Here is a 144,179-nt window from a genome sequence, read left to right as displayed (position 1 = left end):
CATAAGGTAACAACTGTCACTTTATTTTATTTAGTGCCTAGAGCATCTCCAAAAAGTAGAAAGAGTTATTACCTAAATATTTCTACCCTAACTTCAAAACTTGATTTTGTCACTAAATATTCCTAAATTCATTTTCGGGATAAAAATGAAGGAAGACCAAAAATTGATATTTTGAATTGATGATTCTCGAGAGCAATCTCCAGACCATACTCATAAATGTCTTCGGTTATTGTTGGTTATTATTACTATACTATTATTTGACAAAATAAGTGTCGCAAATTTTTAAGCGAATTACAGTAGAAATTTGAGACAGTCAATTGAGAAAGTTCTTCAAAGTTGACTATATGGTGTGGTATAGCGACTCTCGAATCTCGAACATCTATCTCGTGACCGCATTGATTCCATATGGGCAATACCTCGAGACTCGCTCTTTTCGATGTTTCATTTTACAATTAAGTTTTTTCCGAAGAGTTAGGTGGGATTAGATGTCCTCACAGGGACCTTGAGCGGACAACGCTGGTTTCAAATTCATGACGAATTTGTTGGACACGCCCTGTCAGAACAAAAGCCATGTATGTCATAACGGAATCCTTAATAAAACCAATTAACGAACACACTTTACGCTACACACTCAAAGGTATGTAAAGCAGCACAAGGTCCCGATAGATATACAGACGCACACAGGGTATCCGTCAATAACGAAACCAGAAACAAATTGAATTCGGGTAGACTGACTGTCCATCGTGTCCGGTGCCGTTGCTCTGGGACGAGGCCTGCATCATTTAGGTTACACCGAATTAAATTAGCCGCGCACGTGATCAAATATCTGCCGTATAGATATATCTGCTTTGTTCCGTTCGAACAATTTTCCGAAGAGGATTACCTCTGTACTCTGTGCCTGCAGGGCGGGTTGATTGGACTAAACTGTTCGAATCTCCCCGACAGCTTTCAAAAGAGAGAGAAGTCCGAGCTACAAAGGGACGAATTATTGCTCGTTAAGTGTACGATAGGGTCGTTATGAACTGCTGACTGCAACTGCTTGTTAGGTGATTGACGTGTTAGGAAAAAATCCGTTTTTAGAAAGAGATCGTTTTAGTTGTGCTTAAATAACAATCAGACGATCGAGCGTTGTGCTCTCAAGGGATTCAGGAGAAATCATGTTGTCCCTTGCGGGCTAGTTAGGTATACGGAAGCATTCAAAGCAGACACAGGGTTATGTTCGCAGCAAAGATCTATGTGATGCTAACGAAACCATTCAGTCAAAAGTTCAAACAAGTAAGATCGGTGTAATTCCGTCAATCTCGCTGGCAAACCAGCTGCAAATGAAGAGTATGCTTAATAAATAGATCAAAAGACAGTTCTGTATGTATTGAAAAAGTCTGTCTCCACTTAGGCCGAGTACTAGTGACGAGCGAGACGGGCTAAAAACGGACAAAACCCCACTGCTAACTAAGAAGACAACTTCATCATAGGGGTTCACGACGAGGGAAACTGCCTAACCAGCCGCACAGTTAGAACAATATTTGTTCGCAATATCGCAAAATTCGACAAAATATAAATGGTATCTAATAGTCCCAATAATTAAAATTCTTCTGGTTAGTCTGCGTTTCCTCGAGATGTTTTATTAATATAAACGTTCAAGACGAAAAAGCTACCAAAATCAGATTTCTGTTTCAATCCTCCGCAAAACCCAAAAAACTTCGAGTTAAAAACAATTTGATCTTTCAATTATCATTATCAGACGACGAATACTGGAGCGGATTTAAGACAGCGGAATAATTTGCCCAACCCGACCGGGAAAATATTAAGCGGAAGGGGAATTGCCCCTCCTTCTGCCTTCATTGCCGCCTCAACCGCCACAGAAAAACGAAAACGAGTTTTATCCAAGGACATTCGACGAAGCTCGCCCTGGCTCGGATTAAAAACCGGTTTGGGATGCGAAATTTCGCGGTTCACAAACCTCCGGCAATCCCCTCCAAAGCCGGGAGGAAGTTGGAGTAGAGAGGTCGATCCGTGGCGTAGTGGTTCCCGCATACGGGTCCTTCTATCCCACGTCAACGTTGATCTTTCACTACTTACTCTAAATTTGTTTTGGGAACGCAGGCAACCGGTTATTCGAAACTCCGCGAAGTACAAAAAGTAGGGTACGCATGTGGTCCGTGCACGAGTGACAACTTCCAGTTCGTTGCGAAGTTTAAAACTCCCAGTTGTTGGATTTAAAAACTACTTCGAAACAAGTCTTGTTTGAGCTTTTCGGTAATGCGCTTTGGCGAGGGACTAGAAAAATCCGTGGTCGAAGGGGTTGAAAGTTCCTTAACAAAAATGCAGTGGGATAAATAAATTTATTAGAAAGGCAAATGCTATAAAAGCAAGAAGCCAGAGTACATCAGATTCAGGAATAGGGAATGTGGAAATGAAGATATACAAGGTACAATTTTTATAGTCTTTGTGTTATTAAGTGTGAAGTATGACATTATTAAAATGCCTGCTCGACCAATTCGCATTACCAATGCTAGAGATCATTTTCATGAAATTCATCAAATCGTTCAGCAAACTGTCAACTATGGTGTTCGCTATGTGGCAAGTAGTAGTATTATTGCACGTGATGTTCAGTAGTGTAATTTGCCGTTACGATTTAGCATAAGTAACTGAATACCAGAAATGATATTATATATATCCCCTATGCATTTTATGGAATAACTATTTTTCGACAGAACATGCTTACGATGATAAAAGCTAGGCCGCCCAGGTAAACGGAAAATGTTGTTAATTAGTTTTCTGGTATACGTTAAATTATTTCCTGAGCTGTATCTGTTATAAGCCAGACTAGATTTCGGACCAATCAAGTTTGAACCAGGCCAAAAACAATGAGCAAATACCAACCCACACCGACCAAAAATCAATAGGACAGGTTTAGTTAACTTCGATTAGATTTTGATTTTTTTCATTCAAATGGACGAACATCCACCATCATTGGCTAATCCCTAAGTTTTTTAAAGTTATTTCACAATAAAAATTCAATAAATTTCGTAGTTATTGTATGAAATGACTATATATAAAGTATATAAAAAACATTTTATACATTGCCCAACATTCCTAGTTTTTATAAAGAATGCCTTCATTTTATACTTTACCGGTAACGTATTACCAAGATGATTGTTTTTTTTTCGGAGACAAATAGCAGCTTACTCAATGTTTCAAATTTTATGTCAAAAGTGACGTTTGCGGTTCTAAATATGTAATATCTATCGATTTATCTCATTTTGTTGTACATTTGGGGTTGATTTCCTTTGTTTTTCCTTATATAAAGGGTCTATTTCATTGTTGCGTGTCGGTATTTTAAAAAATAAATGTTGATAACGGAAAAACAGTGGAGTACTACTGAAACTTCGTTGTTTTGACTTTCTGATATTATTTTAGTTAAAGAAAACGGTCCTAAAATTTTCAATTCTTCTATTATGCGTTTATCGTCCTTTCTTGCTTTTTTCTATCTGGATATGTTTCAGCAAAACAAATTAAATAACTTCTGCCTTAATACCGGGAATGTTTTATGACATCGATACAAAACGACGAACAACAATAAACAAAAACATGTAGGTGGCATTTATCCTTTCTCTTCTACCATGTTTCGCCGTCATCTTTTTGCCTTTATATATATATATATATATATATATATATATATATATATATATATATATATATATATATATATATATATATATATATATATATATATATATATATTTAAAAATTTAAAAAGTAGTAAAAGTAGCTACAATTCGAAACATCATTTTTTCCAACTTAAACTGAGCATACCTCGTGATTTCCCTCCGGTGTACATTTTGCACTGCTGAATTTCTGATGAAAAGGTTGGCTCAGTTTTTTAATTAAAATAATACCCCCTCTATCCGCACTTTTTTTTTACTGTTTATTTTTTCTACTCTTATTTTTAGATCAAAGAATGTTTTCAATTAAATTTATATTATATTAACATTAAATCTTTGGGGGATAAACTTTTCCGAACTTATTATTTCTAGCAGATTTGTCTCCAATGGGCAAACTTTTGTAATTTGTTTATTATTTCACCAAATGCTATTGATTAACGTTTCAAAAGGAAAATTATCATGTTTGTCAATTTTAGTTTTTGTCCATTCTTTCGGTTATGAGGAAACCTTTTGTTATTTACCCATCAATTTTGCAAAACGATTGTACCGAGCAGTATTTTAACGAATTAAAAATTTAAAAGAGTTCAGCGTGAACCAAACGGCAAACCATCTGGCATGCAGTCGATGATGGAAATAGGAAATTGCTCTCTATGGACACGTTATATGTCTGAAATGAATAGCGATTAAATCGACGGAGGTCCACCTGCTCGCAATGTTCGATAAGGAATATTAATTGGGAAATGAATATTGACTCCAAAATAATAGGTTGCTTATAATCGATTTGTTTACTCTAATTAACAGTTTGTGTGTATTTGAATGAAACTTAATATGTCCTTAACTCATTATAAATTAAGCTTATTAGAAATAAACATGCATTCAGACGAGGGATATACAGGCACATAAAAGCGACTCAGAAGCTGAGAAACCAATATCATAATATATACCTCCCACGCAATACAAACTTCTAAACGCACATTTAATTATTAAAATAACTTAAAAGAAAGAATTATTTACCTATCTAATAACAAATTTGAAATTTTTATCCCCATTTTTTGGGGGAAGTGTCATTCGAACGAATACTTTAATTCCAGTAATTTTTGTCCGATCCACATTATTAATCCCATTACCAAACGAGTGGAGCGACAAGTCGATTTTCTTTTGTTATTTTTTCGAGAGGATAGCCTAAGCCTTTGTTTACTTTAGCTGTGGGTTTAAGGCATTTTGTTAATGGCCTGTTGTTTATGAAATTATATTAGAAATTATATTTTATCTATACCATGTAGCATTTATGTACCTCCGTCTCTTTCAATTTCTTCGATACTTGGTTTTACTTAAAAATTAAAAGGTTTTTCTGGGGTTAATATTCTGAAAATGTGACTGTTACAACTTCAACTAAATTTTAACTAGAGCGCCAGTGTTTTAAAAACACCCCATTCCCACCCCTGATAAGCAGCAAATTAATTCGCCAAAACCTAAATCCCTTTATCGCATTTGTTTTAGTCAAAGCCTAATTTGAAAAATTTTGCAGGTATTTTATCCTTTGTTTTGCGTCAGAGCCAACTTCGCATTATTTTGCTTTTTTTTGTCATTATGTTAGTCAAAGCCTACTTTGAACCATTTTGCATGTTCACATGAAACTGTTCAATTCAACGAAAATTTTAAAAGGTAAAAGGTTTTTGTGTAAAAAAGATGAAAGAAGTGATATCTTTATCTGCATACACTAAGGCACAAAACAGGAAATATCAAATGTACTAAATGGTCCGTCGTAGTCCTCAACATTTTGTCCCAAAATTATTCACGAAAATGGATTTCTCATGTATGTCAAAAAACCCCGATTTCCCAAATTTTGTGAAAAAAGCTAGATTATTTCAGGAATTATTTAAAAAAATCAAAAATAAAATTGCAAATTTGACTTCCTGTATCTCTGGTCATATTTTTGAACTAAGGTATGTTTAAATCGTAATATATTTTTTTAAAGATTCTACTATTTTATTTAAATTATATATTCCCCGCAACTCTTGCTTGGTGTAGTAAATGTTGCGTCCTCATTCGACTTTCGAAATAAATTTCTTACTTTTTTCATTTTTTTTACCCTCTTTTACTAGTTGGAAACGGAATCTAGATATCGCTACTTTAGTGTGGATATTAATCCAACTCGTACACGCGATTAGTGACACAGTAGTACGAACCGACGCTAGGGAAAGCGTGAGAAACAGGACAAGAGATAGGAGTCAGTTTACAGCTACTACTTACGTGGTTGGGAAGTCTTTTCGTTCGAAAATGTGAAACCTCGGTACATAAAGTTTTAATCAAGCAAAACGTGCAGTTCAAATCGATAAAATCCCTAAATATAATTTAAAAAATAAACAATGAAAATAAAAAATGACAAATTACTTTCAAACTGCTTTTACACTCTAGATGAGTATTTTGAGGTATACCTAATATTGGTTGTGTGACACTGTTTTGTGCTTTGTTCACAATATTGACGCGGTTGACTTAGGATTGTCTGTCTTAATCATATATAATTAATTATACATAGAATTTAGACTAAAACTTAAAAATCTGCCGTTCAACTTTACAATCGTAGGTCGTAGTGGCGAGGGATTAAGTTCCAGTTCCCTGATAAAACGTTAATTAGAATCTTCTATGGCGAGCAACGGAAAGTAGTAAATATTGTCGACGTTGTTCGGGTAACATTCAGTGCACGTTACAACCAGTATTCCCCTCTTAGAGAGAGAAAGGTGAAATACAGATAGGGTATAACGTAGATTTAAGTTAAAGCCCCGTTTAGTTAGATCATTAGTTACGTTACCGATGTCACGGGCGCTGGATTTAAGAGGAAAAGCGTGGTTTAATATCGGCTTAATCGTACAAAATACAAAATAGGTTAATTTCTCAGTGCCGACAGTTCTTCCGGTTACTGGTACGGAAACGATGCCGAATTGCGAAGGAACGCGGTAGGAGGCGGGCGAAGAAAATAATGGAACGTTGGGAATTATTAACCCCACTTATCTTAATGTTAATCATCTTAAGATTTATTCGGGATATTTTTTATAACGGTAGATTGCGTTTTCTCGTCTTTGCCCCTGTTTTGTTACGCACAGGGTTTAGAGTCGGTGAAAATAGTTTAGTTTATATATCACAAATTTCAAACTAAGATAAATCATTAAATGGATATCTAAGTTGTGGGTTTTGCTGTTGGTCTCTATTCGTGTGCTTCTGTAAACACCCAAATGAACGGTGGCATGCATGATTTAAGAAAATTCGTTTGATGAACTTCAAACCACAAAGTTATAATATAATTCTGTGTCCATTTTAGGCCTTTGATAAAGTTAGATCTTACGCTTTTCTATCCAGTCTCACTGAAATCTTCAGGGACGCTCTTATATATATATATATATATATATATATATATATATATATATATATATATATATATATATATATATATATATATATATATATATATATATACAGGATTCCAGTCGGAGTTTAACAAGCGAACGGATTATATCCCGGAATATAGTGTCATCACATTTTTCCATCCGTGTATATATATATATATATATATATATATATATATATATATATATATATATATATATACACGGATGGAAAAATGTGATGACACTATATTCCGGGATATAATCCGTTCGCTTGTTGAACTCCGACTGGAATCCTGTAGACGTTTCGCCAAAATCTCACTTAGCATCTTCAATGCTTCGGAGCATATATATATATATATATATATATATATATATATATATATATATATATATATATATATATATATATATATCATTAAATTTACTAAATTAAACAAAATAGCGAACTCAAAGAGTTTAGGGTCATTTATTTTTGTTATTAGCCAGTTTCACCCAAGACAAAGACAAACAGCACATGAGCATATGAGTAAGGAATTTCGAAATCGAAAATGTTTCAGTATGAAGCATTTTTTTCGTACTCAAAAGTAAATTAAACAAAACGCCTAATTCTCGTTCCAGTTAGATAAAATTAAATAATCTGAACTTGATTAGGTTGTCGAAAAATAAAAACGTAGAAAACAAACACTTCAAACTCGAATGTAAAACACAGAACCGATCATCAGTAACACTCAGATATTAATCACACCTACGCGACACTGCATGCCGGAATGTCTACCGTTTCAATATCGTGTAAATGAGAATGACGTATAGCATGGAACTGGAATTAAAAAATGTTGATGAACTGCTGGTTTGCGGTGAGGCTTCTTTGATTTCTAAGATCTTTTTCTCACAGGGCATTTGTTTCTTCAAAAATTTGAAGAATGCATCCACAATATTGCACGGAGTTGCGTCCTTGCACTTATCTAGTTCTTGTTTGGTGCAAAATCGATGAAAATTATTCAATTTTAATAATTATATTTAGATAATAGGTAGGGATATGCACTGGACGAATCCAGAAGATTTTAAATCGTATTATTATTAGTATTAATTATTATTATTAGTTTGATATTCTTTAGTTATTGGCTTTTTATTATTTTATAACATTTTTCCCTTCGATCTCTGAAACTAATCAGTGCTACCCAAAACTAACCACTAAATAAACATTCGTTTATTATTGAAAGTGAGCAAAGTCGAACAAATACGCACTCTAAAACTGACGTAATGTACAATAGCACTCGTCTAATGAACCAAGGAGGAAAGCAATTCTAGGACCTTTCCCCGGGCTGAGATATTCGGTTGCGTTTTGCCGAGCGTATCTAATTAAACCGACCAAAATAAAAAATATACGCCTAATGACGTATCGAAGTTGTCGTTTCTCCGTCATATCGGCTGACCGGCCGCCATTATTCCATCAACCCTGGAGAACGCAATCGGATTAAACGGCCATTTCGTGATTTTTATAGCCAAATTAACGAACTGACGTAAAGGGCCGAGATTAAAAGGAAATGAAGATGGATGTGCCGCTGAAAAGTTACTCAACCAACTTCGTCGTCAGATGATTGGGTTTGACGGATGCTTTGTAAAACGGCAGATGTTAATAAATTGATGCTGGATATTAGCTGATCAATGTTTGCTTTTATTTTTTATTTTGTATTTGGGCGCTTGGAAGTTTCTTTTATGTAAAAGGAGACGTGGTAATCCCTAATTTTAATGTTAAACTGAAATGATAATAAAAAATAATCTTTTCTCATACTAACATTTTAACATTTTTCTTTACTACGCTTTGTTTTAAATAGTACAAGCATTGCACAACGTAAACTGTTCTCATTAGCTTAACCCGTTAACTTTTTATATTTCTTCTTCTATGTGTTTTAATTGACGTATGTCGGAATCTTTTGAATCTTGCAAAAATTAAAAACTTTTATTTTTTAAACTGTATTTTAAACAATCTCCGCAAATTAAAGAAATAAAAAAGAAGTTCTTCGCTTATTCTGATATAGTGATGATAATAATAATTTTCGTTTTCCTTAGTTTATGTTGTTTTCGATATTTTCTTTGCTCCCGTTCTATAAGCTTCTGTTCCTTTCTTTTTCGATATTTTTGCCAGTCCTTAGATAAAACCATTTCCTCCAGATTGAAAAATAGAGAATATTTATTGGAAGGATAAAAATCCAAAAAATCGTATTTTAAAAATTTTATGTTAGCAATTGATGTCGGTTAGTTTTCTAATGTTAAGCAACTTAAAAAGGGTATTGTTACTGAAATTATTATTTGGTGAACATAAAATTTAAAATACAACAACAATTACCTGAATTCTAACATTCACATTTGATAACTTTAATAATTTGATTCATTGTTCATATTTTATTTGTCTTAAAACCGACATTGATAGTGTTGTCGCATATTTTTGACGTTTTCGCAAATAAATTATATTCCAAATATAAATCCAATTTCAACGTTAAGATGAGCGGAAAAAGTAGATATCGGTTTCGATTCGCCGGCCGATTATGCCGGAAATTTATTCAAATGTGACTTCAAATTACATCCATATATTATATAATCGAATGTTTTAATATCCCAGCGACATGCAAGTTGGGTTACTATATTTTGGATGAAAACATTTCTCGTAATGTTTTAATATTCGGGTGGCATGAAATGCGGAAAACTCAAATTCTAGCGAGTTTTCGCGATATATACCCGTTACAACTTGTAAATTGGTAAATTTGGTGTGTAAATTCATTCATTGATAAATGAATTAATTAAAATAAAGGTTAGTGATAATTGATTATGTATTTTAAATATTTTGGCCCTATGGAGTTAGATCCTGGGTGCTATTGTATTGAGCTTCCATGGAAACCAATGGAATCTTTCAAAAAGTTATACATTAGTGGTCATATACTAGAAAATTATCTTACATTTAAAGACAGTCAAAAAGTTGAATGCAAAGTAAGTACAATTCGGAGAAAAACGAATTTTGTCTTCATTTGAACAAGTCTTGGTCATATTAAAATATCTGGGTCTTAAAGTTAAGACACTTTTGTGTATCCCTTTCTTAGCATTTCTCAGCCGCATCGAGTTATAAAGAAGATACTTTGCCAACCTATAAAGATTTAAACTCCGAAGTCAAGGTCTCAAAATAAATAAAGGTACGTTATGGTGGCATACACTGCATATTGCAGCGCTGCCTTGGTAAATTTGGGGAATTTTTATAGCAATCAAAATGTTGCGCATGGCGAGCATGTGCTTAATGTCCGGCAGCTTATTTGCTAATTAGTAAAAATACTGTGTCTTCAAATCAAGATGTAAAACATTCTTACCCTCAGATTTTCGCCAGACGGGGAAAGTAGTTGTAGGACGTAGTCTTAGCCATTGGTGGCAGGTGTGGGATATACAGTTTGACAGAGAGAATTTCACAAAGTTATATCACTAGTGGAACTAGGTTTTTCTAGAGTAATAGATCTACCGAACAAATGCCTGGAAGAGAACTAAAAACCAAATCCGAAGTTGATTAATAATGAAAAATTCAAAGAAACGCAACCCAAAGAAGAACAAAAAGCAAAACTCTCTTTGACATATGTTGGTAGCATTATACGCCATTGTAATGAACGAAATTCTTTTATGGCTGGAATAGAAGAAGGGGATATTTAGGGAAGAAACAGAAAACTCTGATTATACTTCCAACTAACAAAAAGTTTCAATCGGACAAATGCAAGTGAAAGGCGGTTTGAAGATAAATCGAACGAGATTAGGAAGAATACGAAGCATGAACCAGTAAAGAAACGAGAGAATAAATATGAAAAGGCAAATGTAGCACCATTTGTTGGTTTTTCATGTTAAATTATCTTCTGTGATGAAATGACGGGCGTAACGAAATAAAATAGAACAAAACTCCGTTCTAGCCTTCCACAGTTTCGCCAAGTAAATAAACAATACAATCGTTTTAATTTCTATTTTGACATTGATGATCGTCGAGACCTAGGGAAAGAAGAAATTTTAAACTAAATATGGGACCGAAGAGGTGGCCAACCGGGAATTTTTGATAAATGTCTCCCGAGCGAATACGGCAATAATCCGAATACGGGCGTATAGGCGACCGCGGTTCGATATTCAATTTGCGAATATGAGATATTTTGTTATAGATGTCCAATATGTGCCAGAACAAATGAAGTTTTAGATGACCGAGAGCCGTATGACATTTTTTGCGGGCTTTAAAATGTGTATTCTCTGTTCGGGAATGGCGTTTTCAGAGCTATGCCGGATCGTCGTTCCGAGTAAGTGTGATCGTGTTTGTATCGCGAAACATTTTTAACGGAACATCGCAAAATTAAACCCGCCCAGCTTATTAAAAATTGAAATGCTTAAAGTTGGGTGGGTGAAACTGTTTTCATCTTTTATAAATTTTCACTATGATGTAACTAAATCTATAATTTAATTTTTCACATTTAAAACATTTATAAATGCTAATGAACACCAAAGTGAATTACTCTATTAGTATTGGAAGTTGGTTTGCAAGGAGTAGTACAAGCGGGTAGAATTAAAGGACGCAATTGAACTGTTTCAGTATACCATCCTTACACATTTAATAACAATATTTGTAAATCAGTATTTCGACTGCATATTACGATATTTGTGAGATCGATAGATATTTTGGGATACTTTTATCTTTTATCTGGTATGATGTAGAACGTAACCCTAGTTTATCTACATTTCGTATGGGTTTCAAGGGCTACTAACCTAAGCTACAGCAAGAACCTTCAATATTTATAATATTATGTCCTTAAATCGTTCGCTTAATTATGGAAATCTGAAAAGATTTTACACAATTTTTGTAAGACATTAATTAATTTAAGTATTTATTTTGATTTTAAGCAGAATAACAAATCTGTTTTTCACAAATGACCAATCCCGTGTAACATTTTTAAATCGATTGGGTCAAATTATTTGAAAGCAATTCTCATGATAAAGCATAGTTTAAAAAAAGATAAAATTATTGAAAGTTGAGAAAATTAAGTTAATACATAGCAACCAAAAATAAAAATGTACGACTTCCCTGGTAATGATTCGTTCATGAAAGACTTGCTGCCCTGCGCACTACCAAGTCAAACTCGTAACTAAATTCACGTGTATCAATTTAAAAAAAAAACTTCCAGAGGCAACTGTAATACTTTTTACAAAACTTCGATTCTTAGATAGCCTTATCATTAGATAATAAGACCTAACATTGGGTTATTGTGTTTACAGAAAACCTTCGCACACAGACCTTAATGCACAGATACCTTAATGCATGGTCATATCACTATCCGGCCCATCATCGGTTATCAACTCTACAGAGCCGCAAAATTAAAACACCCTGCTCTTCTCTCTAATAATTTTCTACACTTGCCACTGTGGTCCTTCCTTGCATTCAAAACATCACTGACCACAAATCAAAAGTTTTAAAGAAATGTAAAGTCAAACCCAGATTTACCACTTGTCGAAAAACCTCTCAAGATCTTCGGTCCGTCAAAGACCAAATTCCATTTAAGATGCCAGGACTTTACAGCATTCCATGCATATGCGGCAAAGAATACATTGGAGAGACCGAACGAAAAATATCAACTAGGCTCAAGGAACACGAAAGAGCCTTACGACTAAGACAAATAAACTCATCAGCTGTTGCCAAACACAATCACCGGACATAAAATTTTATTCGATAAAATTAAATTCTTGCATGTAATCACTTCTTCTACCAATGAAAAATCCAAGAGTGTATAGAAATCTATAAACAACCTAACAATCTTAATCGCGACTCAGGTCTTTACCTGTTACCAATATGGGAATCAGTCATCCGAGACGGTGTTTATGCCCCTTATTTAGCTCCGCCCCCCTCAAACAATATATAAGCAGATATAGGGTAAAATGCCAGCCAGTTTCAGTCAAGCTCTGAAAAAACCAACAGGATGATTGGCGAAATGTTAGCAAGTTCGACTCAGCAAAAACCGGCTTGAAAGCTGGTGGAAAATGCTTATATTGACTTTTCTAAAATTCGTTAAAAATGATCCGAAACATGTGTACTTATGTATTGTGTCATTCTTCCATAAACGTTTCCGAAATATGAAAATATCTTCACTGTCACTAATAGTATTTTTTCTTTTTTTTTAGGTAAGATTAATTCATACGAAAAAAGTACACCGTCCCCGTCGCTCGCTTAGGTAAGATCGCATTCCCAATTATTATTGCCTTTAAAATGAATTCGGCAAAAGTCGCCTAAACGGATCGCGGCGAAATGGAACCTACACCGTGGAGCTTACTGTCAAATGCCTGGCGAATAAATCATATTTAAGGATATTTATGTAGCTACGTTTGGAAACACCGACACCCAAGCACCATTATAAAACATTTTAGCTTTAAAACTACAAACAAACGGCGTCCGCGGATGCGCTTTATTGCTCTATGGTGCTCTATTATCTTCGCTCTTTGAGACCATCCTGTTTAACGTTACGCTTACCCCAAATTTGTTAGTTACAAATGTTGTGCTATTCTTCTGGCTATTACGTTCCCTATTTATAATATCGCCACAAGGGAATCTTTCGAAGAAGGTTAATCAATGTTAACCAATTTCTGTGAGAACCAGTAAACAGGCACAGGCAAGAGTGACACCTTGGACCACTCCTATTTAATGTCTTTTGCTTTTGCTGACGATCCGCAATCGAGCCATATATTCTTAAATCATTGGACGATTGTGAAAAGTTACAATACAACGTTAGTTGATTGGTGTTACAGAAACGGCATGGGAAATTGAACTAATTTCCGTTTCTTAATGAAGAGCTCGTAAAAAATGTGTTTATCCTCGAACCAGTAGAGCAACTTTTCTAATCATATTATTAATTCCGTTACTAAAGCATTCCGGATGTTTGATTTCATTCGGAGAAGTAGCCAAGAATGTATCACCATAATGCGTATCATTCTCTTGTGCGGCCTGCTCTCGTATACGCTTCATGTTATGTCTAGGCTCACTTCTATTGTGTACATCGAGCAAAATTTTTAAAACATATAGCTTACACACTACGCATTCGATATTGATGCTGAATATGGCGCAGATATCTGTCCGTCATATTAGGAGAGACCTCATACGGTATATACTCGAAAAAAGAGATGTTACATAGTTCAAACTAGCAAAATTAAAAACATTACCTGCCAAAGGAATTGCGAATTAAACATTGTAGAAAATCAAGTATTGATAAATCGCGTACACAGTTGAAAACAAAACACACTAGGAAAAAAAAAGATATGGTCAGGTCAACTCATATAGCTACTAGACATATAGAGGCCATGCCTATGCTCACAGTACAGGAGCACATTAAGCAAATATGTAACATTTTTTTGAGAAGGTCATTCTTCCAGATCGTTCATGTTCGGATATTTTCCTAAAAACTTGTGGAAATCCTATTAAAGTTTCAGGCAAAAAATGAGTTAAGATGTGGAAAAACAGTGCAGAATTGCAACACTCCGCGTCATTGTAATTCTGTAATTAATTTGACGTTTTTGTTCTTTGAGCCCTGTAGATAGGATGAAATTATTAAATGTATTTTTTCATGTAATCTATTTTTTCCAATTTTGGTTGTTTGTAAATCCGCGCAAAGCGTTAGTTTTCATAAACTCATAGGTTTAACCGCTGTTGAAATAACTTTGAGAAGATAGAGGTCGCACAAGAAACATCTAAGTGGAGAAAATGTTTAACAAGCAGCGAATTCTGTTTAGTAAAGTGACATGTAAATATTTGTGTGTCTATTTCCCAGTTTGTTAAATGTCAAATATATAGGCATCGCTGTTTCTCTAAGATCCTATTATCCTATATTTGCCGCATTTGCTGTAATTTCGTTAAAGAACAAAGTATTGAAAGCACAAATTATACAAGTTTGTGAGTACGGTGCGGAGATATTGACACCAAAAATGAAAACAACAATGGCACAGGGCACTGACTGTTACTTATCTCGGCGTTGCCAATTATGTTCGGATTTCAGAAGCTGATGTTGCGGTCTTATAAAAATTAATCAATTTTCCAGAAAAATTACGGCGATGTACCATACCTTCTCTATGAAAATTTTTACCGTAATATTGTGCTCTAGTCACTATAAAGACTGCAATAAAAAGAATGAAGCAACAGTCAGGATATTGTGCGCTTGGATATTGTCTGCTTCAGGTTAAATTTGACTGTCTCTTAATAGTATATTATGGAACAAGTTTTGGCGCGAACAACAATATCCCTTACATGTCTGAAATAGCTCGGGGCCATAAGTAATGAAAATGGAGTTCTATAGTGATATTTTCCGCACGCTCGATCCATATAATTGGAGTCTTTTGCGAGGGAGGAGAAAAAAAATGTTAACCTTTATTCTTTCAGGCTTACGTTTTTAAAAATTCTTATGGAAAACCATGCGGTGCTTTCAACTGGCGCAGCTCTATTTTATTAACTGTTCGTGAAACCCAAGACACTCAAGTTGCCTGGAGTGAAACTGGAGTACAATACAGAAGTTGGAAATTGAAGTACTTAAACAAACCAGTCGAACATTTAATAATTAAAACTTTTGCCTATTACATTAACCGCAAGCTGATGGGATGCACCGTCGTCGGTCCACTTTTCCTACTCTCATCGAATTTTCTCAATTATGTGGAGATTAATTTATGGGTGAGCTTTTTTTGCAATTGAAGCATGCGGTATTAACCGTCGCGACTATGTAAGATTTACGTCCGGCGGATTATGAAGTTAATTATCCGTTTATCCCTTTTCGAAAGTTTCCCTATAATTGCTTTTTCTCATTGAAAATTTTTACCGCTATATTAACCAGGTCATAATTTAGTTAAGCCGGGAAGCAGTGAATCCAATTAGCGAGGATTTTGTACCGCGGTCGAATTAATGAAAATTTTAATAGGAAGTTGAAACGTAATCTAGTTTCAAAAATATTTTATTAAATCGATTAACGTTACACAGGTTTGCGAATTAAATTTCAACGGCTTTTCGACACGACTACGCTTCGAACAATTAACTTCGACGTTTACCGAAGCGGAATATGCAATTTAGGCAAAAAGTCTATTTATCTATCTCTTCTCGCCCCACTCTTTGAGTTTTCAGCATTTTCACAATATCTGTTATTATGCAGATTTTTTAGAGATAAGACTTCGTTAACTAGTTTCATTACGTGTTTATATATAGGTAGATAAGAAAAAATCTACCCCAATATTATAACTCATTTTTAAGTTTTTAAGGAACTAATAATATCTCTTTTAGGAAAATACCTTAGGAAATAGTTTGCGAGAAACCATTGCATACCATATCTGTAATGGAAGAAAGTGTCAAATGATTTATTTTAAATCCATCCCTCGATCTATCCCCAAAATTCGGTATATACGTATTTAACAGACTGGTCACCATTATTAGTTATACCTCTATTAGTAGCTCAGAAACGGTAAGAGATGTATAAGTATATTTTCATCTTTTTCGCCGAACTATTCTTGAAAAATCTACATAAACAAATTAGTACAAAGTAACAATTTATTACGTTCTACGTCACTTGTTTTTATTGCTGCTCCTACTTCCCCTTCAGAATTTCTTATAAAATTGTAAACATTCAAAAACATTTGTTTAGCATCCCAAGATAAATAGCTCCGTTTTTTATTTGCTGAGGTAGATCGTCTTCTAAATTGCCACTTCGTCTTCAAATTCTGCGTTTTTTTCCATGTCTTCTTCTAGCAGCGGAACATCTGCTTCATTCCACGGTCTCCATATTTTAAAGTGTTAAAAAATAATAACCTTCAAATAATGTTTAATTGTATGATTCTAATAAATGTTTATATGTATTCTTATGATATACCTTTATCTACAGCGAATATAATCTATAGTCTTAAAAAAGACTGTTGTTTACAAATCGAAAGTCTATGTAAAGGACACAAAAATACAAAAAGAAACATGTTGTTAATCGACAGGCAAATAGAGTAAAGGTGCTTACTTACTTACCTGTAAGGTACTTACTGGAGGGATCCCATTCAAATACGATATATTGAAATTTAGATTAAACTCTAAAGAATACATATGAACTGATGTTAAAATAAACGCTTCTACTTATTCGAAAATACCCCGCAGCATCAATGCTTAATCAAATTTAAAACGGTCCATTTACGTTTCAAAAAAAAATTCTATTTTCTACAAATATGTTGGGATGGGTTTTACCACGGTCCTGCGAAGGTCTGCGGTTAAAGGTAGTGTAAAATTCTTAAAACTTCAATGCAATAAAAGAACTATATTTTTGGTTGTACAATACTACCTGAGTTAGATTAGAGAACAGTTTTTTGTTTTGATGCACATATTAACACTCGTTCTCAGTTTATATATCTATATGAACCTAGTTTCCCTTTTAAGTCATCCCAGAATTGTAGCAGTGTAATAAAAAAATTAGTGAAGCCGGAGTAAGCCCAATTCCCCGTTTATGTCAATAGTTCCCTTAATAATCCTAATCGGCTCGTTGCTCCTGATAATAGCGTTAAAAATTCAAATAAATCTCCTTCTGGAAATAAGTTGAATTAGGTTCTATTCTAGGTTTCTCTGCAAAGCTAAATTGACTTGTTTTGTTCGTATGACTCGCAATAACACATCATTGTTATTATTTTATTACTTCCCATAATTTGTGCCGGCTATTCAAAAACCAAAAACACAGGAGGTTATTTGTTCCCATAACATCTCCTCTGAGCTTTGTCTCCAGATCAGATCAATATACTTGATTTCTTCCAATTTCAGTTCATACCGTGAGAAAGAGTTTATTTCAAAAAAGTGCCTCCGTACAAAACTAATAGAAAAATGGCACTAGTCAGGCTGTCTGACAATTTAGTGTATTGCAGTTTTCGACTTTCTTAATAATGCATGCAAATTATGAATGGTCTTGATCCACAGTATTTTGGATTAGATATGGATTTCGGCCGTAGTGCTTTGACGTTTGCCAATTCTGACAGTCAAGTCACACGTTATTCGGTAAATGTATTCGTACTATTTTGCAGCACTATACCCAAAAACTAATGGTAGCAGAAAAAATACTTTTAACACGTTGATGAATTTCTTCAGCCACTCGTTTATTAAGCACTTGCTCTGACGTGCTCCGCTCGTGCCAGAACAAACTCGTGACTAAAATAATGTTTATCAAACTTGTTGCATAATATACTATTATGAACTTTCCACGCGCTTTCGCTTTCAATATTCAGCGAGTCAAAGTTATAGAAATTTAGTCGAATAATACTATACAATAAGTGTTGCAAAATCGGATAAAAATAGTTCAACTGGTTTAGAAATTAGTAACGAGGAATATAATTTCCTTTAACTTGGAAGAAGAAAATTATTTGTGAATCTTAAAATTTAATAATGGTGGAATCCGGGTGTTCATCCGTTCGTTGCTTGACCCTGGAGTAGGATCATTCGCCTGACGTTTCGCCAAAATATCATTCATCTTCAGACGCCGCGCGTCCATGTCACTCGTACATGTCCGCACTTAAACTGAGGTGAAAATGTGCGGTGCGGTGGGGTGGGGACACGATTGCCGCGACTATCGGTGCTATATATATATATAATTATAACATGTTGGGAATTGATCGCGCACCCATTTTCCATTATTTTTGTGTGGAGTAATTTTCAGTTAATTTTCAGATAATGAATTGATATAATAATATACGTTTTTCGAGTAGAGAAAATAATAATAATAAATACACATATTATTTAAATGACAAACAAAACTTATTCATAAGATTGCTTTGGGAATTCAGAAAAATTCAAAAACAACATTCTAAATTTTCAGGAAAATTGATCGGGACCCATTTACCAAGAATGTTGTTAAAGTGACAAAAGTAATCAAATTTATTATACATGTTTTGGTGTATTAACAATTCTTAATTCTGATCATTGTTAAAGGTATTACAACCTCGACTAAATTAATCACAATTAAAACATCTCCAAATTTTCTTAATTTTGATTCGCATTCGCAGTTTGTCAAAATGGAACTATATAATCTCTTTTGGAAGACAATGGATTGCGTTTAGTGGCTTTAGGCCTTAATCTCTGCTTCTCAAGATCTGAAAACTAGACCCAGTGTGCATTAGTATTTCTACTTTAAATTTATATGCATTTGTACCTCTGTATTTAGGCTCTGTAGCAATTCGAAGTAACCCATTTGAATTTCCCGGTTAGCGTGAAACCTACAAAAGATCAAAATAAACTCGACCGTCGAATAAAGCAATCCGCTCTTACGAACACCGTCTCAAGTCTAATCTGGAAAGCTCTATTTTTACATGAGTACATATATTGCAGACTATATAAACGTTCCCTGGGCCGTTTGTTTCGGGCCACACACAATACTGTTGCACCCGGCACATATGAGCCGCAATGGCTGCCCGTTTTTATTTTCGCGTTTTATCATTCTCTTGTGTACTACAACGTAGCACAAAAGATTTATTTTGTTTGTTGCCACATACGCGGTGCCGGAGTGTCAGTCGTAAACTCTGTGGCTGACTGGCTACGTCTGCTTTATAACAAAATCGAAAGGTGAATTTTTATTTCGACCGCCTCTTTGGCGCTGCTTTTCCTTTACGATCTTGGATCGCCGGTTTTTTCACGTCTCCTGTCTCAGTAAACTATCAAATGTCTTAAAAGCACCAAAACGTCGACTTTGTTATACCAAGTAATTCCTTCGAAATGTAGTGAGTTTGTTGATTTGTCAGAATTTCAATTACTATCATAGCCTCTTTTTGCAATAATTGCACCAAATAGCTGTGAAATATGCAACTAACCATTTCTAATCAAACTGCACTTGAGCAGTACACAATTTTTTGTAAGTATATAATTATTCCAGAATAACAAAACCATCAAACCAGACCTTGCAACATATTAAATTAACATAATAAATTGATCTGTCATCACTCTAGGTCGTTGTTTGTGTTCCAAATGCATATGGGTTTGCAACCTCCTGTTACTAAGCGAAGAAGTACAATTTAATTCTATTATTTTCCGAAGCGACACTCAAACATGTATGAACGCCTAAATTAAAACCGTTTGTGAATCAATCAAAGTTTATTTGATTTGTATTGTGTTCTAGCTTAATGCAATGTTAAAAAATATAGACCAAAGTAAGCAAAATTTGGATTCAAATTCAGTCCCTAAATTAGATATATCAGTTATCTAACACATATTTTGCATCATCTCGGTTAAAAAAACAGTAGTCAGGTATGTTCAGGTCCATTATCTTGCTAGAAAATGATTCTGGATAGTGTTTTAGATGCAAAACCTACCTTTATAAAATTGTCATTGATTTAGAAGTTTTCCATTGTTTATGTTAACAGTGAGTTAGCAATTGTTGAATAATAGTAATAAAGCATAGAACATAAAATGTGATTGTCTATCTATTTCAATAAACTCTGTAACAGATGAGTGTCAAACTATACCTAAATGAAAACTCTGTACAGCCAGATACACACGTAAGTACAAGTTTAATCGTGTAGGTTATGTAACTGCAGATGCCGAAACATGAAACATAAAGAGAATCCTCCGGTGTAACTTAATAAAGCAAAGAAAACACATCAACAAACTAACAAACTAAATAAAAACAACATATTTATTATTTTTATCAGGCATCTTTTTAGCAATTTTATTATGACAATTTGAGGTTCCATTAAAATCAAATATTTTGGAAATATTTACATAGAACCGTCTCTTAAAAATATTTGCTTTTTATGTTTTGGAGACTCGAGAAAACATTTCTTTCTTAATTTCGATTGCAAACTTGAGTTTGTTGAAGAGGAAATAGTATAAAAATAAAAGGGTGTGTGCTAGCTGTCTACAGAACATTCAGTTCCTTTAATTTATGTCAGATATGGTAAGAATTTCGTATATTTCAAAAAATAAATATGAAACAAAACAATTATTCAGTAGGATGGGGCTAATCGGATTAGGCCATTCATCATACGTCGTTCATTTATTCGAATCTCTCCCTCAAGCCTTTACTCCTCTTACGCAGTAAAGTCGCTGTTTAGGAGCTCCGTCGCGTCGTCGTAGGTGACGTTTCGTTCCCGAAATAAAACGAACCCGGCGTTGCCAAACGTCGAAAAACAGAATTATGCAAATCAGCTCGCAGCGGGCTTAATATAATCCGACACGTTTTAGTTCCGATAGCGACCGCGACGGGCCCCGGAGCGCTCCTCTCCGCCTGTATTTTTATGGAAATTACACGCAATTTATCTGAGCGCTTATTACTACGTAAAAAGCGCAGCGGAGGGATTGTTGCCGATTTTAATGGTTTATTTGTCGGCTTTTATTTGGCTCGGTATTTGGGGTTGGGGATTAAATTCGGCTCGTGGTTAATTTTGGTTTACGATGGCATTTATTAAAGATAAGATATTGATAGGGGGCGGTTATTAAATTGGTGTGACAGTTTAAACGGTCGTGCTCGGTTTTTGACTATATTATTTTGGCTTTCAGAAAGTAACGTACGTGCCGGAGGCAGAACTATTATAAAACGGAACCTTTAGGTTTGGAATGCAGCAGCATCCTTTAGAAAGCTCCAAAACGTTTATTACTGTTACTTCGGCTTTAGCTTCTCTCCACAAGCGATGAGAAACGACGTAGAACTTTCATTGCCGGTCAAAAGTCAAAAATCCTTAAATAGGCTTGTTTGTTTTAATGTTAAATCTTTTTAGTGAAGAAAGTTGTACCTTTTTTATTTAACACTTACATTTAAAATTTGAATGTTCTTTTGCAACTTTAGTTGTTTGGTATTTCTGAAAGGTTTATGATTTTGTGTGCGCAGTCAGAAAAATTTACCCAAAGTATTTAAAAATGTTTTTAGTTGTAGAATAACTGATAAACTATAACGTGTGTCATTAAACATAATTCTATTCTACATTACCCTTGCGGCAACTCCGCTTCGCCAATATTTTAGATCGGCAAAGGCTCAGCACCTGAGCGTGAAAAAATATATAATGTGCAACAAGGAAAAATGTTTATTTTTCAAGAAATTTTCATTATAATTTTCTTCTTATAATCCAGCTCGCCGTGAAATACACACATCAGTCCTTTCAATTTTTAATCAATTTATAATAGATGAAATAATTAATTTAGAGCTACTCAGTTTTATTGCCTGTATAGTTTTGAAATAATCGAGTTGTCGAAGAATTACATCCGATCGGCAGAGCTTGGTCATGATCAAATGCGAACTCGCTGGAATCGGGTTGTGGAATCTGGTCTTTTTCCTTTATGAACTCACGAACATGAGACTGCGCTTACTAGACGCTTAATCCTACATAACAATGGGCTACAACCTGTCGCGTTGGGCCAGCATGACAATGTCAGGCCAAATACTAAAAATACTAGAAACTTCCCCCGACAACATTTATGGTATGATATGACAACCGAGTCGGTTGCCAAATCTTATATCGGAAGTACAAAGTCATTCATTTATTTGAAGATGTCATCAATTCCCTACTAGGTCCCAAATATTAATTAAATGTCAGTTTCTATTTCGCAAAGTATTTAAAGCTCTAGGATGGATCATGAAAATTCGTTTGAAATTGTTGAAAATGGCATTGGAATGGTTAGTTTAGAAAAAGAACCATTGACTGTTTTCTCGAATGAAAAAATCTGTGATTGGGGAAAGTCATGTCGATGAGCGACAGCGAACAAAGCCTGTCGCGCTTAAAGTTGTCCGGGAACTTGGTCAATCCCATAGAGGCGTAGCCTGTGTGTCACGTAACTTTGTGAATAAACATTAAAGAGGGCACAGGGGCCATGACAAAAGCTTTAATCGTCGTCGTCCGCAAAATGTCTTCCTTTTTCGGTACAGCAGCGTCGCTGTCAAGCTGCTGTTTAAGGGATGAGTTATCGCCTATGTCGCGTACCGAAAGGGGGAAATGGAAAGGAAAAGCTTCTCCCCGAACTTAATCTTTTGCCGAAACACGTGCACTTTATCACATGACGCGCGAGAGAGGAAAGCGACGGATTTTTGAGAGATTTACACGTCTTTGCATAGCGCAGTTTTGTTCCCGTAGCGGCGCTAAATCGTCTCTAATTGATTAAAGAATCCGCACGGGTGACGGAAGTGGAGGATTTAGAGAGGCGTTTATCAAAATATTGAAAGTTTCGCAAGACGCTATCTCGCCGCGTTGAGTGCGTCGCTCGACGTTCAATAAATAGTTTTCAATTTGGTAAAGCGGGAATCCGCGTCGCTTTTCTTTATACACGATTTATTAGTTTTTATTTCGTTACTCAGAATCTATTGAGTAGTGTGGGCAGTAGAGCAGTGTAGGTATGAAGATCCTAATTATTTTTTTCTACTCCAGTCTGTAAAATGCCTAATTACACACCGATCTAGCGTGCGAATAACGTCACTTCACCACGTCAGTTTCGTTTCCCTCGGATCCGAGCCACTTCGGACATATCCGGGATTTTACCGCACGGGTTTCGCGACAATCCGATCTTTTCGGAGATATTTCCCACGACTTGAATTGTGACGTTTGTCAATCCTGACGGTCATGTCAATGGATGTATTCGTGTTGTTTTGCGAAAATGTACCCCGAAAACTAACGGTCGTAGAAAAAGTATAGTATGCAACACATTCGGTAAACTTTTTAAGTCGCTCGTGAGTCGCCGTTCACCGCACTTGTTGCATAATATACTACTTCTGGTAGGGTCCGTCGACGGTCGAGATAATATACTTTGAGACACACTTTAATAAAACCTATTTATCTTTTGTGGAATTAAAAGACAGTTATTGTGTGCTGTTAACAGGCATGTGTAATAAACACACTTCAATCAACAAAAAAATAGTATAAGTGTGACCATATATGTTGTCATTTATATTGCACGCGGTACATGTATTGGTAAAATTTATAATATGTCACCCCTTCTACAGAAGTCGATACGACTTGTCCGCAAACGAATTGCGGTCTACCAACCCCCCACCCCACCCCAGCCCGGTAGTAATATACGAGGCCATTTTCCCATAAATCGAGAGCGAGCAAACCAATTTGAGCCGGACGGCGAAAAAACTGGCGAAAACATGCTTCTGGTCCAGGGCAGTGAATTTGTTAGCGTCGCGCTTCACCACGTGACGCCAACCGGTATTAATTAATAACGGGGGCGCGGAGGACGGGGAGACGTGTCCATCCCCGCTATGAATCAGGGAATATTTATTGCCAGAGCTGACCCAAAGTCGGTCCGCGTGGCGGTATGGGAATCAATGACATGGTTTCCCCTTGGGAAATAAAGATGCATCGATTTACGACAGCGGCGATAGGAAAAGGAATGTCGATGTAAAAGAACATTTGCTACTTTTGATGTGTTAACTTCGTATGTTCCGAATGGATTTTAGAGGGTGATAAAAAACGGACAAATATTGGACCGTCTACAAATTCCAATTACAACTAACCAAAACTAACTATACCACCGGTCGACAATAAATTTAATATAAACTGCAACCCTTAAAAAGCGGACTCAAACAAAATTATTTTTACTACAGCTTTTTTTTTACCTATATTTACTAACACATACATATACATTTACAAATATAATTAAACAAATATATGCTTTACCTCTTTCTTCTTTCTTTTCTCTCACTGTTTTTAATTTAAATAAGAAAATGAATAAACCATTAAAAAAGTTACTTGATACTTACTGCCAACGGGACAGTTTCGTATTCAATATTATGATTCTCTATACCAACAAAACTTCAAAGCCAATTTGCCAGTGAGGATTTTGTATTAACAATTAGTATATACAATAAGCAAATATGCATAAGATATCTAATAAATTTAAATTCCGCTGCAAAGTGAAGGATTTGATATCAATTTCTGATCGTCACGAGTGCGTAATAAACGAGTGACTTAACTTTTTTTACGACCATTAATTTTTAGTTTTTAGATACAAAATCCCGGAAATATCCGAAGTGGATCTAGGACATATGTTCGTTACCTGACGCGGTAAAATAACACTTCCGCAAGCTCGATCGGTCTATAGTTGAGTATTTTTGAGAAGGGAGAAAAAGATGTATGCCTTCAAAATATATTCAGTAGCAACTTAACATTTTGCATGACCAACAGAATATCTACATTACTCAGGGTTAGTAGAAAATTCTGCAACAACCCAATATTGCAGTTGAATATTGAGTTTTTTACGTATGCTTGAACCGAGGCATTAGATTATATATATCTATAATAATGTCAAGTATCACGTCTTCTTATCCGGGGCTACTTTTTTCTTTAATTTTTAAAATGTCTATTTCATAAAAACTAAACAAGAATAAATTTTTTTCTTTTAAAATAAAAAAAAACCTTTATCGCACATGTTACATACGATAGATACGATTGCTACTAGTGTTTTGACCTATAAACTATATATAATGAAACTTATAAGGTAATGTAAACTATGAAAAATGTGTTAATAAACTAAACATGACCAATATAGAATTTAAAGCTTTATTTGAATGAATCAAGTTATTTGGTTTATATGAATTATCACTAAGTCAGAGTCTGAGGCAGATACGTTTGATTCGGAATTGCTAAGATTATATATATTTTTCTGCAAAAAAATAACTGACTTGTAGAAAAAAAGGAAAAAGTTTTAGATACTCTACAATTTTTTTAAAGTATATAGAAAATAAAAAAATAATAATATGTTTTTTTGGAAAATAAAATAGTGTTTCAAAATCCGCAACCTGCACGCTGGTCCTCAATCTTAACCCGAGACGCAGTTTGTGTATAAAAAGGACACCGTATCGGAATGTAAATGATGTATTTGCACATAAAACTTTAAAATTGATTTCACACTTGCACTAAATCGTATATTTGACGCAATTTGACAAATTTATTTATTTTGTGCGGTATATCTTAATAAGGGTGTATTGAGATACGAGCCTACCTTCTTAAGATGTTATCCGGTATTTTTCCTTAATTTAAGGTTAGTTTTAGTCTTTTCTTTTGGTTTTTGTTTAGGTAATTTAGGTAATATATATGTTCATTCTTTTGCTCGACCTAATGCACATATGGCATTTTAGAGAAACTTGTAAATAACCCAAATAATTATTTTTAACTAAAAAAGGGTTGAAGGTGTACTTGACGATGCAATATTTTCAATATCGCCCTGTAGCTCAAAAGGTAATAGTGCTCTTTATTTACTTTATTTTATTTTTAATTATTATTTTATTATATTATTTATTTTTAATATTACTTTATTTATTTATTTCAACGGCTGAGCCAATTTACAAAGAAAAAGTAACGATATAAATATAATATAAATACCAACATGACAAAACAAGAACTTAGATAACAAGCTTCTTAAATAATCATATAAATCATATAAAAACACAAAAACAGTAAGAAACCGTAAACAAACAGTATCACACTAGTTACAACTACAATCATCCACCTGTTTTTTGTCTTAATAGTTGAAGACCGCCAGCAAAGGGATCAAGAGAGCAACTGTTAAATAACCTCAAGGTTCGAGTTAAAGGAGAAAAATAGCCATAGTTGAAATGGAATACAAAACATTGGGAAGCTCTGACGTCTTTGATAGATTTAAAAATCAATGGACTGGAGGAGAGCCGGACAGTTATATACACCGTTCAAAATTTTATAAAACGTCAAGATATCGGAGTAGATTCTTCTAATTTCCAGACTATCTATCCCAAAAGGCTCACATACCAGAATATAATTAATGTGAAAGTTGTAGATATTTGTACCCGCTCTATATGCTAAGGACCTCGGAAATGTCCCCTGAACAGTCTCCAATGTATCAATGTGGAGACCACACTACTGATGCATACTCCAGTGTAGATCTAACTAAGGAGCAATAAAGGGTTTTAAAACAGTCGAATGAGAGCAGTGTACTATTACGGGTAATAAAACCCAGACCTCTCATGCCCTTGTTAACAAGGTCCCTAACTTTGGTGACACACTGTATCGTTGTATTGTTAATAATATATCTATTTTGAAGGGTGTTAGTTAAGCGAGAAAAAGTAATACTAAAACACTTTCCAACATTTAGATCCACGAACCACCACCACGAACTCTCTGAAGAAACTGGGCGTCCATAAATTGTGTTGTAAAATTTAAAATCATCTGCAAAGGCAAGATGTTCAGATTAAAGAACCACATCATTCAGATCTCTTATAAACAAATTAAAGAAAACTGGACCTATGTGTGAACCTTGAGGCACATCCGAGTGCACCACAATTTCGCTGGAAATATAATTGTTGACTTGGACCTGCTGTGTACGCCCTGTTAAAAAGCCGTGACAAAATTCAAACAGAGTACCACCCAGTGCCATGGCCCGAAACTTACGAACAAGATGCTCATGACTGACTCCGTCAAACGCCTTCGAAAAGTCCGTGTAGACACTGTCCACCTGTTTATACTTCTCAAAAGCACCCAAAAGATCCAGATGATAAGTCAGGAGGTTAATCAATACCAGGAAAAATGCTGACAGAATAGTTTATTAAAAGGTTTGAGAAACAAAAAGTTCAAGAGCAGAGTACAGAATACTGTATAAGAAATCTACAGATCTATTAACATTGCGAGAATCAAGAGCATCATCCCAAGGCACTCTAACTAAATAATCGTTAATTGCAACAAAATCACAATTTTTGAAATCATAATAAAATATATCATATTTAAGACCCTTATCACAGTCTATAGGAATATCAATTTCATACGCCGGATGGCGTTCGGTTACATTTGACAAATTTTCGGAGGCATAAGCAACTCTAGTGGTACACATGCTCGAAAAAAACGAGATCCAAAAATAGCCCATACCCGTTAGGTAAAGGATTCATCTATTTAAGATTGAGATAATTGCAACATGAACACACCAAATGGGCTCATGTAAGTGATTCCGCACTCTGAACACATAATCCGTCATCAGAATTAACCCAGATTGCACTGGGTAAATTAAAATCACCACAGATCATGACATCACAATCGGTATAGAGACCAACGAAACATGTTCTAAAACAGAATCGCTAATCTGTACCATCCTTGATTGTATATTCCTTTTAATGGCGATTAGAGTACCCCCACCCCTTGTTTTACCTGTGTTAAACTGACTTCTATCTTGTCCATATAGATTATAATCCAAAAAACCCAACTCCGAGTCTGAATAGTCTTCATTAAGCCATGATTCAACCAAAATTATAATGTCATACACACTATTGACAGCCTGGCGCAGATCCGACAACTTAGTGCGTAGTGAGTTGACGAATGACGTTAGGTATGCCCTTAATATATTGTACGCGTAAATTCTGTTCTGTTTCGGAACGCAAAGCAAGTTCTTCATATGCTTCCTTTATTTGCCTACGTTAGAGTGATGTAAGGTCAGCACTGATCTGTATACTGGTACCAGTAAGTAATTTACGGTTTTTTAGGGCAAGGACTGCAAGTGACTCATCAAACAGAACAATTTTCAATGGCCTTGGATTAGTATTGTTGTTCTTCTTTCCTAGTCGAAAGCATTTAAAATTTGCAGAATTTACATCACATTACATGTTCAATACGTTGTTTCGAACCTTCGGAATTGCTCTCAGGGACATTGTAAAAAATAACATTTTTTGATCTATTTGCCCGATCCTGCATCTCCCGGAGGATCTCATGGGGAGGCTGTGCTTGTTCGGGATTATTTAAATTATTACAACTTACCCCCTGTGACTTCAGAAGGGATAACTCATTCCTTAGTGTACACTAAGTTCGCTGGAACGCAAAATCTTCATTTCCTCTAAGAGACAAGTTAGTTTGTTGTTCTGCTCTTTGGTTGAATTAAAAATGTTCACAATGATCAAAACTAAATCGCACATTTCAATGTTTTGTTTATTTACAGGTCGATCCTGAATATCCTTTGCTGTGTGTGTGTGTTGTGCGAGAAATGTAGGTAGTTTACTACTGACAACACCTACAGCATTGAACAAGCATTCCAACATCTACTGGTTTCTTTTTATGTGGCAGTTTGTACTCGTGTTCCTAACAAATCTTCCCATTATAAAATAGTTTTCGTTTTTCTCGACAAGGGCTGATCACGGCACAGGGCGGGCCACTGATGATGAAATTACTATAACAAATGAGTATCGCCGTTCCTAGACCGCAACGTAGCCACATTTTCTTTGTCCACTGATGACGCGCAATCAGAGAGATGTACAGTGGTAATATTTCCCGCCCGCGGGCGCCTGCCCCTCGAGCAAAGTACGAAATAACCGAAAGGACTATCCCTATCGCAGCTGGGTCCCAGCCAAGACAAATTATCTCGACGTGTATCCGTTTCTACGTTACTAAAGCGGCAATTAATCACAATTACTATATCGTGGAAGTTTATGTTCGAGTCTATATTCATTTGGAAGTACGGACAATGTGCGGGTTAAACTTGGACCGATCTACGGTCTTCGGTAAGGATGATTTATTGTAAAAAGTGGAACTTCATTTCACCCTGTCATTTCCAACTAAATGGAAATAGATTATGAACTAGATTGGTTTTGATGTTTGATGTTAGACTAGATTAGAAGAGGCAGGGATGCACAAGTTTTGGTTAGTTTTGGTTAGTTCTCTAAACTAATTCTAACTTTTTCTGTCAGTTTTTATTACTTTTATTAGTTCTAGTAATTCTATTTGCCATTATAAGCCTTACGCTATTACAAAAAAGGTGTTTGTATTATTACCATTCTGCTTTATTATTGTATACTAGGTACAATTATTATTTATTTGCGGGAAATTTTCGTTCGAGTAACAAGTGAAATATTTATTTCAAGCAATGTAATTTACATTATAAGGAAGGAGCAACTTGCGAAAAATAATATTTAATTTAAGGAAGTGTAGGGAAAGTCGACGTTTTTGCAAAATCAAATTTGCTCAGGTCGGTTTCTTCGCGTACCTACTTGTCGGTATTCGACTCATCTGGACGGTCACCAGTGAATTGCAAGCCATGGTAAAGGCTTGTAATGTTATGCCATATTTTCTTACTTTCTCACTAATTGCAGTTATGGCTTCTTCCATATGAGCAGATGTCTAAAATAACTCATACTTTAAATTTATTTTCTTGAATAGAAACAATGTACCTACCCTTACTTGAAGAACAATAGGTTGTCTAGACTCGGCAATATTTGGTTTCCACTTTTTACATTTGAAGGATCTAAGAAATATTAAATAATTTCATTTCTACATACCTTGGAACACCAGAACAAGATGTTCCCCTCCCCATTCAAATATTAATTTATCAATTCCACATCATCAGCCTATACCATGGCGGCAATACAAATGGCGATATTCGTCCGGCATCATCCTGTTCCCGTCGGAATGTTTAAAAAAACGGGTTACTGGCGTCAAAAAATTATGCTTCCGGGAATTAAAGATCTACTTGTAGCAAATAAATTTTAGTAACAGCATTTATTTAACATTCGATTTATTCCAAGAAATAATGTTTGTACTACAATTGATACTAAACGTATGTGATGTTAAGAATTGTTTCATTCGGCAAATAAATGATATAATATATATTTTGTTAATATCGGTTTGTGGAAAATTTCAGCAAAATTTTATTGGCTCGATAAGGATATAATTTACAAAATTGTGGATTGTTGAATTCAATATGTTAACAATTAAAGTAAAAACATAATCAATGTTGTCTCAACAAAGGCTTAATTACAATGAACGTAATTTTATTCTGGTAATTAATTTATTCGTAACGTTTGTTATTAAAATAATTTAATTCTGCTCAGGGAATATTTCTCTCTGTGCACATTTTTAATTCTTAATGCTACTTATAACATATTTTTTCTTTTTTATGTACCGATATCAATAACCGATAATAAACATTTCACTTTTTAAATTAGTGAAATCGGTTAATTTTTTTTTCATTTTCCACACAGTTTTCGGTTACCCTTTATATTTAAAATTATTTCTTTATTGAACCGGAATATTGTTGTCAAAATACAAAGTTTTCATAAAGTGTCACTTTTTTTATTTGTGGGGGGCTATTAAGGTTACTTTTTAAAATTACTTTCATAATAGATGGTTTATCCCAAGAGTGCTAAATTGTACATTAATAAGTGCGAGTTTCAACAACGTTTGTCATACCTAAATCGTTTATATTTAAATTGTTTTTATTCCTCGAATACCATATTGTTTAACTTATCAGTGAATGTAATTTATAATTTCTTGTCGCATGTTTTGCGGCATCATTTGCTGTTATCTAAATAAAAGTATTATTTCAGTTATTTGCGTATGATATTTAGAAACGTCATATAATTTATTGAAGCTATTAATTTCCTCTAGATTTGCTATAAATTCTGTTTATTGGGTGATCTATAAATGTCGACAAATTTTAATTACATTGGTAAGTTACAAGTTTGATAAACATCATTTTAGTTTTATTTGGCAAGAGCGAAATGAGTGCTTAATAACCGAGTGACAGAAGAAGTCCATCAACGTGTTGCATACAATACTATGTCTACGATCAATCGTTTTGGGTACATTTCTACAAAAAAACACGAAAATGTTTACTGAATGACGTGTGTGTAGAGAAGCTGTCGTCTTAAATTATGATTTTTCATACGCGAACCTGTATTTTGATGTGGTTATCGAAGCATGAAAATCATGTCAACTCGTTGTTCTACTATGGTTAAATGAGACAAAACTCCTGATTATTTCAAAATATTCCTGGCAATTCGATGAAAATAAGACTTTTATTTAGAAAACAATTCGGAAATAACAAGTTGTTTCAAAATCTATGACATTTAAATACCAACTTTCCCTAGTAAGTTGTATCCAATTAATCAAGTTATAGCAACTTATTTGATTAGAATAAATTTTCGAACATTCTGTATAAGATGATAAGTATTTTATAATCGGTATTTACTATAAGGTTACGCTGTACGCCTTCATAACTGAAATACTTTTTAAGTATTGGGAGAATTAAAACTACCTTATACTTCCATTATTTTGAAATCTCAAGTTTAAGGCATAATAAATCTTATTAAAACACATATTAGTTTTGGTTCGATTCGATTATTTTTGCAGTGAATTAATTAGTAATTATCGAGCTTTAATTCCAACGTTGAACAGCATACAACGACCAAGACACCCTTTCTAATGTAAAGTAAATGCTATTGGAGATATTTCCTTCAAAATCAGACACTAGATTCGACGAATCGGAAAAATTGCAGCGGCTTTAACTCGACAACTTTGCGTTCGCGTATATACGCGAAAGTTCTAAATTCACATAACGTTCGAATATTTTATATTCCGGGGGTATTAAGTCCCCCCCGAGCAATTTATTTTAAAGTACGGTTCTGCATCGGAAACTCGCACGATTCTCCTGATATTTTAAGAATCATCGCGCCGTTCAAACACTTTCGAGCGTTTTACATATAGATGCAGGTTTTGCATCGAGGTTTTGCCAACGTGAAGAATCGACTTAATACTCGGAGAAAATGAATGCGACTTCGCGAAAATTTATTTTTCTTTTCCACCAGACGACTACGATTCGGCGCGCGGCTTTAGATAATATAAAACGTTAAGATGAAAAACGACGGGTGGATTTTTCTCGCGCGTCCCAGCGACGACTCTAAATGGCAAGAAATTCGAATTAATTAATGGCCGCGTTGTTTACAGAAATCGTCCGAAACCTGTATAATGTTGTTTTCGAAATGGCCGTCGTTATTCACCGGCGGCGAGATTGCTGCCTTTCGCAAAGTAAATAACTGGATAATGTATTTTGCAAATTGACGCCTGACTTTTATATTTTTCTTATTCTTACATTATCGCTAAACTGGATAAATGCAGTGTACTTCCAGTACTACTTAAAAACTCAGTAACTTCTAAATCTAAATTGTCAAAGTTTTATTCGTGTTTAAAAAATAAATTTTATTCTGTACATGAAAAACAAAATACAAATACTCCACAAAGCAATGAGTAAAATATATACAAAACGAGTTTTTAGAAATTTATTAAAATTTAATGCTCCTGCAAACCAAAGGCAAAGCTTCGTTTAATAGCCAAGATTTCAAATTTTCAGGGGTTATTCCAATAACCTTTTTTTGAAGACTAAAGATCTTATCAGCGTGCGGAGAATGTCCCCACCCTAACATACCTTAGGCTGTATATGCTGGTCTAAAGATTCGTCATCCAAAAAAAGAAAATTGAAAAAGTTTTACCAAATTAACAGAAAACGATTTTTTTCCAATATGTTAAATAGTTTTGGTCCTATTTTGTTGAATTTTGTCCTCATTTATAGTGGAATTATCAAAAATATGTACGCCACTGGCTTTTTTACAATTTTCGTTAGTTACTTTGGATAATCCACTAAAACTACAACTTTCTTTAATTTTCAGTTGTTTTCAAAATCATGTAAGTACATAAAATGTATATTTATGAACATTTATTTTTTGGACCTTTTAATAAATAATAAATAAATAAATCAACTTCAATAATAAATAAATCAACTTCGTTGCAGACATATAGCCTATGCTGTACGGATGTTCGCATTCTGGTAAATACCTATTTCACCCCGCTTATCTTGGAAACTAAGCGAAACGAACCCTTTACAATATAATGCCATCTATGGCATGGGGAGTGAGCGCAGTAACACATTAATAGTTTTTTTTAATCAAAAACAAACGTTTTGTTGCTGCTCAACTCGTATATTATATGCCAGAGAGCAGAAGGCATTAAAAGTATAGCGAGCTATTCATAGTAACACTAAGCATAAGATTCCTCCTTACTGTGTATTTCCCTTTATATTTATTGATTACCGAATTCCTAAAGAAAATCCATTTTTACCAACGAAAACGCAAGTTTTTCATAAATTAACGTATAGAAACTTATTTGTCACTTTACTAATTGTTATTTTTTAATTATTTTATTTAAATTTTAAAGAAGGAAAAATACAAATACAATTGTGAACTTGTTATTTAATCAAGCTATATTGTTTAGCTTCACGTTTAGTTTATTATCTAATCAGTCCACACTCTACCTAGAAAATGTTCCTCAGAACCTTAATTTAAATAATCATTATTCATGGTGATTTTTTTTTCACATTTTAAATTTTCATTAGTAAAATAGTTGCGTTATCAATGCAATAAATTTTTTTACAGTACACTTACACTTACAAACATGTCAAAATAATTAAGTTTTGTTTCGAAAGGTATAGGAACATAGAACATAAATTGAAAGCAGTTTTGCTTTAAAAATAAAATAGGACTATTTGATAATAAACATGGTATTTTGAGGAAATATTTTTTCTCCAATTTTGTGTAAATACACTCCACATCGAACAGAAGTTGTACCTCTTCAGGTACGTACCTAGGATACGTATAAATTGCAGTTAAACTTTCGCCAATCATAATTTCAGCCGAAAAATATGAAAAATAGTTAATATCGCGAAAACCGCTAGAGATAAGTATAGGAAAATATTTTAAAAAGTAGTCAGAAAGTGGTAGCGGAGGGAAAAATTAAATAATATACAAATGAAAAGAATTCGCTAATTTTTATGCAATGTTTCATCAACCATGAACACTTTGTATGTATGAATATTTCTGATAACTACTTAATTACAGAAACTTATTTTGATTTACGCAACTGAAAGCCACGTGGCTATGTTAACAAAAATTATTATAAAAAAACATTGTCTAATTATTTGCTCAACATGTCTAGCTCTATTTTGTTACCATAAAAACACAATTTCCACCCATCGGCATATAATCGAACTAACGCCATTGTAAGCTCTAAATGCTTTCTTGAAACCCCACTACATTTTCGGGTGTAATGTCGTATCAACGCTTAAAATAACAACTTCCACCCCAATATTGAAAGGCGAGCGTTTCTATCGATATGGGAATTTTCGGAATGAATGAATTTCGAAAAGAAATTTTTTATTGTTATATTTTATCGAGTTGCCATTCACGCAACCCGAACACGTCACGCCACGCGCTACTAAGTTTATTATCTTCGAAATGTATCCGCCCGTTCGATACTTTTGCACTCGGTGTTGTTGCCTCAAGAAAAATTTACAACTTGCGTTTCTCTGTATAGTTGGTTGAAGTTTCCCTTTTGTGCCGAAGGTTGTGATTTATCGTGATTCTCAATATAATAAATATAAATCCAATCAGACGCGTTTCTATGAAAAAATAAGTGGTTTATTAATTAATTAATATTTCCAACAAGAATTATCAGTTAATACTTATTCGAACACATTTTTTCAGATGCCTTTGGAATGAGGATTCTGCGAATTCTGTTCCAGGGTTAACACTTAGCTCAACAGACAATTTTTAGATGAATGTTAAGCAAAAATCTCAAAATCCCGTAAGTTTGCTATAATTTTGCAGTGATGAACTGGCTAAACATATATTACAAGATTTATCTTAAAATATATGTTTTTCAAAAACTTTGTTTTTATAAAAAAAGTTACATTATTTATCATATTCATCTTACGTGGACGATGGTGCTATAGAGGAAAATGGCAAGAAATCTTAGAAACTAACCAAGCCTGATTAATTGTTTCTCAAAAAAAAAGAAGGAAAACCCCAAATTTTGTATGATTTGGCATATATCATGCATAAATCTTCGACTTCAATAAGGACCTCTTAAATTGAGGTTGGTCCGCCAATTCTTTATGCCATTAATGCTTTATCAGCTTTAGATTCCATAACCCAAGAATCAATATGTACAATACAATTTAGTCAACGTAATCTAGCACATAAACTGGAGATCTTCAGTTCACTTTTCTGCTTTATACGCCGTCTTGTATTATATAAATATAAGGGTTTCCACATTAAAATAATAAAAAAAACTCGGCAGAATATAAAAATATACAAACCTTTTTATTTGCCATTTTAGATTAGTGTATTACAATTAGGTATGAAAGATGATGTCATTCAAATGAGCCCCGCGACTCATGTGGCATGACGTAATTCGTTTATTGAAATTTCCTATCACTTTTTGACACAACTCAGGTTCTATGCCGGCTATTTCGCGTCTAATCTCCTGTTTCAGCTCTGGAATAGTGTTTGGTTTATTTCTATACACTCTGCTTTTTAGATATCCCCAAAAAAAATCAAGGGGAGTAAGATCACATAATCGCGGCGGCCAATTTATATCGCCGTTACGTGATATAATCCGAATAGGAAACTTGCTCCCCAGCAATTGCATCGTTCCTCTGGATGTGTGACAAGTAGGTCCATCCTGTTGGAACCACAATCTTTAATGTCCATACCTTAACCACACCATTAACTGTAACAGCGTTCTCCGCATTATCCTCGAAAACAAAAGGGCCAATTATTCCGCCGCACCAAAATGCGCACCACACATTTTGTAAGGATGCATTGCTTTTTGAAAAATCTGTCTTGGATTTTCCAATCCCCAAATACGAGCATTGTGTTTGTTTACAAAGCCACCAACCTGAAAATGTGCCTCATTCCGCAAACACGCGGCGCTGTTGATGATCTCGAGGTTTCAACTCCTGAGTTATTTGGACTTTATATAAGTGTAGATGCAAGTCTTTTGTTAAAATTCGCTGTGTGGTTGAATACGTAACGCCCACTTGCTGCGATCGATGACGAATCGATGTGTTTGGATCTTCGGCTACACTTTCGCGAAAATGGCAATATTTTGATCTGACCGACCTGCACGAGCACGTTGAGGGACTTTGAGGTTAGGTACAGATCCAGTTTGCTCAAATTTTTGAACCACATTCCAAATTGTCCGCCGAAAAATTCACGTAGAGCCCGAAATGCATTTTTTCTTGAATGACCATTTTCATAATAGGCTTGCACAATTTTTACACCTTATTCAGACGTGTATTGCTCCATGACTAATTTTGTTTATGTTTTGAGGTTAGAAATCGCATATGATAATAAACAAATCACCCGTTAATATTAGCTCCAGTCTCTATTTGAATTATAAACAATATTACAAGAGAATTAAATATGTTCACATCAAAAAAACTAATAGTTAATAGTGTCAGCTTACTATCATATGTAGCCCTCAATCATGTAGTAAAGCAGTAGTACAGCTACATATGTCCAGATTTATAGCTTGATTGAGTAATGATTAATCTTATTATATGTAACCTTTTTGAATATTTTTGAAAAAGTTAAAAAGATACGCATAGGGCGAATATCGCCTATAAAGGTTGACCAAAATGTTTTCCACAGATAACTTTCATTTATATACTTAAGCGTTACATGACCTGTAATTTTCCAAGCGGTGAAGGCGGCAGCGGCGGTGACGTCCGCCATAAAACAAAAGGGAACGGACGTCGAAAGCCGCAGAAATAGAATTACGAGATTATTTAACTGATTGAGAACGAGCGAATTAGGAAGGTAAAGTAACATGGGCTCGCCGATAGTAAGTAACTACCGTTTGAGGTTGTATTTGTTTCGGTGTTTCACGAGCTGTGCAATTTATGTACTGAAACCTGATGGCGAGATAATAAATTTTAAGAAAACCATTGAAAAGTGGTGTGGGTTTGTTAGATAAAACCGAGTTCCTACACACATTAAAGTTTTCAACACAAAAGTATCTTCAAATAAAAAATGAAACCGCACAAAAATCAGGATCGAAACGGAATTTGAAAATTTTGCATCAAAAACATTCTTTTCGGATTTTGGATTTATTTTTTCTTATTTGTGGTATTTGGTTATTACTTATTTTATCCTGTGGTTATTTTTTGCCTTTTCCTAACGAAAAAAATTATGTTTTTGGGTGAATTTGCAACATACGAGGGCAGCGCCAAAATTTCCCGGCCTAAATATGAAAGAAACAAAGTAGAATAACAACCTTTTATTATTTTTCAACATAATCCCCCTTAACTTCAATACACTTATTACATCTCTTTATGAACAACTGAATCCCTTTAAAAAAATATTATTTTGGTTTGTTTGTAAAATAAGCCAAAAAAAAGCCTCTTTTAACTCAACTTCGTCGTTAAACCGTGCTCCACGTAAGTCCTTTTTCAAATAACCAAACAAATAATAGTAATAGTAATATCTGGACTATAGGCAGAATGATCTATCTGTTGGAACCACCACTCTAAAATGGCAGCTTGTGGAACACCAGGTGCATTGTCGTGCAAAAGACGCATGCCTCGGGTCAGTTTTCCTCGACGTTTTACACGTATGCAGTCTCGAAATTTATGTAATAATGGTGCGTAATATTTACTATTGACAGTGGTATTAATTTCTTTAAAATCTATCAAAAAAATTCCTTCACAATCCCAAAAGATCGTGGCCATCACCTTTTTTGTTGACCGACAGACTCTGAATTTTCTTGGAGGTGCTTCACCCTTGCGACGCCACCCCATTGATTTTTTTTTCGATAGACGGTCATAATATAGAACCATAGTTTCATCTCCCGCCACAATAGTTTCTATCACAGGCTTCGGTTCCGACCCACAGAGTTCCAAAAAAGACCGGGCACACTCGACACGGCGTTGTTTTTGTATAGCAAAAAAGGTTTTTAGGAACCCATCTTGGACTAACCTTATGCATACCTAAATGATCATGCAGGATTCGACGAACACTTTTATCGGAAAGCTTAGTAATTTCTGAGATTTCCTTGACCTTGAAACGTCAATCACTCCGTTAATATATTCCATTATGACCTCCACTGGTCGACCAGTTCTTGAATCATCTTCAAGAGACTCCGGCCCCATTCGAAAACGTTTTGCCCATTCTTTCACTACAGCATACGAAGGAAAACTTTTTCCGTACACACCATTCAGCCTTCCTTTAATAATTTTAGGTGCTTCTTTTGTCAAAAACTTTATGACTGCTCTATACTCAATTTGCGTTATTTGCGACATTTTTTCGGACACGTCTTGTTTAAAATGCTGTCAATAAATAACTATTTGACGCAAGACTTCAATTTTTTTTTCGCAGCCTACTAAGATGTATATTTAAAAGAATACAAAGTTTTATCGTGACAATGGAGCTGCATCTATGTCAGGCCGGGAAATTTTTGCGCTAACCTCGTATGTTCCATCAAATGTATAGTTACTAACTGATTCAAGTTAATATTGTTTTATCTAGTATGTAGCTAACACTTTTTGAAAACATTGGAAATGTTTATTTAAATTCATCCGTATAATATGCTTCCAGGTGTTATTGCTGTTAAAAGACCATTGAACAAAGCATGTAAGATATATTTTGGCGTCAAATTGAAATCTTAAAATTAGATCTTATTGCCACCTACATATAGTTAGTAGGAGTTTGCAGATTGCCAATTGTTTTCTTACTTAATTCTGTGTTAATTGTTGCGAAATTTATGCGTTGTAACTAAATATTTACTGTTCACTTATTGAGGCACTCTATCCTTTTTGGTTAGTTTTGTTATCTTATGTGGTATTTTTTATCGTTGCCAAGAACACTGAAGTGAACAGATACTAAATGAATAGGGAATGGTATTCAGGTAACTCGTGCACACTTTTACGGATAACTGTGCTTCTAAAATTTTTTTGTACAGGGAAAATCATCAGAAAATGTCGGCAACACTTTGATGAAACTTGTTCGGAACTATCCAGTACGTATCAGAGGCAGCCGAAACAAAAAGGAAAAGACATTTTAGATCGATCCCGAAAACCCAATGAAAGGTTAAAGTGCTTCTTCCGATTAAATCTGGAATCACGAAAGGGCAAAGCTTCAGCCCCGAATCAGTGAAGTGGCCAGGAAGAATTGCCAGACGGCGGGTGACAAGGGGAGGGTAAATACCGAACGTTTAATCCTTTAAGACGTATTTTTTCGACTTACGCCGCTACACGGAAGGTCTTCTTGCTTTGAGGGCCGGACATTTTTCAGCCTTATCCAATTTCCGGAAACAATTGCCTCCGGGTTTTGTCTTTCCAGACCGCGTCCGCCGATAGATAGCGGTGTCCCCCTGGGTCGAGCGAATTGCGACGTATCGACTGTTGGAGATAAAGTTGCTAGAGGTACAGGTAAAACTAACGACGAATGACGAAAATTGCATACAATGCGTCTCATGGCCTGTGGAACGAAAGAACGTTTTGTAAAACAGAACCCAGGAATATCTGCATCATATTTCTTTCTATCGATGTCTCAATTCTCCATACATAAACAGCAATTTAAATTATTACTGCTGTTGTATTTAAGGTACTGGAAATCAGTGCCTTTATTTTACTGCTTTATGGGAAAATTCAAATTCATGCATAATATCAAATATTCTGTTCCTACACCACAATGGCAATTATAGTAACATCCAACATGTTTTTTAGACACTCATTTACTAAACACTAATTTCGCTGCGCTCCTCTCGTACCAAAACAAACTCTGAATTCGAATGTTGCTTATCATCGTCAGCAAGTTCGACTCAGTAAAAACCTACGCAGGAGGAATCCAGAAGTTTTGTAAAAAGATCTTGCATGCGGGAAGCGTCACTTCCGTCACGTATTTGGGAGCAATCGAATGCTTTCAGAGATATTTCCTACGCTTTGAATTTTGACGTTTGTGATTTCTGACGGTCATGTCAGTGAATGTATTGGTGTTGTTTTGCGAAAACATACCCAAGAACTAACGGTCGTAGAAATAGTATAGTATGCAACACGTTCGGTAAACTTTTAACGTTTATTAAACACTCGCTCCGCTCGTGTCAAATAAACTCGTGAGTCAAATGCCGTTTACCGCACTTGTTGCATAATATACTATTTTCTACTCCCGCCTGTAAAATGCCTAATTATACACCGATCTAGCGTGCGGGAAGCGTCAATTTACCACGTCAGTTTCGTTTCCCATGAATCCGAGCCACTTCGGACATTTCCGGGACTTTCCCGCACGGGTTTGGGAGCAATCGGATGTTTTCGGAGATATTTCCCACGCCTTGAATTGTGACGTTTTGACGGTCACTTCAGTGAATGTATTCGTGTTGTTTTGCGAAAATGTTGGTCGTAGAAAAAATATCGTATGCAACACGTTCGGTATATTTTGTAAGTCACTCGTTTATTAAACACTCGCTCCGTTAAGTCAACTGCCGTTTACCGCCGTGACTAAGTGCCGTTTGACCCAGTTATGCAGTTGTTGCATGATAAACTATTTACTACGACTATTAGTTTTTATTTATATTTTTGCACAACAGCACGAATTTTAAACTGACATATGTCAAAATATTTAACGTGCGTATCCTAATTTACCAATGGATTCATTAATTATGGTTTAAGGCTGGAAGCACAATAAGTGCCGTAAAATAACTAATTTAAATTTTCAGCAAATTCCTACATTTCGTTTTTCCAAAATTTCTTACGTCCCGTCTTTCGTGAGACACCCGGTTTGATATAATTTTCATCAGTTATCATTTATGTTAAATAGAGAAAATCGAGAAAAGTTTGCTATATCGAGATTCTTCGATGATTCGTTATAATAACGGCAATTTGCTTTTCCTCTCCGTTTTTTATTTCGTCAAATATTATCCCGAGGGAATTATTTTTAAATTCAGTTATACTTTTCCCAAGCTCGGTAGCGATTCTTTTTTAAAACATTAAAACGTTTTCAAATTTTACTTTTCAGCTTATAGGGTCTTATCTGCGCCGTAATGATGGATTACGCCGGAAAGAGTCGTAAAACTGATTGCGGTTTACGACCTATAAAAAGGAATTTCTGGATAATTCCCTTGTGGCTTACAAATTGTTCGCGTTTCAGCGCCATCTCGCACATTTTGACGATACCTTAATATAGAAGATAATTCAATTTAGTAGAACGTTTACGTTGACTCAGCTAAGAATGAACGTAGACCGCTTATTTTTTCATATTGGCAAATTCAATTCAAAATTTAAGTTTCAAATGAAAAATGGATAATAAAAAAACTTCTTCCTACCCTCAAATACCCAATTATGTACTGATCAGGCATGCTACCCGCATCACTCTAAAACGTTAACTTCTTGGAGGGTGTTTATCATTGGTTGGGAGCGATCACATGTTTTCGGTAGATATTTAAAACACTATTTTGCAAAAGTGGACCCAGAAGCCAATAGTTAATGCGTGATTTTTTTCGTGACGCTGAAATATATTATCCAATACGTTTAGACTTTAATGACGATTGTAACTACACTAGATATTACTTCAAAAAATATTAAGAATGCATAATTTACCAAAATGTTCTTGTAATTTTTTGACCAACTAGCTTGAAATTCGTTGCAATTTTTTGATATTTTGCACTACGTTTTGCACCATAATTCGGTATATATGTATTTTGCTTTTTATTTTAAATATATCTACTACTTTTTCCTCACGTGGCGTATATTTTGGGGAAGCGAGTAGCTGCTAAGCCCATCGTTTAATATTCAGGCAGTTCTACACCGGTTGAAACTCACCAGCACTATAAAAAAAATGATTTATTTGATAAGTTCTTTAAGCACCAGGTACTGTAGGATAAAAAATAATAGGATTTAATAACACACAGTGGACTCTTGAATTCCGAAGTTCATACCAGTGAACGAGCCCAATTGCTTTTACTTTTTTAATTTGATCAGAAAACGAATTTTTGCATTGTAATGCTGCGTTTTGGCTATGGTATATTGTCGTATTCTGACTTTGAAACTTGTTAACTATATTAAATATATCAACGACAGACGCTCAAGTTTGTGTTTCTTTTGTCATGATCTACCGGGTGGCCCATTAATAAAGGACGCCGGCCATATCTCAGGAACCTTTAGTCCTGCAACTTAAAAAAAAGATGTATAGGTAAATCGGCCAAGAGAAAAAGTTGGAAGTTATTTTCAGGTTCATAAAATGGTGCCTAGGGGGCGCAACCTCTACTGTAAAATAGAAAAAACCGATATCAAAATTAGCGTTAGCGTAATCTACTCTAGATAAGGAAACTTTTTTTGTTCCAACAATTTTTTTCTATCTCGTCTAATTAAGGGTGGGGCGAAAGGTCAATTATTGGTTTAGAAAATGTCGAATAACTTTTTTTTGACTAATCCGATTTCGAAGACCTTAGTTTAGTGTTAAAGAGTATTTATAGCAGCTTCGACTGGCACATTAATATCACGATATTAATTCTTTTACGAGTCAATAGGAGGCGCTTCATGTCAAACATATCTATTTTTATGATTTTGTCGAAAATTTCAGATATAATGGTAAAAATATTTTTAGCTAAGATGAAAGAGCCTAAAAAACACAGCAAATAGTGGCAACGGCATGCCAATATCTTTTTTCCCTTTTGAGGTATAAATAAAAATGTGTTTATTAAACATATTTTTCAACCGTAGCATAGTACTATATCACAGACAACAGACGTGACGTGATTAAATCTGAGTTAAATTTGATTTTGTCCTAATTTGTCCATAATAATCGCCAATAATCAATTATAGTTAAAAAATGAATCGTCAATATAATTTATTAATATATTGGCATGTTAGTGTCAATATTCGAGGAAAGAGTAAAATAACTAAGTAGGCTTAGCGGTTGACATGGTAACGGCTAACATTACTTCTATTATACCTAGGCCAAAAAAGTATTTTTAAATTAATTTTTATTTATATCTCAGAGGGGAAAAACGATTTTGCCATGCCGTTTCCACCACTTGCTTGTTTTTTGCGCTCTTTCATCCTAGCTAAAAATATTTATCCCATTATATTTGAAATTTTCTAGAAAATCATAAAAATAGCTGTTTTTGACATGAAGCGCCTCTTACCGACGCATTAAAGAATTAATGTCGTGATCATGATGTGCCAGTCGAAGCCCCTATAAATACTCTTTAAAACTAAACTAAGTTCGTCGAGATCATGTTATCCAAAAAAAAGTTATTCAACTTTTTCTAACTCAATGTTTCACCCTACCCCCACCCTTAATTTGACGGGATAGAAAAAATAGTTCAAACATAAAATTTCCTTATCTAAAGATTACGTTAAAACTAATTTTGATATAGGTTAATTTGGAATTTTACAGTAGATGCCCTCTAACAGTCATTTTATGAACCTGAACATAATTTCCAGCTTTTTCTCTTAGTCGATTTTCCTATATATATATTTTTTCTAAGTTGTAGGACTAACGGTTCCTGAGATATGGGCGCCATCCTTTATTAATGGGCCACCCGGTACATCCTCCGATGGAAGTACTGAAGCTATATTAGATACACCTATGCCATTTTTTTTACGAAAAAGAAGAACAACCGTATTAATATCGATGGTGGGAAGTTTTGTATCACTTTATGAGACGAATTATATTTTGTCCAGTTAGTATCTTTTTTATCCCCGAAACAGTTAAAAATATCGGGTTTTTATGATCGCGGAGTTAAGTTTCTGTTAATGGGTACTATATGTTTCTAGCATTTTTATCATTAATTGTTCTGTAAACCACCGTTTTTATAATTCTTCGAATTTTGCTTTCAAGGCTCTTTGGTTTTTATTTATTTGTCACATATATGTCACACGTCCATAAAATGCGAGTGCGTTTTGTATTTGGACTATTGAAGGACGATGATTTTATGCGAAAACGCTCCTTCATTGAATGCTAAAATGTGTAACGGTAGATCAAGAAGAAAACCATTAGACCGAGGCGACAAAAACAAGGAATCCGCCATATTAAATATCACTCCGCATATCCGACCGAAGGGCTGTACGGAAATTAATAACTTTCTGCGCGCTCGAAGATGACTGATGATATTTCGCTTTATTTGCCTTCGCTACACGTCTAGCGCGGCAGGCGGCGTCGCAACAACTTCGCCGTGCATTCGAAACTTAAAAGCAAACTTCAAATCGTTTCCCCCCAAGTTGCCGCTATCAGACCAACTATCGATCACATTAATTAGATGTATTATCTTTGAATTCGTGCGGGGCTGAGTATGTGAAAGCCAGGGCCCTTTATATTTTACTAATGTTCTGTAAAACGTGTGCGTTCCTAGGTTTTCCTTTGGTGGTGTAAAGTTTCCGAAAGTCTTCTAAAGGCGAACCCGCAGGGTTGGGCGACGTCGAGAATATTAGGCAAATGACAGCGTCGACTGACAATTAAGATATATGGTCCAAATAATTGGAACACATTGATTATTTCCCAGCCTACGATTTTTTCGAAAATTCCAGAAACTCGTTGTTTTGTGTATTATATATATTTTACTAAACAGTTAATTTGTTCCTATTGTATATCCACCTCTGCTGGTCTAACATGGCTAATGGCTTCGCCTCGGACTTCCATTTCTTAACCCATACCCATTCGCCTTAAGTTTTTCAGTATTTCTTGTAAATCAATAATTTTAAATACTATAATAGTTTGATATTAATCTGAGTTATTTGATGTACATGTTTCGAATGATAATATTTTAAATCAATTTATCAAACTTGTTGCATAATATACTAATAAATATGTAAGTACTTTGTGATATTACTGTAACATACCGGAAGTTAATTTGTGCTTTAATAGAAAGTGTAGTAATATCCTCCTTAATTGTGTTACTTCAAAACTTATTTTAAAAGTTTTGTCTTCCCGAGAGTCATCCTGTATAAAAGTTTTACAAAAATTAATCGTCCTTAAATGTAGCAATCGATCCAGTCCAATTAAGTATATTTCGTTCAACTTTGACACTGGGGTAAGTGAAACCCTTTTATGGTGATATCGCCTACACGAGTCCTTTTGTTAGACTTTTAGAGTTTCCGTGCGAGTTAAGAGAATATAAATTCGGCCTTTAAACTTAAAATGTCTGCTTTTATGTCTCTAGGCTAACGTGTTTGATAAAATACAGCTTTCGCTCCCCGTGCTATACGTACGTATAGGGTGCGGCTTGTTTTAACTTGAATACTAAAAAAGCTAATCAACTTTTATCGGCCGTCGCTTTTAAAGACCTTTTTATAATGTATAGCAATTTTGAATAGTTTAGACATGCACTGCAATTTTAACAAACTAGCCGAACCTAACGTTTATACTTTTTCAATTTGTAGAGAGATTCACTGATTTTGTTTGGTTTCAATAATTTTAAATAATTCTGTGATTAATAATTAAGAGAAAAAAGCTAAACCATATTAAATAGGCATACGTATAAGGATAACCTTTTATTTCAATTTTAAATTACGAACAACAGAATAATTTTGTTGGCACTTGCATTTTGTTTTACATGTTTATGTATGTATGTTAATGTTTTTAAAATTATCGGCAAACGATTTCCATGGCCAGGTTTACCAAATTGTAACGAACATGCATAGTAGGCCCACCTGGACGTACCATCGTAGGCCCTGGCCGCTGTGTCAGTACTGACGCGAGCGTCAGCCGGCAACGAGTTGATACAGAGATTTTACCGCGTATAACCGTTTAAAATCTGTTTTCATCCCAACAAACTGTTCCTACCCACTTTTATAATGATGAATACCGTTTGCTTGAGTGCGGGTTGTTACTCTAAGTAAGCGAGTGTAACAGCTTCTTTTAACAACTTGGCATTGATATCATTCTTCATTCTTATTTCATGTTTGGTCTTGGGTTTTGAATAATTCTATTAACTTAAAGTTTTACATGCGGTTTTGATAAGTTTAGGGGATAAATAAAAAAAAATAGTAAATATTCAGACAATTTGGTTTTGATCCAAAGTTTGAGAATTATCACAAATTTTCAAAAACTAGAATAAATGATATAAAATATTTACAAGTTTTTAGTGGTTTCCATTCAAATGCTACATCTAAACAAAAGTGTTTTTTAAAATGGTTAAAACAAATTACATTAAAAATGATACTAAAATACTGTGAGCTATTTAATTTGTGTGTAGGATGTATTTACAATGTTAAAGGGTCATTTGCACAGTTGGTCGATATTATGACTATTGTGAGTAAAGTGAAACAGCCTATCAATAAATGCTTTTGTTAGCTATTTCTACATTTGAGTAACTATTAGTATGTTTAAAAATGATTTTGATTGTTGCTATATTTCCGAATGAAACTATTATTGATATTTTAAACAGAACGCATCGTATTTTTTGAGTAAAATACTTGAAATGCCCAAACTGCCATTGGAATCTTTAATTCCAACTAATGGAGTTATATTATTGCAGTATAAATAATACAAAAGTGGTACTAAAATCTAATAAAAAAAAACCTCAACAAAGTAACCAACAAAAACATTTTAAACTATGCTTCGAAGCGGAAATAAAAATGATTAAATGAAGGAACTTTTTGCTCTAAAAAATAAATCGTCTATAATTTGATGAAGTGTGTTTTTTGCTGATGCTAAACAGTTGTAATATATGTGATTCATCTGTTTTTATGGAAAAAGCTATGGATACATTTGGTACTCGCTATAACGTTGTCAATATTACCAATGCTATTATTGCTACCGACAAGTTTTATTTCGTTAAGGAGCATTAGAAACTTATTTATAATATGTATTAGCTTTTATGCTATAATTTAGTAATTTCTGTGTTGAATAGTGCGGATATATACCCACCTTCGTTCAGTTCAGCATAAATGCTGTTCAAAAATCAGTGGAAGTTGCAAGTTGCTGGTGAATTGCACTTTGCCGCGTACAGTTTGACCATCTGTAGAGAAACGAAAGTGAAAAGAAGAAACACCGGTAACATGTAGCGGTCCCCTCGCCGCCAAGCTCGAATCAATGTAAAGGCGCCTTTGCGACGGCCTTTAGGGCGCCCGATGGTGCGGGAAATCCCTTCCGATGTCATTCGGATGATAAAACGAGACAAGATTCGAGGAAGATGTAACCGACGCACCCGCCGAAATGACTATGGACGTGAAAAACTTGTTTTCCTTTTTAGCGGGGAACGTTGTTTTTGGCCCCTCAACGCGCTCCCTAATCGTTGGCCCGTCCTACACAAAGGGTGTAGATGATACAAAGTTTTAGCTTAACAATGTTTATCCAGTAAAGTATGTGTTTCCCATTAGATGCATTTGTTTTCAATTATTGCTTGCGGATATCATATGGATATGGATGGATATTCCTATATTCACTCATTGTTATTTCTTCTACTACTTATTCTAAAATACCCATTTATTGTCCACGCTTGCGCAGGGTGATTTTAAAACGTCAGCTTCATTAAATACTGCCGTGAGTTACCTCGAGCGTTTCTGGTACTTTAGTCACGGATTAGGAGCGATCTAGTGTTTTCGGCGTATTCAGAACACTATTTTCAGCTTGTTAGTTCTGGCGGTCACGTCACACCTCACCCCCAAGAATATGCTGATTGGCACGAATGTACCCAGAATCTAATGGTCGCAGTATGCAACACGTTGATAAACTTCTTCAGTCACTCGTTTATTAAATACTCGCTGCTGCGAAATCAAACTAGCCACTAAAATGGCGTTTATCAATCGTGTTGAATAATATACTATTTTTGATAAAATAATAACATCACCCTTTATTGAACGCAATATTAAATTTAAATATATCGTAAATTTAGTGATTGATAATAAACGTTAAGATAATCCACTAATGCGTAACAACTTTTTCCTTGATAATCAATTAAGTATCAATAAACACTAGCCAACCATTTTTTCTTAATATTGGTACACGGTCACACTTACGAACTTACTCTTTTTCCAGTTAAACAAGTCACAATAAAAAATATCACATAATTTGATGCTTTTATTCTATAAGTTAAAATGAATGAATTTGGCGAAATTTACATTATAACCAAAACCAACCTAATCCAAAAAAACTTTTTTGATACTAAAGAAGCACCGACAATTTTACTGCAAGCAAATATCATGTTAGTTGACGACAGGAAGCATAAATAACTACCTGACACACACCCTTGCTACCTAAATCAAGACAAATGAATTATTGAAAGCGGGCTTTCTCTACAGCGAAGCAATTGGATTCATAATAGCCATCCAAGCCAATTATTTCTACTCGAACTTTCCCAATTATTCTAAAAGAGACATTTTAGCTGAAATCAAAATTCAAGGCCTCCTGTGTTATAAAATAAACAAGAAAATTACTCTCATCGGAGTAACAAAACCAGGATTAGCTAATATAGATGCTAAGATAATAAGAATAAGTAATTACGTAGAACTAGCAGGGAAAGTCAAACAAAAGCGAAGAGTTGATCAAGTGAACGCTAGACCATAGGCATAATAGCTAAATTCACACCAAAGGACTAAACTCCAGAGGTCGGTGATACTGCATACCTGTCATATTGTCAGGCGTTTTCCGACAATAAAATGAAACACTCATGCAAAATATTTGTCAACCATCCACCTGAAACAAAAGAATGATGAATGAAGTTAAATCAAATTAATCCATGTAAGGTTGCTATACCTAATAGTGGTCCAAATAAAAGCACCTGACTCCTGATTTTTCCAGCAGCTAAGTATTCAACACATTACCTTATACAATTGAGTACTTAATGGGAATAGAACTATTAAAAATAATTATTTAAAAAAAAGTGGAGCGGCTCGTTAAGGGTCATACGAAGAAAACAAATAATTACAGGCCACACAAAGCGGTTTTGTGACGGAACAATAAACAATAACCCATTCGGGATGCTGCGTTGCAGCGGTTTGCTGGCGGGCGGGCGAGCGGACGGGGAACGCTGACGCGGCGCACCGCCATGTTGCAAAATCTGCAGTAATGAAAACGAGAATAACGGCGAGGTTTAAAGTACAAGTCAGCAGTTCCATTTGATTGTCTTTGTGGAGCCGATCCGGCTAACGGATTATTCGTTATGGATATTAAATTCTATTACTTTTTCGGATTGAAAGCAATTTCGCAAACTAAAACTATACGGTTGTGCTCTTTGCAAAGGATAATTGTTCGAGACGGCTATTCGAAATGTCGGTTTTAATATGGATTTAGGTATTGCTTCCAAGGTTTCTCTGGCGAACGTTCATAATATCCTAGCTTCCAATTATACCTGAAGATGTAAGTGAGCACATTAAGCCCCACATTTGAAGGTTTCAAAATAAAGCAACGCATAATTATTCGAAGAAGTACAAATATTGGTAAAAATAATATCTTACCAACGCACACGCCATTAAACACTTTCAAAATTTTTGTTTGACAACTCTCATTATTCATTTAATACTTTCCAGGCCGAATATTGTTTTTTCAATTTGTTAACAAAAAAACGAAGGTTGGGCAGCTTTATTTTGAAAATAATCATTCAATAATTCTCACACAGAGAGTATGTCGCCGATTATTCCATGAAAACGATGCTAATCGGAAATGATACCTAACATTAATTATCATCCCAATACAACTAATATATCTATATATAAAGGGTGATTCACGACAATTATTGATTATATTAATTACACGGGTCTGCAGTGATTTTGATGTTTGAAAGCTGTTTGCTTATTTGTATATTTTTGGGGCACCCTTTTTCCAAAAAACGCCATATTTTTGGGCTACCACGTCATTTTTTTAATAGCGCTCCATATCTTTAAAATGTTATATTATTAATATGCATACTTATTACATGGATATGTTTGTTCCATGTTAGGCATGGTTTTGAATCGATTTTTATGACATTAAATGTTATTTGGCAACACTGGATAATATTAGCAACAGAGTTGGCGCAGAAGCGTCAATACAGCGTTGTAACGTGCTTATGCACAGTTTGATTGTATTGGTCGTCGTGCTACTGTGTTGGCAGCTGTTGTCTTCGTTGTTGAACTATTTTCATGAAAATTTTGGAGCAGTTAGCGAAAAACATGGATAGAGGTTTCAGCAGGACATTAAGGAAATGCAACGGCGATACCAAGGCAGATAGAGTATAACGATTATGGCAGACTACTGCTGGATGTTAAAACAGGATATGCACACAGCCGAATGTCTGGACAACGCAGCTTTCTGACCAAAAGGCGAAGATTTCGCTCAAAAGAAGTCGGAGTAAAGTTTTTTTTTCACTTTTTTTTTACTAGGGTTCCAATTTTTTTACTGGATAAAAAAATAAATTATTTTAGAAAGATCGTTGTTTTCCTTTAACAGTTGCAAAAGACCTTACGTGATACATATAAATGCATAGAATATTTGGAATCAGCCTACCAAAATTATACAACATCAGCTTTCAAAATAAAAACATCTGTTTAATTTTGTAAAATTAATAATTATTTATTTATCGTACAAAGCCGAAACACGAAATACATGATTGAGAAAGGTTCGTCTTGAAAGTAGGATAAATTAAGATCCTTGTGTCATGCGCAAGGCAAGTTCTATCCTACGTAAGTAATTGAACAAAATAACAATATGAATTGCTAAAGCACAAGGAGAAAATCATTGCTGTTTTGAAAAACAAGGCGCGGTTTCTGATTTATCTAGATCGTGGTCGTTGTGCCTTCAATAATCCAAACAGTTAGCATTTAGAAAAGGACAAGAACACCCCGAAACAGCAATCTGGAAAAGATCAACACAATTGGAAGTCGAACTTTATTTAGGCGTGCGTATTTGAAGACATTTGCGGTGTTTCCATTTCCAAGTTCAGCTTGTTGAACCCGAGATTATTCCAATATATTGAATTTTGAACGTCAATTTTACAGCACTCTAAAGAAGAACAGGATTTTCTAAATCGTTTCCTAAAGAGTCGTATTTTTACGGCATTTTAATGTAATATATGGCCACTCACAATCTAAGGACCATAGAGCTGTAACGTACTTGCTCATAGGATCTTCGGCCCAAAATGGCGACAGCAATACATTGACCGCTACGGGAACGATATAAGGAAATGTCTCATTATATTTACTTTCTGCGATTCAAAAGTAAGCAGTGATGTGACTCCAACTAGATGAAGCACAGTTCATGTAGCTGGAGCTACAATGAACGGAAGGAGCAGCTACTTTTTCACGAGAATGAAAATAATCTGCACCAAATTTGGTTGCAATTTAAAAGAAAAGTTGGCAACTATAAATTAAGATTTAAAACATAATCGTTTGAAAATATAAACTAAAAACAAAAAGGTTTTATTAACTGACTCCTCTGAAGAATTGCTTCTGCGTTCCTTCAATCATCGGCGGAGGTAAACAACGGGAGCTACGATTTTCTCGTACGTTTTCTCCTGTTTATCTCCGACTTTTCCTCGACGACGGGTGGACGGGCTCTCGTGGGAATTTATATTCTCTTTCGTAGAAGAAATTTATATTTCGTTTACTGACGGTTGCCCACCCACTCACGTCTTTTGCCAGCGCGCCGAAGGCTTATCAATAAAAATCGACCCAGGGTGTCATTTTCAATGCGCGTTTGAATAATGAATCCCGCAAATCCCGAATGCAAAAAAAAATTTAAATTGAAAATTTTATACATTTTACGATTTACTATCCAAGAATAGATATGTCGATGTCAAAAGCATAAAACAGTGTTACCATAAATAACTAGACCAGACAGAAAACTTTAATTTCTTTATCGTTACTTAACTGTAACGTGCGAAAAAATACGTATACATATTTGTATGTAACTAAAAGACGAACATTTTTTTTGACGAAAATTCGATTTTTTTATAAAAAAAAATTTAGCTTATCCTGAAATTGTCCAGGTCATTCCAGCCAGTAGGAAGCAACTGATTCTTTATTTTGACAGGCCAAACTGAAATGACATTTGTATATGGAGCCCTTTTGAAAACAAGCAAATGTTTCATTACGGCGCTAGGGCACTGGTTTTTATTGGGTTTACACAGGCATTTACTGAAACGTAATCCTTTAAAAAGATAATTTCCCCGCGAGAAGTTGGGGATTCAAAGCAAAAACTGCTTTAACTTTTGGTGCCTAGCAGACAAACTTCATCCATTGTAAATGTCACAATATTGCAATCCTCTAGGGTTCCTTGAATTGGTTTTGGGGTACTGATACTGTTCTTGAATCTAACGGTTTGTTTATTATGCACCTGAACGACATACAGCTAAAGACTTCATTTTCCGTATCCGCACTGGTCATTGACAAACAATTTGGATCTTTGATCTTAGGTAGTGTCGAATGACCAACTGGGAGCTGGCAAACGATAAATGCATAAATGAATGCTGTGTCGGTATCCTCCGAAGTTCCACAATTTTTAGACTCCGTAAGAATTATTCTTCATATATCGATTAGAACTATATGTTTGGAAACCGGCTACAGGTAACAATCGGAATCAGTTAGGTCTTAGCAATATTGCTATAGCTTTTAATGAGAACATAGTTTGCGCAGACGTAAACATCATTCTATATCAACACTTTCTAGACTTGTGCGGAAAACGACCGATTGGGCTGTGCGCGGGGGATTTTCTCGTCGATGAAATTCATCGGAGACCCGTTGCCTGGCTACATCATTAATCTAAGCTCAACAATAAGAAGAAATATGAGCAACACCGCTCGCCGAAATGGAAAAAAGGAAAGAGGTTTTATACGGGAGGGATGACGTGGGATTTTCGGGATTACGCGTGTACGCGAATGTTTTCGTCGGATATAATACGAAGACGAAATTTTGGAAATCATCAGCAGTCTGTTAGTGTAAGACGAACCTCGTTAGTAACTGAATCTTAAAAATTTCATATTATTTATTAGATTGACGTTGTTTCCAAAGAATACTCGACGTACTGTACTATAGTTATACAGCTTACTGTATAATTACGTTAATATATTTATTATAAATTGCAATTGGTTATAATTATACATAGTGTACATAACATAACAAAAAAAAAGTAAATGTCCAAACTATGAAAGTCTTAAATCTTATTAATTAAATTAGTGCACAAAGTTTTTGTATATCTCCGTCGATATGACGTCATTACCACATATTGAAATTATTTGCTGAAATTTTCCCAAGAATAATTCAATGAAGCCTTTATAGCATTTTGAGAAGTGTAGCCTTTCCGACTCAGTCACCCCACCGCTGCCACCAAATTCCCCGTTCATCAATTGTTTTTGTGCGTTCTTATAACGTCTTTCTACGCTGGATTATTTGATTGTGCAAAGTATTTATATATAAGTGTATATAAGTGTTGAATAATAATATTTTTCGCCACAGGTTCTATAATAAAATCTCCCTAAAGCTTCTGATCGCTCTCAAACCCGTGACTAAAATCTGAAATGAATGTTTTTGCACAATTGGTGCTTAGAACAGGGAGTAAAAAAATGTATAAATTGCTTTTACTAACAAAGAAAATTAATTTTGAAGTAATTAATTTCGAAACGAATTATTTAAAAAATTAAAAAAATTCCGACATAGCACGGGAAGTGTAGTGCATTTGTCCCGGGTGAACCGTGTTTTCAGTTTTATAGGAATTCATTTTTTACTCGAAAAATCTCTATATCTACTTAAAAAGTTTTAGTTCTAAGATAAAAAGAGTTTTTATCATAATTTTAATTAATTTTGTAATTTTAAAAGGAATCTAAATGCTTGTTTCCTATCGAAATAATTTTGTTCCTCTTTTTCGCCGAATTTCGAGCACTATATGTCTCAAAAAGAAAGCAGTTTAGATGGAGTTTTTAAAAGCAAATGAAATGAAAATTGTTGCCACTCACGTTATTTTTTTTTATAATTATAATTATAATTAAAATAGGTTACACCACATTTGTAAACTGTCACTCTCAATTTACTGATTTTTTATCCTACACTTAGATTTAAAAAATGTTATAAAAGTATTTTACGTTTTTTATTACTAATCACTTCGCATACCTTTATGACATTAATAAATACAACATTGAATAAAAGGGTCGACTATCCTCACCACGTACTAACTTTCAACGGCTTCCGTTTAAGTATAATTACACATTTTAAGTCCACGATGAATTATAGCGAGAGGTTTTCCTCAAAAATTTCTCCGCGTGTTGCGTGTAGAAACGCAATCAGCCGAATTAGAAATGATTATTATTGCTGGCACATTTCTACGAAGAACAATTTATTATTGCTCCTAATATCCTGAGCCACGAGAACGCCTCGGTCGTCTCATTTCCCCTCACCACTCTTTTAACCGGTCCGCCGTTTCACCGACTCCGCTACGGAATTTCATAATGTCATATTCTTATCGACCTCCATTTCGTAACACATTTATCAATTTGGTTGATTTAATGTCGCCCAGGAGGGAGCGAGGGGAGAAACGAAAAGGAAAAGGGACACCTTGTCAGATCAAGGTCGTGTTTGCGAAGGGTGGCGGATCGCCCCAATTTTTGGCTATCTTTATTATCGACAAACTCGGTTTGACAGACTGTTTTATTTAGCCTGAAATTGACTCCGCAAAAGGTGAAAACGCTTCCCTTTTTTACGATTGTAATTGTAAGTCGATGTAAATGCACTCAGGTTACAATTCCCAAAGAAAAATTCTCCCCCTCCCCATTACGGTGATCACAAAATCATCATTTCGCATTTAAAAGCATATTTTACTATGTAAATTCAGATCCATTTAATTCGCTTTACTCAAGGCATAGCAAACAGATTTGCTCTTCCATATAAACTTTTGTCGAGATTGTAGTTTTTCAAATAAACTTCTACAGGCTACTGTAATTCTATTTACTATTTAAAAATTTTGGATTCCTCCGGCGGCGGTTGTCTATAAATCTTGCATGCTGAAAAAGTTTTAGTTAAGGTCTGAAGAAGTCAACAGGTTGATTGGCGAAACGTTAGCAACGATAACAGAATTCCCAATCCATTATTAAGCAAAGTATAATAAGGAAATCTCGGGAAATAGAGAGTAAATGGGAGACAGTTTGAAACCCTTATTGATCAAACATTAAGGTTTGTAGTTTGCGATCTTTTATTTGGATTTTGATCTCTATGTTACACTTTGAAATAAGAAATCATATATACAGTCAACAGTTTTTTTAAATGCCAGATATGGTACAATTCAAAAAAAAAACTTCTATTTCTTATATACCAGATATGGCCAGAATTTTTCGAATAATTAAAAAAAATATATGTTTACAAACACACACGAAAACACAAACACCCTGTATAATAAGGTAATATTTTAAAAGTATGAATGACCTTGTTTTGTTTTTCAGCCATCTACTGTCACGTGCATTGTAAATTAATTAATGTTATTGCTATGTTTGGGATTATTGTATTCCAAATAAATTATTGCTTTTATTTTATGAATATTGTTTGATGATTTGCTTGTAGACTTTGCTTAAGATTTTGCTCATGTTTCTACTTGATCGCTAAGAAAACAGCTAAGCGAAAGTTTTACCCAAAACTGAAACCACTTTTTTGGCATTACATTGAAGTATACAGTGTTTCAAGTTTGATATCTGTAGTTATAAATAAATAATCATTGCAATTCGATTCTCACAACTAGAACGTTCCTTTAAAATCATGATCATAGTATTTCTACAGTACATAGACTATACAATTGTGTTTCAATGCATTACTTGCATATATTATTAGAATCCCCAATACAAAACGGTTCTATAGTTTGGTTCACTTTATCTTGTATCGTTTTTCACATTTAATTTTATCGTTATTTTATGACGCAATAAATTAATCGCAGTGACTGTTTTCAAACAGCACGTCACAAGCAAAGCATTGACGAGAAAGAGAAATCGTGCGCGATTTCCCTTCAGCCGTTAAACCAACTCTTCGCGCCCCTCCCCCCGCAAAATAAACACCCCACACCTGACGCCACTTTCGTGTTTACCCGGAATTGAATAAAAATGCAATTTTCGCCAGCCATTAATATCAAAGGCCAAAATACATTGCCTTCCGCGGAGTTAACAATGCGGCCCCCTACATATTTCTTCTTATTGTTACGTTTAGATTAATGAGCCGGGTTGCCTTTATTGCAACGCAACCTAGTTTCTCCCTCGCTTGGAAAATCCTTCCATGTCCTGCTATTTACCGCGGCTGCCGGACGGAATAAACCGAAAATTGCTTTGATTACCTCTCGCACCTGGCGTACGTTTTGCATACGTGTCGGTCTGTCTGTCTATGGGTGTGGATAATATTCGCCGGAAATTCAATTCGAAACTTTCTTGCTTGTAATTACCTGTAACGTTCGCAGTGAACTTTGCAGAAGTTTACGTGTCGGATCGCCGCGTTCCTAGTCGAAAACCACATGAGGTACTCAAATCTAAAGATAGATTAAAGTTGCTCGCACGAAACATGTTTCTGGACTTCACCATAAGACTGCCAGAACTAACGTAGACGTATAAGACCTATGGTGGTCAAACTAGGTTAGTAATCACAACTATCTCAATACAACAAAGTTTCGCCTACCATATGAACGTCATTAATGGCTGATATCTCGTCACAACTCCTAATCGTTTTTGGTATTTAGTAAATCTCAAAAATTTGTTTTAGTACCTCTGTTTCAAACGAAAAAAAAGGATCGTTTCCTAATATGGGAAACAAGTCTAAAAAAGTCAACATTTTTTTAGTTTCAAATTCAATTCAATTCAGGGGCCAAATTTATAAAAATACTTAGAAGTGCATTTTTTGAGATAGTTTTTTTTTTAATGAAACGAATCAAATATTTTTATTTTTATTTTTTTAAATAAAATATTTTTTTATAAAAAAGTTTTTTGGTGCTTAATAAATCCGGGAAAATTATTTTCCTATTTTTAGTTATATATATACAGATATATATGTCGGAGAAAAGTTTTGTTCACTCTCGATCTAGTGAACGTGAATGTGAATTATGCCGTGCGAGCCGACTGGCCCTTCCGTAACCACGGCAACCGCCTTTGCCCGCGCCGCGCCGGAGAATTCGCTTGAGTCCCGATCTACATCGCGTAGAAAAAAGACGCCTCGAAGTACAACCACGCAAGTTGCACTTAGTACTTTTAGACTCTCTTTCCATTTATCCATTTTGTTAATTGTATTCTGTGAACTGTAATTTCTTTTGATTAAATCCCTTAATCAGAACTTTGGGTTTAATTTCACTGCCGTTTAAACTCCGCCTACAATATACAGATAATAAATAAAAATATACTTATTATTGTATTGTATTATGTATTGTATATACTACTCAAAATTCCCTAGAATTTTTAAGATAGCCGAATAGTAATCGAACTCCACTATACAATATAATAATTTGTGCATGGATTAATTTCATAATCTGCGAAATTTAGTTCCCGCTGTCATGTTGAATTGATCTTGTCTTAATAATACATATTTACATAGATGGTCGTCTTATCAACCGTAATTACTACGAGGCCGCTTCCATTATTTATCCTATAGTTCGTGGATTGCTACATTTGATTAATTCCCCTTTATTTGCTGTTTTTGTAGAAAGAAGCTTTGCCGCAATATACCACCTGACATTATTTTGAAAGTTATTTGTCCAAAGTAACGTGAAATATTTGACCCAAGTATTTCCGATCATTTGGCAACCCGAAATTTTGTGGCGACCAGACGGGTTCGTTGCATTATGGGGATTTTCACAAGTTTGCATTTTTGGGAAGGCCTATAAAAATAATTTTGTTTGTATTTTTTTTTTGGCATCCATTTAATGAAACGCCCACTTTATTATTTCATTTCTAGATTCGACCTAAAATTATACTTTAAGTAATGATGTTTTGTTAAATTTGTGTTTGCGAAATTCAATATTTATAACCTAAACGCAGAGTGCCAGAGATCGACAAATAGTCAACTCGATATACGATGCTATAATTTGGAAAACAGTCGATATGCTACTCAACTAAGTAATTAATTTTTTTTTATTTTTTAATTTTTTGGACACGAGAAGCCATAGTTTACTTTTTAACTGTCTGTAACTTTCTTTGTGGGCATATTCTTATGACAAAAAATAACTACAGAAACCAGAACCAAATATAACCAACCCACTAGTATCCACTTCCATCAAAATTTGGTAGCTATTGTTATTTGTTTTGAAATAGATATTTCTTGAGAAGGCTAAAAGTGGCGAACATTTACTAACCAGTTTATTAGAACACGAAATGCCATTGTAAATTAAGTTCACGTCAAAGTCAAAAAACACTTACTTTTTGCCCATAGATGCCCTAGGGTAACGTTGGAACCAAAAATGTTGAATTTCTCAAAAACGACTTTAACAAAAAGTTATATACCCATTCTTAAAATCCAATCAGAATCCTCTCATAATTCAAAAACTAATCCGGATTTGTGGTTTTCTCGAAAATCAATCACAGGACACAGGAAATATCTACTGGTTTCTAGCTATTTATGCTATAAATATCGAAAACCCCAATAAAAATTTGGTAAGCGTTTCGGCTTTGGAGATGCGTGTGCGTGCGATCGGAATCCTGATTTTTTTAAATGCTGAATCTGTCAATGTCTTTGTTCTACAACGTTGGGTAATTAGAGAGAGGATATTAGATTTAAATTTTCGGAGCTTAAAATAGGGACAACTTCAGACCTGATTTCTTCCATCTTAATGAGAGTAGTCGAGGTTCAAATTACTACTGCATCCATTTTTTTAATAAACTTAAGCTCGAGACAAAACAACTCCCAATAAACAGGTTCAAAACTTTAGTCAAAGATTTTTTAATAAAGCAATCATTTTGCAGCTTGGAGGAGGAGCCCACATAGCGCGTTATGTTTTATGTATTATGCTTTATGTTTTATGTGCATATTATGTTGTAAAATTGTTATGTTTTATTGCCATGACTGCTTGAATATATTTTCTATGTTTTTAATAGATGATATGAAATAACAATGAATATATATCAATATTTAAACGTTAAACGGTTTCCATTTAGATCAGGCTTCATCAGCGATTCCCGACAAACTAAACAAACATCATCAACGTGTTCCATTGACCCATTTCCGTCCAACCAAGGAAAGCTGTCCATGCATACTTATCACGGACCATAGCCATTTGCATTATTGAAATTTAAAAGTTTTATTCAGTGTCCGCTGCCGCGGTTGCGCCACTGAAGACGTCGGTTCGTCCTCTGTCCCCGAGGACGTCATTATTGTATATACAAGCGTCTCCGACGAGTGGTGACATTTGCAGGATACCCGCGGGGCCCATCTAATTCGTGAGGCGGTGTTGACATTTCCATACGATGAAATGTCCCGGTGTTACCTGGTTTGGGTAGGCCTCGATGGGGAAAAGGGGTTTAAAGGGTCTGTGGGTTATTTTAAACCATGTCGATACGTGGCTTTCCTCTTTTGGAGTGTAAATTATACGACAGGGGGTAAGAAACTGTCATTTTTCTATCCGTAACAAAGTATATCGTGTTGGCTTTTCGACGGACCCTTTCCCAAAAAGTAATCTTGACCTTCATCCCTATTGTTACTGCGTAAAGCCTTAAGATTTATTCATAGGTACGAGATAAGACAGAGGCGAGATGTCGATTTCGTGTGAGCTGATATCTCTGGCAGCGTTGAATAGCCAGTTTGACCGTGCGTATCGAAAATGCTTTTTACACTTTTTTTACATTACGTCTCTTCAAAATGACTTGCCATTAGATGATACAAATTGTGAAAAATATGTATGAATGTTTAATGAGTTGAGAATTTATTCAATAAGAAGCTTTACAGGATGCCTACTTAAAAAAACCGTCAATATCTTCTATAAAAAATATTGTTAAAAGTGAATTATTGAACGAAATAAAAAAAATAGTAATTAATCTTACACTAGCGAACGAGATATGATAAGGCAAATATATTCCCTACACTACCTAGATGAAACTTGCTTTGATAAAAACTGTTGAAAAAAACCATCTTCAAATAAAGCCTATCTAAACCTATCCACGGCCTACAAAAAGCAAAAACGGAATTTTAAGAATATTAATTACAAAATGAAATTTTAAAACTTGAATATTTTTACATTTGCATACAAAATAACATATTGCCCATTCTAATTAATCCTAATGACGACTCTGAGATTAAAACAGAATTAGATTTTGAATTAATAATATGTTGGTAATTGGAAATTTATATAAATGTGGCCTCATCGTATTTTCTATTAGTACTAGTGCTATTTTATTATACCTCAATATTCAGAATATAATATTTAAGTTTCATATTTTTTAAACTGTTCAATGATGCTTTGTTTTACAATATCGACTGGTCTGTTGTTTAGTGCCGTCGGGAAACCAAAACAATATGCTTTGAGAAACTCACATTGCAAATTATTAGGGACGGTCGCGCCATTTAAAATACAGATTGCTGCCTGCCATAAAATAACAGTTTATGTAATGAGAACAAAATAAATAATTTCTGATTAAAAATGAATAATGTGTAATATTTTTTAAATAAGAATCAAAATATTATTCTGAATAAATTTATAAACAAGCTAAAAGATTAGTTATTTCAAAAACAACTGTGAACTTGTGGAATATCGTTAAAAAGATGATTCAGAAATTTAAAATCCCAACGGGAAAACCTTCTACGACTTCGGCCATTTCGTTCTGAAAATTTTCGGAACTGTGAGCAGGTAATTATTTTTTATTAATTCTTAATATTTTAACTAGAGTACAGTATTGCTCTGGAAATTTTCATAATTTAATTTGGTTACAATATTTTTTATTGGTCGTCGAAAAAAATGCTATACAATACAATACTATACAACACAATTGCAACATTAATTTTGGAAATCAGTTTTTCCTATATTTGAGTCAAGTTAAAAAATTGTCATCCTAAGTAACACATAATATTTTATCTACGTCATATCGTATAAATCAATTCAAATCAATCAGTTTCTATTTCTAAAGTTTTTTTTTCTATATATATAGAAGTGAAAGTATTTGCGCTGAAATATGCGTATTTGCTGCCTTGTCACTTTTCAGCTTCATTAAACACCGTGGCGAGCGACTTAAAAAATTTGCGATATTTTGACAACGAGTTTGGGAGCGATATAATCTTTTCACTCGCTCCGCCCGTGCCTAAAGAAACTTCTAACTACAGGGTCATTTATATAACTTGTTGCGTATTGCTTTCTCTTCCGCCACTTTTAACCACCTCATATGTGAATGTTATTTCTCTTCAACAACCACGTTTTACGCGATTTACTCTATTGATTTTTTCTTCTTTTTTGAAACTCTGGAAGGCATCACAAACCTGGCTTTAAAACAAACAGTAATAATATCAACTTCAGCAGAATGAGGTGTTGCATTGTGTGTAAAGAAAATGACTGTACTACAAGCTGTACGATCTTGTCTGTTACCTGTTGTTCAATCTAGTATGATTACGTTACTTGTATGGGCTGTTTTAAAAACGCCTGCATTCTTATCTCTATGGATACTGCAAAATTGAGTATTCTTAAAATTGTGGCGAGAAAAATGCGAATTTTGCAAGTCAAACTGTATTATGAGAAGATTAAACTATCTAATCATTGTCATTGCAGATTGAATCGAACTTGTAACATCACGAAACAGGGAAGCGCATATAGTTCTGTTTATTGCACAAAACTCTCGGGATGTACCTCTTTATTAGATAACATTTTCCAAATACGATAACCGGTATTACAGCCGACAATATGGCAAACGTTGGGGTAATCACTTAATTCGATTGGGGGCGCCTTTGCTCTCCCGCATATCACGACCCTCTCTCTGTCTCCCACAGCGACGAAAAGTTGTCGAACAGCCCCGCGGTTGTTTATTGTAACTGTTGGCGACACACACGCGCGCAGACAAGATAGTTTTAACCCTCCATTCGGGACGGCGGCGCGACACAGCGGGGGTGGGCGAGAGCGATATCCTCAAGCGACGTCACGCACAAACGGTATTAAGTTCGCGCCTCGAATAATTTGAGTAACCGGGGAAAAGTTCGTTGTGGGACGCGACGTTAACTTCGTGATGCTTGTCAGTTGGTACTGATTCCGACAGATTTAATATGGGGCGCTCTAAAGTTAACAAACCAGTGTGCGAAGCGGTAATATTCCCAATACTGACCTGCTGCAGCATTCCCATGTAAACCACTAAGAGAAAATTGCAAAACGTCTAAAACTGTCGCTGTAGATTTGTTTCCCATGATCGTGCAGGAAATCACGACATGCTTGATAATCATATTCATTTCTTTCCACACCTCTTCCCCAGTCTTTCTTGTGAGTCTTTCCGTTCATTCGATACTGCAATTTTATAGTGCGAGTCACAAGTCATTTTTTGCCTCTCCACATGAAATAAAACCTTTTTGTTTGCTCTTTTGAGGCGGGAAAAAATCAGCGCCATGCGGCTGATTCCTTTCTTCTTATTTCCGAAGGGAATAATATCTCATAAGAATTTTTGGATTGTTGATTCTGTTGATTGACCCTTGTGTATGAGTGAACTTGTTGATGGGAGTAGACGTAGTGTATGTAAGAAAAGAAGGCGTTACATATACTGTGCCTGTGGTTGAACTTTAAAAATTGTTTAAGAATCTATTATTAAAAAATTATAAAATTTATATTGAGTAATGATAAGGTTTGATTGTTTGATTGAAGTTTTCGCTTTTTATCGTTTTTTATCCGTTTTAATATTCTTGGAACTTGCAGCGGATTGTTATAACTGGTTAACTTGTAATTTGTTAGGCAAATCTTAAATGTAAACTGAAAAAAAGTCAAAGAAAGCGTTTAAGAATATACCAACCATTTCAAAGTGCCATACACAGATTGTTGCCAGTTGTGCACTATTATTGCAATTTGATTGTTATTCATTTTATAACTGTTTATTTAAATAAATAATATACAAGGTGTATCAAATTAAGTGGCCATTAATGCCAACTTTTTTATTGTTAGAGATGCTCATTTTTAAAAAATGGAACGCCCTTTTAAAACATTTTTTTGAAAATGTGACATAAACATGAACTTTGCTACAAAGTGTTGATATAGCTATCCTTTTTAAGAAGCCGACCGGTATGTCGGAACAGTTAAACTACAAAAGGTATATTAAAAAATGTCCGAAAGTGTATTGAACAATATGGCGATGTTTTCTATTTTGGGTTTTTTAGACAGTTTTATACATATGATCTACGAACAATTTGCAAATACAGTTGAAAATATAGAGGGCGTCTAATTTGTTAAAAATGTTTTTTTGGACTTATTCCGAAATAAAATATTCAATTGCTTTTCTGCATTCATCATCGCAGTCAGCACGGAAAATACCAAATGCAAAAAAGTTAGTGAGAGTTCGCAATTCATTTGGTTTTTTTGAAATAGCCCTTTATTATTCGATATTTTTGGAATGCCCCTTTATTATTCGATATCGGTAAATTTATTTATTTATTTATATATTATATATTGTGCCAAAGCAATAGGGTAAGGAGTTGGGGGTTGTCTTACATGTGAATGAAGTTTTAGTTTGCCTTTAAAATATCTGTAATATAACCGAATTTCACCGATCCTGCAAGTCTTACCGTTTCCGAGATCCCCGCCCCTCGCTGTGCGTCCTTTTTTCGACACACTGTATACCGTTTTGTATTCTACTATTCTCGTCCGACACAACGATGAAACAGGAGACACACAAGCCCTAAAAAGCGACCCTCGTAAAAAAATCTCAAACTTTATTTATTTAACGCCTCATATTCTATTGTACACAAATATTCAGTTCTCAAAGGATCATCCCGCGCCAAACCGACCTCATCATATCTCATGAATAATAAAAAGCCGGAGAAAGAAAAAGAGGAGAGTGTCATCCGTGGGGATATCGATCCCTCCACCCACCTTTCGCCGTACAAACGCTCTACATTACATAGTAATGGAAACCCACTTCACGTGATAATACTGTCAATGGGAAAGAGGAAGGACGGGGTTGCGAGAAAGAAAACTCCGAAAAAAAAAAGACGAAAGGCCGATGGATTTTCGAAAGAACTGCCCCGCGGAATTTTAATAGGACCGACTAAAGTGGGGATTCCGTCGGGTAATGGGGGTAATTTTTTTGGAAGGATGCTACTCCGAGGTGTGTTCGAGTAGCTGGCGAAGCGGAGGAAAACATGATTGGTCCGGTTGGTTCCAGTATCTAAATGACTTTTGTTTCGGAATTTTGATTAGGTTTTGTGATGGGCGAAGTTTTTAATACAGACAAGAGTTCGCCAAATGGAAATGTTTCCACTTTAACTCCATTTAGTTAAACCTGTTGAGATATACAAACTCCTATTTGCGAACCAAATGTTGACTTATCTAATAGAAATAAGAAAAAGTAGTACCTCTTTATTTTATTACTGTACAGCATAACACACACACCAAAAAATTAGGAAGTAGTCAGAAACTATTAATTTGGGATAGGAAGTTGTGGTGAACGATGTACGGGATGTAAACCAAACTTGCTGCGTGACCACACTTCTAACACGTTTCTTACCAACACAGTTTTTTTTTTTAATATTTGTAGTTTAGTAGTTCTTTTTCATGAAAAAATGTTTTGGTCATTTCTTAAAATTCAAAAAATTGTTAAATAATGACCAAATATTGCAACAATATTAAACAATTGGCCTTAAAAAAATTGAAATTGTTGTCCCAATCCTTTTCTCTTAAATATTGATTTTGTAGTATTAAACAAGTTTGGTGAGCGTAATTTTAGTTAGAAATTGATTTGGAACATGTTGCAAATTATACATTTTATACGACCATTAGTTTTTGGGTACATTTTTGCGAAACAGCAGGAATGTATTCGCTGAGCGACGTGAGAGGCATCGCCAAAATACAATACTAAAATCCAACGAAAATATCCGATCGCCCTCCAAACCGGTGACTAAAATACAGGAAATATCCGAAATGGCTCTAGCAAACTTGCATAACGCAGCTAACACCTTCAAATGACAGTTTGCTTACACTCGATCCGTACAGAGAAAATATACTTTCTTTGCAAATATTTATTGCGGTACAACTAATTTCGCCAAAATTGAAAATCGTATTGTTATATAATGTTGGAATCAAAAGTTTATGAGTTCCGTCCAGATCGCTGGGTCGTGAATTCGGCCCTGAATATTTGGTTGGTCTCGCCTTAGAAACAACAAAAGTATTTTTTATGGAACGTTAACAATAGTAATCAAACAATTTCTATGGTATTCGACTGTCACATTTTTTTATTAGAATATCTGCTTCTAGATGGATCTACCAAAGTTGAATTTGCTAGGATGTATTAAACATATATTGCCATTTTTAATCATCGCGAAGATAGCTGCGTTAATGTCACCATGATTTAAATTTGCAATATAATTGTAAAAGCACGAAAATTTAAAAAGACAATAAATACAAAAATTATAATTCCTATAATGCGTATTCACGGAGAAGTAGTAACGTTTCTTTAGTAAAAAAAAACTAACCATATCAAAATTAATGTCGGTGTTTACAATATTGAAGTTGTACAGATATCGCAATTTACTTTTATATTATGGTTGAAATAAACACAAAGAAAAGTGTCTTTTCTTGTGAATATCTCCGAAAATACTTGGAGTTTTTAACTTTATAAATTTTGCTTCTCATGTATTCGTTCTCAAGAGGTGAAACCAACGAGATTGGCGAGGTTTCTTCTTTCATCATCTATATCCTAATGTTGTATTATAAATTGCAGTCGCAGCTTCAACTAAATCCGTTATCGAAAATTTAGAGCGTAATGGTCGCGTAAAGAAAATTCTGACGATCGATGCAGCAGTTTATACAGTTCATTAAACAGGTACAAGGGAACCTTTGACTTGGGCTCCCTGCAGTATAAAAGATTTCGAATTACAAAGAAATGGACATGTCTCTATCGGGGCAACGTGCGCTACGATCACAGAGAGATTTCATCTCAAACAGTCGAGGAAGCGTGAAGCGTTTCACCACTCGGATGTTTACCACATTAAATCTCTTCGTAAATGGATTTTCTCGGTCGTTTTTTAAACGAATGTTGCCACGCTGAAAATAACCCAGAATGTTTCGATTTTAATTTTAATATTGCATTTATTACCAATGAAGAAATATCGAAGAAGAAATAATGCAATGTTATTGTCGATTTATCGTTTTATTAAAATAATTCCGATCACAAGTTCAACGGAGCTGCGATAAATCAAGTTTATTTGTCATTATATTGCTCAATGTAAATTGATCTTCAGTTTCGCGAAACTGCGATCAATTTATTTTTATACTTCTATTTTTTTTTCATGTTTAGCGTATGTTTGTCGGTTTTTAACATATTACTTATCCAGGATTTGGTTACTAATAAAGCAATAAAGTGATACAAACAACCGTTCTGCTAATTAGCAAGTAGCGTGAGTTCAATTTATCTTGATAATATTTTAATTGGCAGTAATTTTTTTGTTTTTGGGGATATCAAGGTAAACAAAAAACAAAATGTAGCGTTAGCAGCCAAGTTTCTATCAATTTTCTAAGCCTGTATATTATGTATGTGTTTAATAGAATATCGTATTCCGATTACAATGATGTAACACACTTTATATTTTAGTCCACTCGTTTTTGACAAATTGGTAAAAATAAGAAATTTTTATATAATTTCTGACTGATTGTAGCAATAGTAATTATTTACCAACTAAAGTAGAACAAAAACACTAAAAATGACAATACACACTAAAGTAAAAAATTATTTAACTATTCTAAATACTGCTGTATGTGACCACCATTTTCCAGAACACATTTCTCATACACTCTAATTGTATGATGTCTTGCTTTTAGTAACGTTTCCGGATAGTGGATAGTGTCCTAACTGATTGATTGCCTCTGAAATCCTTTGCCGAAGTTCCACGACAGTATTACATGGAGTTCTGTGCACTTGATTTTTTATGTGTGTTCAAAAGAAAAAATCCATAAAAATTAATCCATAGTTCCGCACTTTCCTATTCAACCCCTGGGACATTCCATGTTAAGAAAATTTTTAACTTGCACAACTTTGTGAGGAGGGACATCGTCTTGCTGCTGATATATTTATTAGTAAACCTTCTATATATCTAGCCGGTGCTCTAAGAGTTCCAAATAACGATCTTCAGTTAACCTTTGATGTATAAATATCGGACCCAAAATATGCCACCATACATTAATTGATTGGTACCCCTGGGTTTTTATTTCCTGTATTTGTCTAGGATTATTTGAAGACCAATATAGCGTATTTTATCTATTACAACCCTTTCTTGTAGTGAACGCACTTTCATCAGTCCATAAAGTGTTTTTCAAAAATTATTACTCTCATTACGTCTATTTAAAAAATCCAAACAAAACTACATCCTCCTTTGACATTGTTCTGCACTAAGTTTTTAAGATTTTCGAAATTTAAATGCATTATATTCTTTCAAAGCTGAGTAAATCGATCCCCGAGAAATACCTGTCTCTTCATATACTCAAGTAATAGAGGAAAGTGAAGTGTTTGCATTATTTTCTTCATTTCAAACATTATGATTCCTGCATACCTTTTTGGAATTTAATGCGTTACCTTTTTCTTCAAAATTTCTTTGCCAGCCTCGGAAATTTCTGTTTTGAAGGAACTCGACGCTCTGGATAAAGTCCAATATAATGGCGACGAGCGGCGGTTGCACTTTTGTTATTCAGAAAATATACACTTTAACAATAATGACCTGGACAATAATTCAACCATCAACGTTGTTTACTAATATGTCAAACATTTATTTGTCGGTCAGTGCACTCTTGGAAATTATATAAAAATATACTATTTTTGCCGATTTGTCAAAAACGAGTGGACTAAAATATAAAGTTTGTTACATCGTTGTAATGGGAATGTATAATATACTGGGTGTTCCATTAAAAAATATATGATGTAGGCTTACATGTCAGAAAATTAACAGTGTTTTGATTTATACGTCACTTTGAAAAAATTTGGCTATTAACCTTACATTTTATTTTTTTGTTTATATCTAAAAACAAAAAAGTTACAGCCAATTGAAATTTTATCAAGATAAGTTTAACGCACGGTACGTTCACAAACGAAAAATGTAAGATAAACTTTTAACTGCAGTTTAACAGTGAACCATGGTTCACAGCGTTTGTTCGACCGGCCCTTAATGTGGAAGGCGTTAGATGTTTGACCGTGATGAAATGTTGCTGTTGGCTTTTTGCATTTTAATTGTGTAGAAATGTATTTGGTTAGTTTTGGTTAGTTTCTGTTATTTTGTTGCTGTTAATGTTGTGTATTTCATAATAACAAAGATTCGGGCTTCGCGACTACTTCTTTGTCTTCCTCCCATTCGCAATGAATTCAAGTTGGAAAACCTATAAAGTGTAGATTTAACTGAATGTTCACAAACAGTCTTTTCGACTATCAATTTGGATTACACACACTGTGTAAAAAATGGATATTAAACTTCACGAAAAAAATTAGATGCATATTAGCAACGCTGATACATACATCATTATACTCGTATTCAAACAATCATTGGCTTCTAGATAAAAAAAGACAATTTTTTTGCACTCTTCTCTAAAATACCCAAATGTACACTGTTCAGGCGTGCGCAACATGCCACTTTAAAAAGTCGAGCGTTTCCGGTACTTTAGTCATTAGTTGGAAGCGACCGCTAGATTTAAAATAACTATCGTATTTTGAGTTTTTCAATTCTGATGGTCACTTTGCATGTCACTTAGTGAATGTATTGTAACAGTGTACCTAAAAACTAATGGTCGTATTGGGTATATGATAGTATGCAACTTCTTTAGACACAAGGTGTCGTTTATAAAACTCCTTGCATAATATACTGTTAATTCAATAAGGGGTTGATTTTTTTATGACCACAATTCCATTTTTTGCATAGTTTGCCAAATGTGCATAAATTTGTAAACAATGTAACCGATAACTTAAATCTAGTGTTATGATGTAGCAACCTATATAACCAAAATATACAGGTTGTTCCTTTTAGTGCATCAATGTTAGAAGCTGTATGGCGGTAACTTTTGTATTTAAAGTGTTTGGATAAAACAAACTCTCAAGGAGATGAACAACCCTGTGCATTATCAGTTAATACTAAAACAAGACCTAGAATCTCTAGATTTTTTTTACGATGTTTTTTTAATAACAAAATCTATTTGGTTGTTATATGATATATTACTATAAAACATGAGCGATCGAGAAACCTCCGAATGTTTCATATTTATTTGTTCAAAAGCAAATATTTGACTTCAGTCGGAGGGCAGATTCTGGCTGTCTCCATCGGTACTTTAAAGTTCGTTCCATCCGGTTAATCTCAACGAAAAGTTACAATGCAAACTTTTGTTTTAAACGAAAACGAAATACGAAAAGAAAGGGCCGTAAAACAAGTTTTACTATCTCCTCGGTTTCATTCTCTGTCCCTTTTTACACTCCATCGGATTATTCGTACGGGGATAATAAAGTATTTAAAATTCATATTGATGCTGATTAAGTCGGAATTTAGAAACGTACAGTTTTATTAACGACAAAGTTTTGAGAAAGATTTTTGCATTTTTATGTTCGTTCCATAAGTACAGCGCAGAAGGAAGCACATTTTGGAACCATGCAACCAACGTACATAATGACAGCTTAAAAACAAATTGATGGTTTCAAAGTTCTATGTTCTATTTCCGACGACGAAGTAAAATTCACATTTTTTTCCAGAATTAAGTACAGTTTTTGGAATTAATAGAATCAATCAATCAATCAATAACCGGCGTAACTATTATGGTCATACAAAAAAACAGTATTTTTCTTGGAAAATTCAGAAAGGAAAAAAAGTGTTAGTACTTTTTATTGAAGGACGCGAAATAAGTGCGGGGGGAGAAGTTTAACATTTCTTGTTGCAAATGTCGATACCAAACAGAAGTTGGCTTAACGGAATTTTGGAAATTAGCCATCGTTTAGCATAGAAAAGCTGTTTATCATGTTTCTTTTTGTTGAACCTTCTCAAATTTTCATATTAATTTAATTGGTATAGAAATGTATTTATTATATTATAAAATTCGAGTATTGTTATAAGTAGTATTAGTAAGAATAACATGGAATTCCATTCCAATATTATTTACGTCCTTATAATGGGTGTTTTTTTCGATGTGTTCAAGATGGCGACCGATTTAACAGCTTTCAAGTGATTTATTCTCAGTTTGGTTTAGCAATTCATCATGAATATACTCACGCCTGAACAACGCTTGCAAATAGTGCAATTTTATTTCGACAATAATGGTTCTGTGCGGAATACGTATCGTGCACTATGTCCATTTTATCGTCGACAAAATCGTCCATCAAGCAGTTAATTCGATTAACCATGGAACGTTTTGGCACAACGTTTACTCTTATTGATAACTCGCATTCCCAGAGACGCCGTACGGTGCGTACCGAAGAAGCTATTGCTGCTGTAGAGCATAGCATTGAGGAAGACCCGAGAGAGTCCATCCGCCATCGAACACAGGAATTGGATCTGTGTCCATCCACTTTATGGAAGATTTTGCGGAAGAATTGAAGCAAAACGATTATCATATAAGGCGTAGATTCGTCGAATGGGCCCAAAACGAGTTTGCCGTTGTTCCCGATTTTCATAAGCGAATTTTGTTTAGCGATGAAGCGCACTTCTGGTTGAATGGCTACCTACATCAACAAACAAAACTGCCGCATTTGGAGCGAAGCTAATCCTCGAGTGTTACATCCAGAAAAACTGACTGTTTGGTGCGCTTTATGGGCTGATGGAATCATTGGTCCGTACTTCTTCAAAAACGATGATGGCCAGAACGTTACAGTCAATTGTGATCGGTATAGAGATATGATTACTAACCCTAACATTCCTGAATTGAATAACCATGATGTCCATGAGATGTGGTTTCAACAAGACGGCGCAACATGTCACACAGCTCGTGCCACAATCGATTTATTTAAAGACACGTTTGGTGACCGCCTAATTTCACGTTTTGGACCTGTGAATTGACCTCCAAGATCTTGTTTAACACCGCTAGACTACTTTCTGTGGGGCTATGTAAAGTCATTGGTCTATGCGGATAAGCCACAAACGCCCCAGCTCCAGCCGTGGCGGTCATATGCCAGAAATCATATTTAAAATGTAATGCCACAAGATTATCTTTCGGATAAATAAAATTCCTGTAAATCGAATAATCCATCGTTATTTTATTGCAACTTAAAGTTCTATACATCGAAAAAAAAACACCTCTTACAAAACCTGATCTACCTACGATGACATAGTTTTTGTTAGTTTTCACTTTCATCAATTACAACTATTATAATATTTTAAACCGTTGATGTTCTTTTGATACCGTTTAATCAAAAAGTAATTTCTCAAATCGAATTGGAAGTGCAAATTAATGCCAAACTCAAATTTTATTGAAATTGAATAACAAAAAACTATTAGGTGCGGACATCTTGAAAAACGTACTGTCGCTTACCAATAAATATTTAGGAATAATAAAGTTATGTTCGTCACTGCCCAAATTGTGGTTCCTTTGTTGATATTTGCATATTGCTATATTGTTCGAGGATACTTTTGACGAAGCGTATGCGTAATAAAATAATCATCAACCTTGCAAATTTTGTGAGCTGCTTTCGGACAGAAGAATCCTTTAAAACATTTGCAGGAATCTTTTTCAGCTCTCCTTTCCCTTTCTTCTGGGGATTTTACCGAAAATAATTCTGTTTCTTATGTGTAATGAGCATATGAGAATTGGAATGATTTGTGCGAAGTGTCGTCGTAATGGAATTTCAGGCCTTAGAGGCGTTAATTCTGTTTCCGTCAGCAGTAATATACCTGCAAGGAATTTTCGAAGTCTTTTATTGAAATTTCATAAATATAAACTAAGAAGAAACTAGAGAAATGGGAGCAAATGTGGTTTCCTTAATATTACCCTCCACTTCTAATGATCAGCTCAAAGAGGAAGCCAACGCTTCATCTGAGTTTATAAAAACGTATATCATATCTTCGTAACGAAAACTTATCCACTTAAAAACTACCAACTGTAAATTATACTTCACTCCCTACAAAAGGAAACATACTTTCCACTTTCCGCGCGGACCCCAGCTTTTCCCGAAGTTCCACGAAAAAGGATTTGCTGCCCCGAACAAAAAGTTAATAGAATAATATTTTACAAAAACTTTTTAAAACGAACGCTCATCGTACCGTGACCGGATGAAAATTGAAAAGAACTAACTCGGAGTTTTTCTGTTTCAGGTTTCGGGTTCGTCACATTTCAGAGCGAGGACGTCGTCGATAAAGTTTGTGAAATTCATTTCCACGAGATTAACAATAAAATGGTAAGTTTGCCGGTCTCTCCATTATTTCTCTGTCGTTTCTTTCGACGGCGCAGAAAAAAAACGAAAACTTTTCGTTACACCGAAAGCCATTTCTGACAGGACCGAAGCCATTGTTACGAGGCTTGATGGTCTCCAACGGGAATTTTTGTTGCTACGAAACTGTCGGAACAGGCTGCCACAGTCTGTTAATGAACATTTTTTTGTTAATTTTTAACGTCCCTGTTTGCGGTCTCTTGGTATTGTTTCATATAGATTGTTCACTGTTTTGTTTCGTATGATCAGGGACACTGTGCGAGCTAAAAAACATGACGATTCGGGATTATACAGGGTGCGTCAAATTTTAATAATCTGTTGTCCAGCTACAGAATCCGCTATAATTATTTTTTATTTTCGAGCATGTACTCAGACTTGACTTTTGATGAAGAAATGCAAATGATGTTGATAAATTAAAATTAAATCGACAAATTAAGTAATATTTTGGTTCAAAAACGAGTGAAATTAAATACGAAGAGTGCATAATCTCTTTAAAACATATAATATTCAAGATGCTTTTTTTCAAAATGTATAAAATAGGCTATACATATAAAAATCCATTAACATAAAATAATATAATTATATATAATGACAGAATTTGTACGCTAATCAAGTTTCGCTATTAATTTTTAGCAAAAAGCAGAAAATGGTGTTTGGGCCGCTGAATCAGCTACCTTGGAAAAATGATCTAGAATATGTAATCGGAGGTGTTAATGGATATTATTATATAATCGATTATACATAACTTTTTGCGCACGTTGTAAATCCCCACTTTACTTTTTCAAACGTCACGCGGAACCAATTTCAAAATTTAAATCGCTTCCCGCTTTAACTTAACACCAAATTCCTTAAGAATTCCTATCGGGACCCCAACGCAATTTACATTGTTTCGCCGAAAAAGGACAATCTCCATCTTTTAGCTCTCACCTTCGGTAAAGGCTTGGATAATGATACAAGAAAACTCTCAGTGACAGTGGGTTATTAATGGTCACCGCTGTAAGAGCCCGAAGTCGCTCACCCTTTCCGCCGGACAAATGGTCCGAACCACTTAAAAGTTTCTGCCCTTAGCTACACGCCCGTAAATATTACTTTGGAAATTTGAATTCTGACACGAAACGTTCTGAATTTCAATTGGGGGGAGGCCGGTGAAAAAGGTTTTACTCCGAACGATACCTGGAATGGATTCCGCCGCCCCTTGGGCGGATCAAAGAATATGTTTTTCGTTGGACGGTAAAAAATTTTAGTGGCGGACGCGAAAATAGATTTTGCAAGTCGCGTTTCTTTTTCGTCGTCGGGAACAGGTGCTTCACAGGAATCAGGAAATAAATCTTTCTATTTGTTTCTTTCAATCCCAAGGGATAAAAATTCTGGGGTTGACATGGAGATGTAAAGACATGGATCAATTAAGTCAACGGCTAACTTAAAGCAAGTTGTGAGGACTCATCGATCCCACAAAGGATGCTTCTCAGGCTGTTTCGTCGGCGCTCTCGTAACAATTTGGATGACCCAAACCAAATCAGCTCAGAATATGCCGTAGTCATCATACCTGAAAAACCTCGAAATAATACTCTTTTCTCTGAAAGTAACTTTGTTAAGCCGCTAGTGCGACCAGAAAGGATATATTTTTAAAAAAAGATGATAATTAGTTGTTGACTGGTTTATAGTTTAGTAACATTCAGTGATTTTAAATATAGATGAATATCATGTAACAAATATAGTAAACGGCATTGGAATTAGAAAGAAGAAGAAATTAGTTTTTAGGTACATTTTTGCAAAACAACACGTATACATTCACTGAGTGATATGTGACAGGACCGTTAGAATTAACAAACTTCAAAATTCAAGCAGTTCGTTATTTGTCGGAAAACATGGGAATGCTCCCAAACCCGTGGGTAATATCCGAAGATCAACAAGTTTGGAAAACGTCACTTTAGCCTGGAGCTTGATTAATAAACGAGTGACTGAAGAAATTTATGATCGTGTTGCATACTACGTAAAACAGCACGAATAATTCGATCGCTCCCAAATCCGTGACTAAAGTACCGATAATGTTCGAAGTGGCTTGCGATCGTGGGTAACGAACCTAAGGTTTGCAGTGACACTTCCCCGCGGTTAATACCTGGCCAATTGACTATTTTGGAGTAGAGCTTAGAAAAAAATATTTTAATAGCGTATTCACATTGAAAGCATATTTGCATTGAGCGTAATTCTTTTAATGCGGACTTTTTATAACTTGCATAAATTTTTAATTTAAGACAACGCATCATAAATCAGCTTTTAATGATCTGCTGAGATCCATCTGATAATTATTTTTCTTGGAAAAAACATTTTTATTAAATTTGTTGACTTAAAGTCCACCCAGACCATGGGAATTAATAACTAAAATAACCTAAACTCTTCAAAGATACTTCTGTAGGCTACTGTAATACTATTTACAAATCTTCTGGATTCTTCCTGCGATGGTTGCTGACTAACTGAACTTGCTGACGTGTCGCAATCATGCTGTTGGCCTTTAAGTTAAGCTCTCACATTGTTTACTCGTTTAGAGCAGTCGGATAATGTTCCCGTTGTGGAGGCTGAATTATTTTCAAAAAATGAATTGTTTAAATCGGCACAATAGCGTCGCGTTAAATTCGATTTAACCTCGTTGGTATGACAATAGGGAATCGTGACGTCACATCCGAATTTGTCAATTTCAATGCATATAAAATTCTTCTATTTGGCAGGTTTCTAGCATTACCTATTGTGTATGTAGTTTAATAAGGTTTTTAGTCTAAATTTTAAACTGAATGTGTCCACATGGTAGATTTTTACAATAATTTAAAATTTATTTGCATAAATATGACGTTTCGTAGAAGAAGAAAAATGCCCAACATATAACTTGGTATTAAAGATACCGCAAAATCATTCCCCTTAAAGGCCGATGCAAATAAGCCACCTTAAAGCAAGAAAAATAAACGTTCAATTAAGCAAGAACGACGTAGCAAATTGCGTCCGACGGGAAAAGAATCCCGAAATAATTTCGTCGCTCTTAATTGGACTCGTTTAATTGTCCAAGGCAAGATGCAACGGCAAAACGGGCACTCATATAAATCTCGGTAAAAAGTTGTTGCAAATTCATTTGTCGCGAAGATTTAGTCCCCGAGAGAGTCGAAATGTGCCCGACAATGAATAATTTCGCTCCGTAAAATGTTTTAACAAAGGAGCCCCCCCTGCGCTTTGTAACTTTGTTTTACTTATTAGTTTTGTTAGCGAATGGCAGCGGCGAGTGTCGAAATTGAAGTTTGCACAAGAAATTGCAGCGGAACGCATCTAATTGATTCCCGCGGATTTGCATTTTTGCGGGTTTGCGTCTCGATGCGACGGAGCACGGAGTCTGGAACTGTTGAGTTTGTTTTACGTCCGCACAACGCAACGGTTTGAAAATATTACCGAGTTATTATCAACGTTACGGCGAATGGTTAATGGATTTTTTTTCAGCAGCGGCCACCGCAGTCTTGATTTTCTAAAAAAATAATAACTTCGTTCACACATCAGTTATAAATGACCCATCCGCTTGACGTTTAAAGCTTTCCAAGAAGCTGATCAAGATTCCGGCGTTCACAAAACAAAAATTACCGATCTCGTACCGATTTGCAACCACCAAAATATTCCGCGTATGTTGTTTTGGTCACATCTGTTGTTACTGGGTAAACCCAACAAACAACCAACCATGCTTTTTACAAAACTTCTGGATTCCTCCTGCGTCGGTTTTTGCTGAGCGCACTTACAGATACGCCAATATGATAGATTAATTTAGATAGATAGGTAGATAGTAAGTTTGATCTTACCGTCTAGAGAGACAGATTGCTCATTGGCAGATTACAGTACCTACGTTCAGGAAATTAAATGAAAAAAAAAACGTACTTATCTAGGTAATTATTGATAATTTATTATATTTACTATCATCGTATCGTTTATTAGTACTAAGGTGATTTGACGTACCTAAATAAAGTGAATCTGATATTTAATCTTTATACTATTAAAACACCTTAAATGTCCGTCCTAATGCCATTACGTTACCGACTAGTCAGGTGTTTTATTGCCGTCGGCAGGTAATTTCGATAATTGCCGTCAAAAGCCAAGACATTATACTTTGAGGCACACCATACTCGTAAGAAATTCTACGTTTTTTCTTGCGCATTTGCTTCGTTTTCCGATTACGAAATGAACTGAATTTTTAATTTTAAAATTTCAATTTTTAAATAATTATTCTAAATTTGAACGGTTTTTGATCGATTCTATGATGTACTTATCAGTTCTAGTTCTTCTAGTTCTAGTTCCACAGGCGGAAGCTAGTATACACTATCAGCACTTGCTATAAAAGTTATACCGTAATAATTTTAGCACCTTAAAAATTAGAAATTAAAAAAATTCTCAAAAAATCAGCTTTACTATACCGCGGTACGGTCGCCTCAAAATAATCCTGATTTCTTAAGTGAAACCACTTAAATTGTGATATAGTAAAAATATCATACATAAACGAGCACCAACCAAACATAAAAGAACTTTGACACTGACACTCATTTAAAAGATCACAAATTTCGCGATCGCAAACAAAATATCCACAACTGGTTTGCAATCACCTGAAAACTAATCATGCTCAGAAACAAATTTGCAGCCGGCTGACAATTTCACTTTTTCGTTACTGGGTGCTTTACAATAATATTCCAAACCCACTTTATTCAAGATCTTGGAAAACTAAGTCAAAGTTTACTGTATTCAATTCATTTTTTCTACTCCTTGGCAACCCATTTCGGATATTTTCGGAATATTTACAAGTTGGGCAACAACCAGATGTTTTACAGGAAATATTACCAACGGCTTGAATTTTACCGTGTTGCACGTCACTTAGTGAACGTATCGTGATATTTTTCAAAAATGTACCCAAAAACTAATGATCGTAGATAAAGTATAGTATGCAACTCGTTTTTTTAAGCACTCGCTTCACTGCGCTTCGCTCCTGCCCAAACAAAAACACATTTTTAAAACTATCTAATGCCAATGACATAGATGAATGTCGGTAGAAGATTTTATTTATTTTTAAGATTAAAAATAAGTTGATACCTTTATAAATTTCTAATTAAGCAGTTAGATTTGGATTCATACATTATTGGAAGTGTTCAGAAGTTTGATGCCAATATGCAGGAATGCAAAAGTAATGGATTACGGATTTTAAATCCCTTGTCGGACAATTATGGAGACAATATTTATTCATTCATTTTAAAATGTCAACGATTATTTGGCTTAAAATTTTCTTCTAATATGTGACAACTTCCTCAATAATTATAAATCGAACATTAATTTGGTAAGTGGAATAGGTTCTAAGTGCAATAAATTTTTGATATCATTATATGTCGTAACTACAACTGTTTTTTTGCACTTAAATCACTATAGAGGATACCCCAAGTTGTTTTTACTTTAGAGATAATTTTTGCTGGCCTATGACGCCATTTTAGAAGTTTTGTTTTGCATTTTCGATTTTTTTTTTAAATTTTTAATAGTAATAACAGTAATTACGTTACGTTACGTGCACCCAATAAACATTATTAAGTAATCATTCCCAGAAACTGGGCAAATTTTTGCTCTAAATTTTTAATGGTAACTGCAAAATATCCGCTCTCAATTGTCGACTTTTGAACAAATACTTGCCTTGACAGACTGCCATTTGTTTCCAAGAACGAATCGTCCCCTAAAATATATCGCTTTGATTATTCCAAGACCCTCTGTCTCATCACACCAGTCCGAGAGAAGGCCCTCTCGTCTTCTGACTTCGAGTTTATTTATTTAGAGTTATCTTCGTGGATCGCAGGGCTTATTAATTAAAATTTCTCAGACCGCGGAGATCGAGAAAGCGAGCTGCTCGCCAACGTTCACCCTACAGCCCCTCCTCAACGAAAAATTTCGAAAATAAATTACTCTCGTTTAAATTCTCAACCGTGGACCCTCCGCCTGCGCCATTTCCCCGCGACCGCGGCCGTTTGAAAGTTGCATCCCCAGAATTAATAAAATCCGAAACAGCTGAATAATTAAAGGCGGTGCTTTAATAATCCTCAGCCGCGCGATAAACTTTATAATTTAATTACTCCAAGGCAAGATAACGGAATCGAAATTAAAGACATTTTACATGACCATTGCGTCCCAATTACGGTCCTCGAGGTAACGTATATTTCGTCTCCCCGTGAGTCTACCCCCTCGTGTGACCAAATTCTAATTAAATTCCGTTTTAAATACGGTGTCAGGCGGCAGTATAGATATCTCGTCATGTTTCATTCCCGCGTATTTTGCGTTTTCGCGTGACGTAGTGTTCTTTTTAGCCGCGCGGTTCTTTTTAACCGCGTGACGTTTTATTAAGCCTAGTTTACACCAAAGCTTCGTTTGTCCTTAAGCGTATCACAGTAACGGCAACAAAGACGACAATGTGTGTAATCCTAAAAACTTACTCACAATACATCTGAAATTCCGCGATAATTCCCGAAACTCCCCAAAATACGTTGAGGTTTTCTGAAAATATCCAAAATTTCGTTCAAAATTTCTAGTTCCGGTCTAATGATTTTAGTTCATCAGTTAGATAGTTAGTCACCTCGTTTGACGATATTTTATATTAACAGAAGAATAAATGTATCCGCAAAGAAAAAGACTGGTTTTCGCAAAACATGCACCAGGCCGTAAAATATTTTTTTATACTATTTTTATATTATTATATTAATGTTGGAACCCTCTTCTATTTATCTACTTTTAAATGTTTTTCAGAAAGTTGTATTAATTGCGTTCAATATGACTGTATACATTTTCGGAACGAACAAGCCTGACCTAGAAACTTATCATTTTGCTTTTAAAAAACCGTTTAAATGTTTCCCGTACTTTTTTTTCACTTTAGTTTTGGTGCTTTAAAGCTTCATTAAACTTAAACGATATTGGGCTCTTATACTTCGAAATGATGATAATAAAAAGGAATGAAAAAACACTCTTTCTCTCTTCAAAACAATCGAGATAAAATATTAATACAAATATTACAGAGACGTATCTTCCGGGTACCTGATGTTGATCAAAACAATATCCCGGCATTATAGTATGTATTTAAATAATATGTTTTTATAATAGTATATTATGCAACAAGTGTGATGATCGGCATTGTGAGCAAGTGCTTAATCAAGGACTGACTTAAAAAGTTTGCCAAAGGTGTTGCATACTATATATTTTCTGACTGTCAGAATTGAGAAACGTTAAAATTCAAGCAGTTAGTATAAACCCGTGTGGTAATATCCCGAAAATGTCCGAAGTGGCTCGCAGCCGTAGCAAACGAAAATCACGCAGTAAAATGACACTTTTCGCACGCTCGATCGGTGTATAATTGGGTATTTTACAGAAGGGAGTAAAAAAACATATTTTTCACAATCTGTATAGAACCCAGAAATAATTCCTAGTTCTATAGAATTATTTGTTATTGAGTGTCAAGTGTAAACGAGCTGATGATGAACGAGACCAAGTCTAAGCATATGATCTTTTCAATAACGCGACAACAGATGGATTTGGGCTATTAAAACAATGTCACTGCTTAGTGTTTGTGTTCTGGAGAAAATATTGCAAACAAATAGAAGTTTTAACAGATTACTATTTTAACACACAATCGGGGAGTCCCAGTCCTTCAGTTTACAATCTCGATTCTGGAAGCCGAAAAGATGTAGCAGTGGATCAAATTATTAGGATGTTAAATTTTTAATCTTAAAAAAAATTGTGGTAGGGTGGTGGTAGGGCTGCTCAAGCATCCAAAAATGTGTATATTGTAGGTACAAAATTCAATCGCATATATCTGTAAACTTTAATCGTACAATGTTTATAATGACGATGTCATTTAATCTTTTAAATACAATATGTCCTATTAAAAAAATAATAAATAAAACTTTTCGGTCTACTCTGTATAATGGATTTTTAAAATATAAATCATCAGCTATTCAGATATTTGGATCCAAATTAGAGCCCAGTTAAGGTATTCAACTCCATTTTGTTTGGCCCACACTGTAAAGTAAACCTGCTAAATAAAGACTGTTTAATAGGTCTCTAAATGGCGAAAACACTGCAGCTTAGTACACGTGACCAAGGTGCGTGTAAGTGCCACGTGAGAGGTATTGTGATTTATATAGCGGCCATGGAATTGTGTTCCGTGAGTAAACAATGGTTTAGTTGTTAAGTAAATGGAAAATTGGCAACAATATGAATAGTTGAAGCACAACGAGTAACAGAGTAATAAACTTATAGATGGTTTATTTTGAACCTGTCATTTAGCTCGATCGCCAAGTAGTAATGATCAGGGAGTTGCTCATACAAATTAACATTTATATATCACACATCATTCATCGCGCGAGGCTCTCTGTATCCTTTTGAAATTTTAAGTATGGGATCAAAAACTTATTTAATATTTACTTATTTTATGTATACATTTCTATACACATTCTATACATACTTACACTAGATATAAAAAATGTCTATGTACAAGGATCTTAGTTATTAAATTTAATCTTAAATTTTTGAAACCGAACACAAATTCTCCTACAAGTACTAAGAAAAAAGACGATAAAAGAAATTAAATGTAAAACGATCATGACACAGCGGAATATCTGATACACAGTAGAGCATAGAGAGTTATATTAAATCGACAAAGGTCTCATAATTTATGAAAATAACTAACTTAAATTGTTTGGAAGATGTTTTATGAGTAGTCAGAGAATTTTCATATGACAATTGGCAGACAGTGATATTAATTTGGAGACCAACTCGTAGAAAATATATGGTTAGCCGTCCTTATAGGGAACCTTCTAATTTGATACTTGTCTAGTTTGGTATGTATAGTCAACTTTTATATTAAAATTTTTATGTTTACGCTGAAACAGAGAGATGTTACAATACTTGGAAGAAAATTTTTCTACTAACATTTACAAACTATAACTCAACTATATTTTCTCCAGCCAAATAATAGTAAAAGCACATAATACACACCGTAGAATTAAACTAACTGATAGAGAAGACCATTGGGGTTACTGGTTACTGCTCACTTGCAGTTCTTGAAGGAACATGAAAATTCAGTAGGCACAGCAACAACAACTAATGACTTATGCAAAAATTAAAACGAAAGGCACCTTTTATGATGTAACAGTGAGGGAAACTTAATATTTTTAATAAGTCGCTCTATGACAGTCCCCTAGTCCTAAGAGTAAAAAATTTAGAAACTCTATGTATTTTAAATTTGAGTGCTGTACTTGTACTAAGTAGTGGTTATTTGTTATAGAAATATAAAATGACAATATTTTGAATATTTTCAATAAATAGCGTTAGTTGGGAAACGTCTTTCTTTTTAAAATAAAGCTTTTAATATATATATTGGAACAATATGTATACCGCATATTATACCGATGACGCCACAAAACTTTATAGTGTAATGTGATATAGATTTGATATAGACAATTTTTTGTTCATAAACTTATTATAAAATTTATAGACAGACCTTCTTGATTTAACAATTGGGCCATTGATATCGCCATGTTAATTAACGCCCCACTACATTTGATTCAATTCCAAAGTTAATAATCTCCAGAACTGTTCGTTTTGATATTTATTTCGTTAAATGGAAGCTTAAATCGTCCGAAGCCATATTATAAAATACATTTATATTTAAATTTATGTTTTAGGCATTTACAGAGTGTATGAATATAAACAGTTTCATGTTTATTTGTCACATTCTGTTGAAATTTTCATTATTATTAGCTGTCCGTCTAATTCAATGCATGGCATATATTCACATAATTTTGTTTCCTAATTGACGTTTTTATGTCACTTATTTAATGAAATGTTGAATTTGTTATCAAACGTAACAATTATAATATATTACAAAAAACGGGTGTTTCTTTCCCGATTGATAGACTGACTCATACTGCCAACTAGATGTTTAATTTACGTTTAGTCCATATTTCTACATCATCCAAGGAGGTAGGTGGGGGTTGATGATCTCACTCTGCCTACCCCTAAATGGGTTAAGATATGGACTGCGTGGAGGCCAATTCAAAGTGTCATTTAAATAATTTTGTACTATTCCTGCATAATGTGGTCGGGCATTATAAAACTTGTCTTTTCATCGGGAAAACTTACTCGTTTCATATTATGTTCCGTATTTAATTTAATGACAGATATAAAGACGTGAATATGAACCAAGATGACTATGATGATTGAGTGTAAAAGTGGTTTTTCTTTACGCGGTCTGTATATGACTATAACTTCAGTTTAAATGAAAATGTTTTGGTTTCTGAAGTTTTAAAGTACAATTTGAAAATATAGATATCTAAATCGAATCAGAACTGCGCTAGAAAATTAACTTTGAAGATGAAGTTTGAGTTTATTCTTTGGCATGATTAATATCACATAAATATTCCGTTTCAGGTGGAGTGCAAGAAAGCGCAGCCGAAAGAAGTGATGCTCCCCGCCAACTTGGCCAAGACCCGCGCAGCGGGTCGCGGCGCATACGGTGAGTTGCTCGTCTTGAACCCGACCGCTGCGGCAGCCGCAGCGGCCGCGGCAGCAACATCTGCCGCTTCCGCTCTCCGCTACGCACCGTACTCGTTGCCGCACGGCGTTGCCACGCTGCCGACCGCTGCGGCAGCGGCCGTCCACCATGGACCATCGGCTACCGTGCCGCTTGCCGCTATTGCCGTGGCACCGGCCACAACCCCGCTGCATTACGCCACCACGCATGCGTTATACGACGTGACCGGCTGCAAAAGACTATTTGCCACGGCGCCAAGTTTAAGGCCTCTTACTGCTCGCGGACCACCTACGCTTACCTACAGCATGAGCGATTTGCTGGGCGTTCAGGGATTGGATATATCCGCGATTTACACTACACCCGCGGGGTTGGGGCTCTAAGCTACCTTTTTGTACGATTCGGAAACCCGGATGCAATAGACATTCCAAATTATAACCGTTGATATTTCTGCTTGGTATCAGCTTTTGTGGCAAAATTGGAATCTAGTTACCTTAGCTGATCTAAATTATGTATTAAGTCGGGCTTGCAATGGCATACTTAAAAATTCTGCATGCAACTTATAGTTGTTTTTTTAAGTGAACTGGTAGATAACCGTCTAAATGCCTAGTTTAGTGTTTATCGACTTTTTCTCTTTTTAACTTTTTTTTCTGAAAGTCTTCGTTAGAGAATGAAAATAAGTCGGCACAATCTGAAAAACTATGCTCTAGAAACTACTTCAGAAAAGAGGTCAATAAATTGCAGTTAAGCGTAGCAGTTTTTGGACACATCTAGTACCGAATAGTAATTTTATGACACAAAGAAAACCCAGAAAATTCATAAAATGTTTATTATTTAATCCAAAAGTAATTCTTCTTCTTCTAAATATGTTTTGAATATTCTTTTGTCAAACAACTCATTCCCTCGAAGTTAGAGGACCGTTTAATGTAAAGGAAAAGAAATGGGTTTATTTAATATTTTCACTCTGACAGCGTTTGACTGATAGACGAGTCATAAAATAGCAGTTCTTGGAAGGTTTCCGAATTCCAAATTGTAATATGAAGTTAAAAGTACAATCTACACCTCCTAACTAACTTGAGAGGAAAAACTTTGAATAATAGCCTCATAGTAAGGACCTATCATTCATTATGGGTAGCATGACAAATTAAGGTAGGGACCGACACGACTGGGTTCAGTGATGGGTTCATCTTGCCACAGTCGAAACATCTCATAGGTAGCGTGCATACTTAATAAATAACTTCTTGTCCCAAACGATAGAAACGACTAACTAAACTTCAAAAACAAAAATTATCCGGGAAATAGCTGTCTATTGCAATCATTATTTAGTAAATATCCAGATCGTTTTACGTGGGTCTAGTTATTATTTGAACTCCGCAAATGTATCCGAACTTTACATCTCTCTCACATTATCAATTATGAATATTAGAGGATTTACGTTAAGTTCGATAGATCAGCGGTACGACTATACCTACAGTCAAATTAGATATATGAAAAACTCCCAAAATTTTTGCTGAAACACGTAGTAATAGTAAGTAAGAGTAATAATCCAATAAACAAGGCTATATCCAACAACTTTAAAATATAGGAATTATAAATCGCACTTTAATTTAACTCATAAAATAAATTTGCGAAAGCGACCAGAGATGATTTCGTTGGGAGATCGATATCTCCTTTTTCTTCGCGTAATCAAATTAAATTTTGCCTTTTGAAGTTTTCATAATATTTAAATTCTATTTGGGAAAAATCTCATTTCTTATTTTATGAATACTTGATAGCGTCGACGAGGCGGTAGTTTAAAAAGAATAATTTTATTATTCGATTAGGCACAAAAAGAAGGCCCCCACCAAGAATGTTCAAACGAGATATCCAATTATTTTAATTACGTTCTTTTCATATTTATGTTTTTTCGCAATCTCGCAATTTTGTTGCTATCCAGTTCGTTGTAACTTGTTTTAATATATGCCCTAAAAAGTGCTGGTTCATTGAAAGTTTGACTTTGAATTTAACATTTCGTGACAATGACAATTTGGCATTTATGTGTTTATCAGTTGTTGTTCACAGTTGTCTTTTATGCTCGAGGCGGTGTTAGAATTTAGCTTGCACATCGTAGTAAATAGTAAATATAGTAACATAGTAAATAGACGTTTCATATACGTTAGCACATCGAACCACTATGATTCAAAGGCCTATAAATTATGTTTAGCACAGTACAAAACCAAGACTGCATAGCTAATCGTAGCGTGTAGAATTGTAGCCTTATACTGTCTTGTTTGTTGAATTTCGCGCGACGTTTCTCACTATCTACAAGTGATTACCGAACAAAAGGGAAAGTTTGGCAAATCATTTTGTGTCTTATTGCCGTTGCTTAAATTCGGAATTGTTTACAAACGGTGTCGAGTTATTATGAACTGTCCGAAACATGCCACGAGGTTGGATTAATTGTTGAGGGTTGTGTTTTGTTCGTAAACATATCAATTCGCGCGGAACGATTTGTTAGCGGGATTATAATTATACGTAGTAAGTAGTCAGAAACAGAACTTTAGTCAATTAGTAGGAGGAAGTATTTTAATACGATAAAAAAGTTGCCGGAGAAGCGCTTTCGCGAGGCACGAGTTGGAAGTGGCGTTGTTTTTGTTTGTCGAGTCTTCCATAACAGCAGCGAAAAAAAAAAGGATTGAGTCGGCGAAGTTGTGAGTTTTTCAAGCGATCTTAAGGAGCGGTTCTAGAAAGTTTAATTTAAAACAAATTAGCGAAGTTTATCGCGCCGGAATAGATGATTGATGGATCGTAATTAGTTTATTTAGGACCGAACTGGATAATAAAACACAATTAAGTAAACCGAGATTATAATTTTGATTAAGTCCGTTAAGTTATCCGATAAACAAGCATCAGCATTTTGTGGTCGAACAATTTCTTTTCGACTGATATTTTGACAAAATTTGTTAAACTCTTTTAGGCATCTATGTGCACAATATTGAATACATTTCATAGCTCAGAGGATCCTTTCAACTTGCAACTCAGTGGCCGCAAAGCGTCTATCCAATTTTCCCAAAAAAGTTTTACAAAAAGGTAGCTTTGTAGTTAGCCCTGACTTTCTGATGGCGTCTTGGCCGGTCACGTGGTTTTGAAAATTAAAAGATAACGAAACCGCACCACAACTTGGTACAACGCAGCTTGCGTTCATGAAATTTCAGTCGTGTCTATAAATCAGCTTTACTGTGTAAAAATGCGAGCGGGAATTAAAAAAATCTAAGCACCATCTTGCTCGCATTTTCAAATGCTACGTTTGTTATACGATCAGTTAGGTTTAGTTTGGATTGTTTTGTATAGAAAACAATTACATTTTTTAAAAAGTCGGGGCAGTAGTCGTAAATTTTCAGGTCACGGCGCGTACGTGCCCTGGTCCTTCTGGGGAGTTCGACCCGGCCTGATATATGTAATGCCATAGCCCTTGAAAGGTGCGACCTAATCTTTTGTATAGTGTTCCTTAGACCAGTTTAGTTGTAAATGTCAGCAATTTTTTAGCGATTCTGTTAGATTAAATCAGTCTGCTGCAGTGTCAGTTCGAAAAATCTATATGCAGATGCAGGAGGAACAGTGACAAAATTCTTACCAATTGTAATCTTAAATAACTTTTTAAATTTCACCCCGATTTTGACAATTTTCCTGACATGAGGAAGGAAATCGTTCAGATGCGTGAAAAACAAAATTATTTTCCAACTTCTGCTATAAAATACAAAGTTCGTTTCGTTGCCTGCACATTTTTTTATTCTTTTTGTTATCTCGTTTCTTTTGAATGTTATATAATGAGCCTTTGTAGGAAATTGAAATAATATTTAAAAAAAAATCATCAAAATCAGGCTAAAAATAAGAAGGAAGTTAAATATTAAAATTTGTTAACACGTTGATCCTGCGGTTTTTATCTCTTGAATCTCTTTTTATTTAATCCGTCAAGCTCATTGAATTTTACTGGAATTAGCATCAATAATTATCCGTACCGATAGTATAAAAGTAATTATCCGTGGTGACCTACAACGGACAACTAAGCTAACTTAAAAAAACTGAATTCGATTTAACAGAGTCTTACTGATAATGAAATTGTAGATTTTATGTGTTGTCTTATTGAATTTGTCTGCCACCATTGCTTCAATAAATTAGTTGAAGTCGGTTTACTGTTAAATTAGGTAGACCAAATGACTGCCTCCAACAACGAATTGAATTAAATATTCGAGAAACAAAGTGGAATTTATTTGCGAGCAATTCGCGAAACCGAAAATACAATAAGACAATTAAAGTACTTAAGTTACCTTAACTTTAAATTAATATAGTGTACTCGACTAACTAGCTAATGAACATAAACCTGTACTCTTCGCATAGATTAGAAATAATGTTGTAGGTAAAATAGTTGAGAAACGGTAACAGGTAACGTAAGCATTTCATTGTTTTAAAATATTAACTTGCTAGCTTAAAGTGTTCAATGTTTTTGAGCTATATAAATAATGTTCACTAATTATAATTTATAGTCTGTATCAGTAGTTCGTATTAACGTAAATTACATTTAAGGGTTTTGTTTTAATATAGGTTCTTCGTCCTCATAGTGAACGAAGAACCGTACGTTTAGAATAGATTTCAATTTTAGATGTAGTCCAACAGCCAATCATCTTCAGTCGTTACTTAATTGTTTAACATACATGTAGTGTGCGTGGCAGTAGATTTAGTCGAATGTTGCAGACGCTGATAAATTAAACAGAATAACGGAACGAAGAAGCAAAGTGATAGCTAACCGATTCAGCTCGTTTGTTTGACTTGACGCGTTTTTCTTTGAAAACGACATTTTCTCTCTTTGTGTAGATGTTAGACGCGTAGTTGAAATTTCATGAATGCCATATTATTACAATTCGAAATTAGCTCACTTACATAGATTTTCTTTTCATTCTCGTAATCTGGTTGTTGTTGCCGCGATGCCGCCGCATTTCTACGATTACTAATAGACGAATTTTATTCTCTTTTTAGATTTTATGTGGTCTCTGGGGGCTCTTCCAGACGGTGAGTACTTTGTACTTTGTTTTGTAGGAAAAAAAAACGATCGAAATTCAATTCAATTCAAAGTCAATTCTCAAATACTATAAATATATACAAACAATATAAAAGTATAATAGTATAAAACAGAATTTTTTTTTTTAACTTTTTCTAGTAGACGAGGCGTTTCCAAGATTAACCACTCAAAAATATTTAGGCCAAATAATTATTTGTTTTTCATTTTTATCCTTTTCTTATATTGATAAGGTGTGCAGTGGAATATTCTAAGACGAATGTGGTAAACGGCTTGATATATCGATATTGATCGGGGATATGTTTTTTGTGTGTAAATAAAGTTCGTTTCTAGTATGAAGTCTAAACACTGTCACACAGGGCAGCCGTTTTAAATTTTTTCACACAATTAAACCTTTTTCCCTAGGAGTCCCACGAGGTTTTCGTTTCTGTGGTTAGATGGTTTTAAGCGAAAATGCAAATTCTTAGAATTAAATATTGCCGAAGTGTTCAAAGCTACGAGAGTAATTTTTTATCCGTTTTTCACAAGACATATTTCCCCAACTAAGAGGTATTTTAGACTAACATAAAATACCAAGTCACTACCCAGTTGGGCAAGACAGTTTCAGGAAAAAGACAGGATATTTAATTAATTGTAAATATCAAAGTTGTGTGAAAAGAAAGTTTCTCTATATCTTTATTAGGAGGAGAACTTATATTTCAAAGCATTAAATTAAGTAAAAGTATTTGTTCAGTATAAACAAAAAACATCTTGAAATTACCTTTCACCTTTACTGAGGAGTGTGTATTAAACACTAGTTTAATTAAGATTATAAATAAATAATCAAAATTGGTTAGATCTAAAGATCTGTAGTACTCCCACCTCAGTCCTAAAAGTGGTTGTTTTTTTAAGTTATATATCTATCTTTTAACATAGCAACGATATTCAAATTTGTAAAAGTGACTGGTTTACATCGTCATCGTCAATTGCAAGTGTTTTGCAAACTAAAAACTGCACATACGTAAGTTCCACCTATCAATTCAACTTTACTTTGAGACTTAACTTATACATGAAAATAATTTAATATTGAAAAACAGCCTAGAAATGGTGAACTTTTTAAATCGATGCAGTATTTAACTTGAATATAGGGTTTCGAATTCAATGTCAATGCTTATGGACCCGGTTCAAATTATTTGTCTGGTTGATTTAAAACAATACATGCCGTTATTAAGGAACATTTCCAGCGGCAACCTTTAACTGGGATGCAAATTTTAAATTAAAAACTTTGAAAAATCGGTTTCTCCAATAATAATGATCCTTTCATACTAAACGATGGAGGAACAACTTTTCTCCCGCCATGTTTATTAAAGTTTCGTCCTGATGGCAAAAACATGATAAAAGCAGCGTAGCTTTTTAAAACTTTCCTTAATTCATTAAAAAATAATTATTGTAACCGGAGATTTGACGAAAGGAATCGAAATTGATGATGGCGAAATAAAATGTTGTTCCTTAAAAACATTTTAATTTAATTGTGATAATTTTAAATTTGGTTAAATGTGCCATTTTTTCGCAACCTACTTACGCTTTCAATTTAAACGAAAACAATGTTACCTTTCGGGTTCGAAATATCTATTTCTCTTTATAATGAAACAAGGACTATTTAGTACAAAATAAATAAGAACTAAAAGTTCAGTCTTTATCAAATGTATCATCACATTTGATAAAGACACGGTGTTGTCGAAACAATTGTCATGTCATAATATATATTTTCGTGAAAATCTGAACTTTTAGTTCTTATTTATTTTGATAAATGGATTTTCATCAAGTAAAAGCCACCTCAGTTCAACTATTTAGTACGTTGAGATCAAATAGCTTGGCTTTGGCTTTACAAAATCATACTAAAATATTAGTGGAATCAATATTTTTAAAAACTTAAAACTTTGTTGGAAGGGGTTATGCAAATGTTTGATTTATTTAGTCAAATGAATTTAATGAATTATCTTCTGTGCTCTGTTTAATCTAGCTATTAGTGCCTCTTGTGAGAGCGACATCCAGCTATCGTTGTAGGGATCTGCCTGGTGGTCCATGGTTGTAGGGATCTGCCTGGTGGTCACCTTGTGCTGGTATTTTGTGTCGTTGGCTATTTTGCTAATCTTATTGGCCTCATCCTGTCCACATGGTATCTCCAATAGCGTAGCCTTCACCCAATCTATCCCAATCTATCTAGCTCTGTTCTAATTGATTCGCAGCGCATCTAATCTCTTAGAGTGACTATTCTTATATTCCTCAGTATTCTCATTGCCGCGGTTCAGAGTATTCTTTTTGTTTTTGAGTTGTCGGCTCTTGTGTCCGCGGCACATCTCACATCTCTGGAGCTGGATATGCTGGCCCCTAATTAATTGAATGTCATGACTGGTTCAATGATCTTCTCGTTTACAACAAACTTGCACCGGATGGGTTCTTTGCTAATCACCATAGCTTGTGTCTTTTCAGTGGAGATGATCATGTCATATCTCTTTGCAGATTCCTCGAGTTCATGTAGTACTCATTGCAAGTCATCTTCATTCTCCGCTGCAAGAACTACATCGCCCGGAGAATCTTCAGAGAGCTATTTCCCATTGGTCACCCGCCATTCATTAATTTCACATTATTCATTATCTTATCCATTATGACGTTAAAGACGGTGGGCTTAAGCTGTGACTTAGTTTTTTGATTATATTTGAAGTCAATGTTAGTTTAAAGTCGAATGTGAATCACGTCTTGCAGATTTAGTCTATCGAAGGGCTTTGTCAAATCCACAAAGCAGATAAATATCTTTTGCGTTAAGGTCTTTGTAAATAGCTTCAATGGAGAGCACAATAGGGTTAGTCCTCTAGGGTTATTAGGATCCTTTCTTGGCCCTTTCTTGAATACCGGAATGGTTCTGCTCGTTTTCAACTTAGAAGGGATCTATGCTTATGATTTGGTACAAGTGATTTCTTCTACTAATTCCGTCCCCTCTCCCCATATTTTAGTAACTCATTTGGTACGTTATCGGTGCCTAAACATTTTCTGTTTTTGAGCTGCCTTATAGCTTACTGGTGTTGATATTATTTGGGTAGCCTATTATCTGCCTCTGCCGGTCCCGAGCCCGGATAAAACGAATAGGGTTGAAAGGTGAGACTAGCAACCTACCTCTCGTAAAAAGATCGATTTCTCATAGACCTAGGAAAACAGCCAGTTCATGAATTATATAGGGTGCAAATGTTTGATATATTGGGTTTTTCATTATGTAAATTGATTGAAAAAAATTATAATTCTCAGTTTTCAATCATAGGCTTTTCGCTAATTGCTCCATTTCTAAATGAGAAAAAAAGCAAGTTTTTGCTTATGTGTGACGTGTACTTAATAGTTTTTACAATTAGAAACTTTAATTTTATTAATATTTATTACAATTGAGTAAAAATCAGCTTGATCCTAAAAAAAAGTACTCACATGATAAGGGTGTGGGACCCAGCCATCCCAATATTACTGAGTAATATTGCCGTCTTTACTTACCCGGTTTACAGTTTTGAAAAATTTACGTAAGTTAAAGGGTCGCAAAGAAATATTATCTAGATGCTTATCATCCTAAAGAAAATCTTTGCTCCTCAGGATAACAACAAACAAAAAGTTTTTTTTTGAAATCCCGAACAGTGACAATCAACTTCTTTTTCTGAAAAAAACATTGCACTCCTATCCACAATTTTTATTTACTGTGTTAGTTTCCACATAATATATGACTTTTTCATTGTTGTAAAAGCTATTTACTAATTTGTTCGTTTTTTTTTCGTTTCAGGTTTTCCAGCGGCCGCATATGCGGCATACGCTGCGGGTCGCGGTTACTCGGGCTACCCTAGTTTCGGACTGCCCTACCCAACAGGTAATGCTTTGGCCAGTTTGCATCACCACCACCATCACCACACACCTCTGCCACCCCTGCTGTCCCTCCCCGCCATCGATCACCATCACCCCCATCCGTTGGCGGGGGTGTACGGGGGGATGGCGGCTGCCGCCGCAGCGGCCACCCTGCATGCCATGCCTCTGTGAACGTCGCGCGCAGGTTTGACACACGCAACGCCCTGCGCAACGTGTGCTAATGACGACATATGCAATTTCTTAATAACCTACAAAAATTGATAAAATTTTACTTTCCTTGATTTTTAAAACAATTTAAAATAAATCGGAAAATAATTAAAAAGAAAACGTTAATATTTTAAATTTTGCACAGTTTTCCAACGAACCCACGCAATGGCTTAGTTTTCTTGTGAAATGAATTTCTTTATTTCATTATTCGCATCTACATACGGCAGTTTTAAATTTGACACGGAGCCCCTAATTAAATTTGGAGCGCGTTGCACAAAAAAATATATTTTACTATACTTCACCCAAATGTATATAAGACTACTGCAACCTACAAGCATACTTTTCACCGTTCTCTGTTTTCCAAGTATCTCTCTTTTATGCTACACAGCACACTTCAATTAATATTTTGGTTGATTCTTATCCGCAATCCCGTTCTCAGCACTATGAAACAAGGTCGTGATTATAAATTATAGATGTAATGTTTGTGGGCCCTTTTAGTTTATCATCAGACTAACTAACTAACTAATCTATCCGAATTATGATTCTCCCAGTTATAACGGGAATTTTATTGCTCCAATAGAGATTCCTCAGCAATGATAATTTTAGGTGGAACGTTTGTTTTCTATATAGTCTTCTAGCAAACCGGTTAACAGAAATAGTATTTATTTTTAATTTTTATTGAAAATCTTCATTGCTATTTTGATTTAAATAACTAAATAACCAAAAAAGATGGAAGACGATTAGAAATCTAAAATTTTCGGGAATCCACAACTTCCTCTTGAAGTTTTTTAATATAATATTTATGTGGTATATTGAGTAAGTAAATAATTTAGAAAATGTATTTTCATTGAAGATATTTAAAAATCTCCGTATTTTTTTTGTCAACCATCTGGTGCTATTAAAATTTCATTGGTAATCGCATTGTCTCACATAACTACTTAACACAACTTCGCTTAAATAATGATATTTAAAATATTTTTGCTCAGTACATTGCCAATAGTGCTGCCTACTCAATTTATGAATAGTTCCAGGCTTTAATTGCAAATATTCTGTCGAAATCCGTTTCACAAGGATACTTCAAAGCGTGGTGAAGATAAATTCGTCATGTTTAATTTGAAATCGTCGTTACCGTTTAATAATAATAAATTTAAATATTAGTATTTCTAGAATATTAATAAAAATTGCGTGACTTCAAGCGCGCCTGTAAACTATTTTTCCAATCAAACTAAAGTAAATATATTATAGAACTATTATTATTTTATGGAACAACGATACAACTTTCGAATATTATTTTTCTTTCTATCTTCGTTAACTAAATACTTTTAGCTAGTTCTAAAACTGGTTTGACGTTGCAGTCGTCGCTTTAACGAACAGTAAAATCTAAAATTAAATCGACATTTCAATTTAATGTCGCTTTTAGAAATTTACATTACTCGGTCATATGTTTTCCGGTATTTGCGGCATTATGCGCACACGAGAACAAAGACAGCGAACAAATGTACTCGTTCTAATTATCCAGGAAATATCATTCGGAGCTAAAACAAAAACAATTTTTCGTTAAATCAATACATTAGGGGATACAAGCAACATCCATTAATTTAGAACGAGCGCGTTATTACAGAGCTATCAATCACGATTACCATTTATATTAATTTGAAATTCGGAATTACACACAGTTGACGTGTTTCAAATCAACAGTTGAGTTCAGTTTGTAACGTATCGTAATAACCAATTTAGACACTTAAAAGCAATATAGCGGGACAATGTAGATAGACTAATTATAAAATAAAAGTCCTTCTTTATTTAGTGATGTTAACAAATTACGAAGTAATAATCTATTATTAGAAAAGTTTATATGAAGTTTTCAATGTATATGGATACACATCTTTTACCAAATCAAAATAATGAAATGTTTTCAATTCAATTTTTTTTCTGCGTTCTTGATTCTGGATTTTCTCACATTTGAGTTTGAGGAACGTTAAGTTCAAATACATCGACTTTAACACTTGCATCTTTAATTAAGTCTTTATTAACTCGGGTAAAAACCCGAAGTTTCTGTGGTTTTGAAATCTTAGACATAGCGCTAGTCTGGGAATGTAAAAATGTGCACAATAGAATCATTGGAAGCAACAGGGCTTGAATTGTCATACCCACCCCCTTTTAAGACTTCCTCATTTGCTACATCTTGGTGACACCCGCACATGACGAGTTTCACGTGTGTTTTGCACTTTTGATACTTTTGGTGTTTTCCCACATTAAAGATCCTATCTTCAAACGTCATTATTTGAACGCATAAATAGAATAGGCAGATAAGGAAGAAAAATAAACAGATTTTTGGTTTGGAAGGCTAATCTCTTCTGGTTGCGAAAAACTGTTCAAAATATTTATTTTTTATTTTGATTTTATGGTGTCACTATGATAAAAACGCACTTTTTTAGAATGAGTAGAGGTTTGTCTCTAGAATTTTTTTTAAACTTACCGTTTCCACGTACAAAATATAAAACATGAAACGTTGCTTTTTTTGACATGTTCCTTTGAATATAAAATACGACTAATTTAACCAAATAAATAAATAATAACAAAAAACCTTTTTAATTCATATTTGTAGCGCAGCTGGCTACTTACGTTTATATAAAAAAATATCCTTAATTTTGAACTATGATTCACTTTCTTAAGTTCTTTTTTATTATTTTTAAACACCCTGTATATGAGGTAAGGGGAAGCAAAAATGCAAAAGAATCGGTCTATTAGAGAAATTTTTATTGTTATATTTATGTTATTATTATCTAGTAAAACACTCTGAAGGGCTATAATTGTTGTACCATTACATTGAGAATTATCTGTAAATTCTACAGTATACAAAATGATAGGCGTAGTGTTTAGAACCATATTACAAAGATAACTAATAAATCGGTGTTAGGCGTATAGCAGTATTATCTCTTTTAGGATAGGTTAGAAAGTCTCAACAACGAACATTTGTATGATAGTTGTTTCCCAACCTAAAGTAATATCGGCCGAAATATAGTTTCAGTATAGCTTTGTCTACGTAGTTCAGGAAAAAATCGTTTAGTTTTAAACGCTTTCGCGGCGTTTTTTTATTGTAGATTGGAGTGAGAAATCAGATTCGATCTGCATTAGGAGACGTTTATGCGTGATGATTGCCATTCCATTTTGTGATCTTCGAATAGTTTTCCTTTGATGTGTTTTGACCCAAAATTAAGTGGATTTAATTCTGCTGCGTCTCTTAAAATTTAAGATATTTTTCTAACTTTTCTAACCTTTTGATGTTAATTTCGAGTTTGTCTATCGTTAGCGATAATGATAAAAAGCGAGAAAAGGGCTGCGAGCGAGGCAAAGGCAAAACGTAAGTTTTTTATGGAAGTCATTTTGAATTTCTCGCGATTCTGAGATAATCGTTAATCGTTACATTCATTTAAAAACGAAATTAATATCACGAGATTGCGGGTCGAGACCATCAAATAGGAATGGGCTTTCAAAAGGGGTACCTATTTTAGTTTAAAAGAAAAAATGCATTTATTATTGAATAAGCGGGAGACGGTCCGCTTTTACAACAAAATTGCCGTACGCACAAGGCTTGAGAAAAAGGAGAAACCGCTCCCGCAGTAAAAACGCACTATTTTTGTTACGAATATTTTGAAGATTTTTATCACACCTCGTTGCCTACTTGCTGTTTTCCAAATTCGTCCCTGTCCTCCCTCCAGCGAAGTTGTCGACGATTGGGCACTGCCTACATATATATTTTAATCAAGAATTACCAAAATCATGCAAAAAAAAAGAGAAAGAAACAATCCTTACTGCAAATCGCCGTGTTCACAGAAGCATGGTAGTATCGCAGCTTCGAAATGGTAGATGGTCTTTTTCTAAATTATTACGTCCGAATACTAGGCGTACCCTCTCGTATCGCGATTTCCTCTAAAAACACATAAAATTCTTCAGAAATAAGGCTACTATATCGTTTTGGTATCATCACTTTTTCCAGCCGTTGCAATAATGATAAAACAATTATGACGATATAAGAGAAAACACGCTTGTAGAAAACAATACGAAGATATTAATTACTTTAACTTATAATAAATCATTTCATCAACACGAGATAATAGATATCACAAGGTACTCGAGATCTCGACGTGCTTTGAACAGTTAAATAAACTTGTTTCCGATTAACACGTTTTTGTAGCAACGAATGCATTGTTTAATTTGCCGTTTTTCCAGTTAACGAAAATAGGATGAAAATCCAATAACAAGTAGTCAATTTATGTATCAGTAGGAATCGATATTTAAAACTTGCTCTGAAATGCTGTCATCTGAACATAATTTCAAATCAACCTTGCACATTGAAATTTTCACTTTTCATCACTTGCTACAGTATCTTACCCTGATTAAAAAGTTTTCAAGGAACGACGTTCTGGAAAAACATCTTTTTAATAAAAAAAACAATCAATTAATCAAAATATTTTTCGCCAGGTAAGTTTTTTTTTCGATAATCGTCGCACGGCGATACAAAAAACGAAGAAAATATGGCCTTATTTTTGGAGAAACCCGCTCTGCGAACATTCGACTGGTTAGAAGCCCGGTCCTGGACTCGGTACGGGATCCAACAAAAGCCTCTCGTAATTAGACGTCGCATACGGACCTTTACACATGCAAATAGATTCGAGGGGTTGAGTTGGATCTCGGAATCCAAACCAGCGCACCATCTTTGCACACCAAACGTGCCCGTCTCTAACGAACTGGTCGACTTCATCTTTCGAGACGTTGGGAAATGTCGGTCAATTCGGTAAAGAGAAATAGTTGGGCCTGGTTGACATTCCTCCGAACACTCGAAATAGGTAACCTCAAAGTACGCTCGACTTGATTTCGGCCGGGGGTGGCAAAAGTGCATTTCGGCGGTCAACGCGGGTAGTTTGCGTAATTTTCACTCAAACTGCTCTTGAATTTAGTAACAGCCGCCTGTGTAACGTATATATCGAAGGGTATTCCCAAGGTACAAGTAAATTGTACTTTGAGCTTACCGACCGAGTGACAGACGATCTCCCCTTAACAAATGTTATACAAAAAATATTTATATATTGTGTATGAATGTACGTACGTACGACTGTAAATACTATAATTAATTGGTAAGATATGAGTATTCGATGTTACGAGACTGTTGCTTAATGTTGCCAAGAAATTTATTATTATTGAATAACGCAACGCCAATCATTATCGTCAAATAAACAAATGTATGATATATAGATCGCCTGAGTTTTTGTTCGGTTAATTTTAACAAATTTCATGCATAGAACAAAATGCTGCTGCTGATTGTTTGACCGAATTTGATTCAATATTAATCCGCGTTCCCTAACATATGAAAAACGCACACTTTTTGGGCTTTGCTTGTTCTTCATATCTAATAAGCACTTTTTACTCCAACTCACTTGAATTTTTGTTGGTTATTTATGCAATAATGGTAAAAACAATCGTACCCAATTTTTTTACTGATTTCAAAGTTGTCGCAATTACCAAATTATTCGTGGATAGACAGTTGCCCCATATCGACCATGATAAAACAACTTGATAATAATAATAATGGTTTAGTAAATCTTTCGTTCTTATTATTTTGGAACGAGAAAATCTACTTAACTGCATCTTTCAAAATAAAGAAACCAAGTTTAATCGAAAAGACAAACTTTTACATCATTTATGTAAACCCTTCATATATAAACTGCGGAAGCAACTAGTGCTAGAGAATATTTGCAACTTCTCGGGAAGCTTATTTGACATTTGTAGTTAAGGTTAAATAGCTAGCAATAGCTAAATACCTCACTAGCATTGGCGTGAATGAGGAATCTATTTTGTAGTGCTAGTAGTAATCTTGTACAATTTTAAATATTTTTGGCTTGACTTGTCTTGAAAATGATGAAGGTTCCAATATACACAATCAGCCCAAATTTTAATTATTAATAAATAACTAACCACAGTTTGAAATTTTTATTTGTTCCAAAAAAGGTATATAGTATAGTAGTAAACCTAACTTAGGATATTTAAGTTTAATGTCAATCTAGAAATTTCGCGAACTCTTGTAAATCCTTCGTCGGTAAATAGCGAGAAGAAAATTTAAAACAATAAAAAGGTCCACTTATATAATTCAAGAACAATAAACCCCCGGAAGATTTATCCGTTCCATAGACGAGCGGGTTTCGGTGGAAATATATTCGTAAATTTACCAAGTTTTTATTTCATGAATAAATGCAACAGTGTAAAATACATTTTATGATATTGCCGAAAGTGCATTAACATAAAATTGCGTTTTCTAGATGCAGTCGGACGAAAGCTGCCAGACCGCGATGAGAAGCGTGATTAAAAATCGCTTTTGTAATTGTTTCGGAAACGAAAATAAATTCGGCGCAGTTGCCTTTTCGAATTAGTTACGTTCTGGGTGGATTATGTTCGCAATAAGTCAGGCAATTCAAGAGATACCATATAAATATTTCGGAAACTGAAACGTTATTAGCTTTGTTAAGTCGTTTTTCAAATAGTTTCGCTTTTCATTTCTGAAAAATTTAGAAAATTTAACAAATTTATTTCGTTGAGGTTAACTAGTAGATATTTTCTTTTATTTCGAGAAAGTTTAGGTTTAGAGTTTGTCAATGGAAAAAAAAGATGATTGAAGTTAGGAATCTTTGTTACGAAATCTGACGAGGCATTAGATTTGTGATATTTAAATATTTTTAGCTCTATCATTTACGTTTACGTTCTCTTAAAACTTTATCATTGAGTTTTGGCAACTTATATATATTCTTCAATTTTGGCTAAGCAGCACCACAAGAGAATTGAAATAGGACGATCAAAGCCTTTTTTTAACCAACTCATATAAGTTTTAAATACAGGAACATATGGCGACGCGTCATCCGAATTTCTCGGATTTAAAAAAGACCTTGCCGCAATGTATTTTAAAGGATATGTTAACAAAATATCTAGCTCTGCCTGTTCGGTCGTTAAAAAATGAAAAATGGTATGCAAAAAACGTCGACCTAAACCTATCCGAAAACCTAATCGAATCGGTGCTACCATTATGCACAGAGTGAGAACGAGAGGCGCCGCATTTTATTCTGTGCATTCACGAAGTTAATTTTTTTTTACATTGCGCTCTATCTTGGAAATTTCGCACCTGGAGCTTGCTCGGAGCCAATCTCGTGTGAATGGCACCCAGTGCTACAGTTGATAACTTTTTCAGGAGTTCATTAAAATCGCGCGGGAAGTAAAGTATCGGCCGTTTAGGTGCTTTTATTCCGAGACGGGAATCAGACGGTACGAAACTTTGTGTATATTACGGGCAGTTCTATTAAAATCCTCTTTCCGTACAAGCCCCGTCGACTTGTAGAATTTTATCGGCGGAGACAAAGTTTACCCATATCCAGACGTCTCTTTTCTTTATTTACGCTAACAAGGAAAAGTTTGAGATCTTATTTTGAAAGGTATTGAAATATGAAATTTTTGAGTTTGGAGTACCTACTCGTGTAGGGATTTTACAAACCCTTCTTACAGCATTGCATATATCAAGAAGCGTTCAAAGTGCATTGCGGGGTGTATCAGTTTTTTGTGACAAGATTTCATCAGTCGTTAAGTATTTTGATCATTTTAATGCAATACCATTGGAAAAAGCAGTAGCTATTACTATTATTATCCATATCTTCGCCAAAATTTAAGTTAAAAAATATATCAACCATAGTTTGACTCTTATATCAGGTTCCGAAAATATAAAAAAACATCTACTGACACATGAGGAGTTCTAAATGCTTTATTTATTAAATTTATTAAAACAATTTTCAATTTTAGAGAAAATCCCCTGCCAACAAACGTTGGTTTTATCACACATAAATTCTGGGGACACTTTCTTAGAAGGAAACGAACTCGAAATGGTAATTTTTTTACTGTTAAATAATTTGTTTACCAACATAAGAGCAAAAGAAACAATTTTTTTTATTATTGAAAAGTTTATGGGCAAATTCAAAAATTACAATCGCTTCTGAAAACTTAGGTAGGTGGACTTATTTTTAATAATTCTCTATCATACATCAGTAAATCTCCTCCGTAGGCTACAAAATCTTTATATGCTGACCAGTTCTGTGTAATTTACCACTGGGAGCAACAATTTCTTTGATCTGTGGACGAAAGGGAAATATAGGAACTGGAGATACCACGCCTTACTGCAATTATAGATATTAAGTCAAACTTTGCCTTATCCAAATGTTACTATTTTGCTTGCTCCAAAATTGAAAAATTGCTATACGTAAAAATTTTAGTGGTAGCAATATGAAAATTGACACCGGGGGCTTATTTTAGCTACATGTATTTTTTTTTTCTTTAAAAAGGAACAAAGGTAAATACGAAATGATATCTTGTTTGTCAGAAAAAGTATTCAACTTTTATTTACTGTGTTTATTAAAATATTGAAAAATTAAGTTGATCAAGATGGCTTTTATTTTTTTATATATCAAGGCTACTGACTAGGTCCAGGTATATATATACCGGGCGTTCAATTAATTTTTTTTTAGATATCTCACGGTACAAGCATTTGCTTTATCGAAAAAATGTAAATTCAAAACTTGTTTTTTTTAAAGCAGAATACAATAAAATTAATTTCTAATATACAGAGTATCTCATATGTCTTCAGAGCACCTAGCTTCTATACTTTATATTGAAACTCAAAAAATATTGACTTGGTTACCGTAATCAAGAATTGATTGAGATAATTAATAGTTTTTGAATATTTTTCCAGCTTAACGAATCTTGTAAGTGAATTGAATATTATAATTAAATGTAAGTCTACACTCAACAATCATGAGTTTCCTATGCCTAAACTTACAGGATTTCTAGATTTTAAAATTTGAAGCGAAAAATACTCGAAGAAATTAGGCTAACGGACCGTTAATTCAGCAAAAAACAAAAAAAACAGCGCGGCACTATTGGAACAACTAACCGACCAATGAATCATTTAATTCATCCGGATTAACGCACACCATTGTGGTGGACGTAAAAGGGAAAAAAGCCCGTTAATTACGCTATAATTAAAGTTCACTTCCTAGACGTATAATAGTTGACGTTGGGCGTTGCTCGCACCGCTACACAAAACCACGCCAACCTTAAAAATTAATTAACCCCGGGGTGGTCGGGAAATGTTCGCGCGGCGGCAACACAATGGACTGCGTGCGAGATCGCTGGAAGAAAATCGGATAGAATTTTATAGAAGACTAATTGCCGACCATAATGGATTACGCTGGTTAGTTTCGCGGCGAATAAGGTGGCCCCGGGTTGATTTATTCGGGTTAAGTTGACTGGCATCTACTATTGCGGGGGATTCATATGGGTTCAAAGTCAGTAAATATACCGGAGGGATCGAATAGGTCTTTTACTTTTCGTCCTATCAATATAATAATAAAATTGCCCAATAATAAATTATTCATATAATTTATAGATTAAGCACAATTTACGCAATTCTAAAGTATAACTTGTGACACCGCAAGCAAATGTATACGAAATTAATGATACCAAGGAAATTGTAACATGTTTCGAAGTATTCTGATTGATTTCGTCAAGATGTTGTTAAATATGGTAATTGTTTTGATAAATCAAATGTCGAACTTTACTCCAAGATATTTTATCGTATTTGAATAAGTAATGATTGTACCATCAGTGGTATAAGGCTGGCATAAGTTTAACTCATTTGTACTTCACCAATTTTTGAAGAACATAAACAAACATCTTTAATAACAACGTATATCAAGAAGGTTATCAATAGGGTTCCCAATTTAAAGTTGCACCTTACAGAATCGAAACCATTATACGGAATATGCTGTGCACGGTTGATGTAAAAAAAATTGTGGAAATTTCTACTTCAAGCCTGTCAACTTTACCTTTTTGTCAAAATTTCTGATCTACCAGTAAGAAAAACAGCTCTCGATGGAAGATTTTCTTAGCTACACTCTGAAAAATTCGGTTATACTAGTTTATGGTCAACAGTTGAATGTATTTAGAAGATAACTCACGAAACGAACGGATCTTTGACGTACGCACATTATAAATAAATGCAGAATAATCTTTGTGACTAGTACGGTCCCTTCTGGCCGATAAAACGAGTACACTGAATTTACGAAAGACATTGTTGCCATATTTCGAAATGACTAATGATCTGAGGGAATATAGCCCCGGATCAAATCCCAAAATTAATTAGTTATTTAACTACGCCATGGAGGAGTGGAAATTAAACGGCCTCCTATTTATTCCAAATTCAGCCCCTGTTCGATAGCGGCAGTTAATTTAAGGGTTTCCTATGGCGCGGGACCTGTTCAGGAAAGGCCTCGTAAGTTGCAAGGCTCAGATATCTAGTTTCACCATATAGTTTTATACTGAAAGGGTCAATGCAGCCTAGTTAATTCTAATGGATTTTATGGTAAGCTAACTCCAACAAAGATTTTGATATTAATTTGCGTTCTTTTAAGACAGTTTCTATTGTTAAAAGAACCACAAGCATATTACCTTTTATTAAAAAAAAAGTGGTTATCTAATCTAATTGTGTGAACTTTTTCTTCAACTTTAAAAATATTAACGATTGTTCTATTACAATAAACTGATACACTCTGTATAAATATTGTCACATGGTTATACACACGAAAAGTACTTACGAGAAAAAAATAATTCGGGTCGACCAGGAAATTATAGTATCCAAGAAATTGGGATCAAAAATATAGAAAAAAAAGAATCAGAAAAAATACTTTTGACTAAAATAATATGATTTTCCTTATGATAAATTGCATTTGAAAACTGTTTTTCAAAATTTGACTTTCTACAAATTAGTAATACGATTAAAAAAAGGTTCAAATTAAAAAAAGGATAGAAAAGGAAGAAAAACCCACAACTTAACTTCAAGCCTAAAGAAGTAGTTTGGGTTCTTTTTTTCTTTTCAAAATAATGCAGGAACGTAGTTAGATAAACGATATATCAAATTACACGGGAGTTAATAATAAATATGTGCTTCTTAAAAAACATGTTCTAATGGAAAGTGTTGTAGAGAATATTGGATTATTTTAGCAAAAAGCATTTATACTTTTTTATATTATTGCATCTCGTTTTATTAAATTCTGGTATATCGTAATGAAGGAAAAATGTGATTTTGTACATTTTTCAAACGAAGTACAAAATGCACAGAGCTTATTTTAAAATACTGCATGTCCCGAAATGTATATAGGTAATTATTTAATAAGGAATTCTTGCTCGCGTTACTTGAATTCAAATCAACAGTAGCAAAAATACAAAAGGAAAAGGTGCCCCGTTTCCGAATATCATCGTGAACCTTTCCTCGTTATTTATTTAAAATAGCCGGCATGCCTCCACTTTTCTAGGAAATGCAGCGCTAAGTACCGCTGATTTATTTACTACACTTTTCGGACCGCCTACGAAACTTTGCAATTAAATTTTGAGATACGAAAATTAACTTCCATGCTCAAATATTTATTAAAGTTTTGTTCTTTACGAATTCCCCGTACTTTTTACTTCGCGATTTGAATTGGATTTCTGGAACGACGGGACGCCAGGTGCGAGGTTTCCTTCTTGCGGGAGGTGGCAAAAACGACGCCTTTAATGGACCAACAAAGTTTCGTCCGGGATTGCCCCCTCTGCAGTTAATATTTTACTGGGACCTTAACGTACTTCAATACGATTGGTATTCGATAATGCAAATATAGTGCTTACGAAGTGAATTGGAACAGGGATAAAGATATATTCCCAAATAAATTGTTACTCATATTATAATAAGGATTCACACCTGGCTAACAATATCCCTACAACTTTAGAAGATAGCAATAAAGGTGTATTAAATCGTGTCCTGCTCCGTTGGTATCATTAATAATGATTCAAGTTCTCTTATTAAGCGTACTTTCCAATATTTTAACGCATTTTACCTCCAGCAATAGTACGAGTCAGAAGTCGAGGCAGCTCGCTATTAAAGATTATTGATTTGATACTTGATCCGCCCTGTAATAAAAATTATTGAGGAATTAAATATTTTAAGCAAACGAATTTTTTTGATTGTGGTTTTCTTTCTAGCACATCTATTTCCAATTATAGACGAAAAAAGTGATACAAAAGTTGGTAGGTCCAAAATTATTTTTTTCGGAATTCAATTCCACTATTGACAGCAGCGGTAAAAGTTTGGACACAAGTGGCTTTAAAGAACCTTATTGGAGTCTCCCTAAAATATTTCCTAGCGCACCTCCAGAATGGCTGAGTAGAAACAGAATCGGCCTGAATTTATAAAAAATGCTTGCCGGCACTCGAACTGTTTGCTACGATTTTATTTTTGTTAATCCTGTTATCTGATATTTAATCAAGATTCGTTTTGCTGGGACCTTTTTATTGAATTTGAAAATTATCATTATATCTTGCTCGTGCTTCATTAGAACGGTATTCCATACAATCGCCTAGGTTATGTGTTTATGGTGTTCCAGTTGACTTCGTATAGACGTACAGTGCCACAACTTTCTATGTCACTAATCAACTATACTACGGTAAAAATGAAGGCGAATATATACAGCAAAAATATCCTAGCGTTTTTGCCAATCTCCCAATTTCTTATTTCCGTAACAACTGAAATCAAACAAAATCGACAAAAGAAAACTAGGTGATTAGATGATAGTGCGCGATTCTACGTACTCCACAACGTCATGGAAGTTATCTACACTGAGGGGCGAGTAATACTACTAATTCTTAGTGACGTGACACTAGAGGTCGTGTGTGGTTATTTTTACAGTTGCCAAATAGAACTCTAGAATCGTCAGTGTTTAACAGTTTCTTAGTAGTAGAAAAACTTTTTATCCGTAGTAATATTAACATTGTTCTATATAATTTCGTAGATGCCGATTAAAAAATTTGTTAGTGGTAAATGTATTAGTTTATAGTTAGTCACTAATACATTTACTAAATTGATTTACTAATATTGTAACAATTTAGAATAGATAATAGTTTGTAGCTGACTTAGTTGCGTAGCTGTTTCACATATGACAGTATAATTTTATCGATGGAATTTTTCCCGCTGGATTTAGACAATTTCTTAGAAGCTGTTTAACAAATTGACAGTCCGTGTGGATTAGATTTTAGTCGATGTTTTCTTAGAATGATATTCGAACCAAAGACTTTTCAATAGCTTTGGCCCGTATTATCATGATAGATTACTAAATCTTAGAAAGATAGCCTCGTTTAGAACTTTAGCCAAGTGTTATACGGCTAATTATAGTACACGATATTTACATATTGACATACAATTGACGTTTTTTGGCAATTGGGATCGATGGACGGTAAATGTTTGCCTGATCTTTGGTATAATTTTGAACTAAGTTGAATTTTATTAAGAAAAGTTCATGTACCCTCACCTAACTATATCTGTAGGTGTTTTTGATCAGCTATATTATTATTTTCCTAATTTGGTAGAGATAGTATCTATAAATAACATGAATATAGAGCTGATTTTTGGAATAAACGTTCATTAAAATCTATGCCCTCTTGAGTTTTGTGGTTTCTTAAATGTTTAACACCAATCCAAAGTTTAAGAGGTTTAGAACATATATGTATTTTGAAAACTCTTCGAAAATGTTTGAATTGAAACTCAAAGAAAACAGTGACATTTTTTTATTTACTTCTCGTTTATTCCATAATTAACTAAACTAATCAAAACTATAAGCTTGTATCAAAGACGTTTTCTTTTATTTGATTACAACATTATAAAATTTGAAACGGACGAACACACAATAGCACAATGGCACCATTAAATTTTAACTCTTGATGAAAAACTCTTATTGAGTTTTGTTACGAAATTTTGAAGTAGAATTAGTAAAAATAAAATTAATTTGAAATAAACAATCTTCAAAAAAAATATTCCAATTATAACATTTTAAATTCAAAATACTTAAATCTCTTTCAAAAAAATATTTTCTTATTTTTAAAAAACATCCTACTCATAAAATGTTTCGGCTTAAAGTACAAAGGTTTGCGTAGGCAATAACCATCAAACTAATCAAGTTTTACTTTGCAAACGTTTCATTTTTAAATAGGGTACAGTTCTCACATTAAATCAGGCTAAAATGACCGAAAAAACGCTCCCTAAAGTCCACGCCCATTTTTATTAAATTCGGCATTGATAAATGAGTCCGTAAATATCACGGAAATTGTCAAAAAAGTTCCCGAACGCATTTTTGTCGTCAATATTCATTCATCACCTGACCGGATTCGCTCCCTGAACCCTTCGATCCAATGGCGTCGATTGTGGTGGGACGAAAAATGTTTGCCGCATTCATTTGTATTTCAGAATCTACGGAAAAGAAACGCCCCTCTTGTACTAAAATAGATGAAAATTTACGACCCAGTTTTTGTTTTTAATGATGGCGCAACTAAATATGTTAATAATAATTTCGCTTGCCAACCGACGCCCATGGTTTTGTGGTTCGACTTTTATTGCCGAAGTTTAATTTGAACGTCAGAATTGGGGATTTTTGCTTTTATACGTCCATCGATTGCAGGCCTTAAGGTTTGGCATGGGAGTAGATCAAGATGCAATAAAACTTGCCCCGGAAGACATGTTTTCATAAAAGGGTGGATTTGGGCGCAAGCATATTTAGTTAAAACTCTATGAGTATGGAAGACATATGATAATATGGATTCTCTGTCTTACACTCTGACCTACACAGTAACTAACTTATCGGTAGACATTTAGGCCTCTATAGTATAAATTTAGAAACCAAAGGATCAGATGTTAGTGTATGTACACGGTGTTCAATTTTTGATGTTTTCAAACGCACAGGAAGAAGATTCCTATAAAGATAGAGAGTTACCGTTTGCGCAATTCTGGGCCCTGTTAGTAATGTACTTAGTTTAGTTTTTGATGCGTAAACCAAAATTGAGCTTTTAGTAATTATTTTTTGTGATTTATTCCTTGCCCTGGCCTTTTCGAAAAAATACCGTTATCTATATTTATTTTTGAAAAATGATTTATATTGAGTTAGACGGTCTCGAATACCTATTTAATTTTTGAGTTTCCATGATTACTTTAATTCTTCGCCATATAATTAAATTAGAGGATTATTCTAAAATATCTCACGGTAGTTGTTCATTTTTCTCCTTCCTAAATTATGAAAATTGTTGACATAGAAGGAAAAAATATAACGTACTTTCGGGAGCTTTCCTAACTTCTATGGCCGTATGTCAACCTATTCTATATTCTATATTCCATAACTTGTGAAAATTGTACCTCATCGGACTATATAATTTATAAAGTAAATTTCATATTTAAAATGGAATAAAAACCATTTCAAATTATTTTATTGGATATGATCACGAAAATTACTCATTCTTAAATTTGCTTAAAAATTTCGATTGTGATGCCTCAGTTCAAAGTAAATGTAGACAACTATTTGGAAAATTCGAAACATTAAGGAAGAAACATGACTAAAATCGCTTTCGCTATTTTATGTGTTAACGTATAACAGGGGGCTCTGAACAGTAATTTTTCACTATCTGAAGTCCTTGTACCATTCAAAAGCTTCCGTTTCCTCAAAAAGTAAGCCAGAAATACGCAATCACTAACCTCCTAACTGAAAAACCTAAATACGAAAAATTGAAAACCCCGCATTACACGTCTGCTAGTGTATATATAATAGATACGTACTAATGTAATTCCCCAAAAACTATAGTCGCGTTTTTAAGTACCCAGTGTAACATCCGAAACTTTTTTGGAATAATTTGTAGACGTCGTTTAAATAAAGTAGTTTAGATTTTTTTTAATTGACAATAACAAGAAACATTTGTTAAATAATGAGAAAAATAGTTCAATTCTTGCTAAATACCTAAAACAACGTTCTTAATTGATGCAGGAACGGTTGCAATCGAACATATGCAAATTTAATTCTAATAAAATATATTTATATTATTTATTGGAAATCGGATCGGTATGCTTTGCTTGCGCCATTTTAACGGCTACCGCGAATACTCTGTAACTATGACCTATTACGTTGTGTAGAGACAGGGATGCATATTATGTTTTAACCAAATTGCATGTGCTAACAAATTACCCTAACATCAATGCTGTAAACATGTCAAAACCGACGCCGTCACTGCACGTATCACAATTCTCACTATTACATGCACTCGTAAGGACATAATCTAAGGCGTATTTCGACCGTGATCTGGAATTTATTTCTTAAATTTTGTGAAATAAGTTTCAGCTCAAGTGGTTCTAAATACTTTGCGGATGCAGGTGCTCTAAACGCCATTGGATAATTAGGGCTACACATTACATACTTGCAACTGAATACGCGTATACTGTTCAGTAAATAGCATTTGACTTATCTAATCTTGTATTCTCTCTCTGTGTTTTCAGTTGATTTAACCAATGGACAACTGACACCGAACAATAACACTCCACTGCTGACCCAGGCACTTTCAGGTAATTAACACAAAATTATTTGCACATTTGCAGGACAGACATCGGTTTGTATGCTAATTAACCAGTAGAACTAAGTTCAGCTAAAAGATTTGATGTTTCGCAAATAATATATGGTCTCACTTTCCTTTACAGCTTGTAACGGTTTCTGCCCTTAATTATTTTTTATATAAATTTTACCAATGTTCTACTAAATATGTGCATATAAATTTTCTTTTTACAATTCCGCTTAAAATGTATTGAAAATAGTGCGCAATTTTTAACTTCCAATTCAATTGAACGTCTATTTTCAATATTAGTGTGGCATACCAAAGAAAATATCCAAACTTCCTAACAATGCCCATTCTTTCAGAGACTAAGAATAATTAATAATCATTAAACATTTTTACATCATACTGAAAGTGAAGTATATTTTCTCTGCACACGTGCGGAATATTATCAAAAACAATTATTCGCTAAGACGAAGTTGGGGATTATCTTGGCGAACTTAGTTTAAATTGAAAAACTAATATACAGAGTGACAGAACAATTCCCATTGACGTTTTCCCATGGAATTATAAAGCTCACTGTATATTTGGGAAACATAAAAAAATGTTAATAATAATTACATTCTTGCGTGCTTTATGAAAAATTACGGTCATACAATAGGTACAAATTGTATACTTCATACTTAACACGAATACGAAAACTTAACTTTAATTCAATGCAAAGCGGATGTAAACTATCAAATAAATTCATTATATGTAGTATATATGTTTGCTTCATGGTTTGTTTGCTGATTAGTAGTTTTTTAATAATCATATCATTCATGTTAGAAGAAATAGATTTTTTTTATCGGATAGAGGTATATGTTTCGCACCAACAAAACTTTTAATGCATTGAAGTTTCTTATGTGAACTTTTGCAGCCAAAATGCAAATTAAGTTACTAAATACAAACACTTGTCATTGAATATCTGTGTCTATCGTATTGTGCCCCATTCGATTACGATTCCTTTCATTTTTTGGAATGGTCTTGAGCTTTTAAAAGATTTATGCGACCCTTTTTTAAATCGTTTTGATATTAGTGTGCGCCCATGAGACATTGCGAAATACAAAAGGATTTGAATAATTAGAATCTTGAATGTCCCCTGAGCCTGCTCATCCTTAATATCCATTTCCAAATAACTAATAACTACCAAATTGAGATTTTTATATTTAAATTATAACGTTAACATTTTGTAAGTTACCCAGCTTTGAATTTACTTTGATAGCTTTAAATAATGTTAAATCTGGATTGGTACATTTGAAAGGAAAGCAAATATCACTGTTTTATACAGGTTGTTTCAAAAAACATGCACCAAAGCTCAGCTGGAATTTCGTCAACCAAAAGAAAAAAATTTCACATAAACGTAGGTCCGGAAATACTTAGTTTCCAGAATACGAGGTGAATGTTGTGCGAAAATTCTTACGCCTTCGTAGGCAATGTCTCCGAAATGTAGTTATTGCCACCATAAATCACTTTGATCATTTTCTTTAGTATTAATTTTTGTGAACTAAGTTTATTGTGATCAAAAAATAAATGTTGATCAAAATACGTTATGTCAATTGTCATGATTTTTATTTAACGAGGCAAAACAACAACTTATGAGGTATTGTTATCTAGTTCAACAAGATAATAGCCGTTTATTAGTATAAATCCCATTCACATGAACTATTCTTTTTTGCTGATGATAATAAATAAAAGGATATGTTTTGACATATTACTTTAACACTTGACCAATACTTAAAAAAAATTACCAATAAATGAGTAATAATAATAATTATTATTATTATGATAATAATAATAAATTGTTTATTAGCCTCAATATTTTACCTTAAGATAACGCTAGATTCTACTGAGTACAGGACGCTTTACTTTAATTTAATAATATTCGATGATTCTTCAGATGATGTCGATGACGCTGATGAGGCTTGCGCTGGTTGTAGCGACGAGTATTCCAAAACCACAAAATCTGACGACTGGGTTCAATGCTTACGTTGCTCCAAGTGGTTTCATGATTCCTGTTCCAAGTTTGTTAACTTTTGCGATGAATCTGGTTTTCTGATGTGCAAAACAAAGTGAAATTTTGGCCAAAAAACTTTTTTTTTATTGCGCCAACTCACCTCAGCGAGATGGTTTTTGTAAACTATTTTTATTTTTTTCAAGAATTGAAACATTTATTTTTATATTGATTTTATATATTTTATACGCATTTCTAAGTCGATAAAGATTAGTTTTAAAAAGAAACTGCAGTTATAATTTGATTCACAAATATATTAACATGAAATTTCAAAATCTGGGCCATCTATCCTCGAATTACTATAAATTAAATTTAAATTTTGGATAATTAAAAAAAAATGAGATTATCATCATACATTTGTGATAGAATTCATAACATTTAATTAAGTTTGAGTTACAGAACTCGTCTGCTACTTTAAGTGCTATTTATTTTGCAAATAACCCAGATAAAATAAAATATATTATCCTGGCCAACAAAAATAAACTGATCAAAAGAAGGGAACAGGAACCAAGATAATGGATTGCGTTTAATTTAAGTTGCTTTTACATAAAGCTTTTAAACTTAGTCAATAACTGTGGGACAATTTTCCGCTAACCAATTAAACAATTCATAGCCGAACTCTTTATATGTTATAATATTTTTCATTTCAGCAGAAATTATATTATATAATTTATCTTTTTTTGCAATTGGTTGTGTTAAGTTTTCTTTCGTTTTTTCTCTAGTAAACTTATCATAAGGGATGGGGTTGTTGAATAATTTGTTTTTTCTCATATGAATCATAATTACTTTATAGTATTGTTAGTAGTGCAATACTTAAAAAGCTGATCTGAGTGAGAGTATCGATTAAATTGAAATATAACTTTTTTCTTTTTTGAATTACGTCTAATGCTTTAAGATTACTTTATACGCACCGCCCCAGTCGATAATGCCGTATAGTAAAAGTGACTGGACCAACCGAAAATATAAGGAAAGATTTTCTTTTATTGAAAGAATTGGTCTCGTTTGGCAAAACTGCATCAACGGTGCAGTAAAGTTAAACACACTGAACTTTTTGTGCACACCGAATATCTAACCGATAGTCGTGGACTTAGCCTCGATTGAGCATGTAAATTGCTATTCTGCAAACTTTGTTAGTAATAACCAAATTTTTAAAATAAATAAGAACTAAAAGTTCAGATTGTTTTGACAACACACATGTGTGTTATCGAAACAATTGTCATGTAAAAATATATAATTTCGTAAAAATCTGAACTTTTAGTTCTTATTTATTTTGATAAATGGATTTTCATCAAGTAAAAGCCACCTTAGTTCAACATAATTTTGCTTTACAATTTAAATTTATGGATTATCAGAAAGTGCACGAGTGACAAAATTATCGTCCTGGAAATTATCAGAAAACGCGTCCTTTACAATGAGAGAGAACGTACAGTTCCTAGTGAAACGGGATATTCCGGACGCAAATCGACACTTATTGATCGTCGCCCCTTAACCCGTCATAATTCATCCCTCTCCACGGAATTTCGTTCGGTCCGTAAAAAAGGGAAAACGATACGGCCCGATAGTTTTTCATCCTCTTTTGTTCGTCAGACGTCCGGGCAGTCTCGGAGCACTTTGTTAGGTGTCACTTTCAGTGAAACAAACTTTGCTCGAACCATTAAACCCGTTTTCGGTCCTCTCTCGCGACCATCGTAAATCATGCGGCGAACAAAACGGATCTGGGTGGCCGAGACTGAGAAGGAAAACACATTCAAATCTAAAGCCCCCCACTCTGGCTATAACGAATTTGTGGTATTCAACAGGAGAAGTTAACTACTACTCTTTTACATACTTTTACAGCGTCAAAGCAAATAGTGTTATAAAACGTCACTAAAATATTCAATCTTAATTTCATGTCAAAAATTTCACGGTGTTGAAATATTAATATCAGGTGAAGTGGGTACTTAGGAAGGTCCGTACTTTAAGATAACCCAACTATGCATTGAGGTGTACGCAAAGTGGCACTTTAATGTCTCAATACTGCCGCGAGCTACCGATATTTTAGTCACGAGTTTAGGAGCGATCGGATGTTTACATATAGACTTACAAAACACTGATTGTAATTTACTTTTGTTAACCCCTCACTCCTTAAAGTGGCGTTTATTGAGAATAAAACTAGGTAATATAATAAAATGGTAGCCAACGAACTGATAAAATAAATAAAAAATAAACAAAATAAGAACAGTTTTTGGAACAAAACAAACTATACACAAGTGGTGTCAAGTCATATTGTATCATGCGTTCCTTCTCCGTAATCAATCCAATTTCAAAATAGAGAATATTGTGTTGCCGTATAGATTTTCCAAAAGATATAAAAAGTCAGTCTAGAAAATAATTAAGAAGAATGAGCAACCCCACATTAGTGGAATGGGAATATATTTTTCAAAGAACAATTAGTTTTAAAAACTATGTAACAATTAAAATTAATTTTCTTTAAAATGTATACATTTTTTATAAAGTCCTAATACCCAATTTTGTTTTAAAAATGGTTATGTTTCTAGTTTGGGATAAATGGCATTCCAATCAATCTTAAAACATTGCTTAATCTGACGCCGGAGATTGTTTCTTATGTTTGGAGAAACAGTAATAGTTCATTCAACATAATGTAGGATTGAGAAATCATTTATCTGATGAACATAAAAAACAGATTGGTACGTATGGTAAAGTAATTTTCAAGTAAAGAAGTTGAGAGAAGGTAATCTAAATCTAAATCTAAAAATTATCTTTATTTCATGCGAAGGATAGCACTAGTAGAAAGAAAACTATCTTCTATTCCCTCCTTTTTGCACTGGCGGAGTTTGAAATAAATCCCGTTATTTCAATATTTCTGGAAATAACGTTCTTTCTGAGTGGTGTGAAACTTGCAAACAAAATCCCGCACATAATACAGATTGCCTTTTTTTTTTAGGATTTTATATCTACCATATATAATTTTTTGGTTATTATTAGAGCTCCTAGTCGACAAGTCTCAACTCGTACAGAATTCTCATAGTCCGCAAATGAATTGCCATAAGCATTGAATTGTGTGTTAGTCGACATGATGAGATTTAAGAATGAGAAGGTTAGTTTTGACATTCTGTGTTCATTCTGAAATTCCAATCTTAAGTAATCTCAAACACTTAATGAAGATGTCCAAAATAGCAACTGCCAAGTTTTGATTAGATTTTAAAAGCTCCTCGTCTTTATCATAAGTACAAATGATTTTTAATCACTACAGTCACATATGTGAAAAATAGTTCCCTCACGGACTGTTGTTAAAAAAGTCTCAGCTTCTTGCGACCACGATATCTACCCTATTAAAAAAAATGCTTCTTTATTTTGCGTTTTACAATCAATAACATTCAAATGTCTACATTTGAAACGCCGATAGAAGCGCTTGTAATGATAATCATTCAAATGGTGTGAAATGGTCTTTCTTTGCAGTGATGAATAACTACCAAGCCGCGGCCGCCGCCCAGGGTTTCGGCCCGCCTGCTTCACCACACGCGGCTGCCGCTGCGGCCGCCCAAAACGCGTCCAGGGCCGCCGGATTCCCCGCCGCATCCAGTCCCGGACCGGCCATCGATATGTACAGCAGCAGCGGTGCCGGTCCTGGAGACAGCGTTGGCTACGTACAGGCAGCTAGTCCGCAGCCGTCCAGCTTTCCGGCCATCGCTGTCAGTCGGGCGCCACTTAACTATAGTCCGGTAAGTAGATTGATAAACTTTGCAGTTCGGTAAGATTTAGTTAGGTTTGCTGTTCCATAACCGTTCGTTTTGTCGTATTATCAATGTCCTGTCTTTTCACCATTGCCGGGATTGTTTTGTCATCTAACTGTTGATCGTTGGTTTTGCAATAGGTCTGGACACTTCACAAAATGTTTCCAATCATATGCCTTAGTGGAATATTTTGTCGGCGCCTTATTTTCTGAAGTTTCGGGCTCTGGTGCCAATAACAGCATGACTTGTTATCTCGTTCATCAACTTAACCTTCAGCTGGCGTAGTGGTCTTCTTGATCAAGTTTTGTTCTTTGTTATGAACTTAACTGCAGCGGTGTTGTCTATCCAAAAAAAAAACAACCATTCAAAGAACCAAAAAACACTAACCATTGGCAGAACAGCTACGCTATATCTATTTTTGTATCATTCCGGTGTCACACTGGTACAGTATGACTACACCATCTATCATTAAAAATTACCTTCTACCCGGGCTATTGTTAAAGATGTGAAATTCAGCTACCGCATCTTCAGATACGAATCGATTATAAGTGGTAAAAATGCTAGATACAACCCGCAACAAAAACTGTTCTTGTTGGCACTTCCTCCCTCTAAAGAACTCGCTTGCTCAAGCGGTTTAAAAATAACTCGTGTGAAAAATCAGTTTTTAAACAACAGACAACCAGCTGCATTCTTTCGGCTAACCAAAACTAATCTTGCAGCGTACCGAACTGCATTTCAAAATTCGATTTCAAAAAAATGAAGTTTGTCATTTCAAATCTTGCATTCAATCGGTAAGACCTTATTACGTTGACATATAAATTCGACAGTTTTTATTCTGAAGGTGGCATTTTTTCGGCAGTATTTTGTCAAGATAGACACAGATCGCGTTACATGTTGTGAACAAAAACGAGTTAAAACTTCGCTAGTTTGCGAAAAGTGGTGATAACAGGCGAAAAGTGAAGGTTACTGTGTGAAAGTTACAGGCATACATGGAAACCATTTTCTTCTTTACGACAATATCATCGCCGTCTGATGCGCATCAATTTTACAATATTACGACCCTTACCCTATTTTATCTTAATAGCTATATGACTAATGTGAGAGCTACTCTACATTGAATTATATCGAAGGCCGTAAAAAATTATTAAATAGAAACAAGTTTTTTACTTAGCTACGCCTTCTCGTGCGGACTTGCGACAAACAGAACCATATTATGTCCGAATCTTTTTGAGCACAGAGTATGGCTCAAAAGTATTTCAATAATCCATATGCGAAAAATTAATTGTCATTTACTATTTGACTATTTTTATTTGGCGTTTTGGTTTCATTCCATTTTGTATTATATCAATTTTTTAATTAACTTTAATTTGTTTAACATGAAAAATTGTTTACGGACACATGAAAATTTGCCATTTACATATTCCAACTGTAGCTAGACATCGCATATCTTATAATAAGTCCGTTACAATTATACTAATAAAACATAATTCTATGATATGTTTTGCAATATAAACAAATTCTTCGGAATCAAGAATCTTAAAATCAGTTAACACCAAATTTTCGCAACCAATCGCTTTTACAATCTCTTAAATATACATTTTGCCTAAAATGTTTTTACCCAAGCGATTATTTTTCAGTAATACCTTATTCATTTTTGCCCGGAACGTTTCTCGGTAACCATTAAAACGCCCTAAATTCCCTATAAATTTAATATCAGGCCAGAGCGTTATAAATACACATTAAAATCCATCTGCATAATCATTAACGTCGAATAATTAGGTAATAATTTTCGATTTTAAGCGCTGTTGTTTATTCAATAAGCAGTTTTGAATCTATTTTTAGGGTGACTTCATATTTTTGGTTAATTTAGATAACGTACAATATAATTCCGAACTCCTCTATTGCTTTAATTGAGTAATCGATAACACAGAAGGCGCACGTTTCTCGAAATTTTATAAAGATGTTGCGGGTTCGCGATTAATTTTTGTTTCATTTCAAGCTAGTGATATTATTAATTATTACTATTATTTTGTTTTATATTTTACGTTTTATTTTTTATTAATAAATCGATAAATGTTCTGAATAAACTCTGTTCTTTGCTCCCCAAACGTTAGAGTTACTACAAAGTTAAAATATGTTCAAAAAATGTTCCGTATTCATTAAAAATTTTGAAATCTTTACATTACATTAATTTCAACAATAATCCATCCATTTACATTTACCAGTCATCCAAAATTTGAGGTGGAGTTTTACCCGTCATCGTCATGGCGTAAATTATTTTGGTTCCAAATTCTATAATCATTGCTTTTCTTTTTTACAATAGAATAAATATTAAAATCTGAATCTTTCTATTTTAAAATTTACTTTTCCTGTTTCTTAAATAATTATCGAACTGTAAAATTTAGTGGTCTTGGTCGTATCCTATTCACGCTGTTCCAAAAATAGTTGACATGTATTCGAATATGACTTTAGTTGGACAGTCAACTATATATCACTTGTGCTCGAGGATAAACGCGGCCCCATCAGGGTATCAAAGAGAAGTACAGAAAAATAATACACTCGTATTACTTAAAAAAGAAATACCTACCTTGGAGGACCACTCAAGGAAATTTGAAAAAATACCTACGTCTTATTGTAAAAAATGACATCATTGGTTGGATTACTTCAAATAAAAACCAATTCAAAAATATATACTCAGAATGTAAGATTGTAAGTTTGAATAAACGAAAAAACCTCTTTGCAAATAAATGTACTGGGTGTTTTCTAATTGAATGTCACCTAAAAATTATTTTTACAATCTCCAATCATTTGTAAAGAAATTTAATTTCTTGATTTTTTTCAGTCCGATGTACGGTTTTCGCTTAAAAATATAAAAACCTTTTCTCCGCATGGTCATAACAATATCGTTAATATGACAGCATGCAGAAGAATTGGTTTTAGTTTTTAAGTGAAAACCGTGCGACGGACTAAGAAAAGAGATCAATTCAAATCAAATGTCAGTATTTTTCTTAAGGAAATCAGTGGCGTGCTGTCTATGAACAAATAATATTTTTTTAGTTTTTAGTTGCCAATTAGTGTCCTCCAGAAAAAAAAATAGGAAACTGTTCTTTTTACTTTTTAAAATTTTAAGCAAAAAATAATAATATAAAATAAATAATAATATAAATAAAAATGACCATGCAGAGAAGTGGTTTTTATTTTTTTAAGTCAAAACCGTACATCAGATTGAAAAAAGTTAAAAAACTAATTTTCTTTTGAAATGATTGAAGATTGTAAGAATAACTTTTTTTTAAGATGCCATCAATGTCTGCCAAAATAGAAATGATGTAAAAAAATGTAGTACACATAGATCATTTCATTTTTGAAAATGTTGCCAATCCTGAATCCCAAAAGTTAAGATGGACCCAAAAATCGCTCTCTTAGTTATTGACATTCAGTTATAAAACACCTTGTATAACGGTACTTTGCCTTCCGCAATATCACTATGACTTGGTATGTGCGCAAGTAAAAGGGTTTATAGCTAGACATAACACCACTTTTAAAATGAGGGACGTTGAAACCCTCTTGTAAGACAGTGGACTATGAAAAATTAAGTACGTGGAACGTATGATTTAAATAGAAGATAGAATATGGGAAGCTGATAACATCCATGTATAGCCCCTTATTATTTCTCTGAACTATAGTTCATTTTACTATTCGCATCATGATCGAAATTTACCAATGAAGTTGTATTGTAAATAGTACATTTTGTTTATTACAATTTATCTATTTTCGTAATATTCTTATTTCTTTCTTTTAGTTTTTATTTACTTGATCATAGAATAATTAATATTTCAATTATTTGTCCATCTATGTAATTATAATCATGTATAATTATTATTATATTTATTATTCCAATAAACCACTCGCTATAGCATTACTTTCATTCACTAAACTCTCCTTTCTATTTTGTGCAAATTAAATTAGTGTGACCCTAAATTAAGGAATAAAAAACACTGAAACGGAATTTATCGTAGAATATCATTCTAATTTATCTGAACTTTATAATCCTTAAGTTGTGCACCCTGTCATTGCAAATCTTTATTTTATTACTCTCTCACATTAGGAGTTGCTACCGAGCAAAAAAAAAATCGATAAAAAAGCTAAAATTATCTTTTTTTTTTAATTTTTTAAAAAATATTTGAACTTTTACTTCTCTGCTAAATTTGAAGTTGATATCTGCAAATTTAGAACATTAACTTCTTATTTAGCACGGAATATCGGGAACACAGTGTACAATCGGTGAAAACCCTAAATATAAAAGTTTTTGCTGTCTATGCGGGGTATATCTCAATATAAAAGAAAGTGATATCTGAATCATAGTTTTTCAGTTATAACCAATTTTCAATAATAGGGGGACCTATTTTTGTTTTTTTTTTAAATTTGCGGCGCACTCTGTATATTTTTGAAAAAGTATCAAGAATAAAAGTTTATGGAGCCGTATCTTCTGCATCTTTTGGTCTCGTGAACGGTTTTTGAAAATTGATGTTTTTTGTACACCCTGGCACACACGATTTTTATTTTTTTTAGAATACTTCCCGACCACCCAGCCTCCCCCCCCCCCCATTTTCAATAAGTTCCGTCACGGGGCAAAGCTGCATATATGTGCCAACTATGAAGTCGATTGCTTCAAATTTCGGACACTTATCGTTTTTCATAGCAATGTCCCAAAAACAGTCGAAAATCGCGAAAAAAAGATGGATACGGGCGTCGGATCGACATTTCTTATAAGCTTATTGTGCCTCGTGGAGGGTTAAAAATGAGGCAAATTTTAATTGTGTAGCTCCAACGGTTTGAAAGTTATTCAGGAAAAACCAAAAGACGAGAACGGAGCAGGATTTTTGAAAGTAACAAGCACTAATATTTTTTCCTAAGGATAAGTGAAAACAAGCAGTTGAAAGAACAGATCATATTGAAGTTGCTATTAAAATCTGTAAAAATTTTAAATATAGACCGAATAGGCCAGATCTAGTGCCGAAAATAGCAAATTTGTTAAACAGTTGTAAAAACTAATGTAAAGTCATCTTAACGCGCACCAGATATTTAATTAGAAATCGCCTTAGGAAACAAGTCAGAAAATTGAAAAGTGAACTCTGTAGATTATTACTGGTTATACGAACATTCTTTTTCATTTGTTGTTTTACACATTAAATAAAAAATACGTTTTCGATTTTGGTATTTCTTCCTTTTTTCCTTACCATTGTCTTAATATTTTACGATGTCTTGGCTTCATTTGACAAGACTAATGGCCCAATAAGTTCTTGTTGTCCAGTATCATTTGTTCCAGGAAAAGGAACTATCTTGCAAAAATTATTATAGAATCTTCTTCTATTTCAGGGCCCGCTTATTCCGGCCGCCTTTACAAATGGCTATCACTGAGCTGCCGCCTACCGACCGTACAGAGTCGTCGCGGCCCATATTCCGCTCCCTATCGGCAGCTACAGCTGTGATTGCGTCATCACAACCAAACCTGCACTTGTACATTCACCTCTATATGTATATTGATAATAATATATTAATTACTATTTAGCACCCGCTGAGCGGTTACCACTCGTTGTTGTATATGTTTGGTGTTTGCCAATCGCTTTCCGCCAGCCGACGATTGCCGAATTGCCGACAGGAAGTCCGCCTTGAAAACACTCGGTAAGTTAGGTTATCTTGTGTGGCCGTACAGGCATTTTAAAATTCGCGATGCGGTCTACTAAAACGCATAAGTAAGATACTGGCGGTCGGAAATAGGAAGGGTCGATTTATAAACTTGATTTAGCCGTTCCATGCGGTCACCGTTGGCAGTTAAGATTAGTTTATATATTTTCATTCTAACCTTACTTTTGATGCTTGTTTCTAGAAGAAACAGTAGCTATCTATAAGTGCAAGAAATAATAGTTATCCTATTATATTCTACGAACTTTTTTTATTTTAAAACGTGTTTTTTTCCAAAATGTCTTTTTATTTTTGGATTTATGTTGAATTATTGAGCTACCTTTAAGTCAAACCATGTTAGTTACCCAACAGTGTTTTATTAAATAAACGTGAAATATTTCTTGTAAATAAATGGCAACATAATTTCTCCTACTAATATAAATTGTTACCTTATAAATAATATAATATATATATATATATATATATATATATATATATATATATATATATATATATATATATATATATATATATATATATATATATATATATATATATATATATATATATATATATATATATATATATATATATATATATATATATATATATATATATATATATATATATAATATAATATAATATATATATATATATATATATATATATATATATATATATATATATATATATATATATATATATATATATATATATATATATATATATATATATATTATATATATATTATATATATATTATATATATATATATATATATATATATATATATATATATATATATATATATATATATATATAATATATATAACATAAATATAAGTGACATCTAAATATTTTATAATTGGCTAAATCCACCTTATGTTATATCATCAAAACATAAATCGGGCTAAACGTAAGATCCTCGTCTTTATCGATTCGGCAACTGTCGTAATGGCGGCTTACCCCCTCCACCAAACACAGCACTATATTGGTTAACACTTTGCGTTTCTAATTACATATGATATATTACAGGGTATCTCTATAGGATACATTATCCTTACATATTATTAATTAAGGACCAATCGGGCAAATACCTCGGTCGTTCGACCGATGAGACATTGCCGTGGTATAACTTTTCGGTTTTGTTTTTTAGTAGATCGCTAATTTGAGGAAGTTTTGCACCTGAAAACATCGTAAAAGGTAGCGCCGGGTAGTTTAAATGGAATCGGGTTGAAACGAAATTTGATATTATTCGCTCTTGGTCTAATTTACTTTTTGAGGATATTGATGGACTCAATTTTTTTTTAACTTGGTGCCATAATTTTTTCTTGAAAAACTAAGAAATTGCATTAGATATTCAATTGTAACTAATAAAGCGCAAAGAATTTACTATTCAACCAATTTTTATTTTTCAAGTTGTTTATTAATTGTTTTACTAATTACTTTGGGAATATTCTTAACACATTGCCAGAGAGCGATGACGAATTTGACAATATTTTTTTATTCATTAAACATAATTTCTATTGTACGTGATACAAAATGTACCCAGTACCTAGATTTTGTGGAATATTTATTACAAATTATGTTATGATTTTTCAAGTTTTAAGTTTCAAGATAGGGCAAAACTTACATTTGCCAAGTTGGATGTTTTTCAGTGCAAAGCCGCTTTAAATTGCGTATAGTTCATTTTTAACCGGCTAGTGTTGTTTTATATAAAGAATTTTATTTCATTGATATAGTATGTTATGGTTATTATTTAATATATTCTAAAAATCATATTATTGTAAGTAACTTTTCATTGTGTTAATCTTCGCTCCGGCGCGGTACGTATACAAAAAGAAAATATTAATTTGATAATATTTTTAAGATATTTGTATATATTTATTGTTACTGGAACGAACCACGCAGATTAATTTTATCGTTTTTAATCGCAGACGGGCTCGGGGGAGAGTTTTAACCATAAATATAAAGCTATTTTTTTAACAGAAACTTAGTTATCAGTACATATATATATTTTTCTTTGTTGTATTTGTCTATACTTTGAATAGATTAATGTTAATTAATATTTCCCCACCGGCCGCGCGCGCAAACGTATGTAAATTTTTAAATATTTAGTTGCACAAAAATAATCACGAAAAGTTGATCACGCTTCGTTTTACGGAATGGCTTGGTGCTTGCGATTTTTTTAAACGTATATAACCAACGTGTAATCTGTGTGGTCCGGCGATACTATTCAATATAGCTTCTAGATTTTAATCCTATCCGTATTTTCCCTCATAGTAAACCTAGATCTGTCTAATTGTTAGGCTAGGCGAGATCAATTTTAAAAATTATAATATATTAATGTTTCTTGTTATATTGTGAATATTCTATATAAAAAAATGTCGGATAACGGACGCGTTGAGAGTTATTCATACAATACATGTGCGCGTTTCTGTGGTTATTATATATTATATAAAATTTATAATTATTATTTTAGGTACGGCGTCCGTTATTCCGAATCTAATTTTTCCACGTGGTTATAAGGTGTTATTCATTTTATTTTGTTTTTATTTATACATTTCGCCGGTAACGGGCTTGTTGACGAATGTGCGGCGAAGCTAATAAAAAATTGAATTTTAATAAATTACCGCTTTTCTAAACAAAATTGTGCAACCAGAAGCAATTGTTAAAACTCCTCTCCTTTTTTGTATGCCCTGCCAGGATAAACGCACAAAATTGTTATTATTAACTAATTTTTTGCTTTTATTTCCTTTATTATCTGCTAAATCATTCAGCTCTTAAATGGAAAAAGCAAAGAAAAATCATTTAATTTCAAAAATTTGTTTTCGAATTACAAAGAAACACATTTATCGGAATAGGCCACTTTTGTTCTCAAGTAATTTAATATTATCAATTTTTTATGGCTCGTCCTGTATAGAAAAAATGTCCGACTGAGTCCAGATTGCTCGTGTAACGTTTCCTCAGTACAAAAACAACCACGATAAGTTAATCACAGTAATATATATATATAAATATATAGTCCGAAAGCGGGATACAGGGGGAACCAATTTTTCGAGTTCATTTCGGTTAATTCAGCGACGCTAGCAGTGAATTTTTATACGTTTTTCTACATTTAGTTGACCTAAACGCGTTGAAAGTTGTAGTCGGGTGCGGCACGCTTGAAGTGGAAAAAAATATTGGGGCGCCCTGTATAATGTTACCGTCGCCAGGTTTACGTTGCCGGATTACCACCGGGTTCACAGTAGAAGAAATGGTCAGTACTAGGAGAATCGTAGGTATTTACATAGGCTACGAAATCAAAATGCGAATGTGAAATTCAATTGATGTACCTGAGTGACTATTATTTAAATTTAAAAGGGTCAGTTTAATATAGTTTCTTCCGCATTATTTAGATTTAAGTTTAAGTGTAATCAAACATTTCTTCCATTACAAAAATCGAAAATTTAGTTTTTAGTCACATCAATCGTATGATAGGATTCCGAGTTACTGAAGCAGCCTCAAATGTATTACAGCAAGATATTAACACAGTGGATCATAATAAATTTTGAACTTTTCCGAACGCCCGAGGGATCAACAACACCTGTTCAAGTTGCGGTAGTAATGATATTCAATAAGTAAGTTTCAATTAGTTTTAATAAAAACGTTAGCAAGTTCTTTTGACCAAAGTTTGTTTAATATATATTATTTCAAACAAACTTTCGACAAAGACAAATCTTTTAACCTCTGAATACGGCCTAAGAAATAGAATGCGCTAAGCATTACTTAAATACCAAAATTTAACATCATAACATATTGGGAACTCATCACCTTAAAAAAGAGTGTTAAATAGAGATTTTGCCATTTTGCCAATAAATTTTCTTCTTCATTTATCAGCATCTAGTTTGGGATCTGAATATTCCGCCACAACTTTCTTATAACCCTACTCGTCGACATATTGGAAAAAAAGCGCTGAAATCGAAAAACATGTGTGGACTAACAGCCCGGTTATCTTTTCCGTTGTCGGTTTTTAACCTGGTGCGTTTTAAACCCAGCGTCGTATTGAATTTCGCCATACCATCCATTGAACAATAGAGATAATCTGCGCGTTGAGCTCTTGACGCGCATGTTTTTTGGCGTCGGGTGTTTTACTCTTATCTAAAAAAGAATAATTCAATTTTGTTAACTAAATAGGCACTCGATTGTGTAAACCAAACAAAGAACAGATATCAAATATTACTATTTTATGTTTTTTGAAATTTGAAGTTGTTTTTGGGGACCTTTTTCTTTTTTATAACTATAAGATCATTGATAAACACTATCTAAGGAATATTGAATCGATGGTTCTTAAATTTCGTCAGTTACACCAGCCAATTAGGTTTAGGTTTAGTTATACGGCGTTCAAGTTTTGGCGACGTCTGTTCAAATTATCGAGTGTAATATGGGGTAATCGACATTTTAAGCAGACTATTTCAGTTTGCAACATGGTTATGTCGCGATTCCTGTGATCAGCTGGTATAGATAAATCATATAACTGCTTCAACCAAAATCATTATAAGCGACAAATGTGTTATAAATAAATAAGCATTTAAATGTTCTAACTGTTTTTGTTAAGTGCAAAATAATTTTCCTACGTTAGGGCAACTCTTACCAAAGATGAAGAAGCCACTTCTACTCCAACGAACTATTTGCGGGCAGTTTTGTTTATAGCTTAGCGATCTATTTTAATCTGTAGATAGGGTAAAAAAATTGTCGATGCCAAATAATAACAAACAAAAAGTCTTAACGCGTTAGATAACCAATTTCCAAAGAATCGGAGGCGTAAACGTGGCGCGGCAACAAAACGACTGGCACATAGATAAAAAATATTGTAGCGGGTAGGAATCAAACGTTTCCGTGAAACGTTTTCGATTTTAGGTATAAGTGACCTCAAACGCAAGGAGTTGAGGCCTCTCGGATGGATAACTTATAAAAATGACGTCAGAACAATACGGTATTATTTCGTCTAGGTGAATTAGGTAGGTAGTATTTGGTCGACGCACGAACAAGGTATTATTTTTTGGGTGAAAATGTCAATTACGAAAGTGATTCGAACGGTCAAAGCTGATTTGTAGGATCTCATTTTGGCATCATTTTTCATAATGTGGATTCGAAAACAATTATTCGGGATCCTAAATCGTTGTGTTGTATTCGATCAGCAAAATGTACTGACGATGACGGGTCAGTGCAAAAAATTAACCGATGAGTAATGACCAAAGGTATATAAAAATGTCAATATTTAATGTCAATGCGTATTACTTTTTGCGTTTCCACGGTATTTTATAATATTGTGTCAGTGCAGAGCAATACGTAGTTAGTAAACAAAAAGTAAAAACAAAAATGTACATGTTTCCGTTCATATATTTTGATATCTATAAATCTGTGTTATTTTTGCATTAAGTGGTAGAGATAAGTTAGCAAAAGACAAACTATTAGAGGATCGGTCCATGGGGTTTTCATCCCAAAGTTAAGGAATTTTTATTTATGTTTAGGTATTTGTGTTGACTGATTTCTTCTTCCTTTAGATTGCCCGATAATTAAATTTGTTTAAAACTTTCAAATCAAAGGTTTTAAGGGACAAAGTAAAGATTTATAATATAAGCCCCTAATCTACAATCAAGAAATTTACATACTCGTTTTGTTCCCGTATTTTAAAATTGCAATAGTTTATATACTCCCTCCTAACAGGAAAAGACGGAGATGAATATCTATAAAATTTATATTTTTTAAAATTAAAAATTTGGACCAATACTAAAAAAAATGTAGCTTTCTGCCACTGGGAAATCTATCGAAGAAAAACGCAGTCCAATTCGAGAGACGATATTATTAATATAATTGTAACGAACTAGAAACGGTTGAAGACGGGTAAACAAGCATGTAAAAAAAATGAACGCCTACAAACTAGGTAGAAAATTTTAAAGAAAGTTGTACTAATATAGTTACGTTTTCCCCATTGATTTATATAATTTCGACAAAGATGATCTCAATGACGCGGTAGATGTTTCTTTTATCGATACGTTATAGGTAGAACAGCTTTTATGGCCTAAATTTAACCGATGAAAAACGGACCGATTCAAACGCCGAAAGCTTTAGAAATGCCAGAAAATTCCGCGGAGGTTCATCGTTTGTTGAAGACGATGGTTGTCCGATAAGACCGATATAGAGGTAGGTCCGTGTAATAAGCTACGCACTGCGCCTAATAAAAGACGTGTCAAATAAAATACCAACATATCAGCTAAGTTTACACGGATGTTTCGGCAGAATAAAAACCAAACAAAAGGATCGCGTCAGAAACGACAGAAAATTAATATACGTCGAAATTTTTGTTTTAATTCGGATTGTTTAAACGTTGCATTTTTTTTGACGCGATTCTTTCAGTAGAAGATTTTCGATTACCCACTTCAATGTTTTAATCGTTAAACTACACTAGCGGCGGTGTAGTGTCACTAAACGGTGCGGCAAATTTCTTATGAAGCAACATTGAAATGTATCGACAAATCTTCACTCGTAGTCCCCTAGTGACTAGGAAATAAGTAAATCATATAAACGTGTGTGTATTATTTTCCAAAAAAAATGGGAATATATGATTATCTCGACAATATTGATCCACTCACTGTGAGTTTCAGTTATATGTTAAAATGTATATCGTGGGCCTTATACTGTACACTGAAAATTAAAAAAAAGTGCTGTCCAAATTTTAACTACTTTTATTTTATAGCTTCCGCGTTTAGCTTTCGTCGGTTTTCGTATCAAGAGCGTCTTGCCACCGTACGCAAAACCTATGAACGCTAAATCCGAAATAAAAAGTATTATCGGGTGAATCACATGTAAACAGAGTGTGTGGACACCCCTTTTTCCTTTCTTTTTCCAATTAACATATAAAATATAAATGTATTTCTTACTTTGATTTCTTTACACCCGTTATTTCATTAGATGTATACAAGCTGTGTATATATTGATATTATGATATACATATATATACTCTAATTTAATTACAATTGTAGCTGATAAATACTGTGGCACGGTGGCGCCACCTTGTGTATTGCCACACTATTGTCCCTGTGTTTTTGCAATTCTCCCGGTCCATTCCTTCCACGCGCGCGCCGCCGCTTTAACGCTCGGGTAGTTAGAAATTGAGCGGAGCCGCCCTCCGCGAAGAAAAAGTCGACCTAGTTAGTTTAAAGCAGAAAGCAGGGGCGTACGCGTGATTCAGTGTTAAAGTATTTTATTGTATAGCCAATTACGGCTTGTACGCAATATAAAAGAGCAATAACCATACTCCTTCTGTGGAAGCTTTTAACTTTTACGATTAAGAATTATAATATTATATTATTGTAAGTAATTTTAATGAACAAGATTTTACACTATAATTAATAAGAAGAATGCGAATGGTTAATAAAAGATGATTTCTGTCGCAAAAAAAATAGAACGATTGTACAGATAGGAGTTTGTAACATAAGAAAAAATTTTGTTGTTCTGGTCATGTGGACCCGAATTTTGTCGTCTATTTGGCTATTTTAACGCCCCTAAGACGGGCCTTCATGTATAACTTACTACAGTACGTTCTACAATGTACATACATATAATTATTATTACAATTACTACTATAAGAAATGAGGTTCACAACGTGCCGTGTGTGTATGTGGGAATTAAAATAATATACTATGGACATTGTTCAAAATATATACGGAAGTTTTATTTCTTGATCCGTTTCCTCTTCGTTTAAATAAAAAAATGCAAAAAGGTGGTTGGTTCAAGGTAAGTAAATTGATTTTAAGTTAGGTTTCTTACAACTATTTATATCGCCTTCAAGCGGGTCGATAATTCCAACCCACGAGTGTTGGAAGTGTTTTCGCAGTGCGAGCATTGAAGGTGCCAAGTGAGATCTTAGCGAAACGTCTGCCGGATTCCAGTCGGAGTTCAACAAATGAACGGATAATATCCCGGAATATATTGTCATCACATTTTTCCATCCGTGAATCAATACGTGAATATATATATATATATATATATATATATATATATATATATATATATATATATATATATATATATATATATATATATATATATATATATATATATATATATATATACTGTTCTTGAATAATGCGTTCCTATATCTGTCACCAACAATTTTCGAAAAATTAATTACTTTCTTCATTTTTCCGACATAAACAGAGCCTCAATTAAATGTTTATTACTACGACACTGGAACCAGTAGGAAGTTAAAATTTTGAACATAGCTTAGGGAGGTATCGAACAGAATTTCTAAATGTCGAAATTAGTTCTACATTATGGACGGTTGGTCAAAACTAATGATTTGCGTACCCAAAACAAAAATGGAGAAAAGTTTATATTTTAAACGTAACATCCTGTATATTCTATAAGCAAATTAAATTCCCTTTGGAATGATGTATTATGTCCCTATACTTAAATCGTTTGGTTTCTGAAATAAAAGCAAGTTCCTGTGAGATCTGATTACTTTGCCATAATTCATCTTTTTGGTGGCCGACAAAAATTTTCAGAAGGAACACTTGGAATTTTATAGGAAATTTAATTTAAGTATGTTTTGCTTGATCATAAAGTATTTTTTTTAATTTACAATGGACCATTGAACGCTGCAAAATACCTTTCAATATTAATATTAAGGTAAATAATTTTCTTTAGAGAATTAGTAACTTCGGACCTCTTAGTACTAACTAGATGAGGCATAGGCTCACTGCCACAAGAATTATAAGAATTTTTTAATGACATTGGTTTCGAAGTTCAGATTTTCCAGCAAGATCGCCCGATCTCACGCCATTAGATTTTTACCGATAGGGTGCGTTAAAGTCAGGCATCTATTTGACACCGGTGCAGAGCAAGAAAGAGTTACGTCATCGAATTGTACGATGCTTTGAATAAATAGATCCATGGGAAATAAAGAAGGCTACGACCACTTCAACGAATTTTAAAGTGTTTAGAATGGAGTGGTGGACACTCAACACCTAATATAAAAATTGGTTTCAATTTTCTGTGTGCAATTTTTAAATACCTAATATTTTGTTAGTGTAAATAGTTTTTAAAATGGTCTGTAAAGCTTTTCCTAATTTTCGCAAACTTTCTCTTGTTCATGTATTGTAAATCAAGATTTATTTCATTAAATTATCTGCATGTTTTGGCTATAATGTGGTTGCATTGTCCATGCACAATAAACAAATTTATTAAATCTGCATTAAAATACTGGTTTTCATTCATTTTGACCCGATTTTATAGACAAAATTTGCACAATCAATAATAAAGTGAATTAATTGAACTGTCAAACGGAAAATGAATTGTTTAACATAAGACGGATATTTCAAGTAAGTAACCTAGTTTTCAGAGAAACCAACTATTGGGACATGATACATCATTCGAATTGTTATTTAATTTGCTCTTAAAATTTATGATAATAGACTGCATGGTCCATTAAAAAAAATGAAATTTTCACCATTTTTGTACCTCGTATGCATATGATAAGTTTTGACAAACCCTATATGATGTAGAACTAATTAAGAAATAATTTGCAGCACCTCCCTCCAGTGCCCTACCAAGCTGCGCTTTTTAGAAAAATATTAAAAAAATAATTTCTCGAAAATCAACTAAGAGAGGTATAGCGAGCCTATTATTCAAAAATAATCATAAAATATTAGCGGATCGTAAAATAACAATTATACATGGTACCTCATTTAACATTTTAATGTTGATGCTACTTTTTTTTGCCTAAAGTTCGGTGAAAACACTACAGTCCTCGTAAATGTAAAATGTAATGGGCTTTATTCGTGAACTTATCAAATAAAAAAAAAATAACCGTTATATTATAAATGTCGCCTTTGTTTTAGAGATAAAGGCCAGGGGCGCAATTATCGCATACGCGTCGACGGTGTGATAATCTGCGCTTCCGATCCGCTACCTCCGTCAGTGTGGAAGTTTATGGGCGGCTATTACATCCCCCGCTCATCTAGTATAATTGTAGTAATGTGGTCAAATTGCCCAAGCTGAAATCAAAGGTGCGTATAGGCATAATGATGAATTTTCTAATTGTCAATATATTATAACGATAATAGTCATAGTTATTGTCATATTAACAAATAAAACACCAAGGGTGGTCAAAAGAATATACAAACCACAACTAATTTACCGACGGCTATTAGCAGACAGCAATAATACTTTTATATAAATATATATAAAAATATCGTAAACGAACTCCTTCAATTTAAGGTAATATCACAAGACGTCAGAGGTATTGACACAATTTTAGATGAAATTTTTATAGAAACAATTACTAAATGATTTCTATATACTTAAGGACTGCTCGGAATTTGTATGAAATTAATAAAGCGATATGTAATTAGGTAAATTGAGATATCTATATGTCAATAACGCACGTACATTGTTATCGATGTAAATAATTTACATTTACATTGGCACTGGCATATAAATACAATAATATCATTAAAAATTATCACATTATCAAAGGTTAAAATATTAGATTTTTAAATCTTATAAGCGGAATCACAAATATCAAAAATTGCTATTGTTATTCGTATTATAAGCAGTGGAACAAAACTCATTAGTGAAGGTGACATCCGTTCCAATACACACCGATAAAGAAATGTCCAAACCGAAATATCGCATTTTTCAAGCCATTTCTGCTCATCTTACTTTCACTTGGTTACTACTTCCACTAGATCTTATTCGCTCCTTCTTGTAGAACTTGTAAAATGACTCCCTCCTATTGTAATATACCGTTATTACCGTTATATGTAAAAAATTACTTGTGAGATTTTGACATTTTTTAAAATTTTTCAAATTCAAGTTAATTTGAACGAGTGAACTATCATTTCGAAAAAAGGCAGCGACTACAAAGATCGAACCAGTAATGTTTTCACAGTGATTGTTGATTGATTGTCGCAAGTTTCCTATTACCATGAATCGTTTACGCGGCGGCAAGAGACTTAAAGCCTACATCGTACTGTTTATTTGCTGCTGCACTAAAGCAGTGCACTTGGAAATTGTCTCCGATTTATCGGCCGATACTATTTTAGCCGCATTTCGACGTTTCATAGCACGGCGTGGCCGCGTCAGTAACGTTTACTCGGACAACGGCACTAATTTTGTTGCCGCCTCAAAACATCTTAAAGAAATCTATGCTCACGTCGCTATACACGAGTCAATCCGATGGCATTTCAACCCTCCTTCTGCACCCCATATGGGGGGCCTATGGGAAAGTAACATTAAGTCGGCGAAAACACATTTACTGCGTGTTATCGGCGAACAAATTCTTACCTTTGAGGAGCTTTACACTTGCACGACTCAAGTCGAAACTATCTTGAACTCTAGACCCTTATGTCCCGTTAGCACGGACCCAAGCGATTTGACCGCGTTGACGCCGGGCCATTTTTTATCCTTAGAGCCTCTGTCGGTTATTCCAAATCCCGATACAAGTCAGTTAAAATTGAACTTGTTATCTAGATGGCAACTTTTGCAAAGATTGCATCGCGACTTTTGGCGTCGGTGGCACAAAGACTATCTACATACACTGCAACAACGGGCAAAGTGGAACGACCACAATGCGTCCGTTGACTCCAATACTATGGTCTTAATCAAAGACGAACAGACTTCTTCATTAAAATGGGCATTAGGTCGCATAGCAGAACTACATCCCGATGCAGATAATATTGCAAGAGTAGCTACCGTAAGGACGCCAAAGGGTTTGATTAAGCGACCCCTAGTTAAGCTTTGCCCTCTTCCTCTAGCGATCTGATTCAGAAAATAACCTTCCGATCCCTCAGGTATTTTCAGGGAGGGCGGAATGTTCTGTCTCCATTTACTTTTGTATTTCTTTTTCTTTTTTTATCTTACTTTTATTTAACTTTACGAATGATTTTTTTGTTTACGTTGGGTGGTATTCATTCACTTTAGGAAGTGCTTTGGGTTTCGGGATATAGTTTAATTATTATTATTTTGTGCGTATATACATGCCTTGACAACTGTATACTCTGTCTTGTTCTCCCTCCTTTATTCCCGGGAAATCTTTCCTTCTTTTATATATACATTTTTTGTTACTCCATTTTTACCTGCCTCCGGCACTTCGCGAGCGGCCGTGCCGGAATCGAGAATTGCGCGTTGCGAGTCGGAAATTTGAACACCTGTTTTGAAAAGCAGTGTACAACACCTTCAAGAGTCGAATCCTCCGGTAGAACCGTGCAGCGCATTCCCTTCAACCCAGCACATCCTCCACAAGGAAATTTGGGGTAAGTCAGGGCATGATTACGGTCATTTTACTTCGGATTCGGGGAACCAGAGTGATCTTGGAATTACAGATTGGTACCAACAAATTTATACACAAATTTGTTGCGTAACCGAACACAAATTATTGGCCAAGTGGAAATCCCTGACTGTTAATGTAAAAACAGAAAGTTCGATAACCTTCCCTTTATGGATACCCTGACTCTTTCAGGTTTTCCAATCGCTGAGAACCAGGAATGAAAATAGAGAAAATCGTAATCGACAATTTCTCTTTTCGTCTTGACCTACTATTGCGGCAATCGACTGACTCAATTTTATTTTTAGTATTTGCAAAACGAAAACCTATCTTAAATTAGGCTGGCATTTTCATCTTAGCATTGTGTACAAAACATGAAAGTTTTTTCATATTCCTTTCTGCTTAATGTCTCTGGGTGAATTAAGTGCTATATGTCCTTACAGAATTTATATCACGCATTTTTCTATATATTGGGCTGATTATACCTATTACCGCAACATTAAACTGGTAAATTATCCAAACATGCATTAATTAAACATCCCTAGAACTTTTCCCGTTATATGTAAAATGATAAATCTTAATTATCAACACAACTTTCCGTATAAATATTTTTAAGATGGATATCGATTTTTTGTGGATAGAATGGAAACATATGAAGTCATGTCGATTTACACATTTGCTAGTGTCAATAAAATCGATAATGGAGCTGCCGACTTTTAACGATCACCATTATAGCGATTGTTAATTAGTCCGGTGCTATCAATAGATTACGAAACATTATTGTTAGAGATTAAGAAAATGCGTGTGTTGTCGACAAATTACTAGTTTACATACAATAGTTCATGCACCGGAATTTTAAAGACAAACTAATCTTCATTTATTTAAGAATTTTGTAATGCTGCTTTTTTTCGTAATGAATCGATCACACAAATTGCTTTGACAATTCTTGCGATTGTATTACATTTCAAATATAACATAATAGTCGTTTTTACGAAAAATAGAAATCACTCAGCGCTACATCTGAAACTGCGTCCCGACCATTTACCTTCCCGATTCCTCTGATACAATTTCCAATAAACCTAATACGTTGCACGTGTCAAAACGTCGGGACGGCAGCCATTGATCCGGGAACAGAATGCAGAATCTCGTGCAAAAGGTGACACGGTGGCCAAATAAATCAGGCAACTGGGTCGCGCCGGTGCCTAGAAACTTCGTCGAAGAGTCTGCCTGGGGCCGATCTCACCTATCCGTGACGGCGCACCTAACTTCAGACACTTATGTCTCTCTTTAAATTCAATACCAGCCACTATCGGATTACTTATGTGTCCCAATCGGACTTGTTTTTATCTTTCACGGTACATTTGCCACGTCGCTGTCGCTGCGGAATCGATTCGCAATGGCGAACCTGAAGCGGCCATTCTTATGCAGATACAGGCGAAGAAGTACTCTGTGCGGATTTATTTTCTTGTTTGCTTAATGGATTCCATCCTCTAGGACTCTGAAGACCATTATTCGTTATTAGACTTCTTCGAGACAATCCTAATAGTTATTGCTATTTTAACGATTCTTACTAAGTGATAATGATGCATAGAATTTTGTAAATTCTACGAATACCTAGATATACGTGGAAAATTTAAGCTGATTCATACCATCCATAAGTTCAAACCATTTGTTTGGATACCGTAAGTCAAGAAAAATTGAGACAGTAGATAAAAATACTAAAGAAAAGAATACGCTATATCCAAACATTTTAAAGGACAGTTTAGGAATATTTATTTACCACAGGAGTATTTTCGCTTCTTTATTTGGCTCGTTGCATTTTCTTGTAATGTCATTTATTTACATTACCGAAAAATTCTAAATTACACCTGAAGTGTCTGACAACTCAACTCACACACAGTTAGCTATCCATTTGAACCTGGAAACATGGATACAAGCAACAGTCAACAAAATTCAAGTTAATAATAGTATAATGGTCCATATAATGTAAATTACTACATATGTCAACTGCAAATACTTAAATAAGTCATTGGCCCCTTTTTACCTTGAAAACTCTAGGGTAGCGGCTTTAATAGCTATCTAATTTGTTGCTGTTAATGCACTGCGGAAAGCGAAAATTTTATTACATTTGTTTCAATGTACAATGATAAATGTGGACGAAATATAATATTTATTGCACTTCTATTGTCTTAATTATTTACTACTAACTAACTAAACTCCATGCTAACAAGCTATTATGATTAAGTTCATATGCTTGACAGATATACTAATATTTAAAGAGAACTTGTTAAAACCTACCTTCTGCTTGCTGACGATTTTAGCTTTTGCCCACCTCATGTCATGTTTACACGTTCAGGAATGTTCTGCTATATAGGATTTCGCCATTTCTACGTGTATTGTGTTTGGGTGTTCCTTGATCCTCACTTTGAAATGACTCTTTGTCTGGCTAGGAAAGAGCTACTGCACTATATGCAGTTCTTCATGTCGCTCTGACCGAAAGGTTTCCTTTTAGATGGGTAGCTCCTCAGTTCGAACTGAGGGTGGTGTTTCTATTGTATTGTTTGTATTGTATTATTTTCATGGTTTACAAAAGCGAAGACGATCTAATCTAATATATTTTGCCGCTTCTTCGTTACTTTTGTATAATACCTTCCTATACCTCTCTATAAATAAAAATTTCATCGTTTAATTCTTGTAAATTAAATATCAGCTTGGATAAAGATCAGAACCGTTTCACAAAATTAAATTCAATTTTGGCAATCTTCTAGTGTGAAGGCTTGTTATGCATATGGATCATATCCTACACTTCTGATATAAGTCTAGGAATAATATGTACCTTAATACATTAATAATATATTTAACAATGTAATGTAATATTAATGTATTTATTAATATTTTAAACATAAAGTTTTTATAAGGCCATTACGTCTCCTTCACAGTAAACATCTAACCTCTGTCCACTGTAAATCTAAAGTTTTTCTCAAAATTATGTTCTAATACAAAAATTTTGTTTGTTTATGTATTTAATGTTGGCAGTACTCCGCTTGTAGCGAAAGTCTAACAAGTTTCGTTAGCAATATCGATCCTCACTGACACAAGTTTAAAAACAATAGGTATTAAAATCGTATTAAAGACACACTTCTATATTCATTATCTTATCTTGCTCAAAATCGAAAATTGTTGTAACTGCCGAAATATGGCCATTTAAACATTTAGTTTAAATGTTAGTTTATTTCATGCCGAAAGTCGTTATAAATACTTTTGATGGCAAGTTATAGAGAAAAATTCTTTTTCACCGGCGCAACGTCCCCATCGAAAAATACGATTTGCTTTTAATTAATTAAGGCCAGCCGACTCGCGGGAAAACTGCAAAAAACGAGAACGTCTCAATTTTTCTGCGCGAATTGGCCGAAGAAAGCGCTGCGGTTTGTTCGGGCATCATAACCGAATAATTTTTTTTTGGGCGCCGCGGACTGCACAAAGTTCTTCTTGTTAAGTTATTTCCGCGAGTCGAGATTACGATTTACTTCCGGTGCGGAAAATTAAATTATTTTGTAATTACAACTTCCCGAAAATTCGAGTCCGAGGAAATTTATTCATCGCACCAAAACCGGGAACTAATTTCGTTTTCGCGGCCGGATTTAAATTTCTCCTGCGGCCGCTGCACGATCGGAATCAACTGCATCGAATCACGATTACCGTGTTTCGAAATAAACAAAACGAATACTCCGCAGAAATTTCAAATTCAATTGACAAATAATAGCGAGTGAAGTAACGTCGAAATGTTCTGCAACCCCATCTTTCACGGGAGTGACTTCATGGCTTGTGGTGCGTCCCTCTTCTTCAGACCTATCCTAGTCCCAAGGAAGTACAGTACCTCTTTCATGAACTACCTCCTGAGCCATTTATTTAGCTCGTTCTCCAGCACGCTCTCTGCTATTCCAATGAAAGGCTCCGATCCGAGGTACTTGTTACCGCCGCGTCCCCAGCCAGTCTGTCTACTATTTCTTTGCCCTCAATACCCACATAGGCGGGTAAAGTCTGTTCATAGAGGTAAGAAAGTGACTAACTGATACGAATTAAGGTAAGACTCAGGCAAGCTCTAAAAATGAAATATGGCCAAACAGGTCCGTACTTTGCTTAGACTTTAATTATTTGGAGTTTTGTTAGGAAAGATACTAAAAACTTCGGTTTCTATACGTTTGACGACATTGGAGTTAACACGGGGAAAAACATTGTTACGATGAATGGCAGATTTCAGTTGGTGCAAAACATGTTCGAGAAAATGTCAGCATCGCTTCTTTTTTTTCCTCGCTGAAATGGGATTATTCACAATTTTCCATACAGTTGATGTTGGAATTTTCGTCAATGTGGCCGTTTCTTCTAAAGATGCTTGCTTGCTGGCACCACGTTCAATGAGAGTCAAATAAATATGGTTTATAACTTCCTTAGTCTCAATAGAATAGTGTTTTCTATATTTGGGCGGGAGCATCTCCTGAGATACGCTGTATTACACACGAAATAAAAATGATTACTATTAAACTTAAACTAAGTAGTATACCAAACCAAGGAATATTAAACACAGGTAGGTATAAAATTATTTTCTATTACGGACCACAATTTTACCTGAATTTAAATTCCGAAACTTTAGGTAATAATCTTGTTGCATTGTATGTTAACGACCACCCTTGGATAATCCCATTCAAAAGCAATGAACAGACCATACCCAGACCAATAATAATAATTCAAATATTTAACAAAAAAAAATGTGGGCTAATTAAAAAATGTCACGGTAAAAAACTAACGATTTTTTTCTATATTGGACCCATCGACACCAGAAAAGACGTAATATTTATACATCCATCACTAAAATGGGATTTCAAATGGACATTTTTAACGTCAACTAATAAATAATACTTTTGGATGAACATTTTGCTTTTTTTTGTATAACCAGCCCCTCGATTAGTTTTGGTTAGCTAACCTTCCAAGGAAACCCCGTTTTGATAAGGACATTTTGCACAACACCTAAAAAAGAATGCATCTAAATGAACAACGAATACGCAGCAGATATTTAAAATTCAATTCATAAATAAAAGCCAGTAGAGTATACTATTCATCTAACATAAAGAAATAACGATTATTTGTAGGTTGGCAGATAGGAACCAGACAAGCGGCAATATTTATACAACCGACACCACAATCGTATTTCATAAATATGTTTTTTTGAGATAACCAATCTATGGATTAGTTTTGTTTAGTTTTGGATTGCTAACCATGTAAATTAACCCTGTATTGATAAATCTGCTCTAATTTATAAAGGCATTTTAGGCAACTAATAAATAAGACTGAAAAAAAATTATTTGGAAAAATATACTTAAGTGTCAAGTCGCACTTTTAGTAACACAAAATTTAAAACACAGAACCTCTCCAGCTCTCATGCAATTTGATTTGAATCAAAGATTTAACCGAAGCGCTTTTAGAAAATCCCAAATTTAAAAATTATTTGGCGGGAGTTGCCTCTTGATTTGAATAAATAAGTCTAGTCATTTAATCAAAACTAGTGCCAAAAATTAAATTGAACAATTTCGCTTTAATTTTCTTTTAGACACACACATATAAATTCGTATCATCGATAATCATCAAAATACATTAAAATAACTTTAACTTGATATGAAAACAAAATGCAATTGTGTTTCCGATATAAGGTAGTAAAAACACCGTGAAAACAGTGAATACATCTGCGATAACGTTACTCTCGAGGAATGGCCTGGAAAATATTTTCCCCAGCTGAACCGCGGTATTTGTTTTAAATAATTTTTTTTTGGATATTGCCACTCGCATTTCGATAGAGAAAAATTGTTACCGTACGAAATTTAACCGAATAATGGCCCCCAGAGAATATATTTTATGCATACGGCGGGTTTTATTGTGGATATCGGCGTATCGGAAATTAGCTAAAACAAGTACGCAGAGCGTTAAATACAGCAGATAAGAGATAATTTATTTAGCGCAACGAAAGCATGATAATTTGCAATTTCGATGCGCTTTCCAAACCCTCGACTGTTTTTGTTAAAAAATAAACGGGAAAAACCCGTTAATGTGCAATCCCGAAATATTATCCCCGTTAAGCCCACCCTTAATAACAAGTCGTAAATTTAAACTAATGTATGTTCAATTATTCATTCTCTAATATTATTTATTAGTATTTATATAAATAACTTATAAAGTTGCTTCAAGCATAGTATAGTAAGTTCCTGCTTTACACAAAGGACCTAAAAAATGTCCATATTATAAGAGATTTAAATGGCTGCCTAAACTTGCAAGATTATTGCAATGGCAATAGTCTCTTCTTAAACTTAGATTGTCTAGAAAGAAAAAATAAATTTCAGTTATACGATTAGTAGTTTGAAACGACTTAACGAAATTTTACGCCTTGGAGTCATTTTGACAAAGTCATTACAATGGAACTTGAATGGCTGAAGTATGTAAAGAATTTCGGGATTCGAAATATTTCATTGCATTATACAACTCTTATGTTTACAAACAAAACGGACCAGTCACTAGACAGCAAGCGATATTTAACGAACACTTAGGAATGTAGCTATTTTTTCAGTGACTTTTGACTATAGGTTCTGAAATATAATGAAATCTCAGCAACTTTAAAATAAAATCTAAAAAAGGTGCAAAATTAAGTAATACTAACATGCTACTGACTGGGATTTTGAAACAAAATGTAAAAGTTGCTTGAGTTAATTAAGTGGCCAGATAATAAAATGTTTATAAAAGCTGAACCAGTAATTAAATAAATAATAAAAGTAAATTATGTCAAAGGGCACCACGTTCTATTCTATATTATTTTAAGACATAGTGTTCTAACTAAATTGAGCTTAATTTTGGTAAGCATGTTTCGCATAGAAAAATTCCTCTGAATCTGTCAATAACAGGAACTAAAAATTTACATGAATAAACGCCTGCTCGTCATTCTGTGCAATTCGACCAGTTGTTTTGTTAAGATTATCCCTCGTCCGTCCCTATCACCTAGTTCCGTTATCTCCACTAAAAACTATCGAGCCTTAAAAAAAACAAATTGATGAGTACTTCAATTACAATGACGTATATCGTATATATGACTCCATACATAATGAATAATTTCGGTGCCGCAAACCCAATTGAAAGTATTCATGCCGCGAAGTTATCCCACAGCGACATTAAAAGAAAGATAACAATGTTAAATAAAAATAAATGCATCACCACTTACGGAGTTCAAAACAATGCATCCATCTTCTAACTTCCGCGGTGGAAAATCTCTAAAAGTTGAAGGAAACTGTGAGTGCACAATCAGTTTTCATCAATGCGAGTTCTGTATTCCTGAGATAGTGTTACACCAATTTAACAGTTGGCACACTCTAATTTAAATGCATCCGAGGACAAAATCTCTGCGGGATACATAGAGTGTGTTCCCGTGACCTCCTCCGAGGCTTTACTTGATATTCCGCTTTCCGGAATTTAGAGGTGATTGTTTACGTAAGTTAAGAGTTTCAGCAACTCTCACCGCGACGTCGTCTAATATAAAGTGCAGTTCAAATAATACCAAGAACAGAATATATACTCATTTTCAAAAATATTTACTGTTAATATAAGCAAACACATATTGACTTTTATTTTTAATCAATCGGTTTGTGCAGTTAGATATCGAGTGAACAAAATTAAATTTAGTGTGTCTTCTGTTCGGATGTATCTCTAGTAAATATAACACATTAGTTAGGGCAGAAACAAAATTCTGACATCCAGAATCGAATGTCGTTCAATATCGGGTGTGGTAGAGGAACTCTTCATTTATTGCAATCAACAAACTACAGCCCAATAACAGATTACAAACACGAATCTTACATTAACGGCACGTTATCGTGAAAAGAGAAAGAAAAATGAAACTAAGTTCCTTCTATAAATAAAAAAAAAACACACAGATAATACTAAATGCAATAATATAGGTTTTAAATGCTTTAAATTTTTTCAAGTGGTTTTTGAATGAATTGGTGGAAGTACAATTAAAAATGTCCCTTTCGTTTTTTAGACTCTTCGCTAAACTACACATTCGGAATAGCGGAAAGTTAACACACAGTAGGCGGTCTATTTAAATAAAAAAAACGCTACTCCTATTTGTGAAATTGGGGTTACAGTTAAAAGTTTTGCTACTTAGGAGAAATGAACAATCAATTTCACAATAATAGTATATTATGCAACAAGTGCGGTAAACGGCATTTGACTCACGAGTTTATTTGACACGAGCGGAGCGCGTTTTTAATAAACGGGTGAGTTAAAAAGTTTACCGAACGTGTTACATACTATACTTTTTCTACCACCGTTAGTTTTTGGGTACATTTTCGCAAAACAACACGAATACATTCACTGACATGGCCGTCAGAATTGACAAACGTCAAAATTCAAAGCGTAGGAAATATCTCCGAAAACATCCGATTTCTCCCAAATCTGTGCGGTAAAATCCCGGAAATGTCCGAAGTGGCTCGGATTCGTGGGAAATGAAATTGACCTGGTAACGTGACGCTTCCCGCACGCTAGATAATTAGGTATTTTACAGACGGTAGTAGAAAAACAATTTTATTAAAGAACGTTACTGTAGGTATTCTCAGTATATTTTTAGTAAAGAAGGGACCAGACCAATGAACCATACTCAAGTATACTTTTTACTAGTGAATTGTACAAGATTTCAAAAGTTATTATTTGTTATGTTTTGAAGTTTATGTCTAAAGTTACGCCCAGATCTTGAATTTGCTTTTTTGTGGTAAACATTATATCATTGAATCGATAATCATAACTTAATGGATTTTTTTTTGTATAAACGTAAATTTAAAACGTTTTTGTACATTAAAGGATAACTTGTGTTCATTTGACCATTCCCGTGCTCAATGCATATCCTGGTGGAGTAAAAGACAGTCTTCTAAAGCCCTCTAACTCTATAAATTTAACGTCATCTACGAATAAATCATACTCTAAATTCGGAAAAACATTTGGTAGTTCGAAAATGTTTTTCTATCGATTATTATTATATAAAAGATTTAAAAACTTGTAGAGCCTAGAAAATAAATTCCGAGCTATTGTTATAACACACCAATATCTTACGTTCTATATTAAATCCGAAAAACTCATTTTTGAAAGAACAATCATTTTCCGCGGCTGTTTAAGGATACAATAATAATGTTATTGTTAATAATATTTTTACTATATTTTAAGGGAGTCAAAGTCATAGTCCTAACCGTAAACCCCGATGTCCTTACACGTAAACTTAAAACTTAAATCTTATTAGAGGGCATACCGATGATGTGCCATTCAAGCATCAACATCAGTAAGTTAATTCTCTCGAAGGTACAGGACTCCACACTATATAGCTTTGTGTCGACTGTATTTTCCCCAAGCGCATCAGCTTCTGGCATCTCATATGGGAGTCCGAGCTCGCTTTTCATCTTCGCATTTTAAAAAAATCAAGAAATCCTGTCCAAAATTATCAACAAAAACTGTGGCTATAGAAACATGAACCTCGTGGTTCGGTGCCTGTTTTTATTAAAGTTTCCATGGACTAAAAAAATAGGAAAAAAGGGTATGGGTCGGCTTTTCGAGAAAAACCTGAGGCACACACACACACAAACCAAGCAAATTTTTCAAACCCAAATTCAGCTATTATGTTATTATCTCTTTTTATCTCTTTCAGGTTTTCTCGACAAGCGTTATTCCTCAGCACCTCATATGGCTACTAAATAACAGACACCTCACTTATTATGGCAATAAAGGCTTTCGAAGCCAACATGTTAAGAACTAAAATTCCATATAAATATGTGTGAGACAATTGAAATCAACATGGCGCTGACAGTTTGTCAATCCTACAGTTTTCAGTTTTGACGTGGCATTTTTCGGATATTATTTTGAGAAAATCCTGTAAATTTTCAGAACAAAAAAAAAACTCTTTCAGTGCTCATTAAAAACATAATTTCCTTTTTCACGAAAATGTCATAGCTGCCTCAAGCGCATCAATTTTAAGTTATTTACAGCCTCATTTTTAATAGCTTCATGTAAAGGGTGATTCAATAAGGGTTTCCACATTAAAATATTAAAAAAAAAACTCGGAAGAATATAAAAATATACAAACATTTTTATTTGCCATTTTAGATTAGTGTATTACAATTAGGTATGAAAGATGATGTCATTCAAATGACCCGCTCGACTCATGTGGGATGACGTCATTCGTTTATTGAAATTTCCTATCACTTTTTGACACAATTCAGGTTCTATGTCTGCTATTTCGCGTCTAATCTCATGTTTCAGCTCTGGAATAGTGTTTGGTTTATATCGCTGTTACGTGAGATAATCCGACCACTAAACTTGCCCCGCGGCAATTGCATCGTTTCTCTGGATGAGGTGACAAGTGGCTCCATCCTGTTGGAACCACAAATCTTCAATGTACATACTTTCCAACTGCTCCCAGAAAAACAGATATCATGTTTCGATAGCGAACACCATTAACCGTAACAGCGTTCTCCACATTATCCTCGAAAAAAAAAAGGGCCAATTATCCCTCCGCACCAAAATGCGCACCAAACAGTTACCAACCTGAATATGTGCCTCATCGCTAAAATCGTTGAAAAATGTTTGTTTCGTATAAATAAAAAATGTTTGTTCTCGTATAAATTCTGCAAACACGCGGCGCTGTTGATGATCTCGAGGTTTCAACTCCTGAGTTATTTGGACTTTATATGGGTGTAGAAGCAAGTCTTCTGTTAAAATTCGCTGTGTGGTTGAATACGTAAGGCCCACTTGCTGCGATCGATGACGAATCGATGTGTTTGGATCTTCGGCTACACTTTCGCGAACAATGGCAATATTTTGATCTGACCGACCTGCACGAGCAGGTTGAGGGACTTTGAGGTTAGTTGCAGATCAAGTTTGTCCAAATTGTCCTCTCAGAAGGTTGATTTTACGCGCCCGAAACTTCACGTAGAGCCCGAAATGCATTTTTTCTTGATCGACCATTTTCATAATAGGCTTGCACAATGTTTACACGTTGTCCAGTCGTATATTGCTCCATGACTAATTTTGTTTATATTTTGAGGTTAGAAATCTCATATGATAATAAACAAATACAGTGGCGTTTCAAAAATATTTCAGATTGTAATGTGGAAACT

The 144,179-nt window shown here is 34.3% G+C and overlaps 1 protein-coding gene across 1 annotated transcript; it reads left to right on the top strand.

The window, feature by feature from the left end:
* Positions 1 to 64,446: 64,446 nt before the first annotated feature.
* Positions 64,447 to 121,153, top strand: LOC132703168 (RNA-binding protein Musashi homolog Rbp6-like). The gene is made up of 8 exons (XM_060672296.1): positions 64,447 to 64,714; positions 72,909 to 72,991; positions 83,495 to 83,579; positions 88,608 to 88,640; positions 92,444 to 92,527; positions 109,157 to 109,222; positions 114,719 to 114,981; positions 120,370 to 121,153. Exons 1-8 carry the CDS (start codon positions 64,447 to 64,449, stop codon positions 120,409 to 120,411), a joined length of 924 nt encoding a protein of 307 aa, XP_060528279.1. The 3' UTR covers positions 120,412 to 121,153.
* Positions 121,154 to 144,179: the final 23,026 nt, after the last annotated feature.

The sequence above is a fragment of the Cylas formicarius genome, unplaced genomic scaffold (assembly GCF_029955315.1).
Source record: "Cylas formicarius isolate icCylForm1 unplaced genomic scaffold, icCylForm1.1 PGA_scaffold_6__28_contigs__length_40554024, whole genome shotgun sequence".
Classification (NCBI taxonomy): Eukaryota; Metazoa; Arthropoda; class Insecta; order Coleoptera; family Brentidae; genus Cylas; species Cylas formicarius.
The sequence above is the reverse complement of the archived record's forward strand: the minus strand, read 5'-3'. Positions and strand labels throughout refer to the sequence as shown.

Bases quoted from the DNA above. Each gene is read 5' to 3' on its own strand.
- LOC132703168 (XM_060672296.1), top strand. From the start codon at position 64,447: ATGAATAATAAAAAGCCGGAGAAAGAAAAAGAGGAGAGTGTCATCCGT. The intron at 88,641-92,443 runs GTGAGTACTTTG...TTTTCGTTTCAG, and splicing joins TCTGGGGGCTCTTCCAGACG to GTTTTCCAGCGGCCGCATAT. The intron at 109,223-114,718 runs GTAATTAACACA...CTTTCTTTGCAG, and splicing joins GCTGACCCAGGCACTTTCAG to TGATGAATAACTACCAAGCC.